The sequence below is a fragment of the Bufo gargarizans genome, chromosome 8, assembly GCF_014858855.1.
Source record: "Bufo gargarizans isolate SCDJY-AF-19 chromosome 8, ASM1485885v1, whole genome shotgun sequence".
Lineage (NCBI taxonomy): Eukaryota > Metazoa > Chordata > Amphibia > Anura > Bufonidae > Bufo > Bufo gargarizans.
The window spans coordinates 170,185,485-170,329,663 of record NC_058087.1 but is presented as its reverse complement, the minus strand read 5'-3'; the positions used below and the strand labels follow the sequence as shown (position 1 = coordinate 170,329,663).

General features: G+C 44.8%; 1 protein-coding gene across 1 annotated transcript; it reads left to right on the top strand.

Annotated features, from left to right (window-relative positions):
* Positions 1 to 24,450: 24,450 nt before the first annotated feature.
* Positions 24,451 to 136,259, top strand: LOC122944547 (squalene synthase-like). The gene is made up of 8 exons (XM_044302947.1): positions 24,451 to 24,549; positions 41,319 to 41,416; positions 94,863 to 95,046; positions 95,806 to 95,934; positions 99,574 to 99,765; positions 99,845 to 100,021; positions 102,306 to 102,458; positions 135,687 to 136,259. The coding sequence occupies exons 1-8, from the start codon at positions 24,451 to 24,453 to the stop codon at positions 135,897 to 135,899; spliced, it is 1,245 nt and encodes a 414-aa protein (XP_044158882.1). The 3' UTR covers positions 135,900 to 136,259.
* Positions 136,260 to 144,179: the final 7,920 nt, after the last annotated feature.

Genomic DNA, 144,179 nt, shown 5'->3' with positions numbered 1-144,179 from the left:
TAAAGCGGTTGTCTGGGTTCAGAGCTGAACCTGAACATACCAAGAATTTCACTGAGGCAGGCCCTGTGATATTGGCATTGGAGCATGAAATGCTCTGATGCTCTTCCAGTCCCTAGGATTGTGCAGGGCAAGTTTTTGTTTTGTTTATAGTAGCGGAGGCTTCCACCCAGCAGTGTTCCTGGTGATGTCACCGGCTCTGATGGACGGGCTTTAGCGCTGCCCTACTCATTTTACAGGTTAGGTCAGCGCTAAAGCCCCTCTATCAGTCATAATGTCACCTGGCTCACTGCTAGGCGGAAGCCTCCACCTAGCTTACTCTATGGAGAGCCGATACTTTACTGGATAACATCCATAAAATGCCTTTGCCCTGCGCGATTCAGCGCAGGGCAAAGGAGAGCATCGGAGCATGAAATGCTTAAATTCTCATAACAGGGGGGCCAAGTGGGGAAAAATGTGGGTATGTCTAAGTTCAGCTCTGAACCGGAGCATGAAATGCCCCGATGCTCATAACAGGGAGGCTGAGTGGGGGAAAATGTGGGTATATCCAGGTTCAGATATGAACCCGGACAACCTCTTTCATTGTTGTGTGCGGGAACCCTAAGGGGGATCTTCCGTCCCATTTAATAAGCTGGTCATCTACCTTTAAACCCTTACCAGCTCTCTTATAACTGTAATGACCGGCGTCACGCACAGGGAAAAGGGAAAGCCCTGCCCAAGGGAGAGGGAAAGGTGGTGACCCCTGACTCACCTTGCGGCTGGCACCTGACTGCCCTGACGTCCCTAGACGGGTTCCTCACCTGTGTGGCGATCACGTGCCTAAACCCTGGCTTTCCCTAAAATGAGCCCTAGATAGTGAACGGGCCGGTGGGATCACTAGTCCGCACCATGACACTAAGAGGAAAACACCAGGGAGAGGACAGACAATACAGACAAACACATAAACCCAGGTGGGCGACCACAGCAGACCACAAAGGTCCAACAGGGATCCGGAGGGAAACGTTCTGGACCAACAACCAGAGAACGCAGCAACACAGCTCCAGTGGGTCAGTATAGAAGTCCAGGCAGGAAGCTCTATATCTGGCAACCAGAGAAGTGTGAGAGGGGAATATAAGGAGGTTGGGAGTGCTGGACAAGGAACAGTTGAGGAGAAGGAGCTACGGATCCCTGAGTGAGCCAAAAAGGGTTGCAAAGCAAACCCAGAAAGCTACCATAAGGAAACAGCCTTATCTTACTACATAGAGCGCGCAGCCAACCGCTGCGACTTCCTGACCCCGGGTATAACGGAGTCAGGCGTGGTTCTTGACACCCTTGTAACAGTACCCCCCTCTCTACGAGGGGCCTCCGGACACTCAGGACCAGGTCTCTCAGGATGAGAGGCATGAAAAGCCTGAACTAGCCTGTCGGCGTTTACCTCAGACGCAGGAACCCACATTCTTTCCTCGGGACCGTAACCTCTCCAATGCACCAAATATTGAAGAGAGCGGCGGACCCGACGAGAATTAGCAATTTTGGATATCTGAAACTCTAGATTACCATCCACAACAACAGGAGGGGGTGGCAGCGGTGACGGTTCTAGAGGTGAAACATATTTTTTGAGTAACGACTTATGAAAGACGTTATGGATTTTAAAAGTCTGAGGTAGCTTCCAGGCGAAAAGCCACGGGGTTGATGATGGCTACAATTTTGTAAGGGCTAATGAACCTAGGACCCAGTTTCCAAGAGGGAACCTTTAATTTAATATTCCTAGTAGACAACCACACATAGTCATTCACTCCTAGGTCCGGACCTGGCGACCGTCTCTTATCAGCCATGCATTTGTATTTACCTCCCATATTTTTCAAGTTAGCTTGCACCTTCTGCCATACCGATGAAAGAGATGACGAAAACCGTTCCTCTTCGGGAACCCCAGAAGACCCCCCCTCTTTGAAAGTACAGAATTGGGGATGAAAACCATATGCACCAAGAAATGGTGACTTGCCAGTGGATTCCTGACAATGCTTATTTATGGCAAACTCAGCTAACGGTAAATATGATGACCACAACTCTTGGTTTTCAGACACAAAACATCTTAGATATGTCTCAAGGTTTTGGTTGGTACGCTCAGTCTGTCCATTCAACTGAGGATGGAAAGCTGAGGAAAACGACAAGTGTACCCCCAAACGGGAAAATTTAGAAATAAACTGGGTACCCCGATCCGAAACAACATCGAAAGGGACCCCGTGAAGCTTCACGATTTCACGGATGAATACCTGAGCAAGAGTCTTAGCATTAGGTAGTGCGGGTAACGCAATGAAGTGTACCATTTTGCTAAACCTGTCCACTACTACCAAAATAACTGTTTTACCCGCAGACAAAGGTAAGTTAGTGATAAAATCCATTGACAGATGTGTCCATGGTCTATTGGGAATGACGAGTGGTAATAGAGACCCTGCAGGACGTGTATGCGAAACTTTTGCGCGCGCACAGGTAGAACAAGAAGACACAAAATCCAATACATCCTGACGCAACCTTAGCCACCAAAAACGATGAGACAATAGCTCCAAGGTTGCTTTACTACCCGGGTGCCCAGCAAGTGCCGAATTATGATGTTCCTTTAATAATTCGAAACGCAGGTTCAATGGTACAAACAATTTCTCTGAGGGGCAAGAGACCGGGGCGTCCCCCTGGGCCTCTAACACCTTCCCCTCCAGAGCAGAGTGTACCGCAGAAACAACCACTCCTCTTTAAAGAATGGGTACCGGATCACTCACATTACCCCCTCCAGGGAAACAACGAGATAGCGCATCAGCCTTGGTATTTTTTGCCCCAGGACGATAGGTAATAACAAAGTTAAACCTGGTAAAAAATAGTGACCACCTAGCTTGTCTAGGAGTGAGACGCTTAACTGATTCGAGGTATAGAAGATTTTTGTGGTCTGTAATCACAGTGACGGGGTGGACTGCCCCCTCTAAAAAGTGACGCCATTCTTCAAACGCTAGTTTAATAGCTAATAGTTCCCTATTGCCAATATTGTAGTTCTTTTCTGCTGCAGATAGTTTTTTAGAAAAGAAAGCACAAGGACGCCATTTGCCAGGAGACGGACCCTGAGACAGCACCGCCCCCACTCCCACCTCTGACGCATCGACTTCAACAATAAAAGGGTGAGAGACATGAGGTTGGACTAGTACAGGTGCCGAGGTAAACCTCTCTTTTAGAGAGGAAAAAGCAACTTTAGCGGCGTCAGACCATTTAGAAAAATCAGTCCCCTTCCTAGTCATGTCAGTAAGGGGTTTTACAATAACTAAATAATTTTTTATGAATTTCCTATAGAAGCCCAAGAACCGTTGCAGTGCTTTGAGGTTCTCAGGAAGATCCCAATCTAAAATTGCCTGGACCTTCCTAGGATCCATACGGAAACCTGAAGCAAATAAAAAATAACCTAGGAATTGTATCTCCTGAACGGCGAAGACACATTTTTCAATTTTAGCATATAATTTATTCATCCGTAGGACCTGCAGTACTTGTCTGACATGCACCTCATGTGTTCTCAGATCAGACGAATAAATTAAAATATCATCTAGGTATATTACCACAAACCTGCCGATTAGATGACTAAAAATTTCATTAACGAAAGGTTGAAAGACGGCAGGAGCATTGGTCAGACCGAAAGGCATAACTAGATTTTCATAATGCCCCTCAGGGGTGTTAAAAGCTGTCTTCCACTCATCCCCCTCCTTGATACGAATCAGATTGTAGGCCCCCCTAAGATCAAGTTTGGAGAACCACCTAGCACCCGCAATCTGGTTAAACAGGTCAGGAATGAAAGGAAGAGGGTATGGGTCTCGGATGGTTAACAGATTTAATTCGCAAAAATCTAGGCAAGGACGCAGACCCCCATCTTTCTTTTTAACGAAGAAGAACCCTGCAGCCACGGGTGAAGAAGAGGGTCTGATGTGTCCCTTAGCCAAGCTCTTAGAGTTGCACCGGGAATAAGGTTAACCGGGCAATCATAAGGACGGTGAGGTGGTAACTTCTGACAACCCTTTTCAGAAAAAAAACGTCCTCAAAATCCGAAATAAATGTAGGTAGGGTAGTTATGGAGGCGACTAAGCAATTGCTATTTAAGCAATTTTCTCTGCAATGCTCACTCCACTCCGATATCTCCCTGGCCTGCCAATCCACCACTGGATTGTACGCTACCAACCAGGGAAGGCCCAGCACTACCGGAGTGGGAAGCCCCTCCAGAACATAACATGAAAGCATCTCGTTATGGTGGTCCCCTACCCGAAGGTATAAATTATGAACAATGTGGGTGAGGTTTCTCTGAGACAGAGGAGCAGAATCAATAGCGAATATGGGAATAGGTCTCTGTAGCGTACAGAGAGACAAACCCATAGTGCGGGCAAAATGGGCATCTATCAAATTTACCCCTGCTCCACTGTCTAGAAAGAAAGAAATAGTCTCCGTCTTAACACCAAAAACAATAAACGCTGGCAACACAAATTGCGATGTACGTATGGAGGAGACGTATACCCCCCAGCTGACATCCTCCACACAGCCTGGGGTTAGTAGTTTTCAGACGGTCTTTTGTTTCTGAGGAAAGAAGGACAGACATTAATGAAATGACCCCTCTCCCCACAAAAAAAACAAACCCCACGCCTACGGCGAACCTCAGGAGGACGGACCTGATGAGTGGTTCCTCCTAGCTGCATAGGCTCGTCTAAGTCCGTACAGACTAACTGCTGCTTGGGAGGGGTTACCAATTGCTCTGGTTTTTTCAACCTGTCCCTAAGGCGTCTATCTATTCGGATAGAAAGGGACATAACCGCATCAAGGGAAAAGGGGGTCTCATATAATGCAAGCGCACCCTTAACCCTTTCGGATAACCCAGAGCAGAACTGACTCCTGAGAGCCGGGTCGTTCCATTGGGTATCCGTAGCCCACCTACGGAAGTCAGAGCAATACTCTTCTACCGGCCGCTCTCCCTGTAGGAGTCTCCGTAATCTTGATTCAGCCAGTGCGACTCAGTCAGGGTCGTCATATATGAGACCCAAGGCCCCGAAAAACTCATCCACTGACCGAAGAGCCTGGGAATCAGTTGGTAAAGAGAACGCCCAGGACTGTGGGTCCCCCTGCAGCAGGGAAATAACAACCCACACCCGCTGTTCTTCATTACCAGAGGAGTAAGGGCGCAGTTTAAAATATAATTTACAGGCCTCACGGAATGTCAAAAACTTGTCCCTTCCCCCAGAAAATCTGTCAGGGAGAGGAACCTTGGGTTCCGCAACAACTTGGTTACCAGTAGCAACCGCTGGGCTTGCGGTTAGTTGTAATTGCTGCTGTTGCTGGAGGACCGACGCCGTCAATCCTGCCACCTCCAAAGACAGGCCATGAAATTGCTTGGACAGAGCAGCAATTGGATCCATACTGGATTCTAAGTAGGTAAAAAAATATATATATATTATTTTTATTTTTTTACCTACACAAAATAAGGGCCATATATAATGTAATGACCGGTGTCACGCACAGGGAGGGAAAAGGTAAAGCCCTGCCCAAGGGAGAGGGAAAGGTGGTGCCCCCTTGCGGCTGGCACCTGACTGCCCTGACGTCCCTAGACGGGTTCCTCACCCGTGCAGCGATCACGTGCCTAAACCCTGGCTTTCCCTAAAATGATCCCTAGATAGTGAACGGGGCGGCGGGATCACTAGCCCGCACCACTGACACTAAGAGGAAAACACCAGGGAGAGGACAGACAATACAAACAAACACATAAACCCAGGTGGGCGACCACAGCAGACCACAAAGGTTCAACAGGGATCTGGAGGGAAACGTTCTGGACCAACAACCAGAGAACGCAGCAACACAGCTCCAGTGGGTCAGTATAGATGTCCAGACAGGAAGCTCTATATCTGGCAACCAGAGAAGTGTGAGAGGGGAATATAAGGAGCTTAGGAGTGCTGGACAAGGAACAGCTGAGGAGAAGGAGCTACGGATCCCTGAGTGAGCCAAAAAGGGTTGCAAAGCAAACCCAGAAAGCTACCATAAGGAAACAGCCCGATCTTACTACATAGAGCGCACAACCAACCGCTGCGACTTCCTGACCCCGGGTATAACGGAGTCAGGCGTGGTTCTTGACACCCTTGTAACAGTACCCCCCTCTCTACGAGGGGCCTCCGGACACTCAGGACCAGGTCTCTCAGGATGAGAGGCATGAAAAGCCCGAACTAGCCTGTCGGCGTTTACCTCAGACGCAGGAACCCACATTCTTTCCTCGGGACCGTAACCTCTCCAATGCACCAAATATGCAGGCGTGGTTCTTGACACCCTCGTGACAATAACCTTCTTAGAATCTGAAGCCCAAAACTGAGATCAAGATATGGCCTCACAGGGAGTAATAGTACATTGGTCACAGATATTTATCGCTCTTTTTATACACCCTAAAACCTTATTTGATTTTGTAGCTGCTGCCTGACATTGAGTACTGCTGCTTAGCTCTTGTTCACAGTGGATTATTTTTCTGCGGTGGCATTAAAAATCCAGCTGGAAAATGTATTCTGCATGTCCAGAAACCTCATTCACATACATGGGATGTAAATTATCATTGGTGTACCAAATGCAATAAATGTGAAAATAGCTTTGAAGTACAACGGGCGGTGATACCCTGGATAGGAAACCATGCATTTTGAATAGTAATATGTCGTTTGTAAAAACGCAAACCAGCTGAAGTTGTTTTGTAGAGGACCCTTCAGCGAAAAACGTGATGTGACTCTGATGTGTAAGTAATCTGTTCCACAAAACCTGCAAATGCCGGGGATTGAACCCAGGGCCTCATACATGTAAAGCATGCGCTCTACCACTGAGTTTCATCCCTACTTTAGAGCTTGTTGTACTATTCTTTTTTGCAATTATGTCCCTGCTGAATTTAAAGAGTCACTGTACTTTCACACAATTTTATTTCATTTAATAGAGAATGGTGTAACTAGCAAATTTCTAAATCACTTCATTTAAAAAATACACGTCCATCCACCTGAAAAAAAAAAAGCTGTAAATTCATGACCACTAGGGGTCTCACCTTCACCTAACTTGCAGTTGACTGCCTGTTGTCAGACAAGATTTGGCCCTTGTAACAGAGACTCAGAAGACGGCTCATAGGAAATGGGGGCATGCCAGATCTACCTGAGATCCTGAGCCTGATAAAACACCTGCTTCTACACTGCCTCCTGTGTGTCTGTAAGTGTAAGTTATCCCTCTCGATCAGCTTTCTGAGCTCCCTAGAAGAAAACAAGAATAGGGAGAAGTAAGTACTGGCACATTCGAGTGAAGGGAGACACCCACTGCTTGTGAGTGAAATACATCTAGCTGTGCAGATGAAACGGGGAATATTATGTCTGAAGGAGACTTTGGGGGAATCCCAAACATAACTGTTCCTTTACAGTTATGATTGCACAAAGAAGCACAGCCATAATGTAAACTATTTTTTTAAACTCAGGTACGCTTTAAGGGGGTCATTTACATACAGATATATGCCACTTTTTTCACTGTAACGCAAAGTTTATTTGCCTGCCAATCTGTGACTTTTTCCCCTTTTCTGCCCCTCACGCCAGGTCTAAAAAAAAGGAAGTGTGGTGTGGGTTGGGAAAAGGGCAGGCCTGTATCATTTATCATTTTCTACGCCTGTTTTAAGCATAGAAAATGGTCTAAATCTACGACAGTTCCCTTGATTTAGACAAGGGTAAAGTCTGCCTAAGTTATGTAAAGGCCAGCACCTCTACATAACTTTGGCAGATGTACTGCCAGCGCAGGATGGATGAAGAACGGCGTCTAAATCGCCAGTTTTCATAAATGTCCCCTTAAGTCTTTCCGATGCTCAGAAAATAAATCTATTATATAGCAGCAACATATTCCACAGCACAGTTTTCCTTTTATTTGCATGATTTTCCTTTTCACTTTCCTACTTCTACCCAAAATACCATATAAATGTGAGCACACCAAGCAGGTCAGATGGACTGCTGTGGCTACAACATATAACTAGGGTTTGTGTGCTGTCCGTACCTTTAGAGGCATAGGGCTGCATAGAAGCTGCAGATTTTGAACTGGAGAATAATTTGCAACATTGCTTCATTTTTCATTGTCACTGCATGACAATTATGAGGCAACTCATTCAGTAATTTGAGGTGTGGACCAACCATTATTAGGGCTGGCCTCTGATTTTTTTTTTTAAAGGTAACCTGTGATCAACTTTATGCTGACCTCTCTGAGGGCAGCATAAATTAGTGACATCAATGCAAATTTCAGCTGTTTGTCACTCGTGAGCTAAAAGTAAGTGGTTGCTGAGAACCAGCATCATAATCATTGCAGCCCAGGCCTTGAAAATAGTCAAATCTACCAGAGAAGAGTCCTGGTTATTCCTAATCTCCTGCTCTCTCGCCCATCTGCTGATGATTGGCAGTTCTCTTCTAGCGAGAAAGAGAGAAAACTAGGTAGAAGACGGTCAGTCATCAGCAGGAGAGCAGGAATTCGTGAATAACTATGACTCTTCTCAGGTGGCCGTGACTCTTTTCCAGGCCCAGTCTGTAATGATTGTGATGTTGGTTCTCGACAACCACTTACTTTTAATTTTTAAATGACAGACCGCTGAAATCAACTCACCTGTCTCTACTTTATTCTCCCGTTAGTATGAGCAGCATAAAGTTGATGACAGGTTCCCTTTAAACTCTTTCAGTTGCTTACAAAACATGCCAAGGAGTTAATTCAGGACATCAAACATGGGGTGTATGCAGTTTACCACTGACCTACATGTCCATATATTAGAATCAAGGTTCAGGAGTCTAGTGTTTTTTTTCCCCTCATGTGATAATTGCCTTTTTTGTGTACGCTGGTGTCTAAAGCCCCATACACATTAGTGGACTGTGTACTAGGAACCTGAACAGGTGATATCAGGGGGGAAATGGATTAGGCGAACTGAATTGTTTTGCTTCTTCCTTTTGTTCATCCAGGAGACAAGCCACCATCAGAAAAGATTGTTTGGCCCACAGCTATTGAATGTGTATGGCCAGTGTAGTGTTTCCATAACCTAGGGGATAAATATTGGAGAATTTATCATGAAGGTAATATTTAAAGTCAGTTTTTCTTTAGTCTGCATTGGTGTCCTGTTCAGACTCATGACAATATGGCTATGTTTGCCTGCATTGACCAAATCTACTTAAGCCTTAATTACAGTATCTATCAGACAGCTTCAACTCAGCTGGAAGACATGTATGAAGCATCTCCAGATGAGGTTTATTTTCAGGCTGAATCCTTGTAATTATACACAAACAGTAGGTGAAAAGATTATTTTAAATTCTGAATTTGCTCTGCCTAAGACCTTCCCATTCTTCAGCTTTATACAGTTGACCCCTCATGTACCCCTACCCATTCAGCTGTCCTTTACTTCCCTTGACCTAAATTACCTTTCCTGGATGTCCTATGGCAGCACTGTCATAAATGGGTTAAAGCCCCCTAGGTACAACTAGACAGAGACAGGTTAGTAAGCAGTAGTGATCAATCAAACAATTACCATGGCCCCTATAAAGCTGAGTAGTAAGAAGTAGACAGTACATTTTATTTCTCTCTCTCTCAAAGTCTCACTATATTCTGCCACTTACAGCCATTTCTCCAGTGCTTTCAAAGCCTTCCCAGGCTCCGTGTCTCTGTCTCTATACTGACTCCCTTCTCTAAGAGGTAGGTGCGGTCTGAAATCTGCATCAGGGTTCCTCTGTGACACTCCTATGACTTCTTGGCAGAAGATCTATTGGGGTCAAACAGTGGCATGCCAATGTACAGTACTTGTACCTGTCGCTTACAGATTTTTCTTGTCACTAGATAATGGTAAGGTTAAAAAGAGCCCACAAAGAAAGCAAAAAAAAGGTCTGCACCAGGGGCGTCGTTAGGTCAAAACATTCGGGGCTTGAGCCCCGGATGTTTTGACCAGTGCCCCGAATGTATTGCTGGCACTGGCAGGGCCGGCTGGCGCTCTGACTCTCCTGCGCTACACAGGCCCCGCCGCTCGCCACACTCCAAAACTGTATGTTTAAATAATCCTAATCTCCGCCTGCCCTGCCTGCAGATTTAACTTTTAACTTTAATAATCATCCGCACCCGGCGCCGCTCATCTAACTAGATTTCTTACTGCAGCTCTGCCTCCGGTAACAGCAGGCAGTGCAGGCGACGCTCACTCACTGACGTCAGGCGCCTGCTCCTCCCACTAGGCGGCGCAGGCGCGGGACGTCAGTGAGTGAGCGCCGCCCGAACTGCCTGGAGCTGACTAGCTGAGAGAGAGACTCTTCTCTGAGTAAGACTAGTATTAAGCAAAAGTTAAAGTTGCACTTGCAGGGGAGGGGGATCTATTGTGGATGGCACTGTTATTGGGAGAGGGATCTGTGGTGGATGGCACTGTTATGGGGAGGGGGATCTGTGGTGGATGGCACAGTTATTGGGAGGGGGATCTGTGGTGGATGGCACAGTTATGGGGAGGGGGAATCTGTGGTGGATGGCACAGTTATGGGGAGGGGGAATCTGTGGTGGATGGCACAGTTATGGGGAGGGGGAATCTGTGGTGGATGGCACAGTTATGGGGAGAGGGATCTGTGGTGGATGGCACAATTATGGGGAGAGGGATCTGTGGTGGATGGCACAATTATGGGGAGAGGGATCTGTGGTGGATGGCACAATTATGGGAAGGGGGATCTGTGGTGGATGGCACAGTTATGGGGAGGGGGATCTGTGGTGGATGGCACAGTTATGGGGAGGGGGATCTGTGGTGGATGGCACAGTTATGGGGAGGGGGATCTGTGATGGATGGCACAGTTATGGGGAGGGGGATCTGTGGTGGATGGCACAGTTATGGGGAGGGGATCTGTGGATGGCACAGTTATGGGGAGGGGGATCTGTGGATGGCACAGTTATGGGGAGGGGGATCTGTGGATGGCACAGTTATGGGGAGGGGGATCTGTAAATGGCAAAGTTATGGGGAGGGGGATCCGTGGATGGCAATGTTATGGGGAGGGGGATCCGTGGATGGCACAGTTATGGGGAAGGGGATCTGTGGATGGCACAGTTATGGGGAGGGGGATCTGTGGATGGCACTGTTATGGGGAGGGGGATCTGTGGATGGCACAGTTATGGGGAGGGGGATCTGTGGATGGCACAGTTATGGGGAGGGGGATCTGTGGATGGCACAGTTATGGGGAGGGGGATCTGTGGATGGCACAGTTATGGGGAGGGGGATCTGTAAATGGCAAAGTTATGGGGAGGGGGATCCGTGGATGGCAATGTTATGGGGAGGGGGATCTGTGGATGGCACTGTTATGGGGAGGGGGATCTGTGGATGGCACAGTTATGGGGAGGGGGATCTTTGGATGGCACAGTTATGGGGAGGGGGATCTGTGGATGGCACAGTTATGGGGAGGGGGATCTGTGGATGGCACAGTTATGGGGAGGGGGGTCTGTGGATGGCACAGTTATTGGGAGGGGGATCTGTGGATGGCACTGTTATGGGGAGGGGGATCTGTGGATGGCACAGTTATGGGGAGGGGGATCTGTGGATGGCACTGTTATGGGGAGGGGGGTCTGTTGATGGCACAGTTATTGGGAGGGGGATCTGTGGATGGCACTGTTATGGGGAGGGAGATCTGTGGATGGCACTGTTATGGGGAGGGAGATCTGTGGATGGCACTGTTATGGGGAGGGGGGATCTGTGGATGGCACTGTTATGGGGAGGGAGATCTGTGGATGGCACTGTTATGGGGAGGGGGATCTGTGGATGGCACTGTTATGGGGAGGGGAGATCTGTGGATGGCACTGTTATGGATGATCTATGGGGTTGCCCAGATGGCTAGGCCTTTCACTGTAGTTATTAACCACATTCAGCAGTCCCCCATTCACTGAAGGGGGGGACTGCTGAAAGGGGTTAATAACTACTGTGAAGGCCCCCCCATGAGGGCGTGGCTTCATTGGATGGGGGCGTGGCTTCATGTGGGCTCGTGCCCCGGATGTCTTCAGACCCTAGCAACGCCCCTGGTCTGCACTACCTTATTCCTGTTCAAATCAGCTAAAACTCTTCAACAAAATTAAAAAGCAGCACTTACCAATTAAAATATCCCCTTTATTAGTGTATCAACCATCCATAAAATGCACTGGCACGATGATACAATATGTAGTAGGAAGGCAACGGCCATTTTGCACTGACTGCACTTCCACAGGGCTGGGATACATCTCATGGATCTTCCTGCAAATTCCCATATTACACCGCCACTGGAAATTGCCCATGGCTGTATTACACACAAGACTCGGACATTCTTCCTCTGTAATTCACTTGCCTGCCCTGCAGCTTTTCATCTGCTTCAAGGGTTTTACCAGTACCACATTAATTCTAACAGGGTCTCTAAGGATGCAAAGTGACCCATATCTCAACATTTGGCGGATAAAGGCATCCTTTAAGCAACGTGGGGGGTTCAGTCAGCACAACCCTGTATGCAGGTGCACATTGCTATGGCGAAATACAGATACAAATGCAAAAACACAAATGCAATAGCACTCTGCAACCAGAACTCTGCCCTGCCTCTATGCTGCATGTTGAATGAGGCATTAGTGTACATTTTGGCCAAAGCGTAATAAGTCACTCACCACGTCAAGGTCGCCTCTATGAGTGGTCCCTAACACTAGTTCCTACCTGTTATGGAGCGCAGGCATCCTTCAAACAACAGCTTCTCATGGATCTGCACACAAACATACAGCTGTTACAGAATAATGGCTCCTTGATCTACAGTATTTCAAGGAGCCACAACTAATCCCAACCTGGGAGCTGAAATACCAGGTTTCATTCAAATTTCTCATAGGCTAACAATAAAGTTGTCTTCATAGAGGAGAGATACAATCATGAAGTGGGCAAGTCACCTCTCTGCTCATCCCAAAGTGTCCTCTTGCTATGACAAGAACATTTTGGATCTCCTAACTTTATCATAGATGTAATACTATAGGCCATATTTCATATCCACTCCTTCAAGACAATATACACTCAATGGAACAAATAACCGCCAAAACGGTATAAACCACTGTGTGGTGACAATACACAAACCACCAAAAATACAATACCACTCATCAAATATGAATACATCCTTTATTGCTTCATAAAAAAACAATTAGATAAATAAAATCATACAAATATGCAGTGTGGACTCACAATATAGTCAGCCCTCCAGTCCATACTGTGAGTCCATACTGCATATTTCTATGATTTTATTCCCAAAAAATTTTATGATGTCGTTGGGACAAAGGTCACAAAACGCTAAGGTGCTGAAGTGGTAGCTAAAGCCCAGCATCTGCTACAATGTTGTGGGGGTGACTTGTGTACACATGTGGGTCCAGAAAATGTTGCACAGGAAAAAGGGATTGTCATCCAACCTGAAAGATCTCAGGGCTGTCAGACTGGCCTTAGCTCACATCCAACCTTACACTCGCAGCTATCAAATGCTTGTTTAGTAAAGCTAATTTTCCAAATGGTGTATATCAATAAACAGGCTGCAAATAACTTTATCCAGGGTAGCGGAGCCTCAACTCTACAGTCTTGTCTCAGATAGTACGGAACTGGGAAAACCAACTCTGGATGCTAGGAAAAACTAACATATCCAACTTTGCTCTATGTATTGCTGTCACCATGTTCTAGATTCAGATGGCCTATCGATCAGCTGGGAGGAGAAGATAGTGTACATATATCCTCAGATCCCCCATTAGTGCCGAGAGTGCTTAGAAAGAGTCATTCTCCCATGGTGGCCTTGCATGGTCTGGTTCTTGTTTCTGTGGCCAGTTACTGGAGTCTGACAACCATTTCGGATCTGATTCCTTAGCCTCAGAAAAATCTTTGCTGCGGAGGACTCTGTCTGTGACTTGGGTACACATGTGGGTCCAGAAAATGTTGCACAAGAAAAAGGGATTGGCCTGAAGAAGCGCTTAGTCGCAAAACAGCCGTCGCCTTTTGACCTGTGTCAGCATAGAAACATAGAATGTGTCGGCAGATAAGAACCATTTGGCCCATCTAGTCTGCCCGATATACTGAATACTATGGATAGCCCCTGGCCCTATCTTATATGAAGGATGGCCTTATGCCTATCCCATGCATGATTAAGCTCCTTCACTGTATTTGCAGCTACCACTTCTGCAGGAAGGCTTTTCCAGGCATCCACTACTCTGTCAGTAAAGTAATACTTCCTGATATTACTTTTAAACCTTTGCCCCTCTAATTTAAGTGTAATCTAAGTGTAGGGAGCCGGTGGTCGTGTCCCTTCACTATTATATTGTGTTCAGGTGTCATACAGTCGAGGCACGAGGGCATGCAATTTTCTATCATAGAGATCTTTGCATGGGCTGAGAAGACAGGGAGAGTTTCAGGGCTTAAATAGGGGTCACCCTTTTGTTCCTTAGTTTCAGATCAAGCCAGTCGGATCCTTATTTGTAACTTCTTGTTTCCTGTTACACCATCTGTGACAGTAGAGCGTCATGAGCACCTCCGTCTTTCTACTGGTAATTCCTCCTTATATTCCTGCCCCAGGATTCCTCTTAAGTGCACAGACTGAATTATACCAGAATTGGACCAGAAGGGGACCACAGGTAATTACAGACATAGTTAATGCAATGTTTCAATTTTTCCTCTTACTCTTCCCACTTCTACACAACCTCCTGAAATACCCCCACATCCATTCACCCAGCAAGGAACTATTCATCTCTTCCTCCATCTTACCTTCTCATCTGACAGCTTGCACAAACCTGTTTGGCAACATAAAACACTTCCTTCCCAAACACACACAGATACCTCCTGCCCTCTCCTATTCTCACCTATTAACACTTTCTCTGCTTCTCCTTACTGCTGGTGATATCTTTCCAAATCCAGGCCCCCCGCAGCAAATCCCCACTTTCATCTCTACGTCCCAATACAAATCTCCTTCTACAAATTTCTGCAACCCCTTAAACCTAATAACTATTCCTGTGACCCCTGCTCATTTGGTTCCTCTTGCAGGAGCATTATGGAATGCACGCTCTGTCTGTAACAAACTGCCGTACATTCATGAACTTTTCATCTCTCAAAACCTTTCCTTTCTGGGTCTCACAGAAACATGGCTGACACCCTCTGACACCTCCTCCCCTGTTGCACTCTCTTATAGTGGATTTCAATTCACTCACACCCCCCGCCATGGCTGCAAACATGGTGGAGGAGTTGGTCTTCTCCTATCAGACACCTGCTCCTACAGCCCAACTCCACTGCCACCCTCCATTACACTCACCTCATTTGAAGCACACTCTGTTCGCATCTACCCTCCAACCTTCAAGTAGCCGCCATTTACCGCCCCCCAGGCCCAGCCACCATCTTTCTTGACCACTTTAACACCTGGCTACTACACTTTCTTTCTGCCGACATCCCCACTATCATCATGGGTGACTTCAACATCCCTATTGACACCTGCCACTCAGCCGCCTCTAAACTCCTATTGCTCTCTTCCTCCTTCGGCCTATCACCTGGTCTTCAGCTCCCACCCACAGAGATGGTCACACTTTGGATCTTATCTTTACCCGCCTCTGCTCCCTATCTAACCTTTCTAATTCGCCTCTCCCCCTATCCGACCACAACCTACTCACCTTCTCTTCATTGGTCTCTTCTGCTGCTCCCCCGTTCCACACACTAGCACACCCCCGCAGGAACCTTAAACATCTCGACTTTCGCTTGCTTTCTGACTCTCTTTTCCTACTCTCTACCATCTGTTCCCTCCAAGACCCAGATGCTGCCACCACCCTATATAACACCACAATAAGTACATCTCTGGACACTGTTGCCCCCCTCACACACAACAAAACTCGAAAAATTAACAGACAACCCTGGCACACCAACCTGGCCAAAAAACTCAGACAAGCTTCCAGGGCTGCCGAGCGGCGATGGAAGAAATCCCATTCTAAAGATCATTTCACCTTATACAAGCACTCCCTCCTCATATTCAGATCCTCATTCGCTGATGCAAAACTGGCCTACTTCTCATCTCTCATATCTTTCCTGGCCCACAGCCCTAAACAACTTTTTAGCACTTTTAACTCCCTTCTCCGTCCCCCAGCGCCCCCACCTTCTCCTCTCTTCTCAGCTGAGGACTTTGCCAAATATTTCAAACAAAAGAGAGTCCTTATCAGAGAAAGCTTCACTACACAGTCCCAACAGACCCTCTACACAACTGCTTGGTCCTCTTCTCCCAAAACCCGCTTCTCCACCATTACAGAAAAAAAAACTCTCCACTCTACTCTCCAGATCACATCTCACCACCTGTGCACTTGACCCAATCCCATCTCATCCCTAACCTCACCACAGTGTTTATCCCAGCCCTAACTCATCTCTTCAACCTATCACCAACCTCTGGTGTCTTCCCCTCTGCTTTTAAACATGCTACCATTACACCCATCCTCAAAAAGCCTTCACTTGACCCATCTTCTTTGTCCAGTTATCGCCAAATATCACTTCTTCCGTATGCCTCAAAGCTACTTGAACAACATGTCTATTCTGAACTGTCCTCTCACCTCTCCTCCTGCTCCCTCTTTTAACGCCTACAATCTGGCTTCCGACCCCACCACTCGACTGAGACTGCCCTCACCAAAGTCACCAATGACCTACTGACAGCCAAAACCAATAAAGAATACTCTGTCCTCCTTCTCCTTGACCTGTCCTTTGCCTTTGACACTGTTGACAACTCCCTTCTGTTGCAAACTCTCTCATCCCTTGGCATCACTGACCTAGCCCTCTCCTGGATCACATCATACCTCACAGACCGGACGTTTAGGGTCTCCCACTCCCGCACCACCTCCTCGTCTCACTCCCTCTCAGACCACACATTGAGTACTGTGTACAGTTCTGGGCTCCTGTAAACAAGGCAGACATAGCAGAGCTGGAGAAGGTCCAGAGGAGGGCAACTAAAGTAATAACTGGAATGGGGCAACTACAGTACCCTGAAAGATTATCAAAATTAGGGTTATTCACTTTTGAAAAAAGACGACTGAGGGGAGATCTAATTAATATGTATAAATATATCAGGGGTCAGTACAGAGATCTCTCCCATCATCTATTCATTCCCAGGACGGTGACTGTGACGAGGGGACATCCTCTGCGTCTGGAGGAAAGAGGGTTTGTACACAAACATAGAAGAGGATTCTTTACGGTAAGAGCAGTGAGACTATGGAACTCTCTGCCTGAGGAGGTGGTGATGGTGAGTACAATAAAGGAATTCAAGAGGGGCCTGGATGTATTTCTGGAGCGTGATAATATCACAGGCTATAGCTACTAGAGAGGGGTCGTTGATCCAGGGAGTTATTCTGATTAGAGTCGGGAAGGAATTCTTTATTCCCCTAAAGTGGGGAAAATTGGCTTCTACCTCACAGGGTTTTTTTTGTTTTTTTTTGCCTTCCTCTGGATCAACTTGCAGGATGACAGGCCAAACTGGATGGACAAATGTCTTTTTTCGGCCTTATGTACTATGTTACTATGACTGGGGAAAAAAAACTGAAAAATAAAAATCTGCATCTCCTAGCAACCATCAGTGAAAAATGCATTGTATCCGGATGGGATAGGAATGAGTGCAGGTACAATGCCTTTACATCACCATTGCACCCATACGGAAAACTCGTTTGTGTGAAAGAGTAGAGTTGAGCAGACACCTGGATGTTCGGGTTCGGCCGAACTTCAGAAAAAAGTTCAAGTTCGGGACCCAAACTTAACCCCGAACCCCATTGAAGTCAATGGGGACACAAACTTTTGAGCACTAAAATGGCTGTAAAAATGTCATGGAAAGGGCTAGAGGGCTGCAAATGGCATCAGAATGTGGTTAAGAGCATGGCAAGTGCTCTGTTAACAAATGTGGATATGGAAATGACTTTAAATAAAAATACGTAAAAATAAAAAATAATAATCTTGATCTAGGAGGACCAGGTCCATATGGAGTAGGAGGTTGAGGAGGCGGTGGATGTGGCGGTGTAGGTGGAAGCGGTGGTGGAGGAGGAGGAGGTAGCCTACACTGCTTTTTGGTTTCATTTTATTTTTTTATTTTTTTAATTAGGGTACATCCCAAAACATTGGGAAATATAACCTGGGATAACTCCCTCCAGTCGTGCTAAACACACGTTCAGACAATACACTGGCTGCAGGGCAGGCCAGCACCTCCAAGGGGTAAAGGGCAAGCTCAGGCCATGTGCCCAATTTGGAGACCCAGAGGTTGCTGAAACTGACCCTTGTCAGTCAGTTAATGTACAGTCGTGGCCAAAAGTTTTGAGAATTACATAAATATTGGAAATTGGAAAAGTTGCTGCTTAAGTTTTTATAATAGCAATTTGCATATACTCCAGAATGTTATGAAGAGTGATCAGATGAATTGTATAGTCCTTCTTTGCCATGAAAATTAACTTAATCCCAAAAAAAACTTTCCACTGCATTTCATTGCTGTCATTAAAGGACCTGCTGAGATCATTTCAGTAATCTTCTTGTGACCTCAGGTGAGAATGTTGATGAGCACAAGGCTGGAGATCATTATGTCAGGCTGATTGGGTTAAAATGGCAGACTTGACCTGTTAAAAGGAGGGTGATGCTTGAAATCATTGTTCTTCCATTGTTAACCATGGTGACCTGCAAAGAAATGCGTGTAGCCATCATTGCGTTGCATAAAAATGGCTTCACAGGCAAGGATATTGTGGCTACTAAGATTGCACCTCAATCAACAATTTAAAGGATCATCAAGAACTTCAAGGAAAGAGGTTCAATTCTTGAATCGCCAGGATCGTCTCCTAAAGAGGATTCAGCTGTGGGATCGGAGTGCCACCAGTGCATAGCTTGCTCAGGAATGGCAGCAGGCAGGTGTGAGCGCATCTGCACACATAGTGAGGCGAAGACTTTTGGAAGATGGCCTGGTGTCAAGAAGGGCAGCAAAGAAGCCACTTCTCTCCCAAAAAAACATCAGGGACAGATTGATCTTCTGCAGAAAATATGGTGAATGGACTGCTGAGGACTGGGGCAAAGTCATATTCTCCGATGAAGCCTCTTTCCGATTGTTTGGGGCATCAGGAAAAAGGCTTGTCCGGAGAAGAAAAAGGGAGCGCTACCATCAGTCCTGTGTCATGCCAACAGTAAAGCATCCTGAGACCATTGATGTGTGGGGTTGCTTCTCATCCAAGGGAGTGGGCTCACTCACAATTTTGCCCAAAAACACAGCCATGAATAAAGAATGGTACCAAAACACCCTCCAACAGCAACTTCTTCCAACAATCCAACAACAGTTTGGTGAAGAACAATACATTTTCCAGCACGATGGAGCACCGTGCCATAAGGCAAAAGTGATAACTAAGTGGCTCGGGGACCAAAACGTTGACATTTTGGGTCCATGGCCTGGAAACTCCCCAGATCTTAATCCCATTGAGAACTTGTGGTCAATCCTCAAGAGGCGGGTGGACAAACAAAAACCCACTAATTCTGACAAACTCCAAGAAGTGATTATGAAAGAATGGGTTGCTATCAGTCAGGAATTGGCCCAGAAGTTGATTGAGAGCATGCCCAGTCGAATTGTAGAGGTCCTGAAAAAGAAGGGCCAACACTGCAAATACTGACTCTTTGCATAAATGTCATGCAATTGTCGATAAAAGCCTTTGAAACGTATGAAGTGCGTGTAATTATATTTCACTACATCATAGAAACAACTGAAACAAAGATCTAAAAGCAGTTTAGCAGCAAACTTTGTGAAAACTAATATTTGTGTCATTCTCAAATCTTTTGGCCACGACTGTATATATATATTTATACAGTGATCCCTCAAGATACAATGGCCTCAGGATACAATATATTCAATATACAATGGTCTTTTCTGACCCTGCTCATGCTCGCCTATCTGCGCTGCAGCGTAACTTCGGTCTTCCCGCTCACCGCCTCATATGCGACGTGCCCACCAGGTGGAACTCCAACTTCCACATGCTGGAGAGACTGTGCGAGCACCAGCAGGCGATAGTGGAGTTTCACGCACGCATGGGTGAGTCGCTCTGCAGAACAGCACCACTTCACCACCGAGTGGGCCTCCATGCGGGATGTGTGTGCCGTGTTGCACTGTTTCAAGTACTCCACCAACATGGCCAGTGCCGATGACGCAGTCCTCAGTAATACAATCCCACTTCTATGTCTCCTTGCCTTGAAAAAACACTTCGGGCGACGATGGAAGAGGATGTGGCACAGGAGGAAGAAGAGGGATCATTTCCACGGTTATCAGGCCAGTCATTCACAAGTGGCTCAGACAGTGGGACTCCCCTGCATAACGGAAACGGAACGGATCCGTTTTGAAGCCCATAGACTTCTATTATAATGAAATAAGTAACAGAATGCCTCTAAAGGCATTCCGTCATAGAATTATGGTCCGTGGTAACTGAATCCATAACGCAATTCATCTTTTACTCGAAAAAGAAGCGTGAACGAATTTCAAAATATGAAATTCGCTCATCTCTAGTCACTGACACAGAGCTGCAACCTGATACACTCATGCAGTGATGGCCAGTTCGCATTGTTCGCCCTGGTCTACATCAGCTGGCTTCACCTCTGTGTGGTTCTGGTATCTTCGCTCTGCTTCAGACAATCGCTGGTTTGAGGACCGTATTTTTCGCCATATAAGACGCACCTAGGTTTTAGAGGAGGATAATACGATTTTTTTTTTCCATCAGCCCCCCATGTCAGTCATCAGCCCCCAATGTCAGCCATTATGCCCCCATGTCAGCCATCAGCCCCCTGTCACATTTCTCCCCCTCAAGGCTTCCATGTCACATTTCACCCCCTCAATATCACATTTATCCCCCTCCATGTCAAATCACCTATGTCACATCAGCCCTCACATTTTTCCCCATCCATCCATGTTGTCACATTTCTCCCGCCTCCATCCATGTTGTCACATTTCTCCCACCTCCATCCACGTTGTCACATTTCTCCCCCCTCCATCCACGTTGTCACATTTCTCCCCCCTCCATCCACGTTGTCACATTTCTCCCCCCTCCATCCACGTTGTCACATTTCTCCCCCCTCCATCCATGTTGCCACATTTCTCCCCCCTCCATCCATGTTGTCACATTTCTCCCGCCTCCATCCATGTTGTCACATTTCTCCCGCCTCCATCCATGTTGTCACATTTCTCCCGCCTCCATCCATATTGTCACATTTCTCCCTCCTCCATCGATATTGTCACATCTCTCCCCCCTCCATCCATGTTGCCACATTTCTCCCCCCTCCATCCTTGCTGCCATATTTCCCCCTTCTTAATCCATGTTGTCACATTTCTCCCCCCTCCATGTCCATTTCACCCCCCCCCCCATGCCACATACATTTCTCCCTGCAGGCCGCACAGACAGACTACTAAGAGACATTTGTCCACACAGTTACTCACCACCAGCAGCTCCGCCTCCAGTCTCCAGACCTCCGCTTCCCAGTCTACACCAGTTGCTGCTGCCTGACGCCCGCCGCAGCGCCACTCGGCAGTCACACCCCCCGGACCCTGTGACAGTCTGTGTTGCCTTGCTGCTGCTGAGCCTGCGTGCCGCTAGGTGAGGGCCACACGGCACACCTGCAGGCTGGGGCGGGCAGCTGGGCCGGATGGGCAAGTCCGCAAGTTATTTATTTAAAAAAATATATAAATTCCGTCCTGGCGCCGCCTACCCCTTCTCTGCACTCTCAGGCAGCTGCTTGGTCTGCCTTATTATAGAGCCAACCCTGTCTGGGAGTATGGGTCTCGATCCCACCGCTGCCACCAGCATGTGATGAGCTGAACCTTGCAGTCCCACTTGACGTCGCAATTATGTCAGGATCACGCGGTATGATCTCTTCACTTTCACCAAGATGTGATGTTCAGCACCCCCGCCCCCGGGGTACGTAGGGTCAGCTGGGCACATTTTTACACAAACACCCCTGTCTACACATGCACAGGCTGGCATGGGGACTGAGAGAGGGGGGCCCACGTGACCTCTGGTGTGGCACAACACTTGCTCACAACCCTAACAGGTTGAGAGAGCCCTTTCACTGCCCCAGTGAAACAGAGCCCTGCCAACCCGGCAAACTGCCACCAGTTCCTTGTTAGATATTAGCCCGGTCCGTTAACAGGATTATGTCAGGCCAGATACCAGCCCAGGAACCATGTAACCGAGACACGAGTGTGGATTCGTTGATCAAGATAAAAGACCAACCCAAGATTAAATTGTATATTTAATCACCTTAAGGGCACACTAGACAACAACACTATATACACAAAGGGTATATACAATGGTCAGAGATACAAAATACAGGTGGTAGTAAAATCAGAATTAGAGGATAACACGAAAGTCAGTTAATGGATGGATGTGTGGGCCTTGGTGCTGCAGTCACATGGGAGGCAGTGATGCCAGCGGGGGTTCCTGGTGTCTTCCAACACAATACACGTTGTAACCTCCCTTCAGAAAAAGACCATGGTTACTGCCTCGGACAGGCAATTAAACCCTTGTTCAGTCACTCCCCTCCCACCCCCCACCTCCCTTTGGGAATGGTAGCTAAAACTCCCAAAACTCTCTATGGATCATAACTGCTCACCTGCAGGTCATAGGAAGGCGGTTCTGATGCCAATGGATCCGGCTGGGTCCCTGGTACATTTGGAGACCAAACACAGCGTTGCTACTTGGCTTCTACTATGAGTATTTTATATATCCACTTCCTTAGGTCCTATAAGTGAGGGAGGCCCAGGGGAACGTTTGACTCGTTGCCTGGATCCCAAAAAATGTAACCGGTATATGGCTAAGACATATGGTAATTTAATAAATCCTTATGAATAGTGTTGAGCGAACTTGTGATTTAAGTTCAGCGTCTAAAGTTCGGGTTATTGAAGAATCGCGTTATGGATTCCGCTACCACGGACCAAGTTATGATCCGTGGTAGTGGAATCCATAACGCGATTCTTCGATAACCCGAACTTTAGACGCTGAACTTAAATCACAAGTTCGCTCAACACTACTTATGAACTCACGGTGTCAGACTGTCTTGGGGGATTATTTAATGCCGTTGACCAGCTCAGGCCCCCAAGCAAGGGGTTCGTCCTGTCAGAGAAGCTTGCTTCTGGATGTGTAAAATGTTATCCCTGTGGAGCCTATTTCCTATGCACGATGCCCATGATCCCTGACAGAAAATTGGCAGGCATCAAATTATATTCCCCCATATTCCTCACAGAAAGTTTAGCAAAATATAAAAAAAAAAATATAACATTTCAATCCCTCCTTCTCCAAAATCATACCAAAAATACTTGACCGATTAAAAAAAATACACATCATGGGTATTGCTGTCTGCAAAAACGCCTGTACTATTAAAATATAGCAATATTTATCCAACACGGCGAATGGCATAAAAACGGATGATTCGCCATTTTTTGTTAACTCCCCAAAACATTTCATAAAAATTGATCAAAAAGTCACACACACTTCAAGATGGTATCTCTGAAAAGTGCAGCTTTGTACACATAACCACAAAAAAGTTATAGGGGTCAGAATATGGTGATGAAAAAACTTTTTTTTTTCCAAGGTTTTTATTTTTCTTCCTAGTATTAAAACGCAAGAAAAAGTGTGGTATCGTTGTAATCGTACTGACCTGGGGAATAAAGGTAACAGGTCAATTTTGCTGCATAGTGGTGTTTTATATATTTTGCTAAACTTTCTGTGAGGAATATGGGGGAATATAATTTAACGCCTGTCAATTTTCTGTCAGGGATGATGGGCATCTTGCATAGGAAATAGACTTGTGTTTCTTTCCATATCGACCCCATTTGAATTTTTTTTCTGCTACCTACTACATTGTATGCAACTGTACTCTATGTGGGGGGCACAGAGGGGGCTGGGCAGGTGTACATGGCCAGGGGGCAGTTACAGGCTGACTGTGAGGACCCCCATTATGTACTGGGCGCCATTTCTATAACTTGGAAGCATTAATGTCTGCTTTGTACCTGTGTCCTCACACTCTGGATATATGTGCGCTATCATCAATGGTAATACTGCAAGGAATGCTGGGTCTTGTAGTCCTACACCAGCCTCATACAGTGCCCGAGGCACCACAATTCCCAGCATGCCTCTGCCCACAGGGACACAACATCTGACTCCCCGTCATGTTCCTGGACCGGACTAGGACATTTCCACAGTTTTACATGGCATTTCCAAACAGCCAATCACCTTCTACCGCGAGCCGTCTCCCCGGCAACAGGTCTTTCATAATTGGTTGTCACTCGCTCCAATAGGAGTCGTCAGTCAACTACGGAGCCGCACCGCCATTGGTCGGGAGTGACAGGTGTAGGCGGAGCTAGAGGGATGAATCACTGGCGGCAGTGGCGGGTATATAAAAGGACGTGTGAGGCTGCTGAGGCAGAGCATCTCTCATCGTACGCCGCGGACATGGACTTCCTGAGGTCTCTAGGACATCCGGAGGAGATCTACCACCTGGTCAGGTTCCGGCTGGGCGGCTGTCGGCTCGTGCTGTCCAAGCAGGACCGGGTAAGAGCACAGACCTGGAGGAGGCTTCTTATTCGCATCATTTGTAGTTTTCCTTTCTTTATAATGAATCAGGAGGAGAACTTTACCGGATAGTGAAATAGGTGGCGCTGAGGTGACATCAGAGGAAAGCAGCATGGAAACAGAAGTGACTGCCACACAAATGGGCATCAAAGTGGGCAGAACATGTGGGAGTTAATGGGTCACAGGTCTCACACTTCCAGCATACAGGGAGGTGCCCCATTATATTCAGTGGAGGTCAGGCTGGCCCCCGACAGGTTCTGGCATCAAAGTGGGCAGGTAGGTAGTGACCTGTGCCTGCTGCTGCGGCAAGCATGGGTGATGTTCTGCTCCCCTGGCTTGGACCCGCCGTCCCCCCTTTCCCTCGTTGCCGGCAGTGACCTGCTTCTTGCTGGCAGGACCGTTGGGGTGTGTGCACCTACCCTGGCCCTTAAAGGGCTGAAGATTGTGGACCCAAATCTTCTCAGGTCTATGGTCGTTCTCCCAGGGATACTTAAGGCAACTTTCTTTGTGACAGGGTGTTTGACCAGTAGGTTCTAGTGCAGTGGCGTCTCTAGGTTTAAAACATTTTTTGGGGGGGAAGGCACACTGGGGGCCAGGACAAAAGTACTCAAGTATGCTTAGAAATGCTGTGATACTTTACCCAATACCTAAAACCGCAACAGGGAAGAAAAGTCCTGCTGTCTGTGTGTGTGTGTTTTTTTTTTTTTTTTTTTTTTTTTTTTTTTTTTTTAAACCACAATCACTCAGATTTCAACATGTCCTAGTTGCCTGTGGATGACACTGCTATAGGGGGAGGGCATTCATAAATCACTGCCCCCCTGCTGATGACTGACAGTCTTCTACCTAGTTTTCTCCCTTTCTTTCTAAGACCTCTTTCACGCGGGCATTGCGGGAACATGCGCGATTTTTCCGCGCAAGTGCAAAACATTGTAATGCGCTTTGCATGTTTGGTACCCGAACTTCTTCACAGAAGTTCGGGCTTGGGATCTGTGTTATGTAGATGGCTTCTCTTCTGTGCTGTGTACAGGAAAAGGACCTGTGGTGATGTCACTCCGGTCATCACATGGTCTGTCACATTATCCATCACCATGGTTAAAGATCATGTGATGACCGGAGTGACGTCACCACAGGTCCTTTTCCTGCACACAGCACAGAAGACACATAAGAGATGCCGGCTGCGCGAGCAAGTGGATTAAGGTGAGTTAAAAAAAATTATTTATTTTTTAACCTCTCCAGTGCTATTGTACTATGCATTCTGTATTCACAATGCTATTATTTTCCCTTATTTCCATGTTATAAGGGAAAATGATAAACATCGGGTCCCCATCCCGATCGTCTCCTTGCAACCATGCGTGAAAATCGCACTGCAGCCGCACTTGCTTGCGATTTTCACGCAGCCCCATTCACTTCTATGGGACCTGCGTTGCGTGAAAAACGCACAAAATAGAGCATGCTGCGATTTTCACGCAACGCATAAGTGATGCGTAAAAATCACCGCTCATGTGCACAGTCCCATAGAAATGAATAGGTCTGGATTCAGTGCGGGTGCAATGCGTTCAACTCGCGCGTTGCACCCGCGTGGCAAAACTCGCCCGTGTGAAAGGGGCCTAAGAGAGAACTGCCAATCACCAGCAGGTGGACGGGGAGAGCAGGAGATTATGAATAACCAGGACTCTTCTCAGGTAGATTTGACTCTTCTCAAGGCCTGGGCTGCAATGATTATGATGCTGGTTCTCGGCAACCACTGACTTTTAGCTCATGAGTGACACACCGCTGAAATCAGCATTTCTATCACTATTTTATGCTGACCTCAGCGAGGTCAGCATAAAGTTGACAGGTTCCCTTCAAACTGCCAGCTGCTCAAATGAAAGTGTTGCAAACAAAGGAAGGGCGACACCTTGCAAAATGGTGACGGCAAATTCCGTGTGAATATGCCCCAAGGGCATTGCTAAATATTCTATTTTTTGCAAATTACTGTTTCCTGAATTGTGATTTAAACTTTTTTATTTTTTATTATCGAGGTAAAACAGATTTACTTAAAGTGGTTATCTGTGACAATAAAAATCTCCCCTATATGCCGGGACCCTCACACTAAATATACTTAAATAAATTACTCGCTCCCTGTGCCGCTCTTGGTCCTTGCACCATCGTTGCTGCTTCTCCCTGTGTGCGGATGAGAAGGGGAGGGGGGGAACGAGCCTCCCTAGCATCACGGGTAACACTAGGGAGGCTCGTCTCCATCCCTGCCTGCCATTGGCTGCATCATCGCCCCCCACTCCACCGGACGTTTTTATCCACGCACGGGGAGAAGCGGCGGTGCAGGGAGCAGGGTAAGTATATTAAATGTGAGGAGCCGCCCGGCCTATGGGGGAGCTTTATATAGTCTCGAATAACCCCTTAATGTTTCATCTAGAAAAAAACTGTCTAAATTCCGCAAGCACAAAGCTGCGGCAATTTCTGGTGAAAACATGTTAAAGGGTTTCTGTCATCAGAAATAACGTTATGTAGCTGACTGACATTAGCAATGTGCTAATGTCAGCACTACATAACAGTGATTTATTACTCCCTGCCGCTGTACTTTTAAAATAGGCTAATGAGCCTCTAGGTGCTATGAGGGTGTTGCTTCAGCACTTAGCGGCTCGGTCTACTCACCCTTTGGCACGCCAATGTCCCGTTGATTGACTGTCGAGTTCTCCTCATTGTCACGTAAATCCCACGCCTGCGCCGCCCCGTTTAGTATTCGGCGCAGTAAATAAAGGACGCGCTCCTGGTGCCTGCTTCCTCACTGCGCCAAAGGAAGGAAGTCGGCACCAAGAACGCATCCTTCACTCATTAAACGGGACGGCGCGGGATTTACGTGACGATGAGGAAAACTTAACAGTCAATCAACGGGACCTGGGCGTGCTAAAGGGTGCGTAGACCGAGCCTCTAGGTGCTGAAGCAACGCCCTTATAGCACCTAGAGGCATATTTTAAAAGTCTTTATTTTAAGAGAACGGCAGCAGGCAGGGAGTTATGAATCATACTGTTATGTACTGCTGACAGTCAGCTACATAGTGTTATTTCCATTCCATCCACCATGACGGCCACAATGAGAGATAACCCTTGACCTCTATAGGGGCAGGAATACACCGTTTAAATGGCACCCACCCCTCCTCCCCCTCAGTGTTTTTTCTGCCCCTACGGGGTTAGGTCGCAGAGAGAGTCCTCCCGGTGGGGAGGTGAAGTTTAGCAAGTTTTTACCTTCATCTCCTGCTGCCTTCCCGCGGGCAGGGCAGCAGTGGGCAACGTGGACACTCGCCCCGGCTTATGCTGGGACCTGTGCTCCTTTCTGTTTCTCGGTCTCGGAAGCAGAGCGCTGATGCCAGATCCATGTGGCGTCACTCTGATCTTACGGCGGGGAGGGCCGGAGCCTGGGCGCAGAGCTGATGATGCGCCAGGATGACGTCACAAACCAGGAAGTGTTTAAAAAGTGCCACTCATGCAGCATGGAGCTGTGCATCACCGCCACTATGTCCACTCCTGAGACTCCAGCATCCTGTCAGGAGGGTTCTGACCCCTCTCCGACTGCTCCTACTGTAAGTTCCCCTATGGGGAGTATAGTTATTCTTAGTTCTACATATGTTATGTTATAAATATGCTGATATTTGGTTGCTCTCCTTACTCATTAGGGAACAAGAGATACTAAATGTCTAAATCCCTAAAGTGCGCCAGGAGACTTCCTGATAACTATAAAAAGAAATTGTGCATTTCTGACGTCTTAAAAGAGGAGCAACCATCTATCCTGTTTGAGATGAAATTGTTTATCCAGGATGAGATAAAATTGTCCCTACGCCTATCCCGCCTGCCAAAAAACCTAGATTATCCATTCAATCCTCCTCTGAGGCCGAGGATATTGATAAGGATACCTCTGCCTCTCGACGGGTACTTGAGGAAGAACTTTTCACAGAGGGTGAAATTATAGAGGATGATAAATACTTTTTTTCCTCTGAGGAAATGGAAGATTTACTGAAAGCAGTTAGGTCTACCATGGGCATAGAGGATATCCCCAAACCTTGTACGGTACAAGACGAGATGTTTGGGGGTTTATGTACAAAAAGAACAAAAGTATTTCCCATCAATGAAAATATCAGAGAAATTATATTGGATGAGTGGTTTGATCCTGAGAAAAGACTAGGGGTGTCTAAAGAATTCAGGAACAGATAACGTTTCGATCAAGCTGAATGTAAGATCTTTGATGAAATTCCTAAGATTGATATTCATGTGGCAAAGGTAGTCAAAAAGACGGCCTTACCTTTTGAAGATGTATCACAACTTAGTGATCCCATGGAGCGCAAAGCAGATTCGTTACTAAGGAAGGCTTGGGGGGGCATCTATGTTTGGAGTAAAAAAACAACATTGCTCCTACATCCGTGGCAAGGACCATGTACTTCTGGTTATCAGAATTAGAAGATCATCTAAAGAACAAAACCCCCAGAGAAGAAATTATAAATTCCTTACCATTGTTAAAATCGGCAACGGCATTTTTATCAGATGCCTCAGCTGAATTGGTACGCTTTGCCGCAAGAGGTGCAGCCCTTTCCAATGCTGCTAGAAGAGCTTTATGGATGAAGGCATGGTCAGGGGATAAAACATCCAAGTTTAAACTATGCTCTATTCCCTTCTCAGGGGAATTTGTTTTGGGGCCTGTATTGGATAAAATACTGGAAAAAGCAGCTGATAAAAAAGGGTTTCCGGAGGAAAAAGAAATAAAGAAAAGGTCCTTTCGTCAATTTTCTTTTCAATCCAGGTCGTACAGGGGTAAAGGTAAAACGGGTCGCTGGAGCTACCCAAAAGGTGCAAGGGGTAGAGGATTCTTTCTTAATCCCCAAAACAAACAGAACAATAAACAATGACGCCTAAGTGGGAGGCAGGTTGAAGAGTTTTCTAACCCAGTGGAATCGGGTTATGTCAAACCCATGGGCACTAAATATCATAGCTCAGGGATACAGAATAGAATTCTCCAACACCTCCAGAAAAATTACCACCCAAAACAGAAGCGTAAGGGAAAAAATTTTACCTACTCAGATCAGTAGTAGTCATAGAGGTGCCAGACTCAGAAAAGGGATTCTACTCGGGTCTCTTTCTAGTCAAAACGTTCCGCACAATAATAAGCCTAAAGCGCTTAAACAGATCCATAATATACAAAAGATTAAAGATGGAGTCAATCGCATCTATAATTCCAAAGGGTGCCTTTATGACGTCAGTAGATCTAAAAGACGCCTAATATCACATGCCGATTCTTTAGTCCTCCCAAAAATATCTAAGATTTGCAATGAGAGATCCTGGAGGACTCCTCCATCACTTTCAGTACTTGTCCCTCCCACTGGTATCTCATCAGCTCCCAGAACATTTACCAAACTGGTGGTGGAAATGATTGCTTTTCTGCGCAGGAAGGGAACCAATATCATCCCCTACCTAGACGATTTCCTAATAATTGGCAATTCAAAAGAAGAAATCTTCAGGACTACAGAAGAAGTTACAAGTACCCTTTCAGATTTGGGATGGGTGATAAATCGGAAAAAAATCAATACTTAAAGGAAACCTGTCACCATGATTTTGCGCATAGAGCTGGGGACATGGGCTGCTAGATGGCCGCTAGCACATCTGCAGTACCCAGGTCCCATAGCTCTCTGCGCTTTTATTGTGTTAAAAAAACATTTTGAGTGATATGCAAATTACCTGATATGAGTCCCGTAGCCGGAGATGAGTCAAGCGGAAAGGAGCCCAGCACCGCCCCGCGTCCTCCGAATCTCCTCCTTGCTGGCTGACGTCACAGAGCTGGAGCGCCGAAATCTTGCGATGCGGATGCGTAGTTCGTTCCCTGTGCTGATGCCAGCACAGGGAATGAACATGATGCTGACACTGCGCATGCGCTAGCTCGCGCATCGCGAGATTTCGGCGCTCCAGCTCTGACGCCAGCAAGGAGGAGATTCGGAGGACGCGGGGCGGTGCTGGGCTCCTTTCCGCTTGACTCATCTCCGGCTACGGGACTCATATCAGGTAATTTGCATATCACTCAAAATGTTTTTTTAACACAATAAAAGCGCAGAGGGCTATGGGACCTGGGTACTGCAGATGTGCTAGTGGCCATCTAGCAGCCCATGTCCCCAGCTCTATGCGCAAAATCATGGTGACAGGTTTCCTTTAACCCATCTATAAAAATAAGGTTCCTGGGCATAGAGTTAGATTCTGTATCCCAAACAACCTATATACCCCAGGACAAAGTAAGTAGTTTTCAAAACTCCCACATGTGTTCCATTCGGGGGGCAATGAGCCTTTTAGGAAACTTGACCACATGCATAAACTCCGTTCCATGGAGTCAGGCCCATACAAGAATCAATCAAGTCATGGATCTTGAAACAATGGGACAGGAAGCAGACGTCCATAGACAGGATGATACAGGTACTATCAACAGTCAAAATAGATCTGAACTCGTGGAAGGAAGAGAAAAAGCTGCTCCAAGGCATTAAATGGCTCAAGATCCCAGAGGCTCAGGTCATAACAGATGCCAGCTCTTCAGGCTGGGGTGCAAAGAGGCAACCATTTTTTCCAGGGTGACTGGCCAAACAGCCTAAAAGTAAGATCCTCAACTTCAGAGAACTGAATCCAGTCCTTATGGCACTCACAGAAGCAGCAGACCTATTAAAGATCCTCTCGGACAACATCACTACAGTGGCGTACCTAAAACACCAAGGCGGCACAAGGTCTAATTCACTGGGGGGAGTAGCAAAAAGAATTATTTTCCTGGGCGGAAACAAATATTCTCTCCTTAACAGCAGTCCATCTAAAATGATCAGATAACCTAGAGGCAGACTTCCTCAGTCGAAAATGGATAGATCCAGGAGAATGGACATTAAACCGCAAAATATTTTACGAGATCACTGCCAGGTGGGGACTATCAAAGATAGACCTGTTTGCCTCTAGGGAAAATGCCCAGATCCGACGCTTCTGTTCAATAAATCCAAGAGACAGACCATGGGCAATAGATGCTTTATCAATAAGATGGGAGTGGGACCTAGTCTATGCGTTTCCACCCTTTCCGCTGATTCCTCGTTTACTTCAGAAATGACAGAAAGAAACAACGATTATCTTGGTAGCTCCCCACTGGCCAAAGAGAAGCTGGTTCTCAATCCTGAGACAGTGGGCATTAGAAGATCCATGGCAAATACCCTACAGGGAAAACATGCTCTATCAGGGCCCGATAAACCACCCAAACCCCCAGATCTACAATTTGGCGGTCTGTATCCTGAGAGTGAATCACTAAGAAGACAAGGCCTTTCAGACAAAGTAATTCTTACCCTTAAAGCTAGTAGGAAGAAAATTACATTAGCCATTTATCTCAGTCTGGAAAAGATTTTGCCGTTGGCTAGTGGAGGAGCACCCGAACACTTCTTCTCCGCTGATTAATAAAATACTAGACTTTCTGCAAAATTGGCTAGAAATAGGCTTGAGGCCAAGTACCCTTAAAGTCCAAATGTCGGCCTTAAGCACCTTTTATGATACTAGTCTCGCAGAGCACAGATGGATAAGAAGATTTATTAGAGCAGCTTCTAGGTTAAGGCCAACCTTAAGATCTAGGATTTCTCAGTGGGACCTTAATACAGTATTAGAGGGGCTAACTAGCCCCCCTTTCTCTCCCTTATCTGAAATCTCTATAAAACATCTGTCGTTCAAAACTGCTTTCCTGATAGCCATCACTTCTGCAAGACATCTAAGTGAGATGCAAGCACTCTCCTGTAAAGAACCATATCTTAGAATTTTCAAGGATCGAATTGTGCTAAGACTAGATCCAGGTTTTCTCCCCAAGGTGGTTTCAAATTTTCATCAGGAACAAGAGATAGTATTACAGATCTGTCACCAGCCACCCGGGAGAGGAGATAGAAGCAGTGGCATTGCAAGGGGGGGTGCGGGCTGCATCGGGTGACACCAGCGTTCTCATTTACAAATCCCAGGCATAGTCATCTGTATTGCCATCCTCAGGAGACTATGTGAATGGGATTCGAACCCACGACCTTCTGTATCAAAGGCAAAGCACTTACCCACACAGCCATAAAAGCTGCAATGCCACTGACTGAAAAAAAAAATGAGACTTCTACTGTTATAGCTGGCTAAGTGTACATCTATACACATGACAGCTGCCCTAACACACCCAGCACTGCTATATCTCTATATGACAGCTGTCCCAGCACACTCAGCTCTACTATATCTAATACATATGACAGCTGCACCAGCACACTCAGCTCTGCTATATCTCTATCTACTGTATCGCAATACTTAGAGATATATAGCAGAGCTGAGTGTGCAGGGGCAGCTGTCATGTGTATAGATGTAGCAGTGCTGGGTGTGTTAGGGCAGCTGTCATGTGTATAGCTGGACACTTAGCCAGCTATAACAGTAGAAGTCTCATATTTTTTTTTTAATCAGTGTCAATGTAGCTCTTATGGCTGTGTGGTAAGTGCTTTGCCTCTGATACAGAAGGTCGTGGGTTCAAATCCCAGCAGAAACTTTTCTGAAATACAAGCTAAATTAGAATACACAAGCACTGACTCCATATATGGCGGGACACAGGAAGAGGCTGCATCGCTGACATGGAGGAAAGTATAATTTTTTTTTTTTTAATACCCGACTGTTATTGCTATAGGCGGAGCAGGAGGCACTTGATACTGGCTCATGGAGGGGGAGGGGGGGTTTGGCACTATGATACTGGCACATGGGGGGGGGGGGGGTGGGAGAGGCACTTGATACTGGCACTTTTGGGGGGGGGAAATGGCACTATGATACTGGCACATGGGGGGGGGGAAGAGAGGCACTCGATACTGGCACATGGGGGGGGGGGGGTTGGCACTTGATACTGGCACATGGGGGGTTTGGCACTATGATACTGGGACATGGGGGGTTTGGCACTATGATACTGGGACATGGGGGGGGGGGAGGAGAGAGGCACTTGATACTGGCACATGGGGGGGTTTGGCACTTGATTTTGGCACTATGATACTGGCACATGGGGGGGGGGAGGCACTTGATACTGGCACATGGGGGGGTTGGCACTATGATACTGGCACATAGGGGGGTTTGGCACTTGATACTGTCACTTTTTTTGGGGGGGGGGGAAATGGCACTATGATACTGGGACATGGGGGGGGGGGGGGGGGTTGGCACTATGATACTGGCACATGGGGGAGGGGGAGAGGCACTTGATACTGGCACTTTTGGGGGTGGGGAAATGGCACTATGATACTGGCACATGGGGGGGGAAGAGAGGCACTCGATACTGGCACAGGAGGCACTTGATACTGGCTCATGGAGGGGAAGGGGGGGTTTGGCACTATGATACTGGCACATGGGGGGGAAGGAGAGGGGCATTGATACTGGCACATGGGGGGGGGAGGCACATGGGGGGGGGGTGGGAGAGGCACTTGATACTGGCACTTTTGGGGGGGGGAAATGGCACTATGATACTGGCACATGGGGGGGGGGGGGGAAGAGAGGCACTCGATACTGGCACATGGGGGGGGGGTTGGCACTTGATACTGGCACATGGGGGGTTTGGCACTATGATACTGGGACATGGGGGGGGGGGGGGAAGAGAGGCACTCGATACTGGCACATGGGGGGGGGGGTTGGCACTTGATACTGGCACATGGGGGTTTGGCACTATGATACTGGGACATGGGGGGGGGGGGAGAGAGGCACTTGATACTGGCACATGGGGGGGTTTGGCACTTGATTTTGGCACTATGATACTGGCACATGGGGGGGGGGAGGCACTTGATACTGGCACATGGGGGGTTGGCACTATGATACTGGGACATGGGGGGGTTGGCACTATGATACTGGCACATAGGGGGGTTTGGCACTTGATACTGTCACTTTTTTTGGGGGGGGAATGGCACTATGATACTGGGACATGGGGGGGTTGGCACTATGATACTGGCACATGGGGGGGAGGCACTTGATACTGGCACATGGGGAGGCACTTGATACTGGCACATGGGGGGGGTTGGCACTATGATACTGGGACATGGGGGGGGTTGGCACTATGATACTGGCACATGGGGGGGTTTGGCACTTGATACTGTCACTTTTTTTTGGGGGGGGGGGAAATGGCACTATGATACTGGGACATGGGGGGGGGGGGGGTTTGGCACTATGATACTGGCACATGGGGGAGGGGGAGAGGCACTTGATACTGGCACTTTTGGGGGTGGGGGGGAGATGGCACTATGATACTGGCACATGGGGGGGGGGGTTGGCACTATGATACTGGCACATAGGGGGGAGAGAGGCACTTGATAATGGAACTTTTTTGGGGGGGGGGGGGGAGATTGCGCTATGATACTGGAACATGGGGGGGGGGGGGAGAGAGGCACATGGGGGGTGGGAAGGAGAGAGTCACTTGATACTGGGACATGGGGGGGAGGAGAGAGGCACTTGATACTGGCACATGATGGGGGGGGGGGCATTTATGGGGACACTTACTGGCACACTATTGGGGGGGCATTATGGGGGACACTAGGCAGGCAGCCTATCAGAGGCCGGACACTGAGGGCATCTACTGGGGCATTTTATACTGGTACATTGTGGGGGGCACTAGCAGGAAGGGGGGGGGGAGAGGAGCCACTATGGAGGCATTTACTGGGGGCACTATATAGGGGTATTTTATACTGGGACATTATGGGGACATTAGCTCACTTGGGGCATTACAAGGGGGTATTTTTTGCACTGTCACATTATAAGGAGAATTATTACTACTGGGGGGGCATTATGGTGGGCTTTATTACTCCCCCCTAGTAGCACCAGCCTCTCCCTGCTCTGCTATCCCTCTGCCCCTTCTCCAAATTCTTATTATGAAATCTTTCTCATTAGGATAAAACACAACATCAGCTCCGCCGAGCCCCCGGCCAAGTGTGGAAGTGGCGTCCGAGATCCCCAAGGGCCAAACCAAGTAACTAAGTTTTCACGTGGAATATGTTTGTTATACACATACAGCATAGACTGTGCCCCACAATATACAGTATACCGCTACTGTGCCACACAATATACAGTATACCGCTACACTGTGTAGTCTGTTCTATAAGCACTATTGTTTTGTGGCGGCGGACAGAAAATAATCTGGAAGTGCCCCTCCCGAGACCAGGCTCTGACTGCTAGGGGGTGTCTGCTGAGCTAACGGATGCCCCCGTGGGGACACCATTTTCTACCACACCGGGTGACACCAGCCCTAGCAACTCCACTGGATAGAAGAGAGGATGCAACTCTTGGATGTTAGAAACGCCATAATACTGTATCTAGACGCAACACATTTTTTTTTTAGAAAAGATCTCCTAATCCAGCTTGGTGGCCGAAATAATGGGGAAAAAACTTTCCAAAGCTTCGACAGCTAGGTGGATCAGTGGCACTATAGAATGTAGCTACTCTCTTCAGAGGTAACCTTGTCCAGCAGGTATAAAAGCCCATTCTACCAGGGCTACAGCCTCTTCTTGGGCAGAAAGAGCTCGTGTTTCACTAGACCAGATTTGCAAAGCTGCTACCTGGTCAAGTCTAAACACCTTTTTGTAAAACATTATCGCCTTAACCTTACCGCCTCTGCAGATTTAGTTTTTGGCCAAAAGATTCTGTAGGTGGCTTCCCACCCTATTTAAAAGTATTTGTTAGTACTCATTATGGCCATCATGGTGGATGGAATGGAAAACCGTAATTAGACTTACCGGTAATTCTGTTTCCTTGAATCCACCATGACTGCCCATATATTCCCTTCCCCCCCCAATAAAAAAAATGAATATAGATATTTTTGTATATATATATATATATATATATATATATATATTCTCCAATATAAGTCTCTATTTTGGTATGAAGTAATACTCAAAGGGGACACACATAATATTGCTCACCTACGGGGTAATTTGTGAAAGCACTGAGGGGGAGGAGGGGTGGGGGCAATTTAAAGGGCTTCTGTCACCCCACTAAACTTTTTTTTTTTTTTTTTGTTTACTTATAATCCCTATAGTGCGATTTATGCAAACATAAGCTAAATAATCATTTCGGTTCAGTAGAATTTGTTAAAAACGTAATTTTAAAATATGCAAATTACCTTGCTACCAGCAAGTAGGGCGGCTACTTGCTGGTAGCAGCCGCATCCTCCGATCCTAAAGACGCCCCTCCGCATGTTGATTGACAGGGCCAGGGAACGGGATCGTCCTCTGCTGGCCCTGTCTGCTATCAAGATCTCGCGCCTGTGCCATAACGGTATTCAGTCGGCGCAGGCGCACGCTCGGCCGCTTCATCCTCATTGCGCCTGCGCTGATGACGTCACATCTACACCTGGCGCAGGCGCATTGAGGATGGAGCGGCCGCCTCTCAGTGCGCCTGCGCCGATTGAAGACAGGTACGGCGCAGGCGCGAGATTTTGAATTCAAACAGGGCCAGCAGAGAACGATCCCGTTCCCTGGCCCTGTCAATCAACATGCGGAGGGGGCGTCTTTAGGATCGGAGGATGCGGCTGCTACCAGCAAGTAGCCGCCCTACTTGCTGGAAGCAAGGTAATTTGCATATTTTAAAATTACGTTTTTAACATTCTACTGAACCGAAATGATTTAGCTTATGTATGCAGAAATCACACTATAGGGATTATAAGTAAACAAAAAAAAACGATGGGGTGACAGAGGCCCTTTAACCGCCTAACGCAGATGTGCGGTCCGGAGGCGGCAGCCCTGCGCTCAGTGACGCATATACGCGTCATCAGGCGCGCGCGCTCACAGGAACAGAAGGTAAGCGAGTGGCAGGCTGGAGATGTGATTTTTTTTTTTTTTTTTTTTTATTTTTTTTTTTAACCCCTAACAGGTATATTAGACGCTGTTTTGATAACAGCGTCTAATATACCTGCTACCTGGTCCTCTGGTGGTCCCTTTTGTTAGGATCGACCACCAGAGGACACAGGCAGCTCAGTAAAGCCGCACCAAACACCACACTACACTACACCCCCCCCCCCCCCCCGTCACTTATTAACCCCTTATAAACTCCCTGATCACCCCCCTGTAAGGCTCCATTCAGACGTCCGCATGTGTTTTGCGGATCCAATCCATGTATCCATGGATATGTAAAAATCATTCGGACGTCTGAATGGAGCCTTACAGGGGTGTGATCACCCATATACACTCCCTGATCACCCCCCTGTCATTGATCACCCCCCGTGAAGACTCCATTCAGATGTCCGCATGTGTTTTGCGGATCCGATCCATGGATCCGTAAAAATCATACGGACGTCTGAATGGAGCCTTACCAGGGGGGTGATCAATGACAGGGGGGTGATCAGGGAGTCTATATGGGTGATCACCCCCCTGTCATTGATCACCCCCCTGTAAGGCTCCATTCCGACATTTTTTTGGGGCCCAAGTTAGCGGAAATTTTTTGTTTGTTTTTGTTTTTTCTTACTAAGTCTCATATTCCACTAACTTGTGTCAAAAAATAAAATCTCACATGAACTCACCATACCCCTCACGGAATCCAAATGTGTAACATTTTTAGACATTTATATTCCAGACTTCTTCTCACGCTTTAGGGCCCCTAAAATGCCAGGGCAGTATAAATACCCCACATGTGACCCCATTTCGGAAAGAAGACACCCCAAGGTGTTCCGTGAGGGGCATATTGAGTCCATGAAAGATTGAAATTTTTGTCCTAAGTTAGTGGAAGATGAGACTTTGTGAGAAAAAAAATCAAAAAAAAAATCAATTTCCGCTAACTTATGCAAAAAAATAAAAAATGTATGAACTCGCCAGGCCCCTCATTGAATACCTTGGGGTGTCTTCTTTCCAAAGTGGGGTCACATGTGGGGTATTTATACTGCCCTGGCTTTTTAGGGGCCCTAAAGCGTGAGAAGAAGTCTGGGATCCAAATGTCTAAAAATGCCCTCCTAAAAGGAATTTGGGCACCTTTGCGCATCTAGGCTGCAAAAAAGTATCACACATCTGGTATCGCCGTACTCAGGAGAAGTTGGGGAATGTGTTTTGGGGTGTCATTTTACATATACCCATGCTGGGTGAGAAAAATATCTTGGTCAAATGCCAACTTTGTATAAAAAAAATGGGAAAAGTTGTCTTTTGCCAAGATATTTCTCTCACCCAGCATGGGTATATGTAAAATGACACCCCAAAACACATTCCCCAACTTCTCCTGAGTACGGCGATACCAGATGTGTCACACTTTTTTGATGCCAAGGTGGGCAAAGGGGCACACATTCCAAAGTGCACCTTTCGGATTTCGCAGGCCATTTTTTACACATTTTGATTGCAAAGTACTTCTCACACATTTGGGCCCCTAAATTGCCAGGGCAGTATAACTACGCCACAAGTGACCCCATTTTGGAAAGAAGACACCCCAAGGTATTCCGTGAGGGGCACGTCGAGTTCCTAGAATTTTTTATTTTTTGTCGCAAGTTAGTGGAATATGAGACTTTGTAAGAAAAAAATAAAAAATCATCATCATTTTCCGCTAACTTGTGACAAAAAATAAAAAGTTCTATGAACTCACTATGCCCATCAGCGAATACCTTAGGGTGTCTACTTTCCGAAATGGGGTCATTTGTGGGGTTTTTCTACTGTCTGGGCATTGTAGAACCTCAGGAAACATGACAGGTGCTCAGAAAGTCAGAGCTGCTTCAAAAAGCGGAAATTTTTGCCCAAACATTTTTTTTTTTTAATCAAAGACATGTAGAACAATAAATTTAGCGAAAAATTTATATATGGATGTCGTTTTTTTGCAAAATTTTACAGCTGAAAGTGAAAAATGTCTTTTTTTTTTTTGCAAAAAAATCGTTACATTTCGATTAATAACAAAAGTAAAAATGTCAGCAGCAATGAAATACCACCAAATGAAAGCTCTATTAGTGAGAAGAAAAGGAGGTAAAATTCATTTGGGTGGTAAGTTGCATGACCGAGCGATAAACGGTGAAAGTAGTGCAGTGCAGAATTGTAAAAAGTGGCCTGTCATTAAGGGGGTTTTAGCTAGCGGGGTTGAAGTGGTTAAACTCCCTCTGTGTATTCCTGCCCCAACAGAGGTCAAGGGTTATCTCTCATTGTGGCCGTCATGGTGGATTTAAGGAAACAGAATTACCGGTAAGTCTAATTGCAGTTTTCTGATGACAGAAACCCTTTAAGTTTTTGACATGCTGGCCTAAATTACTGTACTGCATAACAGTTCTATCGCACCTTGGGCGAGAGTTGTGTGCGAGTTAAGATTTAGCATCCTTAGACACTAAAGGAAAAACAAAAGCTCATGTTATAGGGCAGGAAAAGTCGCTGACCAAAAATCCAACAGGCTTGTATTTTTTATGGCGGTCGTGTCACAGTTGTGTCATGATCGCAGTCATCACCCTGCAAACACCCTATGGCCCCTTTCACACGGGCGAGATTTCCGCGCGGGTGCGATGCGTGAGTTGAACGCATTGCACCCGCACTGAATCCTGACCCATTCATTTCTATGGGGCTGTTCACATGAGCGGTGATTTTCACCATCACTTATGCGTTGCGTGAAAATCGCAGCATGTTCTATATTCAGCGTTTTTCACGTAACGCAGGCCCCATAGAAATGAATGGGGTTGCGTGAAAATCGCAAGAATCCGCAAGCAAGTGCGGATGCGGTGCGATTTCCACGCATGGGTTCTAGGTGACAGTCTATTCACTGTATTATTTTCCCTTATAACATGGTTATAAGGGAAAATAATAGCATTCTGACTACAGAATGCTTAGTATAATAGTGCTGGGAGGGTTAAAAAAAATAAAAAAAAGTTAACTCACCTTATCCCCATGATCGCCTAGTTCCCGGTCGGTCTGTTCTTTAGCTGTGGCTAAAGGACCTTTGATGACGTCAGATCACATGCTCCATCACCATGGTGATGGACCATGTGATTGGAGCATGTGATCTGACATCACCAAAGGTCATTCAGCAGACAGCTAAAGAACAGACCGGGATCTACACGATCATGGGGATAAGGTGAGTTAACTTTTTTATTTTTTTAACCCTTCCAGCGCTATTATACTAAGCATTCTGTATTCAGAATGCTATTATTTTCCCTTATAACCATGTTATAAGGGAAAATAATACAATCTTCAGAACATCAATCCCAAGCCCGAACTTCTGTGAAGAAGTTCGGGTTTGGGTACCAAACATGCGCGTTTTTTCTCACGCGAGTGCAAAACGCATTACAATGTTTTGCACTCGCGCGGAAAAATCGCGGGTGTTTCTGCAACGCACCCGCACATTTTTCCGCAACGCCCGTGTGAAAGAGGCCTATATCTCAGCTTCCCAGACGGCGTGTATTTATCAGACCGCACAGTCACATATCGGGGGTGAGTGCTGACATTACTAGCTGGCTCCTAACCGTTCTTCATAATCACCAGCATGAGATTATAGTAATCCAGTCTGCCAGTGGATTCCAGCAGCGCCCACACCAGGTTGTGCCCTGTGTCTATTCCAATGTACTTTCCATGGGCACTCTGCATTCTCTCCAGTGCCAGCTCAGAATACGTGTCCTTGGGCACCATGGATGATTGCTTTTGGCCCTGTGCAGAATCCTGGCGGTCAGCAGTCACTTCTATCGGCAGGCTGCAGGAGTGGGGGCTGAAGGAGGGCCGCACCATGCAGAAGTGCTTCACACCCCAAAACCTGGCCATGTGCAAACTTCACTCTGTTACTCTGCCCCGACAGGAGTCCATGAGCGACAGCCTGCAGACCTGCTACAAGTACCTGAACCAGACCAGCAGGAGCTTCGCCGCCGTCATCCAAGCCCTGGACGGAGAGCTGCGGTGGGTGAGATCTCCGCTGTTCTGTACTGATTGGGGTGGGGGTGTTTATTAATGTTACTATAATCAAATTCCTTTAATCCGGCAGGCATTATCAAATAATCTGAATTGTTAGATGACAAACTGTTTCTGTTCTTGGAATTCTGTAGTAAATCCTGCTGAATTGTCCACCTTTGAAGGGATATTCCCAGAGGTTGCACTAAATATTTTCTGGACGAGTATAAATTGTCCTCGTAGCATTTTTCACAAAAGTTGCAGTAATTGAAATAAATAACACCTGCACATATAACGTGAAGAGATTGATATTTCTGCAGTGAAATCATTACTGCGCTAAACAGTTTCCATTTATCTGCCTGAAGATAAGACTGAATCCCGACATTGAAGCTTTTATATTCTGCGTCTCGGAACAGCTTAACTCAACACCGTAACGGGGAGGGGTGGTCTGGTGGTGGCAGGCAACAGTGGTGGTCTGACTACCACAGTGTGTCAAAATTGAGTAGTTTTTAAATTACTGCATTTTCATGGTGGTAACAACTGCAGCTTCTGAGGGCTGGTTCACACCTGAGTGTTTTACAGCGCGTTCCTACGCGCTGTAAAACGCTCAACAGGCGAAAACCCATGTTTCCCTATGGGCATGGTTCTCACCTGCGCGTTTTACAGCGCGTACGAACGCGCTGTAAAACTCCTTACGCCCAAAGAAGTACAGGAGCTTCTTTGGGGCATATTGTCGCGCGTAACACCTCTGTTTTCATTGGACACCTCTGTGTGGTCAATCGCAAAAAACGCACTGTGAAAATGCGCGTATCAAATACGCTCAAGTGTGAACCTAGCGTAAATGTACCTGTCCCTAAGAGATATGTGTGGACACCTGGCTTTTTTTTTTTTTTTTTTTTTTTAACAAACAAGATGAGCGAGCCAATGTTCATTATGAACTTTTGCAGACAACCCAAACTTTTTTTCTGTGACTTTCTGACTAAACCAGTAAAAAGCAGCATAGCACCATTTTACTGCATATGTCTGCAGGAAAAAAACACTAGGAAGGAATAAGGGGTCTCGCTTGACCCTGAGAGGAAGTAAGGGGAAGGCCTTGACCTAATTGTCTCATCCTGTCTGTCGGGCTGGGGTTGGATCTTGGTCCTAGACCAAGTACACTAAAAGTCCAGATCTCCGCCTTGGGGACCTTCTATGATATGAACCTAACCGATCATATATGGATAAAAAGATTCATAAGAGCCGCATCCAGATTGAGACCATCCTTAACTCCAAAAGTTCCCCAATGGGATTTAAACGTGGCTTTAGGAGGATTAATAAAGTCTCCATTTACCCCCTATATCGGACATTTCAATCAAACACCTTTCATTTAAAACAGCGTTCCTGATGGCTATAACATCAGCTAGACACCTGGGAGAAATTAAAGGCCCTCTCCTGCAGAGAACCCCATCTTTCCGTATTCCCTGACAGAATAGTGCTAAGGGTACTTTCACACTTGCGTTATAGAGTTCTGTTAAAAGGGCTCTATGCCAGAAAAGAACTGATCAGGCATATTTCATTAGCTGCAAGTTCTACCTTCAAGTACTACATTAAGTACAGTGAAGAGATCTTGCAGGAGATAGTCAGGAGGTAGGCTGGAAGGTTGAAACAATACAAAAAAAAGGTAAGATTTGTTTGATTTAAATTGACAATTTTTTTTATTTATTTTTTCCTCTCCTCTTTAAAATGGCAGACTTCGTTCAGTGCAGGAATTGTTGTGCATTTATTTCATGTTCCACTCTTTGGAGATTCGGATGCTGTCAGATCTGTAGACAGTTCTCCTTACTGCAGCAGGAAATTGCATTTTTGACATCTGAGATATTTAAATTATCTGTTAAACAAACTCCAGCTAGGGCTGCTGCAATGCCACTGCCACAGAGGACCCCCAGAAATGGCAGATGGGTTACTGTAGGCTCTGGAAGACTTAGAGTGGTGGATAGAAGACATGTCCCACAGTCGGTGGTTCTCCATAATTAATTTGCAGCACTCTCAGAATGTAAGGACAACATGGATATGGACTCAGGCACAGAGGGTGAGAAACCATCGACTCCTATGTCTAATGTATGCAAGACTGCAGCCAAGGACAAAAAAGATAAAGTGAAGTCTCAAAGGAAGCAGCTGTTGCTGGGTGATTCAATCATAAGAAGTGTGGAGCTTAAAGAAAATGGTTTTGTGAGATGTCTCCCTGGGGCTACTGCTAGAAGAGATAGAAGACGTATTATTAATATTGTTAAGCAAGCAAAGCAGGAAGGGGACGTGGATGTTCTTGTCCATCTAGGGACAAATGACCTGGCTTGCAATGAAGTGTCAGAGGTGAAAAAATCTTTTATCACACTTGGTAATGACGTACAGGATTTTGCATCCACCATTTCATTTTGTGAAGTTCTGCCTGTGCATAATGTTCAGAATGATAGGCAGAGGCGCATAAAGGAGTTCAACATATGGCTTGGTAAATGGTGTCAAGAGCAAGGATTTGGCTTTGTTTCTCATGATAGCTCTACTTGGAATAGAAAGGAACTGTACAAAAAAGATGGTTTGCATCTTTCTCTCAAAGGAACAAATGTACTTAGTGAACAACTCCAAGAATTTGCGAAAGAGTATTTAAACTAGGAAGGGGGGGCAAAAGAGTGAAAATAAGAGTCCAATTGCCCCCCGAAACAATGCCAGAACAGGTCAGAAGCACAGAGGTTAAGAAATGATAAGCTCAGAGTCCTGTCTACAAATGCTCGCAGTTTAGGTAAAAAAATCAATGAACTTGGGTCAATAATGGCATCTGAGAATGTAGATTTAGTGGCTGTTACGGAGACATGGTTTAATGAAAGAAATGACTGGGACATAACCATACCAGGGTACTCTTTATACAGAAGAGACAGAGAAGGCAAGAAAGGAGGAGGAGTGGCCCTGTATGTGAAAGATAGCATTAAATCTAACCTAATACAAGTTGGTGAGGCCAACATAGAGTCAGTTTGGGTTACGTTGCAGTTTGCTAATCATGCAGTAACTCGTGTAGGTGTGATATATAGACCACCTGATCAAGTTAAAGAACTAGATGATCTACTAGTTGAAGAAATAGCTAAAATGACAATGAAAGGAGAAGTTATCATTATGGGAGATTTCAATCTTCCAGATATAAACTGGAAAACCAAAATAGCAAGTTCTACCAGGAGTACAGATATTCTAAATTCCCTACTGGGGTTATCCCTACAACAAATGGTTGAGGAGCCAACCCGGAGGGAGGCCATTTTGGATTTGATATTCACAAATGGGGATTCGGTATATGATGTCATTGTAGGCTGAAACCTTGGGATCTAGTGATCACCAGTCAGTGTGGTTTAATATAAGAACTGTGAAAGAGTCCCACCACACAAAAACAAAAGTTTTAGATTTTAGAAAAACTGACTTTTCAAAAATGAAATTAGTCATAAATGAGTCCTTATCAGACTGGAACAGGATTACATGGAGTCCAGGAGAAATGGGACTACTTAAAAGGTGCATTATTGAAGGCAACAGAAAATTGCATTAGACTTGTCAGTAAAAGCAAAAAAAGGAAGAGACCACTGTGGTACTCAGCAGAAGTGGCCCAAATCATTAAAAATAAAAAGCTAGCATTTTGTAATTATAAAAAAAACAGAGCAATGAAGATAAGGAAATCTACAAGATTAGGCAGAAAGAGGCCAAGCAAGTTATAAGAACTTCTAAAGCTCAGGCAGAAGAAAAACTAGCTCAGTCTATGAAAAAAGGGGATAAGACATTCTTCAGATATATAAATGAAAAAAGGAAATTAAAACAAGGAATAACTCAATTAAAAACAAAGGACGGAAGGTATGTAGAAGAGAATAAAGGGCTAGCCGACTGCCTTAATGAATACTTCTGTTCAGTTTTTACAAAAGAAAAGAAGAGAAGGACCTCCACTAGAAAGGATGACTATTAAATCGTTTGATGCATGTGTCTTTACAGAGGAAGATGTTCTAAGTTTGCTGTCTAAAGTGAAGACAAATAAGTCACAGGGGCCTGATGAGATACACCCAAAATTATTAAAAGAGCTTAGTGGTGAGCTGGCAAAACCGTTAACAGATTTATTTAACCAATCATTAGTAACAGGAGTCGTCCCGGAAGATTGGAAATTGGCAAATGTCGTGCCCATTCACAAGAAAGGTAGTAGGGAGGAATCGAGCAACTATAGACCAGTGAGTCTGACATCAATAGTAGGCAAATTAATGGAAACCCTATTAAAGGATAGGATTGTGGAACATCTAAAATCCCATGGATTGCAAGATGAAAAACAACATGGGTTTACTTCAGGGAGATCATGTCAAACAAATCTTATAGATTTTTTTGACTGGGTGACTAAAATAATAGACGGTGGAGGTGCAGTAGACATCGCATATCTAGATTTTAGTAAGGCTTTTGACACTGTCCCACATAGAAGACTTATCAATAAACTGCAGTCATTGAGCATGGACTCCCATATTGTTGAGTGGATTAGGCAGTGGCTGAGTGACAGACAACAGAGGGTTGTAGTCAATGGAGAACATTCAAAACAAGGTCATGTTACCAGTGGGATTCCACAGGGATCTGTACTGGGACCAATTTTGTTTAATATCTTCATAAGTGATATTGCAAAAGGCCTCGATGGTAAGGTTTGTCTTTTTGCTGATGACACAAAGATATGTAACAGGGTTGATGTTCCTGGAGGGAAATGCCAAATGGAAAAGGATTTAGGAAAACTAGAAGAACGGTCAGAACTCTGGCAACTGAAATTTAATGTGGATAAGTGCAAGATAATGCACCTGGGGCGTAAAAACCCAAAGGCAGAATATAGAATATTTGACAAAGTCCTGACCTCAGTATCTGAGGAAAGGGATTTAGGAGTAATTATTTCAGAAGACTTAAAGGTAGGCAGACAATGTCATAGAGCAGCACGAAATGCCAGCAGAATGCTTGGGTGTATAGGGAGAGGTATAAGCAGTAGAAAGAGTGAAGTGCTTATGCCGCTGTACAGAACACTGGTGAGACCTCACTTGGAGTATTGTGCGCAGTACTGGAGGCCATATCTCCAGAAGGATATAGATACTCTAGAGAGAGTTCAGAGAAGAGCTACTAAACTAGTACATGGATTGCAGGATAAAACTTACCAGGAAAGGTTAAAAGACCTTAATATGTATAGCTTGGAAGAAAGAAGAGACAGAGGGGATATGATAGAAACTTTTAAATACATAAAGGGAATCAACTCGGTAAAGGAGGAGAGCATATTTAAAAGAAGAAAAACTACCACAAGAGGACAGTTTTAAATTAGAGGGGCAAAGGTTTAAAAGTAATATAAGGAAGTATTACTTTACTGAGAGAGTAGTGGATGCATGGAATAGCCTTCCTGCAGAAGTGGTAGCTGCAAATACAGTGAAGGAGTTTAAGCATGCATGGGATAGGCATAAGGCCATCCTTCATATAAGATAGGGCCAGGGACTATTCATAGGATTCAGATATATTGGGCAGACTAGATGGGCCAAATGGTTCTTATCTGCCGACACATTCTATGTTTCTATCCCAATGCATTCTGAATTGATAGAAATCCGTTCAGTTTGCAACAGTATGCCTTCCGCTCAGTCACTGTCAGCATGCTGCGGTTTTATGTCCTTCCAAAATGCCTGATCAGTCGCCGAATCCGGCATTAAGTCCCATTGACTTGCATTGCAAAACAACTGAAGGACGGATCCGTCCTTCCGGTCTGCGCATGCGCAGACCGGGAAAACTGTGAAAGACTGCAAGACGGATCCGTCCATCCGCATGACAAGTGGAGAGACGGATCCGTTCTTGCAATGCATTGACTGATTCGCACCCGAAAGTAAATTACACTTGCCATCATATGTAAAGATTATATTTTTAAAGTGTTTATGCTGCTAGTCTTTTGAAGACATATCTGTACATTTTATCAATTTCTTATCTACGTATTTCCTAGTATTATCCAATTTAGAATAAATAGTTTTATTTGCTGTCCATTATTAGTCGGATATAGAGTGCCCCCCACTGTATCTAAATCTCACTCCTTCTATTTCGGTACTGGGGGTACCACGGGGTGTGCACCTGGTCATTTTCTGTGATTTTGGTTGAGCCAATTACCAGTATACATTTTCACAAAACCCCTCTACGCCCTATAGCAGATAGTCGAGAGTCTCCCTGTTGACGACTTTGACAGCAGTCGGTATTTGTTCTGCAATTTGTAGGTAGAGAAGGAATCCAGCGTGTTGTGAACAAAAATTAGTCCTTTATTGTAATCGCATACAAAAAACGCACATACCCTGCTTATACACTCACCTAAAGAATTATTAGGAACACCATACTAATATGGTGTTGGACCCCCTTTTGCCTTCAGAACTGCCTTAATTCTATGTGGCATTGATTCAACAAGGTGCTGATAGCATTCTTTAGAAATGTTGGCCCATATTGATAGGATAGCATCTTGCAGTTGATGGAGATTTGAGGGATGCACATTTGGGGCACAAAGCTCCCGTTCCACCACATCCCAAAGATGCTCTATTGGGTTGAGATCTGGTGACTGTGGGGGCCATTTTAGTACAGTGAACTTATTGTCATGTTCAAGAAACCAATTTGAAATGATTCGAGCTTTGTGACATGGTGCATTATCCTGCTGGAAGTAGCCATCAGAGGATGGGTACATGGTGGTCATGAAGGGATGGACATGGTCAGAAACAATGCTCAGGTAGCCCGTGGCAGTTAAATGATGGTCAATTGGCACTAATGGGCCTAAAGTGTGCCCAGAAAACATCCCCCACATCATTACTCCACCACCAGCCTGCACAGTGGTAACAAGGCATGATAGATACATGTTCTCATTCTGTTTACGCCAAATTCGGACTCTACAATTTGAATGTCTCAACAGAAATCGAGACTCATCAGACCAGGCAAGATTTTTCCAGTCTTCCACAGTCCAATCTTGGTGAGCTCGTGCAAATTGTAGCCTCTTTTTCCTATATGTAGTGGAGATGAGTGGTACCCGGTGGGGTTTTCTGCTGTTGTAGCCCACCTTTCTTTCCCATTCTGACATTCAGTTTGGAGTTCAGGAGATTGTCTTGACCAGGACCACAACCCTACATGCATTGAAGCAACTGCCATGTGATTGGTTGACTAGATAATCGCATTAATGAGAAATAGAACAGGTGTTCCTAATAAATCTTTAGGTGAGTGTATATGGGGTAAGCCAGCCCATCATATTGTGCCCACAATTGGCACAGATATCGACTAATGAGGAGGGAAGGCCAACCCCATACATGACAATACAAACATGTACTGTGTTCTTAGTATGAATGAAATACAAAATATCAACTAAAAAATTTCTTCATGTCTCATTCAAACCTGTGTTTAGGGTTAACATCCAATAGGAATCGCTTTAGATCACCTCCTCTGGTAGATAATTTAACCTTTTCAATGCCATTTATCCAGAATGCTGCTAGTCTGCCCACATGGCATTTCCTCCAGACATGTTGCTATTAGTGCACTGTAACGGATCTCCTGGCACCCCGACTGGGTACCTCCGTTGATGGATGCTCCTAGTGCTTCCCGAGGGCTCCAAGCACTCCACTTGACACCGTAAGCACTGCCGACCCCACCGAGCCGCTGCAGTTTGGTTGGGATCTTGCCGTCTTCTACCCACCCTGGACCTACAACAAGGCTTCCAGGTTCCAGTGGGTGAACCTCTTTCTCCAGAGAGTGATGCTCTTAAGAGCTCAGGGATTATAGCCAGGGGAGTATACAGCGTATAGCATTCCCCAGTGTAGATGCAGCCTTTTCCTCACACTCATGAGACTAGGCTCTATTTTGAGGGTAAAATGGGAACTCTTCAATGGGGCTTCTTGTCAGCCTTTTATGCAGGTCTTCCAGCAAGTGGCACTCTACTGGGGACCTTGTGGAAGACTGAGACAGTTTTTACATTAGCCAATCACATGCATTTAAAGTATGGAAACATTCCTAGCAATTGTACACAACTCCCCCCCCCTGCCTGTGATACAATTACCAAACACAATGGGCTAACTTAAAGGGACTCTGTCACCAGTTTCTAACCCCCACTTTTAAAAATATTGTTCTGTCCATGGAGCCCTTGTGATTACTAAGGTGTTGTTATAAGCTAAATCTGCTGGCTCGTTTTGATAAAAAAACCGTTTTATCTAACCTGTCAGTCATGTAGTTAAGGTGCCCAGGGCGTTTCTCATGGTCTGAAGATGCCGCCCGCCGCCGCCGCCGTTGGTGCCCAGCTCCTCCTCCGCTCTCGTCAGCGCCGCCTGAAAATCAAGAAATACGCCTCCGGCTCTCCCTCACTCCCCCTCCTTCTTTTCTAAGATCCCGCGCGTGCGCACAGGCCTGTGCCTGATGCGCCTGTGCGGACTTTTCGGTTCAGCCTCATTGAGCTAAGTGCGCATGCGCGAGCACTTCGCTCAACCTCCCGATAACGCGAAAACTGCCGCACGCGCGGGATCTTAGAAAAGAAGGAGGGGGGAGTGACGGAGAGCCGGAGGCGTATTTCTTGCTTTTCAGGCGGTGCTGACGAGAGCGGAGGAGGAGCTGGGCACCAACGGCGGCGGCGGGCGGCATCTTCAGACCATGAGAAACGCCCCTGGGCACCTTAACTACATGACTGACCGGTTAGATAAAACGTTTTTTTTATCAAAACGAGCCAGCAGATTTAGCTTATAACAACACCTTAGTAATCACAAGGGCTCCATGGACAGAACAATATTTTTAAAAGTGGGGGTTAGAAACTGGTGACAGAGTCCCTTTAATCACTCACAGGCCGAAAACAAAAAATTTTCCCCAAAAAACTGAAAACACCCCAAAGCCCCACATATCCCCATAACTTATACATCCCTGGATAGCTCTGATCTGAGCGAACTACATATCCAGAAATCGCCCAGATCCAAGCAGGGGTTCCTGAACTCCATAGAAGTCACATTTGACCGACCGCAAGAATAGCTTTCCTGCCCAAAACCGTTCCTCAGATTTAGGCTGTGTGGCCGGTCTAGCTTCTCCTTCAAAGTTTTAATATATGGGCCATAATCCTGAGGCACAAGGCTGGCAAACAGGATCTCCAAAACCCAGCTTTGTTGCTTTAGAAGTGCTATTACTTGTACACATAAAGTGCATGTGTAAAATATATATATATATAATGGGGACAAAACAGAAGCTTTTTTTTTTTCGGTATTGAGACCCTATGATGGATCCCAATACCGGAAAATATTAACTCTAGTGTGAAAGTAGCCTTAGCAAAAAAAACAACACACATTCTACATGGATGTTTGTCACATAAACCAGTGCAGCGTAACCAGGCCTTATGAGCGAATCAAAGCTGACGAAGTGGAATTCATTCTGACTATCAGGAAAAATTTGATTCGCACCGTTGCTTACATACCCTAGAGACACGCCCCACATGCAGACCAATGTCGGACTAAACAAAAAGGAATAAAAGATGGAGCGCTGTAGCTAGTAGAGGAGGAGCAACCGTAAATACTTAAATACCATGCACCATTACATTTCGGCTTGAATTTTCTCGCTCTTCGTGGTAACAAATCAAGTTTTCACTTACGCCCATGACAGCACCCTTGAGAGACCGCCTCCATCCAGGACAGGAAACAGGAACTTTCGTGGAGAGCTCATAAGGAGGAGCATGGCCCCAAGACCACCAGTTCCTGTTTCCTGTCCTAGACAGAGACGGTTCGTGGAGAAAAGAAGAAGGTTAGGCTGCAGGGCCCCTGAGAATTATTTCGAAGTGGGGTTACCTGTTCCGGCGTAAGTCCCCTAGTCTCCTCTAGGAGCCGCCGGCCGGAGTCTGGTGCTTGCTGCTGGGGTCTGGCTTACGCCGCGCTGCCGCTACTCTGCAGTCCTGGCCGCACTGGGAGGTGCGTCCGGCACGCCGGTCCTTCCTGACAGTGTTCAGGCGGGCCGGGGCCTCCTCCTCACCACGCTTCTCAGGGGGGGACAAAATCTCGCGATCCAAGCGAGATACGGTTCTCGGCGTCGAGACTTCCGGTATTTGGAACGCATGTAGCGTGCGTTCCGGAAGTAGGAAGTGCTTTTTCCTACTTATGGCCGCAGATAGTTTTCAGCAGGACCCGACCGAGGGAATTGGACCCACAGGAGGCGCACGGTCAGCAGCAGCCCAGCCAGCCGGATTTTTGGATCCTGGGAGTCACACTATCCCACAGCAGCATGGAGGAGGAGTGCCCAACGCGCCAATCAGCAGGAGGGTCATGAGAGCAGACCGCTACTCCTGGTGGGGTAAGGGGGATCATTCCCCATCACTTGTTTTTCTTTAGTCAGGCTAAATCTCCTTTCCCTCTTTTCTTTCTTGCCTTTTAGACTATAAAAGAGGGCCCTAGAAAGGCAATTTCAAAAACCAGAGGGAAGGAATGTGCCGTCTGTAAAAAGAAACTGGCCCCCTCTTGGTCTAAAAAACTATGTCAACATTGCATTGAGAAACTAGTGGAGGAGGAGTCCCCATCCCTTCTGCAGAGTATTAGGGAGATGGTGAAGACAGAGGTCTCTGATTCCTTGAAAGATTTCAAAAAGAGCTTCCCCTCTGTAGCCTCAAGCTCCCTTGGAACCAGATCAGGCACGGCTAATAAATCTGACTCGGATCCTTTAGAAGATAGTGATACAGGAGAAATCCTAGATAGCCCAGACTCGTCCCAGGATGAAGAATCCACGGGCAGGCCACTTTTTCCCCCGGATGATACGGAAGCTTTACTAAAAGCAGTTTGTGCGACCATGAAGCTAGACGAATCCAAAGACCCAAAATCCGTTCAGGATATCATGTTTGGTGACCTCGGGCAGAAAAAATCTAGAGTTTTTCCCGTAAACGAGAATATCAAAATTTTTGATACAGAAGGAATGGAAAAGACCCGATAAAAAAAATTTTGGCCCAAAAAATGTGAAAAGGAAGTATCCTTTTTGATGAGGCAGACTCAGTAAATTGGGACAGGCCTCCTAAGTTGGATGCACCTGTTGCAAAAATCTCAAAAAAATCGGCCCAACCGTTTGAGGACTTGGGTACTCTTAAAGACCCTATGGATAAGCGAGCAGAGGTTTACCTAAAAAAAAGTTTGGGAGACCTCAGCGCAAGCGTTCAAACCAAATATTGCCGCCACATCCACTGCTAGGTCTCTGAAATTATGGCTAGAAGAATTAGAATCTCACATTCAGAATAAAACCCAGAGAGATCAATTGTTAGCCGTTTTTCCCACTCTACTTAAAGCAGTAGACTTTATTTCTGACGCCTCGGCAGATGCTTTAAAATTAAATGCTAGGTCAGCTGCTCTTTCTAATTCAGCCAGACGAGCTATTTGGCTAAAAGGATGGTCGGGAGACACTGGATCAAAAAATAAGCTTTGTGCAATTCCTTGTCAGGGCTATTATCTTTTTGGGTCCGTCTTGGACGACCTTTTGGATAAAGCTTCAGACAATAAAAAAGGATTCCCTGTCTCCAGACCCCCGAAAAAACAACGTTTTTTTCGCAAAAACAAGAAGGATTTTTTTAGGGGCCAGAGGAAAGACTTCAGAGCAGACAACAAGAATAGGAAAAGCAAGGGTTTCCTCTTCAGTTCCCAATCCTCCTCAACCTCTAAACCATCACAGCAATGACTGTTTCTCTCCCGTGGGTGGCAGACTTTCTCTCTTCCTTTTACGCTTGGGAAAAAATCTCCTCAAGTCCCTGGATTTTAAGCGTTATAAAGGAAGGGTTTTGTCTAGAGTTTGTCTCTCACCCACCGGACAGATTCAAAATTACAAATTTTCTAGGAAACTCGGGAAAAAATCTAGCTTTACAACAGGAGATTGCATCCTTACTTTGAAAAAATGTTCTAATTCCGGTGCCGGAGGTGGAGAGAGGCAGGGGTTTCTACTCTTCCCTTTTTCTGGTTCCCAAACCGGATGGAACATTCAGAACTATCATAAATCTAAAAGATTTAAATCTCTTACAAAAAATTCAGAATGGAGTCGATCCAATCAGTTTTAAAACATCTTTTCAGGGGCTGTTTCATGGCTACGATATATATATAAGAGATGCGTACTATCACATCCCTATTCGGCTAGACTGTCAAAAATTCCTCACAGTCGCTGTTTCAATAGGAGGTCACATTCAGCACCTACAATATACAGGTACTTCTAAAAAAATTAGCATATTGTGATAAAGTTCATTATTTTCTGTAATGTACTGATAAACATTAGACTTTCATATATTTTAGATTCATTACACACCAACTGAAGTAGTTCAAGCCTTTTATTGTTTTAATATTGATTAATTTGGGCATACCGCTCATGAAAACCCAAATTTTCTATCTCAAATAATTAGCATATTTCATCCGACCAATAAAAGAAAAGTGTTTTTAATACAAAAAAAGTCAACCTTCAAATAATTATGTTCAGTTATGCACTCAATACTTGGTCGGGAATCCTTCTGCAGAAATGACTGCTTCAATGCGGCGTGGCATGGAGGAAATCAGCCTGTGGCACTGCTGAGGTGTTATGGAGGCCCAGGATGCTTCGATAGCGGCCTTAAGCTCATCCAGAGTGTTGGGTTTTGCGTCTCTCAACTTTCTCTTCCCAATATCCCACAGATTCTCTATGGGGTTCAGGTCAGGAGAGTTGGCAGGCCAATTGAGCACAGTAATACCATGGTCAGTAAACCATTTACCAGTGGTTTTGGCACTGTGAGCAGGTGCCAGGTCGTGCTGAAAAAAGTAAATCTTCATCTCCATAAAGCTTTTCAGCAGATGGAAGCATGAAGTGCTCCAAAATCTCCTGATAGCTAGCTGCATTGACCCTGCCCTTGATAAAACACAGTGGACCAACACCAGCAGCTGACATGGCACCCCAGACCATCACTGACTGTGGGTACTTGACACTGGACTTCAGGCATTTTGGCATTTCCCTCTCCCCAGTCTTCCTCCAGACTCTGGCACCTTGATTTCCGAATGACATGCAAAATTTGCTTTCATCCGAAATAAAGTACTTTGGACCACTGAGCAACAGGCCAGTGCTGCTTCTCTGTAGCCCAGGTCAGGCGCTTCTGCCGCTGTTTCTGGGGAATGCTGCACCTGTAGCCCATTTCCTGCACACGCCTGTACACGGTGGCTCTGGATGTTTCTACTCCAGACTCAGTCCACTGCTTCCGCAGGTCCCCCAAGGTCTGGAATCGGTCCTTCTCCACAATCTTCCTCAAGGTCCGGTCACCTCTTCTCGTTGTGCAGTGTTTTCTGCCACACTTTTTCCTTCCCACAGACTTCCCATTGAGGTGCCTTGATACAGCACTCTGGAAACAGCCTATTCGTTCAGAAATTTCTTTCTGTGTCTTACCCGCTTGCTTGAGGGTGTCAATGATGGCCTTCTGGACAGCAGTCAGGTCGGCAGTCTTACCCAGGATTGCGGTTTTGAGTAATGAACCAGGCTGGGAGTTTTTAAAAGCCTCAGGGATCTTTTGCAGGTGTTTAGAGTTAATTAGTTGATTCAGATGATTAGGTTAATAGCTCGTTTAGAGAACCTTTTCATGATATGCTAATTTTTTTAGATAGGAATTTGGGGTTTTCATGAGCTGTATGCCAAAATCATCAATATTAAAACAATAAAAGGCTTGAACTACTTCAGTTGGTGTGTAATGAATCTAAAATATATGAAAGTCTAATGTTTATCAGTACATTACAGAAAATAATGAACTTTATCACAATATGCTAATTTTTTGAGAAGGACCTGTACAGCCCTTCCCTTTGGGATTTCTCAAGCTCCCAGACTTTTCACGAAAGTCATGGCTCATATAAGGGAAAGAGACATTCTAGTGATTCCTTACCTAGACGATCTCCTGGTGGTAGCAGAGTCAGAATCCCTTCTCGAAGTACACCTCAAAAAAGTAGTGCAGATCCTAGAAGACCTCGGCTGGCAAATAAATGGGGAAAAATCACATCTAATACCTTCCCAAGTTCGTGTCTTTCTGGGAATGATGCTGGACTCAACGAAACTACTCTGTATCCTACCCCAAGACAAGATTCAGAGATTAATACAACAGGTTCAGTCCCTGATATCTACAAAAAACCCTACTATCAGACAAGCAATGGCGGTCTTGGGCAGAATGACTTCCACTATACCAGCGGTCAGTTGGAGCCATCTTCACTCCAGACCCCTACAGTGGCAAATTCTGAAGGAATGGCAGGGTACCCTCCGCCCATTAGATACACCCCCTCACACTCACCCCCCAAGTGATCCAGTCTCTTCACTGGTGGCTGAATCCTGTAAACCTGTCCCAGGGGCTCCCTTGGATCCAACAAAATTTTGTTACCCTTACCACCGACGCAAGTCCTTCCGGTTGGGGGGGCCTGTTGCCAAGGGTACTTAAGACAAGGTGTTTGGGAAAGAGAGCAGAGTCTAGACTCCCAAAACATGAGGGAACTGAGAGCGTTTTTTCTCGCCTTAAAAGAGTTTCTTCCTTTACTTCAGGGAAAGGCTATAAAAGTTTTTTCGGACAACGCCACAGTTGTCTCCTATTTGAACAAGCAAGGAGGAACCAGATCAGAAAATCTTATGCAGTTAACAACGGATATCTTTTCCCTTATAATTCCTTCTGTTCTGTCCCTTATGGCAGTACATCTAAAAGGTACAGAAAACAAGGTGGCAGATTTCTTAAGCAGAAATACACTAGACCAGGGGGAATGGTGTCTGAATCAAATGGTCTTCGATCAAATAATTCAACTTTGGGGTCGCCCTCATCTGGACTTATTTGCTACCAGAGAAAACAGAAAGTGTCATCTTTTATTTTCCCTCAGCGCGAGAGATTCACCAACAGGGATAGATGCCTTCTCCCTTCACTGGCCGAACCAGCTCCTCTACGCCCTTCCTCCGTTAAGACTTCTTCCAAGATTCTTACAGAAGTTGAGACAAGAAAGAACGACAGTGATCTTAATTGCTCCATTCTGGCCCAGAAGAACCTGGTTCATCTGGTTGAGGAAGCTATCCTTGACAGACCCTTGGATTCTCCCGGAGAGGCAAGACCTTCTGTCCCAAGGACCAGTCAACCATCCGAGTGTGAGGCAGTTACACTTAACAGCATGGCTCTTGAGGGGGAAATCCTAGAAAGTGGGTCTGAAGATTTTTTTTAAAGCCATCAGCAGGCTTAGACCTATATCTGGACCTTCAGTTCCCCCCTGGGACCTCAACTTGGTCCTCACTAGCCTCACGGAGCCTCCCTTTGAGCCACTTAAACAGTTACCCATAAAAATATTGTCCTTCAAAACAGCGTTTCTTGTGGCAATTACCTCAGCAAGGAGGGTTGGTGAGATTTCGGCCTTTTCTACTTCGCCACCTTACACTAACATCCTAGATGATGGGGTACTCATTAAACCAGACCCTTCCTTCTTACCGAAAGTGGTTTCTATGTTTCATAGAACACAGGACATTATCCTTCCTTCCCTGTGTCAAAATCCGAGAAATGAAAAAGAGGAAAAACTGCATTGTTTAGATGTAAAAAGATGCCTATCCCATTATCTAGAGGTCACTAGTCAGTGGAGGAAAACCTCAAAACTTTTCATTCAATTTAGTGGGAAAAATAAGGGTCTCCCAGCCTCTACTAAAACCCTTTCCAGATGGATCGTGAGAGCCATTAATTTAGCCTATTCTTCAGCTGGAAAGGCTCCCCCGGGGGGTTTTGGTGCTCATTCCACAAGATCAGTTTCCACCACTTGGGCAGAAAGGGCCGACGCTACCTTAGAACAGATTTGTAGAGCAGCCACATGGCAGTCGCCCGGCACCTTCTTTCGTCACTACAGATTAGACCTAGGCACTAGAGAACAACTAGCCTTCGGTAGGAAAGTCCTCCCGGCAGTAGTCCCACCCTAAAAAATAAAGGGATTTCTATTCTAGTCGTCTCTCAAGGGTGCTGTCATGGGCGTAAGGGAAATTTAAGATTACACTTACCGGTAATCACTTTTCCATAAGCCCATGACAGCACCCGGGTTTATTCCCACCCTATATAGAATGAATACTAATTAAAAAAAAAAAAAAAAACATATATACAGAGGAAAAAAATAAAAATAAAAATGTGTGTAAGAGTGTGGTCTAGGACAAGTTCTTGCGATTAACTGGTGGTCTTGGGGCCATGCTCCTCCTTATGAGCTCTCCACGAAAGTTCCTGTTTCCTGTCCTGGATGGAGGCGGTCTCTCAAGGGTGCTGTCATGGGCTTATGGAAAAGTGATTACCGGTAAGTGTAATCTTAAATTTTTTCCTAAAATGGCTGCTGCACGTGTGAGGACATAGAGAAAGGAACTCTGGGAAGGCGGGATCACACATAATGCCATGCATGCAGCCAATCAGCAGCCAGCCAGCCCTGTGATGTCACAGCCCTATTAATAGCATCAGCCATCTTAAATTCTGCCATTTACCAGTGTACTTGGTGCAGGGAGAGATGTCAGTAGGCGCTAGGGACAGTGCTAGGAAAGACTTCATTGTGGAGGGAACCCCTAAGTTCTAAAATTCTCAGCTCTGGAGCTTGTCCCCCTCTCCCCCAGGAAGGGAGATTGGGACAATAAAATTCTCCAGAGAGGCCGGGTGGATATATACACTCACCTAAAGAATTATTAGGAACACCTGTTCTATTTCTCATTAATGCGATTATCTAGTGAACCAATCACATGGCAGTTGCTTCAATGCATGTAGGGTTGTGGTCCTGGTCAAGACAATCTCCTGAACTCCAAACTGAATGTCAGAATGGGAAAGAAAGGTGGGCTACAACAGCAGAAGACCCCAATGGGTACCACTCATCTCCACTACAAATAGGAAAAAGAGGCTACAATTTGCACAAGCTCACCAAAATTGGACTGTTGAAGACTGGAAAAATGTTGCCTGGTCTGATGAGTCTCGATTTCTGTTGAGACCTTCAAATAGTAGAGTCCGAATTTGGCGCAAACAGAATGAGAACATGTATCCATCATGCCTTGTTACCATTGTGCAGGCTGGTGGTGGTGGTGTAATGGTGTGGGGGATGTTTTCTGGGCACACTTTAGGCCCATTCGTGCCAATTGGCCATCGTTTAAATGCCACGGGCTACCTGAGCATTGTTTCTGACCATGTCCATGCCTTCATGACCACCATGTACCCATCCTCTGATGGCTACTTCCAGCAGGATAATGCACCATGTCATAAAGCTCAAATCATTTCAAATTGGTTTCTTGAACATGACAATTAGTTCACTGTACTAAAATGGCCCCACAGTCACCAGATCTCAACCCAATAGAGCATCTTTGGGATGTGGTGGAACGGGAGCTTTGTGCCCTGGATGTGCATCCCTCAAATCTCCATCAACTGCAAGATGCTATCCTCTCAATATGGACCAACATTTCTAAAGAATGCTATCAGCACCTTGTTGAATCAATGCCACGTAGAATTAAGGCAGTTCTGAAGGCAAAAGGGGGTCCAACACCGTATTAGTATGGTGTTCCTAATAATTCTTTAGGTGAGTGTAGATGTAGATCAGTCACCCTCTGGCCTTAATGAGAGGCCGACTTTCACCTGTTTCATTTAGTACATTATTGAATCTGGGGCCTTTGGAGTTTGCTTCTTACTAGGTCTCCAATTATGGGATAAGAAAAACCTCCTTATGTATGTAGCTGATGGGCCTAACTGGTCATGAATGTAAAAAGCATTCATTTCATTTGAATTTATATTCGGGTGATAACAATCTGAGGCATCTTTTTTTTGTGTTCTTTTCAACCTGACTGTATCATGTTCAGGTGATCTACAACAGTAGTATGTGCTTTCCAGATGCGGTTCTATTATGATTTTTTTTTATTTTTTATTTTTTTTTATGTAAGGAGACTATGCACTTTCATTTAACTGATCTATCCTCAGCTTCTGATCGGCAGGGGTCTGACACCCGGGACCCCCGCCGATCAGCTGTTTCAGAAGGCAGCAGCGCTCCAGCAGTGCCACTGCCTTCTCACTGTTTACCGCCGGCCCACTGACGTCACGACTATTATCAACTAGCGTGGGCGCGGCTAAGCTCTATTCAAGTAAACAGAGCTTAGCCCCGCCCACGCTAGTTGATACTAGTCGTGACGTCAGTGGGCCGGCGGTAAACAGTGAGAAGGCCGCGGCGCTGCTGGAGGGCCGCTGCCTTCTGAAACGCTGATCAGAAGCTGATGATCAGTTAAATGAAAGTGCAGGACCCCTTTAAGTAATTAAGGTTGCTCCTCCTCTACTAGCTCCAGCGCTCCAGCTTTTATTCCTTTTTGTTTAGTCCGACATTGGTCTGCATGCGGGGCGTGTCTCTAGGGTATTTAAGCAAATTGAGCCTCCTAGAACGCTCCTCCCTGTTTGTATCTCGGCGGAGTTAAGCGCATGCGGTACACGAAACCAAAAGTGACGTGTGCGTTCCACGAGATTGGAAGTGGAGATACGGCGTGCGCTCCACAGACCGGAAGGGCCGTCATCTCCGCTGTGTGACATGCACGTTTGTCGCTTTTTAAACTTCCACAGCACTAACATGCCTCACTGCCGCATCGGATTACTTGGCAGGAGGCAGTCTGCACTTGAAGGGGGCACATCACTTGTTTATAACTTTTGCTATTTTATATCTCCATCTTGCATAATTATTTATATAGTAGACGTATATATTTCTATCTGTCTTATATTTGTAGGTGGCATTTCTTCTCTATTACAGCGGGGAATCTGTGATTTAATCGGCTCCTTTTGGTGCACTCAGCTTCTATCATAAGGTCTGCCTATTTTGTATTCTCTTTCATGGAATGTTATCAGCTATTATCCCTGGATGAAGTATGTTACTGATATGATTTATATGCTCAGCTACGATCAACCCCATGAGAAACCCAGTAAGGGGGAAACGCGTCGGTGTGATTATCAACTAATTATTAAGTGATATACTGTCACTATCTTTTCTATCTACCCTCCTTTGAGGGGAATTCTTTGTTTAGGGTCAGGGCAGGTACGGGGACAGGGAAATCCCACCATCAGGGATTGTCCCTGGGCAGAGGCACAGTCAGTGCTTATACAGGGAGTTTTTCCTCTTTCTCCCCTGCACTAATATTACTGCCCCAGGACTCTCATTTCTGCCACTACTATCTCCTTAGGTATTGCCTTTATCTAAGCTACTTGCACAGTGGATGTCACATGCTCAGTGGTAGACCTTATCTCTACCTGTTTATTTGATTTCATCCGCCTTGGTAATTAGGGTGTTTTTTATCTTGAGGGTTCTAAAATAATTAAGTTTTTGGACTGGAGACGTGGCACCTACATGTCAGGGCCACATGAGCCCTACGGGGGCTGATCTGGAGGAGGAGGACATTGGGGCACAAGCAATGTGTAACGAAATGGGTGGTTTTTCTACACAGGTGACAGGAGAGGAGGAGCTACAGGATGAGGAAGACAAGGCAGAGTACCCAGACACACTGTGGCAGTATGTAGTGGAGATGGAGGCAGGGAGTCCCTCCGAGTCACTTGCGCAAATGGCCCGATGCATGCTCATTTGCTTGCGTAGTAACAGTCGAATTGTCACTATTCGGCAGAGGGATGACTTCTGGCTCTCCACCTTGTTGGACCCTTGCTAACGGTCCAAAATGGGGGGCCTTTTTTACACCTGCTGAGAGGGTGGACAAACTGAACTACTATAGAGAAATCCTATGTAGTCATTTGGCCGTTGCCTATCTGCGTCATCGTCCATCCTCTCGCAGGTCTAACTGGGGGGGCTCTTTGCGCTCACGTTCCACTGACATTGCTGCTGGGGAGGGGTGGGGTGGGAGGAGCAGTACCAGCTCCATCGGCAGCAGCCTGAGTCTAGAGTGGCTGACTAGCAGCTTTCTTCACCCGCCTAGTGAAAAAACTACTCACCAGCAGCTAGAGATGGAGCAGAACCTGAACCAGCAGGTGGTGGCATGCTTGGATTGCACCCTGCCAGCCGTCATTGAAGATCTACTGGACAGCTGAACTGGATTTGTGGCCGCAACTGGTCGAGTTTGCCCTGGAAAAGCTGTCCTGTCAGTAGTGTGGCATCAGAGCAGGTGTTTAGTGCGGCGGGGGCCATAGTTACCCTAAGGAGAACTCGCCTGTCCACCCTAAATGTGGAGAGACTGACCTTTTGTCAAAATGAATCGGGTGTGGATCAGCCAGGATTTCCACCCATCAATGGCTCATGCATCAGACTAGATCATCCATGGTGCCACACCAACATTTTGACAAAAGAGACCGGTTTCTGGCTACCTGCCTCAGCTACTATTATGATGCTGCCACCCGCCTTATGCCACACATCTGATGCCAAGGGCTCCTTCTTTCACCCACCATCTTCAGCGGGTACTAGTATTGCCACCCACGCAGGGCTCCAGATGGCGACCAAAATGGTCGCCAATGCGACTAAGAATTTACAAATGGCGACAAGACTTTTTAGTCCTGTCGCCATTTGCGACTAGACCCTCCGCGGCAGCTCTGCAGTAGAACAGCGACGGGCACAGGAGCTGATAGTTCCCTGCCGCCGCCGATGTTCTTCTCAGTCTCAGTCAGTGAGTCACAGCACACAGAGCCGCTGGCAGCAGGGAGGGGAGGGGCTGGGAGGAGTGTAATCTGATCCTAGAGTGGAGGCTGCTTCTGCCAGCCCCTCCCCTCCCCGCCCACCAACCAATCAGAGCTGAGGCAAGGCGAGCACTAGCAGCTCTGAGTCACTGACAAGTACAGGGAGAAAGAATCGAATGAGTCTCAGGTGAAAAGAACTAAAGATCCGACTTGTGACTCATTTGATTCTTTCTTAGACTCCCTGTACAGTGTGCCCCCCCCAACACCCCAGTAAAAAGAAACATTGGTGGCATAGTGTGCCCCTCCAACACCCCAGTATAAGAAACATTGGTGGCACAGTGTGCCCCCCAACACCCCAGTATAAGAAACATTGGTGGCACAGTGTGCCCCCCCAACACCCCAGTATAAGAAACATTGGTGGCACAGTGTGCCCCCCCCCAACACCCCAGTATAAGAAACATTGGTGGCACAGTGTGCCCCCCCCCAACACCCCAGTATAAGAAACATTGGTGGCAGTGTGCCCCCCCAACACCCCAGTATAAGAAACATTGGTGGCACAGTGTGCCCCCTCCCAACACCCCAGTATAAGAAACATTGGTGGCACAGTGTGCCCCCTCCCAACACCCCAGTATAAGAAACATTGGTGGCTCAGTGGGAAGTGCCAATGAGGGTTAAAAAATAACTTAAAAAAAATTAACTCGCCTCCTCCAGTTGATCGCGTAGCTGTCGGTCTCCTGTTCTGTCTTCAGGACCTGTGGTGATGTCACTGAGCTCATCACATGGTCCATTACCATGGTGATGAATCATGTGATGTATCATGTGATGAGCACAGTGATTTCACCACAGGTCCTTTGACAGGTCCTGAAGAAAGAACAGGAGATGATCAATTGGAGGAGGTGAGTTAATTTTTATTTTTTAACCCTCATTGGCACTCCCCACTGCGCCACCAATGTTCATTATATTGAGGGGGGGGGGGGGGCACACTGCGCCACCAATGTTTATTATATTGAGGGGGGCACACTGCGCCCCCCAATGTTTATTATACTGGGGTGTTGGGGGGGTAATGTTTATTATATTGAGGGGGGCACACTGCGCCCCCCAATGTTTATTATACTGGGGTGTTGGGGGGGGTAATGTTTATTATATTGAGGGGGGCACACTGCGCCACCAATGTTTACTATACTAGGGTGTTGGGGGCGCACTGCGCCACCAATGTTTATTATATTGACCTTCTACTAAGCATTCTGTATTAAAGAATGCTTTTATTTTCCCTTATAACCATGTTATATGGAAAAATAATACAGTGAATAGACTTTCATCCTAGCAACCAAGAGTGAAAATCGCACCGCATCCGCACTTGCTTGCGATTTTCACGTAGCCCCATTCACTTCTATGGGGCCTGCGTTGCGTGAAAAACGCACAACATAGAGCATGCTGCGATTTTCACGCAACGCACAAGTGATGTGTGAAAATCACCGCTCATGTGCACAGCCCTATAGAAGTGAATGGGTCCGGATTTTAGTGCGGGTGCATTCCGGTATTTTGAATGCCAGATCCGGCACTAATACATTCCTATGGGAAAAAATGCTGGATCCGGCATTCAGGCAAATCTTCAGTTTTTTTCGTCTGAGATAAAACCGTAGCATGCTGCAGTTTTATCTTTTGCCTGATCAGTCAAAATGACTGAACTGAAGACCTCCTGATGCATCCTGAACGGATTACTCTCTATTCAGAATGCATGGGGATATGCCTGATCAGTTCTTTTCCGATATTGAGCCCCTAAGACTGAACTCTATGCCAGAAAGGAAAAACACTAGTGTGAAAGTACCCTAAAATATTAAGTTTAAATCCCCCCTTTCCCAATTTTACATATAAAATATATAAACAATAAATAAATAAACATATCACATAGCGCTGTCCAAACTATTAAATTATTAAAAAATGTCTCCTATGCAGTGAGCATTCGCCATTTTTTAGTCACCTTGTCACCCCAAAAATTAGGATAGGACTGTTCTATTATGGGCCGAATGTTTCATAAAATGCGAAATGCACGCGGCTTTTTTTGGTGTTTTTTTTTTTTTTGCGCGGTATTGAGTATCGCAATACTTTTTTATGGTGACGAAAGCGAATCAAAATTTTGGTATCAAAACAACCCTATGCCGATCTGATACCAAAATTTTGATTCGGTTTCGATTTGGCGACTAAAAATTTGATTTGGCTCCTGAATTTTTCAGTTCAGGAGCCAATGGCTACTAGGTATTTTTTTTTTTTAGTCTGGAGCACTGCCACCTCACCACTATGTCATAGGGCCACTCTGTGGACTTCTCATGCTGTTCCCACCCTCACCACTTCATGACTGGGCCAATATTTAGCCATTTTGGCTTGGCTGACATCATTTATTTGACCCTTCTGATTTGTCAGAAGGAAGGAAAAATGAGACGCACAACGGATCCTCTGTGTAGCAGCTGTAAGGCCTGTATGGTTCCATCAGAATCGGCTTATGATTTGGTAGCCAAAAGCAGGAGTGGGTACAAAACACAGAAAACATGCAACTATTCCGTTCACGTGTCATCTCTGTTTTGGATCCACTCCTGTGTGTGGTGTTTGTTTTTTTTTGTTTTTTTTGCATTAGCAAGACTGATAGATTGCTGACCGAGTAAAGGCGGATGCGCCACAGACAGGATCTGTTTTTTGTGGGTTATTGTTCTGCCGGTCAGAGAGAGGGCAAAATAATCAGTGACGTCAACACAAACTTACTGCTGTCACCCTCTCCACTCTGTCGGGGGCTCTACTTGTATAAGCATTTAATAGAACAGGTTCTGTAGACCTCTATGTGGAATCAGCTGACTAGGGTGTAAAAGGAGTGCGCTTCTTCTTGCCGATAACATCAACCTGTAGGGCTGAGTTCATACTTGAGTTATTTGGTCATTTTTGGCCCCGTGACTGTAATAAGTGAAATGTGCAGTGATTCTAAGAGCAATGCCTGTCATCTGCATGTTCAACGGACTCAGTTTTTCACTACCAAAACAGACTCCCTATGCATCTTACTGCAAGGAACAGTGTTCTACATCACTATAAAGGCTCTCTGCAGCCAGGAAATAGCTGTTTTTTAACAACTCTCCGTGAATATATTCGCATCGAACCAAAAAATGTTTCAAAAAAATTTGGCGAACCGACTAATCGAATTTTTTTAAAATTCACTCATCTCTAATTGCTACACACTGTTGTTGATACAGTAGGTGCAACTGCTTTAAAATAAAGGAAATGGTGTTATTCTCTCGTGCTAGATCTTCAGCTGCAGTACCAAAAAGGAAGGTAGGTCCTGACTTCCTATAAAACACGTAAAAAGTGTGTGTGTGTGTGTGTGTGTGTGTGTGTGTGTGTGTGTAATATATATATATATATATATATAACGATGAAAAGAAGGGCAGCACTCCGATAATAAAAAATTCAAAAAACTTTATTTACCCATAAGGCTGTAGCGACGTTTCGGCTCTTACACAGGAGCCTTCCTCAAGCAGTGTGTACAAACCAAGCTCTAAGCATATATAGTGTTGTAGATAACCATAATCAGTTACATGTCAAGTGAACATAATTAGTAAAAAACCAAAAATATACAGTACATCATAAATGTGAAGACGTATCGAACAATGAGACATAGTACATTCGTGATACACCTAATCAAACAGAAATTATTTCCATAGGTATGAGACATATTAAAATATCCATATAAATACATAATTGTTAATATCATCAGTGCCAACTGTAGACAATTAAATAAAGTGATAAGTGCTTACTCTTACAGGTGATGTGTGTGCAGGATGTGGGATGAAGGACGGCTGTACTCCATGCTGACATGTGCGGTCCGGCGTTCCTGGATCACCACTGCGCATGTCCTTGTGACGTGTACTGCATGTTCCCGGCCAGTACTGATCGCATCACATAACGTCACAACACTGCAGCGGCCATTTTGGATAAGGGCCAACGGCCCATTGTGTTATGTTAACACACATATTTTGACAATTGCGTCCATTACACCATAAGATCAAAGTAATAGTAGCGTGAGAGAGTGCCAGAGTGTCAAAGTGGCTGAGTGGGTTCGAATGAGGGCCACACCTACCGCCGGAGGTGAAGCCGCCACCCGTGACCAAAGCGCGGCTGCGCATCTGTATGTGAATACAGGGTCGCACCGCCGCAATGGTCAAAGACCCACCTATCACCACCTCACTCAGAGGGTTCTCCTCATCACACTCCGCCGCACATATAACGGAAAAAAAACAATTCATAAAGCAGAGGGACACAGAAGTACATGAGCAGTGTTCTGCATAAGTAATGGTGTCCAGATGCCGCGATCACACAGTCCACATGGGTACCACACCGTTTGTCCTCACCCCAAGCTCAGCAGCACATCATCTGCAAGAATAGTGAAATATAACCATGAGTACAAAAGATGAATCAAAGACAAACATTTTTCTAAAAGAGAAACTTTCGGAATAAACGAAAATTAATGTTTTATACACACAAGTCACATAATTTACACTGGAGCAATCGACATAAAATTGCATGAAGCGAGGGCAAGCCACGCACCTAACCAACCCCAACCTTATAGTCCACGTTTAGACCATGCGGTTGTAGGGAATTTAACGTGTAAATCCATTTTAGTTCCCTCTTTTTTAATAGGCCAATCCTATTACCACCTCTCCTGGGCATCGGTACATAGTCGATGATGCAACACTTCAAATCTTTCTCAGTGTGCTTCTGGTTGGCAAAGTGTTTAGAGACTGGTAAATCCAGTCGTTTTTTCCTTACACTAAGTCGATGATTGTTGAATCGTGTTTTAAAATCGGTTGTTGTTTCCCCAACATATAGCAATTTGCATGGACAAACAATCGCATACACAACAAAACTAGAGTCACAAGTCGGGTAATGTTTTAACTGATATGTGATCCCAGTTTGCGGGTGTGTGAAAGACCTGCCCTTAAGGATATATTTACAATTTACGCAGGATAGACAGGGAAAACAGCCAACTCTGGCACCTGTCAGCGTCAGCTGTCTTGCCGTCTTCAGAGTTCCCACGTCAGCCCTTACCAATTGGTCCTTAAGGCTCTTGGACCTACGGTAGGACATGATTGGTGGAGAATGGAATTCTTTAACTGTATTAAAGCAACCGCCCAATATACTCCAATGGCGTCGGATGATGTTACTAATATTAACGCTTTGTTCACAATGAGTAGAGATAAAGGGGATCCTGGTCATCTGTGTTTGTTTTACTTTTCTTTTTAGAGTGTCATCCCTATTGAGTTGACTAACCAATTTTTTTTGTTCTTGTAACACTTTGGTTGGATACCCCCGTGCCTCAAACTTGTGTAGCAATGTATCCAATGTAGTGTCGGATATCACAGGATCTGAAACAATACGTTTCACCCTCAGAAACTGGGAGTATGGAAGGGATTTTATCATGGATCTAGGGTGGTTACTACTGTATGTAAGTAGCGTGTTCCTGTCGGTTGGCTTAGTAAACAGTTCTGTCTGTAGTTTACCAGCCGACAGGATCACGCGAGTGTCCAAGAATTGCATTTCGACACAGGAGTGCACCAAAGTGAACTGCAGTGCCTTATCAATGCCATTGAAAAAAATCATGAAAATCAGAAAGTTGGTGGGCATCACCCGTCCAGATGAGGAAGACGTCGTCTATGTACCGCCACCACGCCCTCACATGTTGGAAGTGGTGGCTTCCATAGACTACGTCCTCCTCAAACTGGCGCATATAGATATTGGCATAAGTTGGGGCCACGTTGGACCCCATCGCCACACCCTGTTGTTGTACATAGTATGAATCTTGAAATAAAAAATTATTATGCCTGAGTACAATTTCCAACAAAGATAGTATAAAGTGTTGGGAGCCATCAGTGAGTGTGGATTTCTCCAACATGGAACCAACCGCAGCCAGTCCCTTTTGATGATCTATTGATGTATAGAGTGAGGTCACATCAAACGATGCTAATATCACATCAGATACATCAATAAGATCAATCCCTTGTAATTTGAGTAAAAAATCACTAGTGTCACGAATGTATGAGCTGCCTCCACAAGCAAAACTGCACAGAACTTTATCGAGGAAGATGGCAATGTGACTGAAAATTGAATCGGAGCCCGAAACAATGGGGCGGCCCGGCGGGTCGACGAGGGACTTGTGGATCTTAGGCAACACATAAAGTACCGGAGTGACAGGATGTGTTACAGTAAGAAATTCCACAAGCCCCTCGTCGCTTATTCCTGCATGTAGAGCCTCCGTCAATACATTATCAATCAACTTAGCAATTGTAAACCTTGGATCAAAATCAATGTGACTATAGACGGTTTTGTCACCCAATTGCCGCTTGATCTCGGCAATATATTTATGGGTGTCAAGCACGACCACCTTTGTCTGCGGCCTTAATGGTGAGTTCGTGATCAAGTTTTAATTCTTTGAGGGCAACCATCTCCTCAGTAGTCACATTGGGATGAACAAAGGGCTATGTACTATGTCTCATTGTTTGTTCGATACGTCTTCACATTTATGATGTACTGTATATTTTTGGTTTTTTACTAATTATGTTCACTTGACATGTACGGTAACTGATTATGGTTATCTACAACACTATATATGCTTAGAGCTTGGTTTGTACACACTGCTTGAGGAAGGCTCCTGTGTAAGAGCCGAAACGTCGCTACAGCCTTATGGGTAAATAAAGTTTTTTGAATTTTTTTATTATCGGAGTGCTGCCCTTCTTTTCATCGTCTGCATTTTGTTGGATTGGCTTATATCCACATTGGGCTTTTTTTTGCACCCTTCATCAACTGTTCATCCTTGACGGTGCTGCCATTTCTTTTTCTTTATTTATATATATATATATATATATATATATATATATATATATATATATATATAATTTTTTATTTATTTTGGTCCTCGCTGAAACAACTTTGATAGAAGCTTGCACACAAACTAAAGATTTTTCAGGTGGCTGTTCCACTTGATCATCTTTCTCCACCTCCTCAGACTCTGAACCGACCAGCAAGGAGCATATTCATCAGTTATCGAATAATCGTCCGATTCGTTGCTATGCGGGAGAGCGGTTTACTTTGTCACTGCATCTTTATTTTACCTTACAATGACGGTCCAGTAACAGGCAGAGTGGCCGGCGGCGTAACGTATACTTTTATACTCAGTTTTCCTCTTTCAACAACACATATACAATTTAAAAAAAGCTGCCCGACCCGGGTTTTGCTCCTGCTTCATCTGGGGCGTCTCGGTTTCAGTTATTTAGGGCAGGTCATAAAGACACATGACTTACACACATTTTAGCGTCTCAATTTCGTTAATTTAGGGCGGGTTTTATAGCTGCATCATAAAATCACATAATTTATTCACATTATGTGATTTTATGATGTGGCTATAAAACCTGCCCTAAAAAACTGAAACCGAGATGCCCCAGATGAAGCAGGAGCAAAACCCGGGTCGGGCAGCTTTTTTTAAATTGTATATGTGTTGTTGAAAGAGGAAAACTGAGTATAAAAGTATACTGAATGCTTGCCCAATAATGGGTGCTTTTTTGTATACAGTTCTGCAACCTTGCGACAGTATGTTCCCCAATTTTTCACCTTCATAATGTAAGGGTAGATATTTGTCAAAATGTTGTACTTGGGGATCTTACTGTAACATCATCACCAGAGCAATGCTCCTATTTTTTTGTTTTTATTTTTGTTGGTACCAAACTGAAATTGGTGTTGGTATAATTAGTTTACTTTGCCCAAGGCACGTTCTGACATCCAGGAGGAGTATCCCCTATATTTGAATTGCTGGTTAGTATTCTATAATATTCTAGCTGCAAACCTTAATTTGTACTGCAATTAAACTTGGCACCTATTGTTTCCCTATAAGAATGGCCTTGAGGGTATGCATAGGATGATTCGTTTTAGCGTGTAATATAATGTTTCCCGAAATTTCTTTCCTATGTGTGGCTGTAGCCAGTGATCTGCTTGACTCCAAAAATCTGGTGCTGGATTTTCTATATACAGTTTGTTCTGCCCTGAGGAGAAGGCTGCAGACCCCAGGCATAGCTCTGTTGGTGGAGGTAGTAGTGGCACCCATAGCCACAGTATTGGCATTGGGGGCAGCGACAGTGGCAGTAGGGGCAAATGCAGAGCAGGAGGACCAAATAACCCACCATGATATCCCACAGTCTGATAGAAGCGTCAGGGAGGGTAAGGATTTCGATGACTATTGTGTGCTGGACAGGACCTGGGAGCTGGATCAGGGTGCTGAGGAGGAAGCTGGTGGCGTCAACAATAGAGAGGACATTGGTGACGGTCACCGACAATGGGCGCAACATCCTGGCTGCCCTGTATTTGGGCAAAATAGCACATGGTCCCTGCATGGCGCACATCATCAACTTAGTGGTGCAGTGCTTTCAAAATAAGAACACTGGTAGCGCAAGGTGCTGGTAATGTCCAGGAGACTGTCCAAGCACTTTAGCCACTCGTCTGTGGCGAGGAACTCTCTCCTGGACTTCCGCCGACAAAATGGCTATACCACTTAATCGGTATACTAGCGGAGGAAAGCCATGAATGATTGTCATGCACCAGACAGCCTCAGCAGCAGGGAGTATGTGTTGCTTTGAGGTCAGGCAGTGACAACTCATCCGAGACACCTGTCAGGTGCTAAAGCCCTTCGAAGAGGCCACAACTAAAAACTAATCCGGTATTTATCTTTTTTAAAGGCCTGCGCAGACCGCAAAACCTGATCCGTTTTAACGGAACACTTGGGGCCGGATCTGGCATTAATGCATTTCAATGGAAAATAATGCTGGATCCGGCATTCCGGCAACTGTTCCGGAATTTTGGACTGAGAAAATACCATAGCATGCTGCGGTATTTTCTCCGTCCAAAAACCATACAGTGACTGAACTGAAGACACCCCGATGCATACTGAACGGATTGCTCTCTATTCAGAATGCATTAGGATAAAACTGATCTTTTTTTTTTTTTTTCCAGTATTGAGCCCCTAGGACGGAACTCAATACCGGAAAAGTTTAACGTAAGTGTGAAAGTACCCTAACACATCTTGCTGTCTGCCCTGTAGCTGTTGGGGGGACCCACAAATGGAATCTGCCATGGAGGAGGATGAGGAGCTGCCCAGGATACCCAATTGTCTCAGTAGGGGGTGGAGCTGGAAATAACTGTCAGTGACAGGTGTATCATTGACATCAAGCCCTCTGATTACTGCAGCTTTATGTGAGCAGATGCCTGCTGCCAGCGTGTGTGAAAGGGAGGCCCCTCTCTTCACAACCTGCCCACTATAACCAGCAGCAATTTCAGGCACCTCAACATGACGGAGCAGTTTTTCCACGTGCTGTGCCAGCCAGAAGCCAGTCAGCAAGCAGGCAGCTCCCCACTCAATGCCCAGGTTCATTACACCCTGGCCAGTCTCTTTCGCATACCCTGTTCTCCGCACCCAATGGATTTGTGGGCAGGCTGACTAGAACAGCGGTCCAAACTGGCACAGCATGGTCTCTATTTTCTTTCTTGCCCAGCCTCCAGTGTCATCTTGGAAAGGGTTTTCAGCACAGCAGGGGGTGTGCTGACTCCCAAACGCACCAATTTGTCCTCAAACATTACTTTTGTCAAAATGAACCAGGCCTGGATTCATGAGGATTTTCACCCTCTTCTGGCTGAGGCCAATGTATACATCTGACAGTGCCTCATCTTGCCACTATTGCTATCTGCCTGTCTGCCTCCATGTTGCTGCAGCCTGCCGACCATCATATTCTGTTCGGCTGCTGCCTACATCATGTTGCTGCATTTCTGCCAACATGTACCATATGGCTGCTGCTGCTACTATTTTCCCTTACTACTAATCCCCTACTGCCACCACTATAACGCAAAGCATCTGCCACTGCTACCATTACTACCATCACTACTACGAATATTACTTCCTATAGACAGCCGACCTACTGCCTTATATGTTCCATGCCATACTGCTGCTGCTACTGTTGCGGCTACGTGTCATATATCAGTACCCTTTCCACATCCACACTGTACTGCTGCTGCTCCCAATTAAAAGGGATAATTTTATTTTTATTTTTTAGGCTTGTTCACAACTAGCCACTTTTTCTTCTGACAATCAATACTTGTGCGTGTTGTATGGGCAAGCATTCTGATCCTGTCAAGGCCTAATTTTTAACACTTGGTCCCCAATGCCACTTTCAAAAATTTTTTTTTAATGTTTTCAATCCCATTATACTATGTGTGTTTAAACATAATCTGCCACCGATTAAAGGACAATTTTTGGAAGCTTTGTAATATGAAAAAGCAAAATGCGTGGTGTATTTTTAAACAAGCGGCCAGGTGGCTCCGGCTAGGGCTAAACGCCCGGCTTTTTTATTTTTATTTTTTAGCAGTTTTTCATTTATATGTCCACATATAGAAATAAATGCTTGAGCTGTGAGCTTCTTCGTTGGGTTCCAAGTGTGAACTCCTGTTGCTGGACACTGCTGTTAAGCCGGTATCGGTTAATGCTTGTGAACACTTCCTCTTCCTGCTCACTCGTATTAGCGCTGAGGAGGGTAGTTAGTCTAGTGAGCATTGCTGTTAGTCAGATAGCGGCTAAAACAGAATATTCCAAAAACTTATGTTTTTCTACTAACCTACCTGTAATGCAAGGCACCAACAAACAGACCAGTGATGAAAGCAAAAAGGTGTTTATTCACCAGAAACTTAAACGTCCAGGACACTTGCTGGTAACAAGGAATAATAACAAAAAACCAGGCAAGGAGATTCCAGGAATAGTCCCAACCAGTGCTGAATGATGCTGTGCACTTGGCAGTCGAGTCACTCCAGATCTTGGGTCCGCTGTAAAGGACAAAGTTCCTGGCAGTCTTCAGTCACTAGGAGTTGTGACCTATACCTGGTTGAGGGAAAATAACAGTGGGCACTGATCACCCTGAGAGACCTCCTTTTAAATGCCTGCTGACCAATCCCAGGGTGCCAAGTGTCCACTACCATAGGTGAACAAATTGCCCTGCACCTGAGTACAAGGCCTAAGGCAATCACAAGTTGATTAACCCATGACTGGCTCCCTAATCCACTTTGCTCTTGTGAGTCAGTATAATATGCGCCACTGGTCGACGAAGTGCATAAGAAGCGTGCACTCGCGACCGTGTATCCCTTTGCGAACCTGCCCTCGTGCGTACGCACGGACGCATGATTGACTCAGCGCGAGTATGCGAGCGCGTGGACCCAGATGCGGAAACGGAAGTCGCAGGAGACACCGGAGACAACCCTGGCCGCGGCGTCTTGTCACTCGCCTGGCCACTCTGTCCCCGGGACTCCGACGGTCCTCCCCTCCGATGTCCACGCGAACGCATCTCCGCACTGGCTCGCAAAGGGGTCAGCGCTGGTGCATCAGAGACACGCATAACCTGTCCCGCAACTCCACGAGGACCCCTCTTGGTTCCCCTGGAGTGCAAAGCAGGTGAGGATCTTACACTACCTAAACTTGATATGTGTGTGGCACTTGCGCCTCTGTCTCTGTGTTATGTTTGTTTGACACTGATATTTCCTGAACTCACCTGCTCATGTCACCTACACCTTAGAAACATCTGTATAATCCGCCACTTTCTTTTATATTTTTTTTTATTATAAGCAATACAACAAGGACCATTTTACAAACAATTGCATTGGACAGTTCTCGTATAACTTTCAGGTGTAAATAATACAAGCAGACAACCTCAGCATCAAAGTTATGGAGAACATATCAGTACCAGCAAATTAATAAAGATGATACATGTCACTATGAAGAGGTTATCAAAACTTTAGCTTGTTCATTCTCCTAATCTGGCATGAGTACTTGAGGTTTAGGTAATGTCCAACAAAAGCAACAAAAAAAATAATAATAAATAAGACAAACATAACCAAGAAAAATCAAGAACCTGAGGTGAGTCTCAAGTGTGATAATTTGCTGAGATGAATGATGGTTGGTGATGGCGTATCGTCTGAGGAGTGCTGCCATACTACAGGTCCTTCAAAAAAAATTAGCATATTGTGATAAAGTTCATTACTTTCTGTAATGTACTGATAAACATTAGACTTTCATATATTTTAGATTCATTACACACCAACTGAAGTAGTTGAAGCCTTTTATTGTTTTAATATTGATGATTTTGGCATACAGCTCATGAAAACCCAAATTTCCTATCTAAAAAAATTAGCATATTTCATCTGACCAATAAAAGAAAAGTGTTTTTAATACCAAAAAAGTCAACCTTCAAATAATTATGTTCAGTTATGCACTCAATACTTGGTCGGGAATCCTTTTGCAGAAATGACTGCTTCAATGCGGCGTGGCATGGAGGCAATCAGCCTGTGGCACTGCTGAGGTGTTATGGAGGCCAAGGATGCTTCGATAGCGGCCTTAAGCTCATCCAGAGTGTTGGGTCTTGCGTCTCTCAACTTTCTCTTCCCAATATCCCGCAGATTCTCTATGGGGTTCAGGTCAGGAGAGTTGGCAGGCCAATTGAGCACAGTAATACCATGGTCAGTAAACCATTTACCAGTGGTTTTGGCACTGTGAGCAGTTGCCAGGTCGTGCTGAAAAATGAAATCTTCATCTCCATAAAGCTTTTCAGCAGATGGAAGCATGAAGTGCTCCAAAATCTCCTGATAGCTAGCTGCATTGACCCTGCCCTTGATAAAACACAGTGGACCAACACCAGCAGCTGACATGGCACCCCAGACCATCACTGACTGTGGGTACTTGACACTGGACTTCAGGCATTTTGGCATTTCCCTCTCCCCAGTCTTCCTCTAGACTCTGGCTTTCATCCGAAAAAAGTACTTTGGACCACTGAGCAACAGTCCAGTGCTGCTTCTCTGTAGCCCAGGTCAGGCGCTTCTGCCGCTGTTTCTGGTTCAAAAGTGGCTTGACCTGGGGAATGCGGCACCTGTAGCCCATTTCCTGCACACGCCTGTACATGGTGGCTCTGGATGTTTCTACTCCAGACTCAGTCCACTGCTTCCGCAGGTCCCCCAAGGTCTGGAATCGGTCCTTCTCCACAATCTTCCTCAGGGTCCGGTCACCTCTTCTCGTTGTGCAGCGTTTTCTGCCACACTTTTTCCTTCCCACAGACTTCCCACTGAGGTGCCTTGATACAGCACTCTGGGAACAGCCTATTCGTTCAGAAATTTCTTTCTGTGTCTTACCCTCTTGCTTGAGGGTGTCAATGATGGCCTATTGGACAGCAGTCAGGTCGGCAGTCTTACCCATGATTGCGGTTTTGTGTAATGAACCAGGCTGGGAGTTTTTAAAAGCCTCAGGAATCTTTTGCAGGTGTTTAGAGTTAATTAGTTGATTCAGATGATTAGGTTAATAGCTCGTTTAGAGAACCTTTTCATGATATGCTAATTTTTTTAGATAGGAATTTTGGGTTTTCATGAGCTGTATGCCAAAATCATCAATATTAAAACAATAAAAGGCTTGAACTACTTCAGTTGGTGTGTAATGAATCTAAAATATATGAAAGTCTAATGTTTATCAGTACATTACAGAAAATAATGAACTTTATCACAATATGCTAATTTTTTGAGAAGGACCTGTATATTACTAATCTGTGAGCTATTGGTCTGTGGATATGACAATGGAGCATATCTGTATGCCTATCCCTGAGAATTATTTGTGTGGGGAGGTCGTGACTGGAGGGTTTAAAGGTTGGGACAGGCAGCCACAAGAGGACTAGTTCTGGGGTTAATGGTAGAGCAAATAGTATTTATGGACCCTTCCTTGTCCTTCCAATATTTTGTAATCAATGGGCATGTCCACCAAATATGAAGCTTAGTTTCCTTCTCTCTATTGCATCTCTAGCATCTATCACTGGGTGACAGGTCTATGGAGAAAAGGAATGGAGAATCTGCCTCTTTCTTTACTATGGAAACAACAAAACTGTTATTGTTGCCCACATTTAAAAGCCTCCTCCCCTTTACCTGCTTCAGTTGGTTGTTTTCTGTCCTCACGGGATGCGTGGAAGTCCTCATCTTATCAGGTCCGCAAAAGCCTGGATATTAACCCCAATCAGGAAGGCTGTTGAAGGGAGCAGGGTCGCATTTGCCTCCCTAGTTCCTTGGAGCAAGCCCTACTGTGTAGGCAGCCCCGGGCTTTTCCATGCTGGTCTGGCAGGGTCCGCGTGGGATTCATCTCATCGCGAGACTTCAGATGAGATTCTCCTTGGGCAAGAGATTCTCGGCATCTCTACTTTCGGTTTCATCAAAGGCAAAGCAGGGACTGGACATTAGGGGCGGAGGAACTCATGGTGCCACTCGCATGCGGTTTCCAGCGTTCCTGCATCATGTCTGCATCTACTCCTCACAGGTCTGAGGATCCTGGTTCAGCCTTAGCGCATTAAGCCTCCTTTTTATATATACCGTATTTTCCGGCGTATAAGACGACCCCCAACTTTTCCAGTTGAAATATAGGGTTTGGGCTATACTCGCCGTATAAGACTACTCCTCCAACAACATTTACTTTGGCATCAAGATCTGCAGGTAATTGTTGTGCAATTTTCGTCTTTTGCCTCAGTACCATACTATGCCTTTCCAAAAATCTAGTACACCAGGATGCAGTGGCCTTAAATCTGTTGCTGTGATCTGGGTTAGATTTGGCTCACTGAAGTGCAAACAAACGTATTTTATTTTGTGTCACTACATAACCGTTTTGGCGATGCTCATTCACCATGTCTGCTACATGTTTTTCGAGTTCTGGCCAATGTGGGGTGCCTCTCCTTTAAAGGGGTTGTCCGGGTTCAGAGCTGAACCCGGACATCCCTCCATTTTCACCCCGGAAGCCCCCCTGACATGAGCATCGGAGCAGTTCATGCTCCGATGCTCTCCTTTGCCCTGCGCTAAATTGCACAGGGCAAAGGCATTTTTTGGAGATCCGGTGACGTACCGGGCTCTCCATGAGTCTGACAGGAACCCCGGTGACGTCACCGGCACTGAAGGGCGGGATTTAGCTCTGCCCTAGCCAGTAAAATGGCTAGGGCAAAGCTAAAGCCTGCCCCTCAGAGCCGGTGACGTCACCGAACACACTGCCGGGCGGAAGTTACTGCCTGGCTGTGTGTTATTGAAAACAATAGAGCCCGTGCCCTGCGCGATTTAGCGCAGGGCACGGGAGCGCATCGGAGCATGAGATGCTCCGATGCTAGGCTCAGGGATGCTGCCGGGGTGAAAATAAGGGTATGTCCGGGTTCAGCTCTGAACCTGGACAACCCCTTTAATGCACACTTACCGCTTGGCATACTCTTTAATGCTTTTAATTTGCTTTCCAGTCGCAAACCATCTTTTCTGTTACTCCATATTGTCTTGCAGCAGCGCAGTTATTATGTTCCATGGCAAAGTTTACAACTTTAAGTTTGAAACTGGCTTCATATTTCTTTCTTCTTGCTGGTAGAGCCATGATGGGGTCTTGACTGTTAGCCATTTGTGTACTGTATGTACAGGCGCTATACTGTATGAACCGATGCAGATACTGGTGCTGTACTGTATGTACAGGTACAGATACTGGTGTTGTACTGTATTCACCACCACATGTATCTGCTTCACCACAGATAAGATGCACACCAAACTTCATTAGAGATCCGCCAACATTAGAATTGGCTGAAGTGCAGATGCTCCTGCTCCCCCCCTGCCTTCCCTCAGAATCGCCAATCCAACCCAGTATACAACAACCAGCCAATCACAGCAAGCGATGTACCGGTATTTTCTGTGCACACTGCATACAAAGCCTGCTTGGATTGGGTGGGTCAGCTCTCCCTGCCTGCCCAGCCCTCCCTGTCTTCAAGACAATCTGAGTGGTAGTACGCAATGTGATACTGCCGGCATGAGAAAACCACTGAGAGCAGGAAGAGGCGGCTGCTTCAGGAGCGGCTGGCCGGGATGCAGCACACGGTGGCTCAGCTAGAGGGCGCCTGTCCCTGAAGCTGGAGAAGGACAGCTTCTCCAGTCTTGCTAGGAAGTAAGTTTCAGCACGCTGTATACCAGCATATGAGACGACACCCGGCGTATAAGACGACCCCCGACTTTTGAGAAGATTTTCATGTGTTAAAAAGTAGTCTTATACACAGGAATATACAGTAATTGTATATCTCACCCAGGATGTTGTGTGCAGTTTGAATCACCTAGTGGGTTCATAGCCATAAATCCTGCATAGTATCTTACCCTATATCAAAATCTGTTCTAGGGTAAAGAATCCGCCTCTAAATCAGCAGCAATAGTCTCAAAGAAAAAATGTGGTATCTGAAAAGAAAGCTCTACCTTCTCACTATTAGAAACCATTATGCACCAAATGTACCGAAAAAGTTATATCGCATGAGACACTGTCCCTACTGGATTCCAAGAGGTCCTGATTAAAGAAGTTAACTTAAAATACGGTTCAGGTCGATCCTTTTGTCTACCTGAAGAAACGGACTTAAAAACGGTTAGAGCGACGATGCAACTTGAAGACATCAAGGAGCCTCATTCTATCCAGGATAATGTGTTTCAGGGGCTAGGTGAAAGGAAGAGTTTTTTTCCAATCCATAACAATATTAAAACCCTAATATCTAAAGAATGGAGAGACACCGAGAAAAGAACAGCCATTTTGGGAAAATAAGAAAATACCCTTTTACGGTTCAAGATTCTGCTTTCTGGGATAAAACACCAAAAATCGATGCACCTGTAGCTCGTATCTCCCAAAAATCCATAACAATATTAAAACCCTAATATCTAAAGAATGGAGAGACACCGAGAAAAGAACAGCCATTTCGGGAAAATAAGAAAATACCCTTTTACGGTTCAAGATTCTGCTTTCTGGGATAAAACACCAAAAATCGATGCACCTGTAGCTCGTATCTCCCAAAAATCCTCATTACCCTTTATTTCACAAATTTTATTAGAAAATTATAGCATAAAACATCTTCCATAGTGTCATATTACCGTACAGTACAGTATAATTTGCTCATCACATTACAAGTATTCAGGATAGAAGACATCGGATGAAAAGTTTTCATGTATATCAAAAAAAGAAACAAGGCCGTGAAAGGACGACAAACAAACAAACAATGATAAACACTGCGCCACATTTAAAATCAAGCAGTAGAATTGAGGTATGAATCCCCTACACTTGTAGATCTGGCAAAGATGGATAGTGTTTGGATATATAAGACGCCCATTTTCGCCACCTGGCGCTGACACTTGATATACGGCACAACTGTTTTGCAATCAGTAGTTCCATGCCATAATTATAGTGGACTTTAGCAATGATTTCTGGTATGGTTGGGATGTCCCTACTCTTCCACCTTTTAGCTATTGCAACTCTCGTTACTGTTAGTATATGAAAAGCAATAGTGAGGTCCGCTAACTCTAAACATTCCAGTTCAAAGGAGAGCAATGCTATTTCCGGGGACATGGGGAGCGCCTTCCCTATTACAGCACCTATAAGTGATAATATGTTGGACCAGAAACGGTTGACAGCAGGGCAGGTCCACCAGATATGCATTAAGTTGCCAACTGCTGATAGGCATCGCCAGCAAACATTTGAGGTGGTTGGGTATATAATGGATAGGCGATAAGGGGTATAATACCACCTATAAAGAAGTTTTCTTGTGGCCTCCAGGTGGTCGACACACTTCAAAGTTCTAGAGCTCAGGGAAAAAAACAAAGGCCTAGTGTGCTGGCGCAAAAGTTTTATTTAAATCTTTCTCCCATTTAGTCTGGAACAGGAATTTTGATATAGTAACTGAGAGCTGCAACCCCCTATAGGCCTCAGAAACGCCTCCCTTCCGTATTCTGGGGTTCTGGAAATATGCAGCATACATAGAGGAATGTGTGGAGTGTGCAATGTTCTTAGGAGCTAGGAGGTGGCGTAATTGAAGGTACTTATAAAAATCAGACCACTGGACTTGATACCGCTCTCTTAAGTCTGTGAATGATACAAGAGCCCCATTGGTTAAAATTCGGGACACTGAAAGTATTCCTTTAGATTCCCATTGTGAGAAATCAGTATCCGGCAAGCAGGCACTGAAAGCTGACAACGGAGCATCCATAATCCTGAGTGGCAGAATTCTCGGGATAAGGCTACATTCACACGTCAGTATTTTTCTATAATCCGAATTTCGGTCAGTTTTTTTGCGGATCCGTTGTTCCTGAAAATGTTTCCGTATGTCATCCGTTTTTTGCGGATCCGCAAAAAACTGAAACATGTATACATTTCAATAATCAAATAAAGTTGTTTGGATTTCTTTGAAAAAAAATTGAAAGGAAAAAAAATTATAATAATTTGCTATGTGTTTCCAGGAACGGATTCCGCAAAAAACCGAAGTCATACGGAATGACATCCGAATGTCTTCCGTTTTTTGCGGATCCATTGACTTTGTATTGTACCAGGATCCGAATTTTGCGGAAAAGAATAGGACATGTTTTATATTTAAACGGACATGCGGAACGGAACAACGGAAACTGACAGCACACATTGTGCTGTCCGATTTTTTTTATTATTTTTTTCCAGGACCCATTGAAAATGAATGGGTCCAGATCTGGTCCTGATCTGTTCCGCAAAAAACGGAACAGATCAGGAAAGAAAAAACGGACGCGTGAATGGAGGACCCATTGAAAATGAATGGGTCCAGATCTGGTCCTGATCTGTTCCGCAAAAAACGGAACAGATCAGGAAAGAAAAAACGGACGCGTGAATGGACCCTTAGGGGACACTTGGTCCACAACGACATTCCAGCTTGACTAGTGATAGATGGAGATCGAGGGGGCGTTTTGGAAAGTAATCCCTGCCAAAGTAAGTGCTGCAACGAGGGTGCACGAGTTAAGCTAGTTTCCATTTGTACCCATTTTTTCGCGGTGTCATTAATCCACCAGCTTTTGAGTTGGTCGAGCACAGTAGCTTGGTAACAGGTAAGAGTGCATGGACATCCCAGTCCCCCCAGTTTAACAGGCTTGTATAGAATATCAGCCGCTACTCTCGCCCTTTGTTTTTTCCATATAAATTGTGATATAAGGGCTTGGGGCGAGGCAATATATCTGCGAGGCACAATGACGGGCAAGTTCCTAAATAAGTACAAAATCTTTGGCAAAAGAAACATTTTGGACGCAGCAATTCGGCCCAACCAGGAGAGACGGTATTGCGAATAGGCCACTGTCATTTTTTATTTGTGCAATGATAGCGTTGTAGTTAACAGACTGGAGGTTACTTAGGGGGAATGTGAGGGATATACCTAAGTAAGGAATACTTCCTTCGGCCCATTTGAAGGGGAATTTGGCTGAGATGGCACTTTTGGTATCTAGCGAGAGCCACATTCCTAGTATAAGCGATTTATGAGAATTAATTTTATAGTAACTCACCCGACTAAACTGATCAATGATATCTGAGACAGCTGTTAAAGAGGTTAAGGGATCTTTAACTGAAATAATGACATCGTCCGCGAAAAGGCCTATTTTGTGTTCTGTTTCACCAATAGTAATAATACCTTTTTAATGTTCGGGGATAACCTGATTTGGTGAGCTAGAGGTTCCATCATTAGTGCAAATAGGAGGGGAGAAAGGGGGCACCCCTGTCTTGTTCCATTAGTAATCCCAAAGGGCGAGGAGAGGGCTCCCGAGGAATATACTCTGGCCGAGGGTTTAGAATATAACACTAAGATGGAGGAGAGAAGCCTTGGTGGAAAACCAAATTTACCCAGTACCGCTTCAAGGTAGCCCCAGTGGATCCGGTCGAACGCCTTCTCGGCATCCAATGATAGGAGCAGAGAAGGCGCTCGACGTTCAGCCACCACCAACATAATGTTCAAAAACCTGCGGGTGCCATCCACTGTCTGTCGGTCCTTGACAATTAATGTTGGGAGAATATTTGTCAAGCAGGTCGCGATCACCTTGGCGTAGATTTTTAGGTCCACGTTAAGAAGTGATATTGGCCTAAAGTTAGAGGGAACATCTGGGGATTTCCCAGGCTTCGGCAGGGTGACTATCAATGTGTTTAGCATTTCTTCAGGTAGAGAGCCTGAGGATGCAGCATCATTAAATAGCCTTGTTAAGTAAGGAACTAGTAGGTCTCTATGAGCCTTATAAAATTCATTGGTAAGACCATCCGGCCCAGGTGACTTGCCAGTTTTCAGGGTTTTAATTGCTACAGAGATTTCCTCCGGAGAAAAAACAGAGGATGTGTCTAGCTTTTGACTGTCTGTCAATGAGGGTAAATTTAGATGGTCTAGAAATGTTTGTATAGAGGGCAAAGAAGGTTAAGGCGTGGACGTGTCAGTGGGAAGGTTGTACAATGATGCATAGTACTTAGCAAACTCATCAGCAATGCCTTGCGGATCAAACACCCTGGACCCCTCAGAGCAGGATAAGTAAGAGATTCTATTTTTGGCACTGCGCGACTTCAATTGTTTAGCAAGTAACGCCCCTCCTTTGTTACCCTGCCAGTAATGTTGAAGCTTAAGCTTCCTTAGCATCAAGTCGTACTGATAAGAATTTAGTTCATGCAGACAGGATTGAAGTAACGTAATTTCTGCTGCTCTATGAGGCAGGTAGGAAGACTTATTTAAGCGGTGCAGTTCAGCTAGCCTAGATTGCAATTGAAGTGACAACTGAGTTCTGCATTTTTTATCATAGGAAGATTGCTTAATAAAATGACCTCTGAGAGTCGCTTTCATAGCACACCACAGAATACCTTCAGAGATTTCTCCAGTATCGTTTTCCCTAAAATAATTGTGCAAACACTCAATGGTTTGTGGTGAGTAACGTGGACTCTGCAGGATAAAATTATTAAGCCTCCATATGGAGTGATGTGCAGAGGAGTATTGTTCTGCTATTTCAATTGCAATGGGCGCATGATCTGACCAAGTAATGGTATAGACATTTGAGGAGACTACGCAGGGCAGTAATTGTCTGTTGACCAAAAAGTAATCGATCCTAGTGTACACCTTATGGGCAGCAGAAAAAAAGGTGAAATCACGCTCAGTGGGGTGTTGGATCCGCCAGGCATCATACCAGATCATGGGATTGCGTAAGTTTAGCCATTTATGATGGTTCCCTAGCTCCAGTTGAGGAGGTAGAATCCATAGAAGGCCACATCACCGTATTAAAGTCCCCCAACACAATGAGACGTCCCTTCTAAATTTTGGACACTTTACGCAGAAGAGAGGTACAAAAGGCAGAATGGCGTTTATTAGGCGCATATAAGGAGACAATTGTATATTGAACATTGTTAATAAGGCCTATCAAAATGACAAATCTCCCACTTTTATCCGTCTCAACCTTTTCTACTTGAAGTGCAATCGAATCTTTGAACGCAATGGATACCTCCCCTTTTTTTCCTCCCAACTGCTGGAGCTGAGAATATATGGGGAAAATTTTTGTGCCTTAATCTAGGAACATCAACAGGTAATAAGTGTGTCTCCTGTACACAGAGTATGTCAGCTTGAAGGTGCTTAGTTTCTTTCCATAGTAAAGACCGTTTGAAGGGAGAATTTAACCCTTTAGCATTAAGTGAGACAATCTTAAATACCATGGTGAGAAACTGTCGAGGATGTGTTTAGCCATAGTATCTTATATGAGAAAATCCCATATTGTATATGCACAAGAGTCATCATAGGAGAGGCGGAATATACCTGAGAAGACATAAATGTGGCGCTATAAACAGATAAATAAGATAAAACAATAACATAACTAAGAGAGTATATGGTGGTGGTGACCGCTCGGATACAAAGAAATAGGTATAATATACCACATTTTTGTAAGAAGGGTATTTGCAACATAGGGGCAGTATACAAGAATACTGGTCATATTCACGAGCTAGGATTGGCCTTAGTCAGCCGAATTAGCACCCTGCAAGGAAAATTAGTGGGAGGTAAAGGGAGAGAAAAAACAGGCACAAAGTGAATGATAGATGAGGGCGAGGTTTCTCACCCAACCAATATTCAGTTTTTCGCTTGCGGCGTTCCACGGTGATCCATTCCTCCTCGACGCGTGAGATCGGCGAATGTGGGTGACTGTCGCCATGGGATTCAGGGTCAGATAGGCCCCATTCTTGACACAGAGTAAGTGCAGACGCAGGAGTGGAGGCCACTTGCATTGAGCCGCTGTAGGTAATAAGCAGCTTAACGGGGAACCCCCATCTGTAAGGGATTCCATGCTTGCGCAGTAAAGCAGTGCTGGAGGCAAATTCTCGGCGCCTCGCCAAGGTGGCCGCTGATAAATCGGCAAAAATAGAGATGTCCCGAAATTTCTCCGGCAGAAGGAGATTCTTGCTGCTTTCAGGATCTGTTCTTTAGCATGGAAGAAGTTAATGCGCCCAATAGTGTCGCGCGGTGCAGAGGAAGGTAAGGTTTTGGGCTTAGGTAGCCTGTGTGCTCTATCTATGAGCAAATCTGCGACTGGAGCCTGAGGTAACAGGCATACGAAGAATTCTTTCAGGAAGGCTGCAAGATCGTCACCTTTCACAGTCTCCGGAACTCCACGGAAACGTAAATTGTTCCTGCGGGAGCGGTCCTCCATGTCCGCGATTTTAAGTTTCAACGCTGCTATTTCTTCTTCGTGCGAATTAGTAGTGTCCACAATTTCATTGTACACAGAGGTCAATTCCGCCATTTTAGATTCCACATGTGCGGTTCTAGCCCCCAAAGCTGAAATATCATGCTGAATTTGGGTAATAGCTTCCCTGAGGTCCTGTTTCAAGGACTTTTGTAAATCAGCCATGAGTACTTTCATCCCCTTTAACACTGCTTCAGTGATTGGAGCGGGATCTGTTTCTCCTTCTGCAATTCCAAGCAAAGCAGCAGAGGTGAGCTGTAACTGTTTTATGTGAGGCACTGTGTGCCTGATGTGCTGGAGGGTCCTGCTGCACAGAGAGGTCATGCTGGGGAGAGTATGTGACCTGTGCAGGGGATATTGAGGCAGAGGAGGAGGACGGAGATCTCCCTGAAGTCTGAGGAGACACAGGCTGCGCTGAGGAGGAAGAAGGTGCCGATCTGACTGCCGCTGCTGAAGCGCGAGAATCGCCATCTTGGAGCGCATTTACAGCAGGGAAGAAGCTGGTGAGTTTTGCCGGACTGTGGCGTCTCTTACCCCTCGGCATGGCTGAAACTTCCACCACTCGTTGCAGGGTGCTGGGGCAATCCTCCGGTGATAGCAGCAGGCAGATGTATACACTTGCAGGGCTGTTTTATGCTGGATTAGTGCCGATGGCTCAGGAGCTCAGGACTTAGCCGTCTGTCTCCATGCGCCGCTAGCCACGCCCCCCCCTCATTACCCTTTAAATACATAGGTCTCCTCAAAGATCCCATGATCAATGAACTTGAGTCTATAATGGCATCTGAGAATATAGATTTAGTGTCTGTTACTGAGACATTGTTTAATGGGAGTAATGACTGGGATATAACAATACCAGGGTTCTCTCTATATAGGAAAGACAGAAGGCAAGAAAGGGGGAGGGGTGGCTCTGTATGTAAAAGATAGCATAACATCTAATTTAATACAAGTTAGCGAGACCAATTTAGAGTCAGTTTGGGTTACCTTGCAGCTTGATAATCATAAGGTAACTCGTGTAGGTGTGAGATATAGACCACCTAGCCAAGTCAAAGAATTAGATATACTAGTTGAGGAAATGACTTCCCCTTTCAATGTTATTTTAGCTATCATTATGGGAGACTTTAATCTTCCTGATGTAAACTGGAAAACCAAAATAGCTAGTTCTGCCAGGAATACAGATATTCTAAATTCCCTACTGGGATTATCTCTACAGCAAGTAGTTGAGAAGCCAACCCGGAAGGAGGCAATTTTAGATTTAGTATTCACAAATGGGAATTTGGTATCAGATATTACTGTAGGGGAAAGCTTGGGATCTAGTGATCACCAGTCAGCGTGGATTACTATAAGTACAGTGACACCACACAAAAACAAAAGTTTTAGATTTTAGAAAAACAGACTTTTCTAAAATTAGATTAGTGGTATACGAGTCCCTCTCAGATTGGAACAGTTTCAATGGAGTCCAGGAGAAATGGGACTACCTAAAAGTGGCACTATTGAAGGCAACAGATATTTGCATTAGGCTTGTCAGTAAAAGCAAAAAAAGGAAGAGACCACTGTGGTACTCAGCAGAAGTGGCCAAAATAATTAAAAACAAAGATAGCATTTAGTAATTATATATAAAAAAAAAAAAAAGAGGATGACAGGCAAATTTATAAGATTAGGCAGAGAGAGGCCAAACAAGTTATAAGAGCTTCTAAAGCACAGGCAGAAATGAAATTAGCTCAGTCAATAAAAAAAAGGCGATAAGACATTCTTCAGATACATAAATGAAAAAAAGGAAACTAAAATAAGGAATTGCCAAATTAAAAACAAAAGGAAGGTATATGGAAGAAGATAAAGAACTAGCTGACTGCCTCAATGAATACTTCTGTTCAGTTTTTACAAAGGAAAATGAAGGAAAAGTACCTCAGTTAGGAAGGAAGACTAATGAATCTTTTGATGCATGTGTCTTTACAGAGGAAGAGGTTCTAAGTCAGCTGTCTAAAACTAATACAAATAAGTCACAGGGGCCTGATGGGATACACCCAAAGCTATTAAAAGAGCTTAGCGGTGAACTAGCAAAACCATTAACAGATTTATTTAACCAATCACTGGTAACAGGAGTCGTCCCAGAAGATTGGAAATTAGCAAATGTGCCCATTCACAAGAAAGGTAGTAGGGAGGAATCGGTCAACTGTAGGCCAGTAAGCCTGACCTCAATAGTGGGGAAATTAATGGAAACCATACTTAAGGAGAGGATTGTGAAACATCTAAAATCCCATGGATTGAAAGATGAAAAACAGCATGGGTTTACTTCAGGGAGATCATGTCAAACTAATCTTATTGATTTTTTTTTGAGTGACTAAAATAATAGATGGCGGAGGTACAGTAGACCGCTTATCTAGACTTTACTAAGGCTTTTGATACTGTCCCACGTAGAAGGCTTATCAATAAATTGCAGTCTTTGGGCTTGGACTCCCCATATTGTTGAATGGATTAGGCAGTGGCTGAGGGACAGGCAACAGAGGGTTGTATTCAATGGAGTATATTCAGACCATGGTCTTGTTACCAGTGGGGTACCTCAGGGATATGTTCTGGGACCCATATTGTTTAATATCTTTATCAGCGAAATTGCAGAAGGCCTCGATGGTAAGGTGTCTTTTTGCTGATGACACAAAAATTTGTAACCGGGTTGATGTTCCTGGAGGGATACACCAAATGGAAAAGGATTTAGGAAAACTAAATTTTAGTTGCCAGATTTTTGACCATTCCTCTAATGTTAATAAGTTCAAGATAATGCACCTGGGGCGTAAAAACCCAAGAGCAGAATATAAAATCAGTGATACAGTCCTAACCTCAGTATCTGAGGAAAGGGATTTAGGTGTCATTATTTCAGAAGACTTAAAGGTAGGCAGACAATGTCATAGAGCAGCAGGAAATGCTAGCAGAATGCTGGGGTGTATAGGGAGAGGCATTACCAGTAGAGAGGAAGGTGCTCATGCCGCTCTACAGAGCACTAGTGAGACCTAATTTGGAGTATGCTCAGTACTGGAGACCATATCTCCAGAAGCATATTGATACTTTGGAGAGAGTTCAGAGAAGAACTACTAAACTTGTACATGGATTGCAGGATAAAACTTACCAGGAAAGATTAAAGGACCTTAACATGTATAGCTTGGAAGAAAGACGAGACAGAGGGGATATGATAAAAACTTTTAAATACATAAAGGGAATCAACAAGGTAAAAGAGGAGAGAATATTTAAAAGAAGAAAAACTGCTACAAGAGGACATAGTTTTAAATTAGAGGGGCAAAGGTTTAAAAATATCAGGAAGTATTACTTTACTGACGGTAGTGGATGTATGGAATAGCCTTCCTGCAGAAGTGGTAACTGCAAATACAGAGAAGACGTTTAAGCATGCATGGGATAGGCATAAGGCCATGCTTCATATAAGATAGGGCCAAGGGCTATTCATAGTATTCAGTATATTGGGAAGACTAGATGGGCCAAATGGTTCTTATCTGCCGACACATTCTATGTTTCTATGGATAAAAAATGTGACTCTCCTAAAACGTTCCTGGGAAATCAACACAGCCATGCTGAGGCCCAGCATTGCTGCCACCTGTACAGCAAGATCTCTTCGGTTTGGCTTGGGGAATTAGAAAATCACCTGGCCTCAGGTACTCCTAGGGAAGAAATCCTGGCTTCCATTCCCACCCTCAAACAAGCATCAAATTTATCTGATGCCTCTGCAGATTTAGTTAGGTTATCCACTAAATCTGCGCCTCTCTCCAAATGACACCTGCCGTGCTGTTTGGCTCCGTTCCTGGTCAGGAGATGCTGACTCAAAAAAACGTCTTTGCTACATTCCCTGTGAAGGTGACCATCTGTTCGGCTCCATTCTTGATGACATCCTTGACAAAGCCTCAGATAAAAAAGGATTTCCCCAAGACACAAGGTTTTACAATTCCTGGATAAATTTTCGAAACCAATAAAGATTAAGACAGGACCTCAAGAAGAAGGAAAATTCTTCAAGATGGCAACAGTCTAAAGGCAGAGGAAAAGGGTTTCTTTTTAATTCCGAAAACAATACATGACCCTCACAATGATGCCAGTTTTCAGGTATGATAAACCAAAAAGAAGGAAAAACTGGAACTGCAAATAGTATTTGCTTTTGGGCGCTGTTTGGCTGAATATATAACGCAGGAGGTGAATTAAAAGAAAAAAGTTATTTATTTGTCTACGCGTTTCGAGGGAATTGGACCCTCTTCCTCAGGACAATCAATGATACAGTAAAGGACAGTATGCATTTATTTATACACTTGTTTTTGGCGCCCAAACTCAATTTAGGGGGCGGGGCTATGGGCGGAGTTAATATACACATATAAGCATATAGACAAACATAAGTAAAAAAAATCAGTCTAATATAGATAAAAACAAACTTAAAACCACTTCATATGGGCATACGGTAGTCACTGGAGTGAAAAATATGCACCAGTGGTGAATATAAATAGAGAGAAGCAGGGGGAGGTAATGCTTAAGGACGGGACGCTAAGCCACGCCCACTTTTGTGATGTCACACTCGAGGGGAGGTTTTTTGTCATACAGAAGTATGACACCAATCCAATAGACCAGGAGTACAGACATATCGATGTCCGCCAAAAATCCAATTTTTATCCGTCATATATTCAAGGGCACTGCATACCCACTTTTTTTGACCTGATTTCAGCTGACCTCAAGACTCTAACCAAAAAATCAGCTATTCATAATCATAATGGTAATTTGACCAAATCCGAACAAGTAGCATTGAACACGCTCAAAAATAACCGTGATATAGTTATCCGTCCTGCCGATAGGGGGGGGGGGCAATAGTCATTCAGAATTACACGGAGTATGAAAATGAGGCCCAAAGAATTCTAGGCGACACCGAATATTATACTAAAATATGCCATAACCCCTTTACAAATGTAAATACCAATCTAACCAACCTAGTGAAAGAGGCCCATGGTAAGGGTTACATAAACAAAAAAGAGAAAAATTTCCTTCTACCAAAAACTCAGTGCAACCCCTATTTCTATCACCTCCCAAAAATTCATAAGAATAAAGATAACCCCCCAGGCACATCCCATCGTTTCCAATACCAAATGTGCAACCAGCAATCTATCCCAATATATGGACCTTCACTTACAGCCATATGTAAAAAACCTACCCACGTATTTACATGACTCCAGTCAGCTCATCCGGGAATTAAAAATTATAAACTGGGAGGAATCATATGCTTTTCTCACTTTAGATGTCACATCACTATATACCAACATTAAACACGAACTAGGCCTCCGGTGCATCCAATCAGTGCTTGAAAGGGACATCAACTTAAAATCATCCCAGGTTTCTTTTCTACTACAAAGCTTACAGTTTATCTTAGAGAATAACTATTTCATATATAATGGAAACATCTACCACCAGTGTAAGGGGACCGCTATGGGGACACGAGTAGCGCCGTCCTTTGCTAATTTATTTATGGGGGAGTTCGAAGAACTACACATAACCAAGCATTCAATCTACAAAAACAAAATCATCTTTTTCAGGAGGTATATTGATGATATATTCATTATATGGGATGGGGACGAACTCTCTGCCAAAACCTTCTGCCAATCGCTTAACGAAACAGATTGGGGCCTTACTTTCACTCTCAACTTTAACAAAACGGAAATCGAATTCTTAGACATTATCATTCAGAGTCACAATAGCACCATATCCACCAAAACATACTTCAAACCGGTAGATAGCAACAGTTATATCCATTATTCCAGTTTTCACCATAAAAAATGGTTACAAAACATACCATACAGCCAATTCAAACGAATAAGACGCAACTGTACATACAAAGAAGACTACATACAACAAACAGACACCATACGTAAACGATTTTCGGCAAAAAAATACCCAGCCAAACTGATAAAAAACGCCTTGAAAAAAAGTTCCATTGTGTCCCAGGAGGAATGTCTTATAAAAACCTCCAAAAAACAAGAAAAACAAGACCGTCTTAATTTTATCACCCAGTACAGCACGTCAAATGGACATATTAAGAATGTTTTAGCCAAACATTGGCATATACTACTCCAAGATCCATACCTCTCAAAACACCTAGCGCATAAACCAATCATTACGTATAGACGAGCCCCTACGATAAAAAGCATTTTGGCCCCCAGCAAACCTAGACAACACAATGAACCACAAAATAAATCTAGTAAAATTACGGCACAGAATGAGGGTAGCTACAAATGCCGGTCTAGGCGATGCTTATGCTGTAAAATAATCACTCACAACCAAACCACATTTATGTCAAACCGTAATAAAACATCCTTCCCCATAAAACAATACATGACGTGCCAGTCTTCCTATGTCATATATCTAATCGAGTGCAGTTGCGGTTTGCAGTATGTGGGGCGCACGACACAGGAGTTACACTGTCGACTTAATCAACATAGATACAATATACGACGCCTATACCAGAAACACGGTCTGTCAAGACACTGTGCGACAACCACAGAAAAACAAAAACACCCAATAAAAATAACTCCTATAGAATATATACCTGATAACCCATTTAATCGGTTTGATATCCTACAAAAACGTGAAGTCTTCTGGATATATCAACTTGACACGCTAACGCCCCATGGTCTTAATGAACTGAGTGAAACAGTAATCTAATCAAATAACATATGTCACTACCTATGTCTTTTAGAATTTTATACATTATATATTTTTTGTATGATAGTACCTCTATCTATATTTGCCTGCTATGCTAATTTCCTCTTACTATGTGCATTTTTGAATTTTCTTACCATTCATCCATTCCCCTTCCCAATAACGTCTTGTATAGCGTTCTATCCACTAGCATACTAGACCGAACGGCATCTTCAAGGACCCGCCCCTTCAGCCCACGTGCCAAAATAGTGGGGGCATGTCCCACCATTTCGCATAGTATAGTATAGTATAGCGCTTCCCAGCGCTTCTGTTACCTAGCAACACTCAACTTTCCCCCTTAGCGTTACGTCATAAGTAGGGGCGTGGCATAATGACCCGTCCTGTAGCATCACCTCCCCCTGCTGCTCTTTATTTACATCTACTACTTGTGCATATCCCTCACTCCAGTGACCACTGGACGTTTGTACCGATTGTCTCTAAGTTTCTTTATTCGTATAGTACTGATTACCGCACCTCCTGTTTATTTATATGCATATCAACCCCGCCCGTAGCCCCGCCCCCTTAGCACTTCTATCATCTCTATTACTTAGCAAAAACCTCCCCTCGAGTGTGACATCACAAAAGTGGGCGTGGCTTAGTGTCCCGTCCTTAAGCATTACCTCCCCCTGCTTCTCTCTATTTATATTCACCACTGGTGCATATTTTTCACTCCAGTGACTACCGTATGCCCATATGAAGTGGTTTTAAGTTTGTTTTTATCTATATTAGACTGATTTTTTTGCTTATGTTTGTCTATATGCTTATATGTGTATATTAACTCCGCCCATAGCCCCGCCCCCTAAATTGAGTTTGGGCGCCAAAAACAAGTGTATAAATAAATGCATACTGTCCTTTACTGTATCATTGATTGTCCTGAGGAAGAGGGTCCAATTCCCTCGAAACGCGTAGACAAATAAATAACTTTTTTCTTTTAATTCACCTCCTGCGTTATATATTCAGCCAAACAGCGCCCAAAAGCAAATACTATTTGCAGTTCCAGTTTTTCCTTCTTTTTGGTTTATCCTACTTCGTTTTCGCATTTAATTCTTAAATGCGCCCTGGAACTTAGGCTGCAGCAAGGCACCCTTGGCCGCTGGTCCATTTACCAGCCAGGCTCGTCAAAGGCGTTGTGACTCTTCACAACAGAATCTGGTAAGCGCATTACTTTTTCATTACTGTTATCATTATATACTGTACTACACAATTGGCGCTGCCTTTCTCTTCTCTCCTTCACTTTAAGTTTTCAGGTATGAGGCAGAATAAGCTTTTTTTTTTTTTTTCTTCTTCAGCCAGGGAATCTATCACTACTTCCCCTGGGGCCTAAATACACTTAAAATAGTTTTTTGAGTTTGCCTCCCATCCAACTAATCGGGTCATGTCTAACAAATTTTTGTCCCCTCCTCAGCATCAGTTAGCTTTGAAAATGGAGGTGAGCCTGTTTCTAGAAAAACAGTTCCTGATCTATATTCCTCTGAACAGGGATCAGGATTTTATTCATATATAATTTTTTTTCTTTTTTTTTTTTTCTTTTCTTCTAGTAACAAAACCTAATGGATTCTTTAGATTTAATGATTAATTTAAAGCCCTTAAATAAATATGTAAAATGGAAAAAAATTAAAATGGAGTCTCTAAAATCCACCACTAACATACTGGGGATAGACAGGTTTATGGTTACCATGGACTTATCTGATGCTTACTATCATGTTCCCATCTCTCTAGAACACCAGAAATATTTAAGGATAATGTTTAAATATTGTGCCATTTCCAGTTCCAGACACTTCACCAAAAGTGCAGTGGCCTCTATAACTCTTACTGTATTTTTTGCCCCCGTAAGACGCATCTAGGTTTTAGAGAAGGACAATAAAAAATATTTTTCATTAGACCTCAGATCAGCAATCAGACCCCCCAATCATATCCCCAATGTTAATAAGATCTCAGATCAGACCCCAATATAAAGACGCCCAATCAGACCTCAGATGAGACCCCCATGCCTCATACCAGTCCCCAGCCATATGTGATCAGTCCCCAATCATACAATCAGCCCCCAGTATTAATCAGCCGCCAGCCATGTGTACTCAGCCGCCAGCCATATGTGAGGAGCCCCCAGCCATAATTCAGCCTCAGATCGCAAAATAAAAAAAACCCACTTACAGCTCCTGCTCCTGGACGCCGCCGCTCCTCACATCGCGATCCTCTTCCTCCTGCGGTTGGCTTTGCTGTGAACTGGCGCGCACAGTGTGAGGTCACAGAGCACCCTCACGCTGTGCGCAGCCATCACAATCGAGGACCAGGAAGCGGTGAGTACAGAGCCTTCACCGCTTCCTGGTCCTCCGGTACTAATAAGCGCTTCCATAATGGAAGCGCTCATTAGTATTCACCCCATAAGACGCAGGAGCACTTTTTCCGCCACTTTGGGGGGGGGGGGTGCGTCTTATGGGGTGAAAAATACTGTAAATAGAAGTTTGGAATAACCAGGACTTTTCACAGTACTGGCTGACCCTCTAAACTAATTAGAGGGGGGAAAAGGCTGTTGTAAGAGTGGTGACCAATAACCCAGTGGTCACTCTGGCTGAGCTCCTAAAGGACTCTCCAACTGTGAGAAACAAGAGTCTCTGGTCTGAAGGAACCAAGATTAAACTTTTTGGCTTCAATTTTAAGCTTCATGTCTGGAGGAAACAGGGCACAACTTATCACTTGCCCAATACCACAGCATGGTGGTGGCAGCATCATGCAGTAAGGGTGTTTTTCAGCAGCTGGGACAAAGAGACTGGTCAGGGTTGAAGGAAAGCTAATGGAACAAAGTACAGAGATATTTAATGAAAACTTTGATCCAGAGTGTCCTGAACCTCAGACTGGGCTTAAAGTTCACCTTCCAACAAGACAATGACCTAAGCACACAGCCAGAATAACATAGGAGTGGCTTAGGGACAACTCTGTGAATGTCTGAATCGCCCAGCCAGAGCCCTGATATGAACCCAATCGAACATCTCTGGAGAGACCTAAAATATCTTGTCCACCGATGGTCAACATCCAACCTGACAGAGTAGGAAAGAATAGCAGAAAATGCCCAAATCCAGGTGTGAAAACCTTGTGGCATCATACCCAAGAAGACTGGAGACTGTAATCGCTGCCAAAGGAGATTCAACTAAATGGTCTGAATACTTAGGTCAATACAATTATTTTAGTTTTTCAGTTTCAATAAATTAGCAAAGATTTCTAACATTCTCTTTTCACATTGTCATTATGGAGTTTTGAGTGCAGAATGATGGGGGAAAAACTGGAACATAAAATATGAAAGGGTGTGAAGACTTTCTGAATGCACTGTAGATTGCAAGCTCTTGTGAGCAGAGCCCTCATTCCTCTCGTTTGGTGCTATGTAATGTGTGATTTTGTTTGCACATGAACCTTCTGATTTGTAAAGCACTGAACAATATGTTGGTGCGATATAAAGATTATTATTATTATTATACAATAGTCCCATAAAGGTACCCACAGAGTACTGACTACAGTTCCTTGTTGTAGAAATGCTGTGTGTATCTTCTATCTGGTGATTCGAGCTCTGGACACCATGGAGGACGACATGACCATCAGTCTGGAGACCAAAATCCCCATTTTGCATAAGTTCCACACGTACCTGTACCAGGCAGACTGGAGGTTTACAGAGAGCAAGGATAAGCATCGTGTAGTTCTGGAGGACTTCCCCACGGTAAGATGGGCTGATGTGGGGTAGAAGGGTCAGAGGCAGATCTTGTGTGGTATCTGGGGCTCCTGGAAAGGTTTGCATGTTAAAACTCAGAAGGAGTGGTCGCGTGACCATAAAGAGGATCCTGGGAGCGCTGCTGCTGTGGGTAAGTGTCACTGTCCTAATTTTCTCTCCACAGGTTAGATTTGGACGCAATTTTTAAGGTAGGGCTGGAGAACCCCTTTAAGGTTTAAGAAACTTTATCTTAGTGACCTGCATCTGGAAGCTGTAAATCACTTTTTATGTTAAGGAAAGGAGCTTCTTCAGGATCCTATATAGCACACCGTATACCAGAAAGAAAAAAAACTGGCCTCCTCTAATATCCAAAGGAGCAGTTCATTTTGGTACAGAGGACAGTGCAGAACATGAAGTACCATCCTGTTCTGTAGAGAGTAGCAACTAAACAACAAGTACAGGTGTTTTACCTGATAAATGGCCATAGTGGTTGGTTGGATCTGAGTCTAATGAATTGTATGTGTCTAGTTTGAACTTACAGTTGTCTTTCCTGAGCCATTATATGTTGAAAATCTTATATCCTGAGGCCATTGGATCTTGTGGGATCAGTGTACAGGCATGTAATGGCATACAATGTTCATCTGCTCCCATATAAAAAAAAAAAAGTAAATTTTTTTTTTTTTTTATATATATATAAAGGTATTCCTCTTGACAGGGAAGCAAAGTGTCGATAAGTTCCCCTATTTTATTCTAAGCTGTCTGTCCTAGATTTCCCTAGAGTTCAGAAACCTAGCGGCAGTTTACCAGAAGGTGATTGTAGACATCTGTCAAAAGATGGGAGTGGTCGCGGCGGAGTTCTTGGAGAAGCAGGTGGAATCTCTCCTGGATTGGGATAAGGTAAAGAAACTTTCTTTTATCTCCTATACACAATTGTGTTTTTACTGTGCCAGTGCGTCTAAGAATGAAGAATTCAGTACCTTTGCTACTTATCTTCATTAAAAAAGTGTTGTTTTGTTTATGCAGCTCCTATACAAACCTTTGTTTCCATGATGGTAGACGACAAACAAGTTGTGTAGTCTGATCCTGCAGTTATACTTTTTTCCAACAGTCCCCTGCTGTTTGGTGAACAGATGGAAGAAAGTTGATGTCCATTGTGAGATCTATGTACACAATCCAGTTATATTTAGGACCCTGAGTGACCCCTATCCTATTTTGAGTTTATCCGCACTTGGGCTGAAACGATTACTCGATTAAATCGAGTAATTCGACCCCCCCAAAAAATCCTTGATGCTAATTTTTTGCATTGAGGATTAGTTTGTGTCATGTGACCACGTAGCGGGAGTGAAGCGCTTGCTAACTCACCGCTCTGTGGTTCACTCGCCGGCCTTTACCTTGCTGCACTCCGCTGAGGGAAACTTTGTGCACGTGTCCAGCTGCCATGCCGATCGGCGGTCTGCTGCTTTTCAGTGTGGAGTGTTCTTCCAGCAGCCTCCTCTGCAGTGCACCCCCTTTGGTCCTGGTCTGCAGGATGAAGAGGACGGGGGTCGTCTCGTTCCCCCGCCCAGATCCAAGAGGAACATGAGAGGGCTCTGCAGGAAGCCAACCACACGCTGTACCGGCCACCTGAGCAGATCAAGGGGGAGATCCAGGAGAATGAATGCTGCAGGCGCAGGGCAAGGGCACGGCCGTTAGCAGGTTAAATAACCCGGCCCTTCAAAGAGCCTATTGGAGTGGTGGGCAAGTAGCCGGCGGATCCTGATGTCAAGCAGTAGCAGGACAAGATCAAGGAGGTGAGGAGTCTGGGGAGTGGGGCTGGTATAACAGATGATGCCAGCCATTGCTTGTACCATGTGCTGGCACTGGAGGATGACATGACAGGTCACACTGGTGCAGAGGAGGGGGCGAGACTTGCAGCCTAGGTGGCACTTTATGTCCTGGCTTTCTGTTATACATGTGGGATCAGGGCTCAGTGCCAATTTACAGTAGTATGCAGGTTATGCAGCTTATTGTGGTAGCTGGCATCTACCAGGCATGATGCTGCGACTGGTTCACCTTGTCGGGTATATAAAGCAAATGCTTTATATAAATATATATATATTTTTTTTAATTAACGGATCAAAAGAAAAATTATGCAAACGATATTGACCCGCGAGATGGACATAAACATCTCAAAAGGAGTTCAATTGAGAACCTGATTATTTTGTGCAATCAGTAAAACAGGATACAAGCGTCTATGCACAAATATAAATGGTTTATTATACAATAGTTTAAAATACGACCAAAATGTATCAACATAAATTTCTATAATATACTAATGATATGCAGTACCCAGAATTCACCACTATATGGTGCCAACAAAACACTACTCAACCAACACAAAAATATTATGCAATACGGCTTTAAAATTGTGAGCGATATACAATCAATGGATTATGCGAAAAACTCAAGAAGATGACAGATACAAGCCCTTGCTCTGCCCAAAATAATGAAGACTAATCTCAGATAATGGTAGTGTTGTAACAAAACTTATAAATAATTGGCTTTATATAAAACTAGGGAATATAAAGATTCCCAACAGAGAGTTTCTCCAATATTATCCCCTTTATTCAGTTATATGCATGTAACTGAAATCAGAGAAAACATTGATGTAGCAACTAACGTTACACGTACGCAAATGAGCGGGTATGTGGCTAAGTATCAAGCCAATTAATTTAGATCAATACTACATGAAACAAAAATATACATTACCCAAGGGTCAAGTGATGTGCAGAGTCTTGAGGCACTCAGCTCTCAAGAGTTTTTCCGATAATGCAAATGTTTCTCCAGAGATCTACCTTTCTTTCCTTTTTTTTTTTCTTTCTTTTTGTCTAAGTTTTTTTTCTCTTTTTGGTATCTGGTTTCTTAACCCGAAATTTATTAGATGAACACACCCTCCTGGTCTGGAACTTTCCAATCATTGTTGGATGGGCGTGTGCATTGATAAGGAGCATGACGTCGTAATACTACCCAGAATGCACTTTTGCTACTGGTGTAGTATTAACTGCTCATATCTAGGTGGCACTGTTGTATAAGCTATAAGCATCATACCATTAAGGGTTAACTCATACATGCCTGATATTTTTAATACTACACACCTCTGACATCTGGAGGCCTTGTCTTAGAGCCGAGGGACAAACTCTGATTCGTGAATGTATACTTTGAGGAACATCTAGACAATTCTCACACTGTGGAATTAATGTTTAGATAAGAAATACAATGAAGCCTCTAAATCTGCAGGTGCAGTGTATCTTCTAAATGTATACTATATTGTTACAATAACACTAGCTTTTTGAACGGCACAGTAATCTTCCCATGGACTTACTTCGGCCTACATGAAAATTCATACAAAACAGTGAATATAAATCAACATTGGTCTTAAAGGCAATGAATACCCATTATAATTAGAATAAGTAGATATAACTGTTTACACTTATGAAAAGGCACAACAACCTGATGGCACTGGGGGATAGTGGAGCAGATGGCACTGTGGGGGAACTGATGCACTAGGGCTGATCGCACAGGGGGGAACGAAGGGTGTTGGGGACTGATGGCAGGGGGTCTGATGAGTTTTTATAAAGGAAAACAGTCTGTTAATTTAATTAACTTCTTATTAGATTACTCAATTAATCGGTAGAATACTCAATTACTGAAATAATCATTTACTGCAGCCCTAATCCACACCCCTTTTTTCCTATTATCACACCCATTTAACTGGAACCAGCAGAAGTTACTTACCTTATTGTACATGTAAATGAGGGGTATAGTCTTGGCCATTGGTCTTGGTGATTATCCCTTTTCTGCATGGAGCCATCTGAATTGACTTCCAGCAAGGACCCCTCAGCATGAATATACAGTATATGGTGCCCCCAAAGGGCTGTGAGCCTTTAATAACCTGTTTATATACATGCCTATCTATACTCCGGCCACGAGTCCAGCCTCTCTAATGCGGAGCTGCTGGCGTCACTCCATTACTGTGGCAACCAGCCCTGGTGATAGAAGCCTCACTAGCTTTGTTTTGCTTATTGGCTTTTATCCTGGTTCCTGATCTTCTTTTATTTATATATTTTTATTTTTATTTATTTTTTTAACCTAGCTTCCGTCTGCTGATTTTTGCCTCTGAGTTCTCCTGGTTTCACCCGGCTGTGTATTTGACTCTGCTTTGTCTCTACCCTTTGGTTGTGGTGTGAATCTCTGGTTCTGACTCAGTTTGACTTCACTTACCTCTTCTGGATTAGATCACATGCACTTACCCAAGTTAGGGACCACTGTCCAGTTGAGGGCTGTCATTTAGCACTTATCAGCCAATAGGTGAGGGCTGTGGTGCTGGAGGAATTTAGGGCTACACTGTTCCTTAACAAATATGACCCTTGTCTGATTGTGCCTATACTTCTTGTGAAGTATGGTCCCCTGAGATCTCTGTTGGAGATGAATATCTTAAGTAATAGAATTGACGTATAGTATTAACCCTGATACTTGGATTCTCTCTTCTTTGCTCAGTACTGTCTCTCTGCGTCCGGATTACCGGTGATCGGTATGTCCCGCCTGTTTTCTGCCTCAGGACTAGAAGACGCTATCATCGGCGAGAATACAAGACTCTCTGACTCTGTGGGGCTCTTCCTGCAGAAAACAAACATCATCCGAGATTACCTGGAAGACCAGCTGGAAGGAAGAGAGTTCTGGCCCAGAGAGGTGATTATAGGCTGATGGGGTGACATACCTCGCTGCTTGACTGTGAGCAAAACTGAATCTTTCTTTCTGTCCTCTTCAGGTGTGGAGCAAATACAGCAAAAAACTGTCAGACTTTGCCAAGCCGGAGAACGTAGTGCCGGCTGTGCAGTGCTTGAATGAACTGGTGACCAATACTCTGCAGTATGTGCCCGATGTCCTTCTCTACCTGTCCCGGCTGAGGAACCAGAGTGTGTTTCACTTTAGTGCCATCCCACAGGTGAGTGAAGAAGGAGCGGTGAAACCGCTTTAACACCACTTTAACTGCATGATTCTTCATGTCCTAACTCCAGTTACATAGAGTTGCATCCTGCTACAGAGACATAATGTACACATACAGCCAGAGGTTGACACAGAACAGGTGCAGATCTTTCCACTATACCTGATCTCTGTGAAGCCTACACTCCTGGTTTTGGCTCACAATCACTGATGGGAAGCCCAGACCAAAACACTGCCATGTGAATGAGGCTTAGGCCCCTTTCACACGAGCGAGTTTTCCGCGCGGGTGCAATGCGTGACGTGAACACTTAGCACCCGCACTGAGGGTCTGTGTACATGAGCGTTATTGTTCACGTATCAGTTCTGTGTTGCGTGAAAATCGCAGCATGTTCTATATTCTGTGTTTTTCACGCAGCCCTGGCCCCATAGAAGTGAATGGGGCTGCGTGAAAAACGCATTGCATCCGCAAGCAAGTGCGGGTGTGATGCGTTTTTCACTGATGGTTGCTAAGAGATGCGCGTGAAAACGCATCAAAACGCATTGCACCCGCGCGGAAAAAAAACTGAACGCAATCGCAGATAAAACTGACTGAACTTGCTTGCAAAATAGTGCGAGTTTCACTGAACGCATCCGGACCTAATCCATCACGCTCGTGTGAAAGGGGCCTTAAGGTGTACCAATACGTCTTAGGCCCCTTTCACGCGGGTGAGTTTTCCGCTCGGGTGCAATGCGTGAGGTGAACGCATTGCACCCGCACTGAATCCAGACCCATTCATTTCTATGTAGCTGTGCACATGAGCGGTGATTTTCACGCATCACTTGTGCGTTCCGTGAAAATCGCAGCATGCTCCTCTTTGTGCGTTTTTCACATAACGCAGGCCCCATCGAAATGAATGGGGTTGCGTGAAAATCGCAAGCATCCGCAAGCAAGTTTTTCACGCACTGTTGCTAGGAGACTATCAGGATGGAGACCCGATCATTATTATTTCCCCTTATAACATGTTTATAAGGGAAAATATCAGCATTCTGAATACAGAATGCATAGTAAAATAGGGCTGGAGGGGTTAAAAAATAAATAAAAAAAATGTAACTCGCCTTAATCCACAGAAGAGATGCCGGCTTCACGAACAAGTGGATTAAGGTTGTTAACTTTTTTTTTATTTTTTATTTTTTATTTTTATTTTTTACCCCTCCAGCCCTATTTTACTATGCATTCTGTATTCAGAATGCAATTTTACCTTATAACCATGTTATAAGGGGAAATAATACAATCTACACTACAACTAACCCAAACCTGAACTTCTGTGAAGTTTGGGTCTGGGTACCACAGTCAGTTTTTTATCACGCGCGTGAAAAACACATTGCACCCGCTCGATAAAAACTGAACAACGGAACGCAATCGCAGTCATAACTGACTGCAATTGCGTTTCTACTTGCGCGGGTTTGCCGCAATGCATCGGGACGCATCCGGACCTAATCCGGACACGCTCGTCTGCAAGGGGCCTAAGGCCTCTTTCACATGAGCAAGTTTTCCGCGCGCGTGCAATGCGTGATGTGAACGCATAGCACCCGCACTGAATCCTGACCCATTCATTTCAATGGGCCTGTGTACATGAGCATTTTTTTTTTCCCCCCCCGCATCAGTTCTGCATTGCGTGAAAAACGCAACATGTTCTATATTCTGCGTTTTTCACAAAGCCCTGGCCTCATAGAAGTGAATAGGGCTTCAGTGAAAAACGCATTGCATCCAGAAGCAAGTCCATTTGTATTGCTGCAAGTTTTCCTACTCCTCCTTGGCTAAAAATATTCCTCAAAAATGGCAAGAGAACTTTTTTTACTCTTCTGGAAAAAATGTAGTGCGTCCTCTGCATACAGCCGTGATTCTGGTCTATTGGGGGGTGTGAAGGGAAACACTCTTGATGCTTCTATAACAGTGATGGTGAACCTTTTTACGGACTGAGTGCCCAATCTGTAACCCAAAACCCACATATATTGCAAAGTGCCAACAGGGCAATTTAACCTAAATACTACAGTCCAATATAATATATCTTCCATGTACTTTATCATTTAGCTATAATAGCCTGCCTACATTCAATCTGCTGCCTGTGCCATTCATAGTGCACCCTGTGCTGATGAATGGCAGGAAAAGTCTAGGCATATTGGTACACCATAGACTTTTTCCAGGGTGTGGGTGCCCACAGAGGGCTCCGAGTGCTGCCTCTGGCATCCGTGCCATAGGTTCACCACCACTGTCCTATAATAATGCATCCTCCTTGTGTTCTCAGGTCATGTCTTTGGCCACCCTGGCCACCTTTTATAACAACCCGCAGGTGTTTAAGGGAGTGGTGAAGATCCGCAAGGGGCAGACACTGACGTTAATGATGAATGCCACCAATATGAAGGCGGTCAGATTCTTTATGTACCAGTATACTAATGAGGTAACTGAAATCTTCACTGTATGTACCACCACGTATGAAGAACCACACAAAGTGGACATTCTAATGGGTTGGGGAGGGTTGGGGGTCAATCAACTGAATGAAGCAGCCATAGCAAACAGTGGTTTTGTTTAATCGGTTACCAGGCAAAGCACCGTGCATATAGTTGTGGCTGTGCCTGGTACTGCAGCTGAGTTCCGCTTAGGGGGTCCTACACCCCACCAATCAGCTGTTGCAGGCAGGTTCCAGAAAGAACTCATTGTGAAAGCCTCCATCCACTGTGTAGTTTGTGGCATTGGCATATTCATTCAATGCCATTCATTCAATTGTCAGTGGATAGAACCCTTTTTTATTCTGGCTCCAACCACTGTATACTGTAGTTTCTCGCCGATTCCATTGGGGGACACAGACCATGGGTATAGCCTAGGCCACTACCAGGAGGAGACACTATGCAAATAAAGAAGAAAGCTCCTCCTCCACGGGCTATACCCCCAGGCTCCAACAGGAGGACCTCGGTTTTTGCTTAGTGTCGGATAAGGCGGTGACAGTTCTGCTTTCCTGTAGTTCTTCTACTCCTTTTTGTTTTTTTTTCTCATCAGAGGACGCAGGGCAGCATGGGGCTGCCGTGGTCTCTCAGTGGAGCGAGTGTCGGGGTCGAAATGGCGTCCCCGTCTACCTCCAAAACCCCCCCAGAACATAAGTGGAACTGGGCTCAACCTGCAGCTCTGGCGGCCTACCAGATCCAGGGTCACCTACTCCTGCCCTCTATCCAGATCACTGCCACTCCTTGTGCCAGCTAACTGAAGAGGTAAACCCCGCTGGTGTGGAGCAGAGGGTGAAGACTGCAGGACGCAGATGAGTATATGCGGCTCTCCTGCAGACCCAACCCCCCCGCCCTCCCTCTGTCTCCCTGTGTGACACTTAGGGCCTGCCTGGGTAAGCGTTGGTGAGACGGGGGAAGAGATTCCTGTCTTGAGGCAGTGGCAGCTTCATCATCTTCCGCCACAGCGGTATGCTGCCTGCGCCGCTCAGTTCTCCTCGGCCCGGGCAGGCCGTTAACCCCTGCATGGTGGGCGCCATTTTCGGCGATAGTTTTTTCATGTTTCCCGTGGCACGACTGGTGTACGGAGCCTATTTCTTCAGCTCCGGCGCTTCCGCTTTGCCTCAGTGCTTCTCTGCTCGTGGCTGCTCCTCACAGGTCGCTGTAGGGCGGTTTTTTGCTTACCATCTGAGCAACAGTAGGAGACCCTGACCTTTCTGGGATTGTCGCCATCATGCAAAAACCCGGGGCCCCCCAAAAGTCCTCCAAGGCGGCTACTCAGGACCCACTGGAGTCCTGCAAGGTCTGCTGCTTGCCACTATCGGTCACAGGTTCCTGTAGTTCTTGCCTTGCCTCGGGACAGAATCATCAACCTCCGCCTCCTCTCCCTCAGCCCAGTCCTTCTTCCGCCCCTTTGGAGCCCGCGGAACCCTCCTGGGCCTCTGTCATATCTAGGGCGGCCGCAGAATTAGCCCAAGGCTCGCGTGCCGCCATGGCCTTTATGGAACGCATGGCAGCCACGGATCCTGTGGCTAGCACCGCTCCACCTCACAGTGCTTCCCACAGAGGACGCTCAACTGTTAAGAGGCAGCGTGCGCAGCACCATCCGTCCTCGGATGACTCTGCTTCCCCCCCCCCCCCTCGCCTGGGGGCGCACTCAGACTTTCCCCCTCCTCGCAGGGAACATAGGTCTGAAGGGGAACGATCCAGCTCGGACGAAGACACAGAACTGGAACCATCGCCTAAGCTGTCCACCATGGAGGCGGACTTGGTCACGGCGGTCCGTGACCCCTTTGATATACAAGGGGACCCTCCTTCCACTAGTAGCCAGGAATTCCCCCTTTTTCATTCCAGGAAACCAGAGGCGGTCGCATTCCCCATCCTTGGCGAATTTGCAAAGGTCCTTTCTAAGGCCTGGGACAGCCGTAATCACAGTTTTTCTGCCACAAGACGCATGGGTACTCTTTATCTATTTCCGTTGGAAAACATGCAGCAGTGGTCTTCCCCGACTCTGTGGATGCAGCAGTGGATGCCTGCCTTCCGATCAACATTCTGGAGGTCAGAGCAATTCTCCTCTCCCTTTCTCATTGGACTCCTCTCCTGGCGGGTCACCCGGTAAGGGTCCAGTCGGACAATGCCACAGCCGTGGCTTACATCAATCATCAGGGCGGGACCCGAAGCCGGATGGTGATGCAGGAGGTAAAAAGGATCCTCCAGTGGGCGGAGGGTCACGTTCCAGTAATGTCGGCAGTGTACATCCCAGGGGTCGACAACTGGACGGCAGACTTTCTCAGTCGCAACAAGGTGGATCCGGGAGAGTGGTCTCTGCATCCGGATGTATTTGAGGACGTCTTTCGCCGTTGGGGCCGCCCGGACATGGACTTGATGGTGTCCAGGCTCAACAACAAGGTTCCCACATTCCTAGCCCAAGCTCGGGATCCGGAGGCGTACGGGGTGGACGCTCTTGTGGCTCTGTGGCAAGATTTCGCCCTCCTCTATGTCTTTCCACCACTGCCTCTACTCCCAAAGGTTCTTTGCAGGATCGCGGCAGAAGGGATTCCGACCATCCTCATCGCCCCCGATTGGCCTCGCTGCGCCTGGTTCTCGGATGTCGCTCGGATGCTGGCAGACGTCCCGTGGCCTCTTCCTCTCGGGGAGGACCTGCTGTCTCAAGGACCGCTCTTCGACCAGAATTTACGGTCGCTTCGTTTAACGGCGTGGCTGAGTCCTCCATCCTGAAGAAGAGGGGCTTCTCGGACTCCGTCGTGAAGACCATGATCAAAGCCAGGAAACTAGCTTCCTCCCGGATATACTATCGTACCTGGAAGGCCTTTCTTGCCTTTTGCGAGAAGCTAGGTGTTTTTCCCCTTTGTTTCTCCGTTCTGGTGGTCCTCTCTTTTCTCCAGTCGGACCTTGAGATGGGAATGTCCCTGAGCTCCCTGAAAGGTCAGGTTTCGGCTCTAGCAATTTTCTTTCAGCGGTCCCTGGCTCTGCTCGGTCCTATGAGGACCTTCCTGCAGGGGGTGGCGCATTCGGTTCCTCTGTACATTCCTCCCCTGCCCCCCTAGGATCTCAATCTGATTCTGTCTTCTCTCCAGGCGGCTCCCTTTGAGCCTCTGAGGGAGGTTTCCCTGACTCTTCTCACCTGGAAGGTGGTCTTTCTGGTGGCCATCACCTCTATCAGGAGGGTGTCGGAGCTGGCCGCTCTTGCCTCTAGGAAGCCCTTTTTGGTCTTCCACAGGGATAAGGTGGTGCTGCGCCCGGTCCCTTCTTTTTTGCCCAAGGTTGTCTCCGCCTTCCCCCTTAATGAGGACATAGTCCTGCCCTCTTTTTGTCCCTCCCCGGCGAACCCCATGGAGCGCGCTCTACATTCCCTGGACGTTGTCCGTGCTTTGCGGGTGTACCTTTCGGTTACTGCCCCCTTCCTCCGTTCGGACTCCCTTTTTCTTGTCTTTTCCATTGGGGAACACAGCTCCCACCCATTTTTGTCACTTGCAGGAGGGGTTGGTTCAATTATGTTGGGACCTTATGGTTACGGTCCGATGGCGGTATTCCTTTGTTATGGTTTTTTCTTTTACAAATTTTTTTTTGGTCTCCTCCTACTGCTTTTGCATGCACTGAGGTCCTCCTGTTGGAGCCTGGGGGTATAGCCCATGGAGGAGGAGCTTTCTTAATTTGCATAGTGTCTCCTCCTGGTAGTGGCCTAGGCTATACCCATGGTCTGTGTCCCCCAATGGAAAAGACAAGAGATTTTACAGGTGAGTTTCACAAAAAATCTCCTTTTCCAGGGCTGGAGGCTGCCCAAATCAGATTGAGGTGCAGTAGCAGGCACAGCCACCGTTGTGTATATATAGCTCTCTGTCTGGTACTCAATAAAGAGGATGCAGTCCCTTTATTCAGCTGATTAAACCCCCCGCCCCCCACTCCAATCAAATATTGATGGCTTATCTTAAAAATGTGACATATTACTGTCCAGGAAATCCTCTAGAACAGGAATGCTCTACCTGCGGCCCTCCAGCTGTTGCATAACTACAACTCCCAGACAGTTTACAGCCATCAGCCTGCAACAGGGCATGGTAGGAGTTGTAGTTTTACAACAGCTAGAGGGCCACAGGTTGAGCATCCCTGCACTAGAATAACACACTCCCTGGCAGTGAAACTAAGAAGGACAAACCATGAGGTTCCCCCGGGGTTAACCAACTCCTGGAATGCAGCCTCAGTACTCTTGGCAAAGATCATTTTTTCCCGGGATAGAGACATGATCTTAAAGAGGGCCAGGGAGTGTCCTCCCATTATATACAATGGCAGTAAACTGTCCTTTCTGGACTTCTTGAAAGAGATTCAAGAAAAGAGACGCAGTTTTTTGGCTGTTAAAAAAACGTCTACAGGCCAAAGACATAAAGTATTTATTTTTGTATCCAGCTAAATTCCAGATAATATTTAATGGAATAACAATTTTTTTTAATACTCCGGCCCTTGTCTCGGATTGGCTAGACCAGAGCAATGTTTGAGCAGTGATGTAATCTTCTTGCTGTTTTTACTTCTTTCTGATTGTTTTTTCTTTTTGGCGGAGGCGGGACTGATGGGGAGGAGGAGGGATGGTCTGAGTAGAGAGGTCTGCTTTATGATGGTGGCGGATCATGGGGTTTGGGGGGGGGGCAGGATGAGGTTCTGTGGGTGGCTAGCAACGAGTCTTAGGATAGATAGTGGGAGGGATTGGGTTTTTAGGGGGTTTATTTTTTAATATCCTTTTTTGAATCGAGAGGGATAACAAGGTGTAGTGAGCTTCATTTATATTAATATAAGCAGATATATAACACGAGTTTGACCGCGACGTGTGGTTGTCTAAGTGTGTGACTTAAGATTAAGTGACTTTAGATACAGGGACTTCAATTAGCCAGTTTCTTATTACTATATTATATTGTATTTTTCGCTTTTGTGGTGTAATCCCCATTTAGTATGTGTTGCTCAATTGACAACGCAGTCCAGTGCACTTCTTGCATGATGTATGCAGTCCTGCAACAGCCGTTTGAGGGTGTATATCTTTGTTAAGGATGTGAGCAAATTACCCGTTTGGAATCGCAAATCGAGTCTCTAAACGAGCAAGTTGCAACACCGAGAGGCATTGACAATTTGTAAAAGAGTTTGCTTCTCACCGGGCAAGCACTCTTTGGGGTAGATGAGGGGGAGGGTGACAGAGAGGAGGCTGAGGAAAGTGAGGTAGCTAGCTGGGTAACAGTTAGAAAGCGGGGTAGAGGGAAGAGTGCAAGGGAGGCTAGCCCTGATCTGACACACCCCAACAAGTTTGCACGTTTGGCAGATGAGGGGGATGTCAGTCCAGAGACAGCACTGCTGCAGCCGGACACTTCCTCTGCCAGTCAGGGGAATGTCAGCTCCAGTAAGCAGGAGAGCAGGGCAGGCCGGAAAGTTGCTGGTAGTGGGAGACTCCATTATTAGGGGAACAGATAGGGCAATCTGTCACAAAGACCGTGATTGCCGAACAGTGTGCTGTCTTCCTGGCGCTAGAGTTCGACACATCGCGGATCGGGTTGACAGATTACTGGGAGGGGCTGGAGAAGATCCAACGGTCATGGTCCATATCGGAACCAATGACAAAGTTAGAGGTAGGTGGAGAGTCCTTAAAAATGATTTCGGGGATATAGGTCAAAGCTTAGGGCAAGGACCTCAAAGGTAGTATTTTCCGAAATACTGCCTGTACCACGAGCCACACAAGAAAGGCAGTGGGAGATTAGGGAGATTAACAAGTGGCTCAAGAACTGGTGTAGGAAGGAGGGGTTTGGGTTCCTGGAGAACTGGGCCGACTTCTCTATCGGCTACAGGCTCTATCGTAGGGACGGGCTGCACTTCAATGGGGAAGGGGCAGCTGTGTTGGGGAGAAAGATGGCTAGAAGGTTGGAGGGGTGTCTAGGGACTGGGGGGAGGGTAATTACATTATAGGAGGGGAAGATAGTGTAAATAGAGACCGGGGGCAAGGTAATAGAAGGAGGGACTAGTTTATTTACAAATGCCTATCCAGGCAAAAGAACCTATCTTGACCCAGGTATAAATTAATACTTCACTTTTATTTGAATACAAGTAAAACATAAAAGGTAAGTGTGTGCGAGGTGCACTCTTTAATTGAACTTAAACAGAACCAAAAAATTAAGGGGTGTTAAAAACACAACTGGCATTTAAAGAAATATATAAGACCTACAAACAGTATGTCAGAGCCCAGTGGGAGGTTGCTAGTTTAGACCCCTATCTGCAACAGAGTTTGGTGTTTAGGGGTATGCGTATCAACATTGTCACTCATTTACACCAAGATGATGCCACCTTCATTAAGGGTTGGCAACAATTATTGACAGAGAATTCTCTGCGGATGCGGCAATACTTGTTGGACTATGAGAGACTCTCATTGACAAATACAGCTAAGCAACTGGAGCAAAAAATCTCCCAGATCCAGAACCTCAGGTCTAATCCAGATTTTGCCACACAGGAGTTGCGGTTACAAAAACATGTAGGGTCTTTTTAAACTGAAATAAAAGGGAGAAAACACAACAAATATATCAGAGACAAAAGGGACTTTGACACAGGTCAGATTTATTTTTATAAATCTAATACTGGTAACACTCAGTTCAAGAGATATAATACCAACAGGCCAAGTGTCTCCCAATCTGATTTTTACGAATCAGATTGGTATGGGTCAGAGAATCGCCCTGCAAGAAATCCAGTGGGGACTAAACGCAAATATCGAGCTCGAGCACAGTCCAGTCAAAGGAAGGCACCTGCCCCTCAGACAGGTGCTGTGACACAAACGGGGCAGACATGGCAAGGTACTCAGGGGTCCATCCCTGTATCAAGTGCAATTGCGACAGTGTCTACTCCAGTCTCAACAGCCAATTTACAACAGCAAGGACAATTGTTTCCTCCTGGATCATCTGGTTCCTTTTGTGTTCCATCTATGACAATGCCCTCTTCAATAGCACCCACGAGTCTCCCCTCTTTCTTAGGCCAAGGCCCAGCCCTGAGAGACATGGAGAAGTGGGCATACAATGTCAGGACATAGATGACCCGCTCAGGGTGATCAATCTCTCCAGTTTTTTTAGTTGGGACCTGGGCACCTCCAAATACTTAGAAAAGGTTTATCCTTTACACCAACACCAGCTTTCCAGTGTTTTAACTGGGTCAAGGATATCAACCTTTTTGCAAGGAAGCTTGCTCTCCACAAATCCTTCAACCAGCAATCCAGGGATTTCCAGCGGATGCAGACCAAAGAAAGAGGCTCTGGCCATTCTGGAATTACTGGACACTCTCGATGAGAGTGCCCAGGATTTAGTAGAGGCACCGCTGTCGACATTGAAACCACAATACAAATATACACCTTCATTTGCCCAGTATGGAAATATTGACACCTTTGTTCAACTAGTGACAGGAGACTTAAAAACCCTGAGCACTAAAATACCCACCACACAATTTAATCTTGAGGTGGATGAACAGCAGGCATTGGATGAACTCAGCCTTAATGACGACTTGGTAATAAAACCCTCGGATAAGGGTGGAAATGTTGTCCTAATGGACAAACTGGATTATAAAAAGATGGTTGTTGACCTGGTTAAACTGACACCTATCAGAAACTGGATCACAATCCGATAGAAAAGTTTTTGGGAGAACTTAAAGTAGTACTCTCCACAGCAAAAGAAGATAATCTTATTTCAAAAGAGGAATTCAAGTACCTCTTTAAGATGCATCCCACTATTGCCACCATCTACGCCATCCCCAAGGTGCATAAACAGACGACCAGTACCAGGAAGACCTATAGTATCTGGCAATAATAGCCTGACAGAAAACATCAGTCAGTATGTCGACAAGTTCATAGCACCATTTGTACCTAGCTTACCATCGTATATTAAGGACACCAAGGATGTGGTCATCAGGCTCCAGGATATTCAGGTTACTTCAGAAACCAAATTAGCTAGCCTCGATGTTGAGGCACTGTACACCAATATTAGACACGAGTTGGGGATTAAGGCAGTCTCTTCTTTTCTTTCCACTAAGAGCATTCAGTTTTGTGCACATAATGAGTTCCTTCTGACTCTCCTCCGTTTTTTACTCGCACACAATTACTTTCTTTGCGACGGCCAATTTTATTTACAATCTGTTGGGACCGCGATGGGAAGTAAGTGTGCACCAAATTATGCAAATTTATTTTTAGGGTGGTGGGAGGATACTATAGTTTTTACACCAGATTTTTTTGAATTCGCGCAGCATATACTCTTTTGGGGCAGGTACACTGATGCTGTACTAATACTGTGGGAAGGCCCCACTGATAAGTTTCACCAATTTGTTTCAGCACTTAAACATAACACTATAGGTATGGCATTCACTTCTGAGATACACGATAGCACAATCACTTTTCTGGATCTCAAACTCACCCTGGACCCTGATGGCCACATCCAGTCTGAAATCCATCGCAAGCCCACAGCAACGAATAACCTGCTGCAGTGTGGCAGTTATCATCCAAGACCCCTCAAGAAGGGAATTCCTATGGGTCAATACATCAGGGCCCGCAGGAACTGCTCCGATGAAGTAGGTTTCGTAAAAGAGTGTAAGACCCTATATTATCGGTTTCGTGCTAGGGGATACCCTAAAAAGGTCTTGCATCAGGCCTATATTAGGGCAAAGAATACCGATAGGATGGAATTATTAAGATCTGAATCCAAGGACCCCAAAACACATGTCAGATGTATTGGCACCTACGATGCCCAAAACAACCAGGTGTTTTGTATTCTGAAGAAACACTGGCATGTATTGTGGGCGGATAATGACCTAAGGCATGTATTGTGGGCGGATAATGACCTAAGGACAGTTATCACGCAGAATCCCAGTGTCACTTACCGTCGAGGTAGAAACCTGAAGGACGTATTAGTCCACAGTTTCTTTCGCCCCGCACCGCCTAGAACTACCTGACTTAAATCTAATGTAGTGGGTACTTACCCGTGTGGAGACTGTGTCTTCTGTCCTCATGTCAAGATATGCCGATCCTTCATTAATCCTGTGGATAAAAGAGAATATCAGATAAGGCAATACATTGACTGTAAGACCAAAGGCATTGTATATGCCATCCAATGTCCCTGTCTTAAAATCTATGTTGGAAAGACGTCCCAAGAGTTCAGGAGAAGGATCTGCCAGCATATTAGCAGTTTTAACACTAAGGCAGATACCTCGGTCTCCAGGCATGTCAGAGCCTATCATGGAGGTGACCATAAGGTACTCAAATTTTGGTGGATCTGTAAGAAAACTCTGGGTGCGAGAAAGGGAGATCTGGATGCTATTTTATTGCAAGAAGAAACTAGGTGGATCTATCGGCTAAATAGTCTCAGTCCCAAAGGGCTCAATGAAGGTTTTTCCTTCACTGCTTTTCTTTGATAACTAAGGAGGGTCTGTAGTTTGTTGTTTTCTGTTGTGTGTTTTCTATTTCTGCAAATTTTTTAAGTGTCTAATGGCACCTATATTAGTATCCAGAAATTGAGCCAAGAAGTTTTGAGTACCCCATCCACTGGTTTGACTAATAATGAAGGGCCTTGCTGGAACATCTAGTGTCAGTTTATTAGTAATAATATTAATGAAAATACTGACACTTGCTTTGGACAAAATGCATATTCACTTCCACCAATACCAATGTCATTCCTTCAATCACTTTGTCCTGATGGTGCAGATGACGTGTCACCATGTAGTAGTGTCACCCCTAATCTCAATGTCCTCTTCACTTGGCTAAGTCCCAGTTATTGATGTGAATGCTTGTGCAATAGCACAATTTATTTTTATTTTTTCTGTTTTCTGTCTGTCAGCAGGCATATGCCTAGTAGCCCACTGCACAGTACTTATACCAGGTAGTGCTTATGCGCAGCGCTGTATTGTGAGGCATGCGTCCACTTTTGCAAATGTCAGTTTTTGTCTTTGGATGTTGGCGTATTGTCTCACTGCACAGGTCCCTCTTTACAGGGCCTAAGTTCGTGCGCAGCCATAGATAGCGCAGCGCATGCTCAATCTCACAGTACCAGTGGATATATTCCAAGTGTTTGCTCAGGCACTTCGGGTGCAGCGCGTCATTGATGACGCGTATAGTGGGCGACTGTGTTTGGCACAGTCTAAGTCTGTGCGCAGTGAGAGAGTGCGCCAATGTTTAAGGATGAAGACTGATAATTTTTTTTTTTCTTTTTCTGATTATGCGTATAGTGGGCGACTGTGTCCGTCACTCTAATCAGATTGTAGGGGTGTGTCTAAGGACACTATTGGTTGGCAGTGCTTTGTCCTTTGTAACTGATAGGATGGCTAACCTGTCAATTATTTTACACACTATTTAAACCTCCAGGTGGCCAGGGTCTCTCATGGCTGCCCATTTAACCCCCTGAAGAAGCCAGAATACTGGCGAAACATGTCGGGGGGGCAGTGTTAGTTTTTAATCGCTGTGCACCACTCCACTGTTACCCAGCAACTAGCAGTCAGGCTGGCCGACGTAGCTTGGTTTGGTTTAGCAATCAAGTTAGTTGTGGTTTTGGCTACTGTGCACCGAGTCCGTGTTGCGGTGTTAGTTGCCACTAATCCCAGTCTGAGATCAACTGAGACGCTTTATGCGCCATTTACATAGTGGATTGATATTGGTGGTACGGTAGTGTTCTGCCCTTACAGTGGTAGGGGTGAGAGAGAGTGCACATCTCTTCTCCCCGCCTAATTGTCAAAGCAATACACCTATCAGCACCTCGCACACACTTGGCATTTAGGTTTTACTTGTATTCAAATAAAAGTGAAGTATTAATTTATACCTGGGTCAAGATAGGTTCTATTGCCTGGATAGGCATTTGTAAATAAACTAGTAAAATTACCTTACCCAGGTCAGGTCCTAATTATATTCATTTCTTGTTGGAAGGAAGGACTAGAACATTTCAGAAGGAAAGGTGTAGGGTAAAAAATATACATAAACCTCTCAAATGTATGTATACTAATGCCAGAAGCCTGACTAATAAAACTGGTGAACTGATAATAGTGATGTGTGAGGAGGACTATGACATAGTGGGAATAACTGAGACATGGCTGGATGATAGCTATGACTGGGCAGTTAATGTACAGGGTTACAGTCTGTTTAGAAAGGATTGTCAAAACCGGAGAGGGGGAGGGGTCTGCCTCTATGTAAAGTCTTGTCTAAAGCCCACACTGGGAATATATAAGTAAAGGACATGAGCATGTGGAGTCACTGTGGGTAGAGATACATGGAGCTAAAAAAAACCTGTTTACTATAAACCACCTAATATACCAGAGTCCACAGAAAATCTACTACTAAACGAGATGGACAAGGCGGCAAATCATAATGAGGTGGTTATTATGGGGGACTTCAACTACCCAGATATAGACTGGGAAACTGAAACCTGTACATCTCATAAAGGAAACAGGTTCTTGGCAATAACCAAAGACAATTACCTCTCCCAACTGGTTCAGAACCCGACAAGAGGGACAGCCATACTGGACTTAGTATTAACCAATAGGCCTGACAGAACAACAGACATGCAGGTTGGGGGACACCTGGGAAATAGTGACCATAAAGTAATAACCTTCCAATTATCATTCAAAAGAGCGTTTCTACGGGGAGGAACAAAAATACCAAACTTCAAAAAATCAAAATTTAGCCAACTAAGAGAGGCCATAGGCCGAACTAACTGGGACAAAGTCCTCAAAAAATAAAATACAGCCATAAAATGGGATATCTTTAAAAGCATCCTAAAATCTCATTGTGAGAGGTACATACCGTATGGGAATAAAAGGTTAAGGAACAAAAAGAAACCAATGTGCATAAATAGAACTGTAAAGAAAGCAATAAATGACAAAAAGAAAGCATATAAATCACTAAAACAGGAGGGTAGCCTGGAAGCATTGAAAAACTATAAGGAAAAAAAATAGAACATGTAAAAAACAAATAAAAGCGGCCAAACTAGAGACCGGGAGATTTAATTGCCAAGAGTAAAACTAACCCTAAAATGTTTTTCAATTATATAAATGTTAAAAAGTATAAATCTGAAGGTGTTGGTCCTTTAAAGAGTAATGAGGGGGGAGTCGCAGAGAGCGAGGAGGAGAAAGCAAAGCTGTTAAATATTTTTTTTTCTCCAATGTATTCACTGAGAAAAATAAACTGTCAGATGAAATGCAGAATGTCAAAATAAATTCCCCATTAAAAGTGTCCTGTCTGACCCAGGAGGAAGTACAACAGCGACTTCAAAAAATTAAAATGGACAAATCGCCAGGACCAGATAACATACACCCCCGTATCCTAAGAGAATTAAGTAATGTCATAGCCAGACCCTTATTTCTGATATTTGTGGACTTTATACTGACAAGGAATGTCCCACAGGATTGGCGCATGGCAAATGTGCCAATATTCAAAAGGGTCCAAAAACAGATCCTGGAAACTATAGGTCGGTAAGTTTAACATCTGTTGTGGGTAAATAGTTTGAAGGTTTTCTAAGAGATGCTATCTTAGAGCATCTCAACGGAAATAAGCAAATAACGCCATATCAGCATGGCTTCATGAGGGATCGGTCATACCAAACTAATTTAATCAGTTTCTATGAGGAGGTAAGTTCCAGACTTGACAGCGGCGCATCAATGGATGTCGTATATCTGGACTTCTCCAAAGCATTTGACCCTGTACCACACAAAAGGTTAGTATATAAAATGAGAATGCTTGGACTGGGAGAAAACGTCTGTATGTGGGTAAGTAACTGGCTCAGTGATAGAAAACAGGTTGGTTATTAACGGTACACACTCAGATTGTGTCACTGTCACTAGTGGGGTACCTCAGGGGGTCAGTATTGGGCCCTATTCTCTTCAATATATGTATTAATGATCTTGTAGAAGGCTTGCACTGTAAAGTATAAATTTTCTTAGATGACACTAAACTGTGTAAAGTAATTAACATTGAAGAGGAAAGTATACTACTACAGAGGGATCTGGATAGATTGGAGGCTTGAGCAGATAAGATGAGGGTTAACACTGACAAATGTAAGGTTATGCACATGGGAAGGAATAATGCAAGTCACACCCGTACATACTAAATGGTAAAACACTTGGTAACACTGACATGGAAAAGGATCTAGGAATTTTAATAAACCGCAAACTAAGCTGCAAAAACCAGTGTCAGGCAGCTGCTGCCAAGGCCAATAAGATAATGGGTTGCATCAAAAGGGGCATAGATGCCCGTGATAAGAACCTAGTCCTACCACTTTGCAAATCGCTAGTCAGACCACACATGGAGCACTGTGTACAGTTCTAGGCTCCTGTGAACACGGCAGACATAGCAGAGCTGGAGAGGGTCCAGAGGAGGGCAACTAAAGCAATAACTGGAATGGGGCAACTACAGTACCCTGAGAGATTATCAAAATTAGGGTTATTCACTTTAGAAAAAAGACGACTGAGGGGAGATCTAATTACTATGTATAAATAGATCAGGGGTCAGTACAGAGATCTATCCCATCATCTATTTATCCCCAGGACTGTGACTGTGACGAGGGGACATCCTCTGCGTCTGGAGGAAAGAAGGTTTGTACACAAACATAGAAGAGTATTCTTTAGGGTAAGAGCAGTGAGACTATGGAACTCTCTGCCTGAGGAGGTGGTGATGGTGAGTACAATAAAGGAATTCAAGAGGGGCCTGGATGTATTTCTGGAGTGTAATAATATTGCAGGCTATAGCTACTAGAGAGGGGTCGTTGATCCAGAGAGATATTCTGATTGGAGTCGGGAAGGAATTTTTCATTCCCCTAAAGTGGGGAAAATTGGCTTCTACCATACAGGTTTTTTTTGTTTTTTTTTGCCTTCCTCTGGATCAACTTACAGGATTACAGGCCGAACTGGATGGACAAATGTCTTTTTTCAGCCTTTTGTACTATGTTACTATGTAATACGCCTAAATGATTATATGACTAAGAATTTTGACCTCGAATGTACGGGGACTTGGGGACAGAGACACCTACCAGCGGTTTGTCTGTCTATTAGAAACCCATTTTACTGAAGAGACAACGGTTCAGATCAGTAGGGGATGGGTATCGCAGGCATATCATTTCACTTTCACAAGCTACTCCAGAGGAGTCACTGTGTTTATACACAAAAAGATTGATTTTTTTTTTTCTGCGAGGCGTCCTCTATTGATAAATATGGGAGATATGTTTTACTTTATGGGAAACTTACTGAAAGACTATGTGTTCTAGCTTTTATTTATATTCCTTCTCCTTTTTCCTTTTATGTACTCAATTGATTATTAACATTTATGGAGCAACGCTCGGATTGTCTTACTTTAGTGAATGGGAATTTTTATTCTGTTATTATTCCCAAGATAGACCGGACTTCTATTTCTGGAGATAGTCATATTGCTGTATCTAATCGGGGATCTTGTGGATGTCTGGGGTTTTTATGGACGGGGGAGAAGAGTTTATGCCTGTGTTTCAAAATTTGGGAATTGCATGTCCAGGATTGACCTGGCCTTATTTAATGAAAAATATTTGAAACGTATGAAATATGAAGCCAGGTCACTCTCGGATCATGTGCCAGTATCCATTGACCTCTGTATGTCTGACAGAAGGGGTAGTACCCCCTTTTAGACTAAATCCTTATTGGTTGTCCTTAATAGACAACCATGACTGAATGAAACAGGAGATTATATACTTCTGGGGGGTTAATTATAAATCTGTTAAAATCCAACTGGTGTGGGATGTTTTAAGGCTTTTGTGAGGGGCTTACTTGTTGGCAATATCACCAATTTAAGAAGGGAGTATGGGAAGAAAGAAAGGGCCTTGAAGGCAGCTGCGTTGAGTAGGATGAATCAGTTCTCCAGGAATAAAACAGGAGAATAGAAGGATAATGCAGAACGCAAGCCAGGAGTATTCCGAATTCCTCCTGGAAAAGGCCCAGCAGAGGCTTTTTTTTAAGGGAACAAAAACAATTTTGTGAATCCGGTCGTCCTGGAAAATTTCTGGCTAAAGTAATATGTAATCAGGACCAGAAAAAAGAAATACTCAGTATTCGTGTACCCGAGGGCATAATTACTGAAGAGCCGAATAAAATAAAGGGGGCATTCCCAAAACATTTCAGAATTATATAGCTCCACTAATAATATTTCGGAGGAACTGATGGATTCCTATTTGGACTCCATAACTTTCCGGTTCTCACTGAAGCATAGAGGAAATCCCTTGAAGTAGAATTCTCCCTTCAGGAGTTATAGGCAGCATCAAAGGCATGTTCAGGAAATTCTGCCCCTGGATTGGATAGTTTTCCATATGAGTTTTATCGCAAGTATGGTGAGGTGATTTTTCCACGCCTTTTGCGGGTAATGGTTGAGTCCTTAGAGGATGGTACCCTATCTGAGTCAATGGCAGAAGTGGTAATAAAAAAAAAAAAAGGAGAGAACCCCTTAGATATGGGATCATATAGACCAGGGATCATCAACCTGCGGCTCTCCAGCTGTTTAGAAACTACAACTCGCAGCATGCCCAGGCAGCCTACAGCTATCAGCTTATAGCAGGGCATGGTGGGAATTAACCTTAACCTTCATCGACTGCAAATCTACAGATTTCCGGGGGGGATTCCCGCTCCATGTCTTTAGATGCCTCTAAGGCGTTTGACAGGGTGGAGTGGGGTTTCCTTTTGAAAGTGTTGGAAAGGATGGGATTTGGTATGAAATTCATAAGTATGGTTAGGCTTTTGTACAACTCTCCTACTGCAAGACTTAATCTCAACGGTAGTTTGACTTCCAGCTTTATTACTCGCCAAGGTTGTCCGCTTTCTCCATTATTGTTCGACATCTACAGTACAGACCAAAAGTTTGGACACACCTTCTCATTCAAAGAGTTTTTTCTTTATTTTTATGACTATGAAAATTGTACATTCACACTGAAGGCATCAAAACTATGAATTAACACATGTGGAATTATATACATAACAAAAAAGTGTGAAACAACAGAAAATATGTCATATTCTAGGTTCTTCAAAGTAGCCCTCTTTTGCTTTGATTGCTGCTTTGCACACTCTTGGCATTCTCTTGATGAGCTTCAAGAGGTAGTCACCTGAAATGGTTTTCACTTCACAGGTGTGCCCTGTCAGGTTTAATAAGTGGGATTTCTTGCCTTATAAATGGGGTTGGGACCATCAGTGGCTGTTACGGAAGGTGTACAGGAAACAAGACAACACAAAATGAATATACGACTCACGGGATCCAAAACTAAGGAACACAAAGGGAGACCCCTGCATCAGACCTGGCACTCTCCCTGACTGCTCAGCCTATGCGAAAATCCCAATGGTAGATGATCGCATATCCTCGTACCTCGACTGTATAACACCTGAACACCCTATAATAGTGAGGGGACACGACCACCGGCTCCCTACACTAGATACGGAGGGAGACAGGGTCACCTGGGATCCAGCAAACAGAAAAACACAAATGAATGCACAACACTTATCTTGTAGAAGACTGGGAAGTAGGATCAGCATGCACACACACTCCAGGAAGTAATATAAACCGCACACTGATGCACTATGGGGAGGAATTTAAAGGGATGCAATCAGTACAACTACATGACAGCTGAGAGAGGCTAACGAGATGAGGAACTGAAAGCAAAACAAAGGAAGCTCAAGGAGGAGGTTCTGAAAGGCATCTGTCAGAGCTTCTCAGATGTCTGGTAGTGACAGTGGCGTTGTGGAGAAGTCAGGTTGATACACAGCTGATAATCCTACTGAATAGACTGTTAGAATTTGTATTATGGCAAGAAAAAAGCAGATAAGTAAAGAAAAACGAGTGGCCATCATTACTTTAAGAAATGAAGGTCAGTTAGTCTGAAAAATTGGGAAAACGTTGAAAGTGTCCCCAAGTGCAGTCACAAAAACCATCAAGCGCTACAAAAACTGGCTCACATGCGGACCGCCCCAGGAAAGGAAGTCCAAGAGTCACCTCTGCTGTGGAGGATAAGTTCATCCGAGTCACCAGCCTCAGAAATCGCAGGTTAACAGCAGCTCAGATTAGAGACCAGGTCAATGCCACACAGAGTTCTAGCAGCAGACACATCTCTAGAACAACTGTTAAGAGGAGACTGTGTGAATTGGGCCTTCATGGTAGAATATCTGCTAGGAAACCACTGCTAAGGACAGGCAACAAGCAGAGGAGACTTGTTTGGGCTAAAGAACACAAGGAATGGACATTAGACCAGTGGAAAGCTGTGCTTTGATCTGATGAGCCCAAATTTGAGATCTTTGGTTCCAACCACCGTGTCTTTGTGCGACTCAGAAAAGGTGAACGGATGGACTTTACATGTCTGGTTCCCACCGTGAAGAATTGAGGAGGAGGTGTGATGGTGTGGGGGTGCTTTGCTGGTGACACTGTTGGGGATTTATTCAAAATTGAAGGCATACTGAGCCAGCATGGCTACCACAGCATCTTGCAGCGGCATGCTATTCCATCCGGTTTGTGTTTAATTGGACCATCATTTATTTTTCAACAGGACAATGACCCCAAACACACCTACAGGCTATGTAAGGGCTATTTGACCATGAAGGAGAGTGATGGGGTGCTCTGCCAGATGACCTGGCCTCCACAGTCACCGGACCTGAACCCAATCGAGATGGTTTGCGGTGAGCTGGACCGCAGAGTGAAGGCAAAAGGGCCAACAAGTGCTAAGCATCTGGGAACTCCTTCAAGACTGTTGGAAGACCATTTCAGGTGACTACCTCTTGAAGCTCATCAAGACAATGCCAAGAGTGTGCAAAGCAGTATTCAAAGCAAAAGGTGGCTACTTTTGAAGAACCTAGAATATGACATATTTTCAGTTGTTTCACACTTTTTTGTTATATATATATTTCCACATGTGTTAATTAATAGTTTTGATGCCTTCAGTGTGAATCTACAATTTTCCTAGTCATGAAAATAAAGAGAATTATTTGAATGAGAAGGTGTCCAAACTTTTGGTCTGTACTGTATATGGAACCCCTGGCTCTTATGGTTAGGAAAGATAAAACGATTGAGGGGTTTGGAGTACTGGGTCTAGAGGATAGGATTTCTTTATATGCGGATGATGTGTTTATTTTTTTTTTTTATAAACCACACCAATATAACTCTCCCTAGAATTATTCGTAAAGTTAACTCCTTTGGGGAAGTCTCTGGACTAGACAGCCAGATGAGGAGGGCTTGCGGGGGTGGACCAAGCCGGATACCTTTCTTATTTACACTGGAGATGGCGCGCAATTCAGCGCTCTCCCAAATACCCACAACTTGCGGTGAGACGGAGGTAGATTAGGGACACTTCCCCACACCTCAGTATGGACGTTTATCATTGAATGTCCCTATATTCTACACTATAAGGAATTTTCCTGTAGTCAAAACCAGTAAGTAGAAACCTACATTTACAACCAATCTGTTCTTTTTATGTGGAGTTTGTCATATAGGATTGTAAATGACCATTGTTTTATGTACTTCTTGTTTCCCTTTTATTTTTTCTAGTATTCCCTTCAGTTCATTGAGTCCCCTGATGAGTTCTGTTTTTTTGGAATGAAACATGGCATGTAGGTTTTTTTAATAAGGGTTCATATAGGGATTAGGCCCCAATACAGGGACAGGTTCCGTACGGGGTCGCCCCTATCGGGGCGGGTGCTCTGTGTCTGCTAGGTAGGTGACTTCTAGAGCCCCTGACTCTCCTGTTAGGTAGGGCTTTACCATTAGGGCATAATAGGAGATTTATTCACCGCCATGGGTCACAAGAGTGCCGGTCACAAGTTTTCTTTTGCCACCAAACATTAGGACATGCACGCCATCTGGTGCAGATTTTCCTTCTACTGAAAGTGGTAAGATCCACCCTTTTTCCTTCTGTTACACTGTGGAATTAGTAGGTGGAGTTTACTTATTGTTGTCTATCTACTCACTGCAATTTGGTATATTATTTACGTTTTTTTAAAATACCATAGTAAACGTTGTTTTAATTATACCCAGTCCACTTGGTTTTTGATATATAACTTGGGGTGAGACATAACTCTGCATCTTCATCCCTAGTGCGGAAGGTATTATTGTAATTTCTGTTTATTAGATAGATAGATTTTAATATATTGGCCAAGGGATTTTTGGGATGTTAAAGGTTGTTGACTCATTTGAATATCTGGGCATGACGATATCGCCCAGGATTGATGACTTTATTCACCTTAACCTGACTCCGCTGTTAAGTAAATTGAGATAAAAAATTACGATCTGGTCACGCTTACCCTTATCTAGAGCTGATAGAATATCTTTGGTTAAGATGGTGATCTTACCTCCAGCTATTTTATATCCTCAAACTCCCCAATTTGAATCAATGATACGTTTTTCAAACTCATTGAGAGGATGATTGACAAATTACTTTGGGGAAGAAAGAAAGTGAGGCTAAAGCTGACCTATTTCTATAAGCCATTGGAGCGGTGGAGTTTAACCTCCCCTACTTCAAGGGCTACTTTATACAAACCGGATTCCCAAAAAGTTGGGACACTAAACAAATTGTGAATAAAAACTGAATGCAATTATGTGGAGATGGCAAATGTCAATATTTTATTTGTAATAGAACGTAGATGACGGATCAAACGTTTAATCCGAGTAAATGTATCATTTTAAAGGAAAAATACGTTGATTCAAATTTTCACAGTGTCAACAAATCCCCAAAAAGTTGGGACAAGTAGCAATAAGAGGCTGGAAAAAGTAAATTTGAGCATAACGAAGAGCTGGAAGACCAATTAACACTAATTGGGTCAATTGGCAACATGATTAGGTATAAAAAGAGCTTCTCAGAGTGGCAGTGTCTCTCAGAAGCCAAGATGGGTAGAGGATCACCAATTCCCACAATGTTGCGCAGAAAGATAGTGGAGCAATATCAGAAAGGTGTTACCCAGCGAAAAATTTCAAAGACTTTGCATCTATCATCATCAACTGTGCATAACATCATCCGAAGATTCTGAGAATCTGGAACAATCTCTGTGCGTAAGGGTCAAGGCCGTAAAACCATACTGGATACCCGTGATCTCCGGGCCCTTAAACGACACTGCACCACAAACAGGAATGCTACTGTAAAGGAAATCACAGAATGGGCTCAGGAATACTTCCAGAAACCATTGTCAGTGAACACAATCCACCGTGCCATCCGCTGTTGCCAGCTGAAACTCTACAGTGCAAAGAAGAAGCCATTTCTAAGCAAGATCCACAAGCTCAGGCGTTTTCACTGGGCCAGGGATCATTTAAAATGGAGTGTGGCAAAATGGAAGACTGTTCTGTGGTCAGATGAGTCACGATTCGAAGTTCTTTTTGGAAATCTGGGACGCCATGTCATCCGGACCAAAGAGGACAAGGACAACCCAAGTTGTTATCAACGCTCAGTTCAGATACCTGCATCTCTGATGGTATGGGGTTGCATGAGTGCGTGTGGCATGGGCAGCTTGCATGTCTGGAAAGGCACCATCAATGCAGAAAAATATATTCAGGTTCTAGAACAACATATGCTCCCATCCAGACGTCATCTCTTTCAGGGAAGACCCTGCATTTTTCAACAAGATAATGCCAGACCACATTCTGCATCAATCACAACATCATGGCTGCGTAGGAGAAGGATCCGAGTCCTGAAATGGCCAGTCTGCAGTCCAGATCTTTCACCTATAGAGAACATTTGGCGCATCATAAAGAGGAAGGTGCAACAAAGAAGGCCCAAGACAATTGAACAGTTAGAGGCCTGTATTAGACAAGAATGGGAGAGCATTCCTATTTCTAAACTTGAGAAACTGGTCTCCTCGGTCCCCAGACGCCTGTTGAGTGTTGTAAGAAGAAGGGGAGATGCCACACAGTAGTGAAAATGGCCTTGTCCCAACTTTTTGGAGATTTGTTGACACCATGAAATTCTGATTCAACATATTTTTCCCTTTTTAAAATGGTACATTTTCTCAGTTTAAACTTTTGTTCCGTTATTTATGTTCTATTCTGAATAAAATATTAGAAGTCGGCACCTCCACATCATAGCATTCAGTTTTTATTCACGATTTGTATAGTGTCCCAACTTTTTGGGAATCCGGTTTGTAGCTGGACAGCTATGGTTATTCTCTCAATGGAAGTAAAGTGCTTTGTGTAAGATGTTGGTGAAACAATCTCCATATGATGATATATTTACTCTGTTGGAATCTGGGCGATTAATATTAAACACGAATATAGAGGGACTGGAAAGTTATTGTCTACATCTTGGACCACCATTAGAAGATGGTTGGGGATTAAAGGTTCTCTCTTGTGTACTCCTCTTTGGTATAATTTTTATTTACAGGGTCTTAATAAATTAGCGGGAGATAAGTTATATTGTGTACGTTTCACAGGTGGTGAGAAATGGAGGGATACTCCCTTTTCTTCTTTAGCACAAATTTGGAATAATCTAAGTTGGTTTAGGTATTTTCAGTTACGTTCAGCAATTATTAATCTAAAAGAATCACCACTGTTGGAGATAGACACTTCACTTTTGAATGAGTTGACAGGGAATTTAGGTTTTAACTGGAAGATTTCACAACTATATAAATTATTAGTAAAAGCACTATTTGGGGTACTTTCACACTTGTGTTGTTTGATTCCTGCAGGCAGTTCCGTTGCCTGAACTGCCTGCCTGATCAGGCAAACTATATACAAACGCATGTCATTTTTATGACTGATCAGGCATTTTTCAGACTGATCAGGATCCTGATCAGTCTGAAAAATGCCAGGTCAGTCAGAAAAATGCATTGCAATACCGGATCCGTTTTTCTGGTGTCATCAGGCAAAACGGATCCGGTATTTATATATTTTTTTCTCATTTTTAAAGGTCTGAGCATGCGCAGACCGGAAGGACGGATCTGGCATTCCAGTATTTTGAATGCCGGATCTAGTACTAATACATTCCTATGGAAAAAAATGCCCGATCCGGCATTCAGGCAAGTCTTCCGTTTTTTTTCGTCGGAGATAAAACCGTAGCATGCTGCGGTTTTCTCTTTTGCCTGATCAGTCAAAATGACTGAACTGAAGACATCCTGATGCATCCTGAACAGATTACTCTCCATTCAGAATGCATGGGGATATGCCTGATCAGTTCTTTTCCGGTATAGAGCCCCTAGGATGGAACTCTAGGCCGGAAAAGAAAAACGCTAATGTGAAAGTACCCTTAATGAGGTTGTTTCTCCGGGTCAAAGGGATTGGGAAACTGATTGCCCAATGGTCTCGGTAGAGGATTGTGGAAAGATATTGGTTGATTTAAGATTAGTGTCATATAATTTGAATCGTATATTAGTACAGTTTAATATTTTACACAGAGTGTATATCATGACGATATTCTTTTTAATAAATGTGGTTTACGAGAGTCTGCAAATTGTCCACGGTGTGATTCGCAGATGACTGACTTTTTGCACATGTTTTGGTTGTGTCCAGATTTGAAAACCTATTTGGGTATAATTCATGAGTTTGTATAAAAAAATAAAAATAATTAAGGATAGCACTTCTGTTTACAGCTGAGTGCTGGATACTGGGTGAGCTAGGGAGGGAGGGTAGGGTTGGTCTGGATGGGCTTGGGAGGAGAAAAAAAAAAAGACAATGGAGGATGTCATTGTTTAATTATGTATTGTTATAGATTAGTGATTTTCTAAATAAAAATAATTTAAAAAAGAGTGACATTACAGTCCAGGAAATCCTCTAGAATACCACACTCCCTGACAGTGAAATTGCAAGACCAAGAAGGACAAACCATGAGGTTATGCAAAATGAGGAAGTAACAGGTGTTACTAAAATCTGCAGATAACATTTTCTTGCTCCAATCTGTGACATAAGCCAGACTGCATGCTGGATATAAGGTAATGCATATAGTTAAATGTGGAATCTTTTGACAAGGGAAACATAGAATGTGTCGGCAGATAAGAACCATTTGGCCCATCTAGTCTGCCCAATATACTAAGTACTATGGATAGCCCCTGGCCCTATCTTATATGAAGGATAGCCTTATGCCTATCCCATGCATGCTTAAACTCCTTCACTGTATTTGCAGCTACCACTTCTGCAGGAAGGCTATTCCATGCATCCACTACTCTCTCAGTAAAGTAATACTTCCTGATAGTAGAAACTTGTAGATTTTAGGTACTTGAGGATAATCTGTTAAATTACTGAATTAGACTCGGGAGCAAACACAGTACTTTTACATCAACTTCAGCTTTCTTGTTCCCAAATTTCAGGCATTGGCACAATGCCCAACCCACCTACCCATTGGGTCTAGGCCTGGATTGGCAGAAACAAGGTACTGGTACCATAAAAGGGCTAAATGGCAGTTGTCTTGCCCTCTTTCAGGAGGTTGCTGAGACATTGTCCAGGATTAGAAAAAGGGTCTACTTTTCCCCCCCCAGAAATAACAGCAGTCAGGTGAATGGGGATGAGCTGCATAACCAGACATGGTCACAGACAGGAGTGGCGCTGTAAAAAAAAATATATATATCATTTTACAAAAAAAAACTATGTGCCCTTTAAAAAAAAAACATGGTGTGAAAATTTAACCAGAGCAACAGTATCAGGGCAAAAATACTTTTAGAGAAAATCCAGCTCACCTCACAATCCACAGCCCTATGCAAATCACTCTTGTAGGAAATAGAAGAAACTAGTTCCAGCACTTGTAATAAAACTCAGTTGCACTTTATTTCTTCTTGTAGCATATGACTCGCATGGATACAAACCTTCGCCCCAGCATGGTTGATGTGTTTTGAACACAGGTGTGTTCTTAGTCGCAACTTAGGCCTCTTTCACACTTGCGTTGTCCGGATCCGGCGTGTACTCCACTTGCCGGAATTACACGCCGGATCCGGAAAAACGCAAGTGTACTGAAAGCATTTGAAGACGGATCCGTCTTCAAAATGCTTTCAGTGTTACTATGGCACCCAGGACGCTATTAAAGTTCTGGTTGCCATAGTAGGAGCGGGGAGCAGCATACTTACAGTCCGTGCGGCTCCCGGGGCGCTCCAGAATGACATCAGAGCGCCCCATGCGCATGGATGACGTGCCATGCGATCACGTCATCCATTCACGTGGGGCGCCCTGACGTCACTCTGGAGCGCCCCGGGAGCCGCACGGACAGTAAGTATGCTGCTCCCCCGCTCCCCACTACACTTTACCATGGCTGCCAGGACTTTAGCGTCCCGGCAGCCATGATAACCATTCAGCTAAACGTCGGATCCGGCAATGCGCCGAAACGACGTTTAGCTTAAGGCCGGATCCGGATCAATGCCTTTCAATGGGCATTAATTCTGGATCCGGCCTTGCGGCAAGTCTTCAGGTTTTTTGGCCGGAGCAAAAAGCGCAGCATGCTGCAGTATTTTCTCCGGCCAAAAAACGTTCGGGTCCTGAACTGAAGACATCCTGATGCATCCTGAACGGATTTCACTCCATTCAGAATGCATTAGGATAAAACTGATCAGGATTCTTCCGGCATAGAGCCCCGGCGACGGAACTCTATGCCGGAAGAAAAGAACGCAAGTGTGAAAGAGTCCTTAATGAGACTATCCCTGCAGGGCTTTAAATACACTTCACAACCCCAATCAAGTCAGGGGTGGGAGTATACAAACCCCTTTGTAAGGAATGCTCATTAACTTGCCACATATAACAAATAGAATCTGCATATAAAATTACATCAAATGTGACATTTCATGCTGTTAGGTAACAACCAATATATAATCCCAACCAAAAATTAGGTCCACAACATGAAAAAAACGCACAATGTGCGCAAAAGTAAAAAGGAGAAATGATACAATTAGTTTAATTAGTTTACATTGTCAAAATTATAAAAAGTATTAATACTATTTTGACAACATGTCATGGAATTTGCTTTTGTGTTTGCACAAGGGAAATATGAGAAAAGTACAAAAAAGAGAATTAGATTTTTTTTTCATTCTGCTACATATATTACAATTAATATCATTAGTATATCACTAATAATAATACATAAGCTCTTTTCTCATGTTTAATCCCATTGGAGATGTAGTGTTCAACCTAAAAATCCAGAAGGCCTCTCTGTAGAATCATTCTTTTAATATCTCCACCTCTAGGGCGGCCACCACTTTTTCTATTGCAAATGTTTGGAAGCTTTTCAAACTGCGGTCATGTGAGGATATAACGTGTTTGGCTGCATTGGATGTACCCAGGCAGGAAGGATTAGTTATGTAATATGTTCTGATATTCTAGTTTTACATTTTCTAGAAGAACTGCCTACGTACATCAAATTGCATTCAAAACACCATTTAATATAAATTGAATCATGAAAGTTTTTGACAGTCACGGTATATTTACATGTTTGCATGGATGACTTCCACATCTTGAAAAACCTGTGTATTACAACCAAATGTTGGTTGTGGTTTTGGTCACGTCAGAAAACAATGAAGGGGAAAGAGTGTTAGCTAATGTTCGTGAACGTCTTGATACTACCCTACAGCCCCTTCTGGTTTTTTTTTTTCTTATTTTGAAATTTTATTAGAGATTCAAAAAATACAATTCAATAAAAATTGCAATATTATTATATTCTTATTCCCCTATTAAACCTTACTCCCTCTATTCCTACCCAAACAACCCACCCCATTGCAATGGATCTCTTCCCCCCCCAATCTAGCCACTCCACTAACCTTTCAGTTAATGACCCTATACCTGAAACTATAGGTCGTAGGAGAGGCGGATTAGTGCATATCGGTACTTTCGAAAAAGCGTGGATGATGGGTGTAACCGGAGATTCCGGATTCAAAAAAGCAAACTGTTTGTTATGAATCCTAACTCTCTGCCTTTGCAGAGAATTTGAATATATTCATGTTGGTATTGATTCAAAGGATTACTATCCAATTTTTGATATGTGGAAATATCCGATAATATACCCATCATCTACTGATGATAAAGTTGTTTTATCAAGTACTATTACCGAACCCCCCTTGTCTGCCATTTGAACTACCACGTCATTAAGGCTACTTTCACACTCATGTTTGTTGCGGCTCCGTCATGCATCTGCACAGACGGATCCGTTCAGATAATACAACGGTCTGCATCTTGTATTATCTTTAACTTAGCCAAGACGGATCCAGCTTGAACACCATTGAAAGTCGATGGAGGACGGATCCGTTTTCCATTGTGCCAGATTGTGTCATAGAAAATGGATCCGTTCCCATTGACTTACATTGTGTGTCAGAACAGATCTGTTTGGCTCAGTTTCATCAGACGGACACCAAAGCGGAATGGAGACGGAACGAAGGCAAACTGATAAACGGATGCATTCTGAGCTGATCTTTTTCCATTCAGAATGCATCAGGGCAAAACTGATCTGTTTTGGACCGCTTGTGAGAGCCCTGAACGGATCTCGCAAACGGAAAGCCAAAACGCCAGTGTGAAAGTAGCCTAAGACCAGCTAGTTCTTTTAAAGCTAATTTTTGTTTGTGTGTTAAATTGTCATAAGTATCTGTGACATTGTGTATCATATATGGCAGCAAGTTCCTTTTCTATAGTTTCTTGGAAAACATCCATACTGTGGATACGAGATTTTAGAGGATAAAACTGAGGGTTCAACACCTTAAAATGATCACTTGTCCTATTACCCTCAACTGAATCCTCATTTTCATGTTGTAGACTCGTGAGACACACTAGCAAGACTTGTTCTTTAAGGGAAAATTCCCTAAAATAATTTTTAGTCTCACTGTGTGTCCGCGAGTGTCTAACTGCCCGTTCTCTGATACCCAGTAAGCATACATTGTTCCATCTGCTGTGATTTTCTGCATCTTCTGCAGCTCTTGGCTGCAGAGTTTTCTATTGCTGCTGGAGAGTGTGGGTGATATTATCTCCCTCAAGGACAATGTCCTCAGTATACCTTAATTGGTGCTCCACCTATGGTTCTGTTCAGTATTTTATCAGTGCCATGCCGGTGACAATTGAGATCTGAGTGCAAGTCTTACTCACTTCCACATGTGGAAGGCTACCACCCCCATTCTCCTCATCTTGCATCATACTGTCTACAAGTTTTGGTGCTGGAGGATATAGAAGCTGTACAGGTTTTGCAGCTTATGCAGGTTCAGTGAGTTTGCTGAAAAGTACACCAGAAAGACTTAATATATAGGTGGTTGTGGAATACCTAGTGTGACACAGTGAAAGGTTTGGTCTGGGAAAACAGGTATTTTCCTCCCAGCATGTGCTGCTGGGCTGATTTACAGCCAGGTGAGGTCAAATAAAGCTGTCATGAAAGCCCTCGTGGAGGCTAACTTGCAACAGTGGGAGGCTAATAAGCAGCAGCAGGAAACCAACCAGCTGCTATTGCAACATGTGATGGCTTTACAAGTGGCAGGAGCATCCCGGAGCGTCCACGATGCCCAAAAAGCGGTCCGTGCGGCGACCCCTAAGATGAACCCCTCAGATGACGTCGAGACCTATCTGGCAGGGTTCGAGAAGGTGGCCGTGAGGGAGAGACTACCCCGAGATCAGTGGGCTGAGGTTGTCACTCCATTCCTGGCATCAGGACCCCAGCAGGTGTTTTTCGACTTAACAGATGGTCAAGCGGCCGATTACACGACAGTAAAGGGTGAGATTCTGGCAAGACTAGGGGTGAATGTGTTGGTCTGGGCCCAGCTTGTGCATCAGTGGGAGTTTAACCTGGCTGAACTCGCGAGACCTCAGTATTATGATCTGTTAAACCGGTTGCAAAAAATGGCTGCAGCCTGACGTACTAAGTTCCACTGCTATGCTGGACCGTCTGTTGGTATTCTGAAGAACTTTGCCATACCCTCTCCAGCACTGGATCGGCCAGGTGTCTCCTGGTAATGCCCTTGAGATGGTCGACCTGGTGGAACGCTATGAGGCTACCAGGACTCTACAGGGGGGTTCTTTTGGGAGAGGGGCAATCAAACCCCGGAAATCTCCACCCCAGACTCGGCGACTGGTGCCAGCAAAACCCACCCGGGATATACCCCCTACAGACCTAGCTCTGTTAGTCTGCTGGCGGTGTCAGGAGCCTGGCCACATACGGGGCAAACCCATGGATACTTACTATGGCTACCACCACTCTTTGTATGCCAGGAAGCTGTGTGCAACATGTACCCCAGAGACTATAGACAATAGCCACCTGTGCCAGGTGGAAGTGGGAGACACTCTGGCGGTAGCTCTGCTAGACCCAAGGAGTCTGGTGTCCCTGGTAAGAGCTTCCCTGGTGCAGCCTGCCGAGTATACTGGTCGAAAAGTCAGGGTCGTGTGCATCCAAGGAGACTTAAAGGACTATCCCACCGCCCTGGTGTCCACAGTGGCCGGCAGGTAGACCCATGAGGTGGCTGTCGCCGCCAATTTACATTATGAACTCATAATAGGGAGAGGCTTCCCGGCACTGTGGCCTGCTATAAGAGTGACTGATACCCATGAGACAGGGGTAACCCTAGCAGAGTGGCCTGACTCAGGGGGGAGACCCCTGGGAACCTGAGATCGAAGGGCCAGCGATAGGGGTGACCGCCACTTCGGTGAAAGATAGGGAGACAGCCCCGCTGATTGTGATGGTGGGAGATGTGGAGGACTTGCCGCCGGGTCCTGAATTGGCAGACCTCAATGTCTCCGGGGATAATTTTGGTACCGCCCAACGTCGAGACCCAACCCTATCTCGCGCCTGGGAAAATATGTTAATAGTAGATGGTGAACCATAACAACCTAGGACAGAGTCAGTGTTTCCCTGTTTTGTGGTTCATCAAGATATGTTGTATCGGGTAAACCACTATGGGGTGAACCTATTGAACAGTTGGTGATCCCCAAGGTTTATCGCAAGCTTGTGTTAGATCTAGCCCACCAACACGTTCTCGGGGGTCACCTGAGGCTGCAGAAAACTCAGGATCGTATTCTACAGCGGTTTTACTGGCCCAGCATATTCAAAGAAGTGGAAGAGTTTTGTAAGTCTTGCCCGACCTGCCAGATAAGTAGCCCCCACCCACATTTCCATAGTCCCCTAGTACCTCTCCCGATTATCGAAGTACCGTTTGACCGAATAGCTATGGACCTCATAGGCCGAGTACCAAAGTCCGCCAGAGGGCATCAACACATCTTAGTCATTCTAGACTATGCCACTCGGTAGCCAGAGGCGGTGTCACTGCGACATACCTCGGCCATACTCATAGCTAAGGAGTTAATGGAGATGTTTTCCCGAGTAGGACTACCTAAAGAGGTTCTGACCGACCAAGGGACCCCTTTTATGTCCAAGGTGATGAGGAAACTCTAAGTTGCTGCACATAAAACTACGGACGTCCGTTTACCATCCGCAAACGGACGGTCTGGTAGAAGGGTTTAACCAAACATAAAAAAAAAAAAAAATTGTGAAAAAGGTAGTGTCTAAAAATGGGAAGGACTGGGACCTCCTTTTGCCTTCTCATGTGGACCGTGGACAGTAAGTTCCTGGCTAGGTGGTAGGGGTCCTACGAGGTACTCTAGAAAATTGGAGCTGTAAACTACAAGGTACATCAGCCAGGGCGGAAAGCCGGAGCAGGTTTACCATGTAAATTTACTCAAACCGTGGAAAGATAGGGAAACCTGTACAGAAGACAACCCGCAGCCGGGTATTCTAAGAGAAGAGGTATCGGCCCCTCTGTCTGATGCAAGAGAGGCGGCTGCCGCAGTAAATATTGCTGACAGACTCAGGAGGCCAGGGAGTTCATTAGTCGGAACACGGATGTGTTCTTGGACCTCCCTGGACGCACTTCCATAATCCAGCATGACATTGTCACTGAGCCTCAGGCAAAAGTCAGATTAAAACCATACCGGGTGCCCGAGGCTCAGCGACAAGCCATATCTGTGGAGGTGCAGCTAGACGTCATTGAGGAGTCAAAAAGCGAGTGGGTCAGTCCTATAGTATTGATACCCAAGCCGGACGGGACGTTGCGGTCTGGTCATGACTTTCGAAAATGTAACGAGGTTTACAAATTCAATGCATATCCCATGCCCCAGGTGGAAGAGCTCATCGAGAGGTTAGGACAAGCCCGGTATTTTTCAGTTTTGGACCTCCCGAAAGGGTACTGGCAGGTGCCCTTAACGGAGGCTGCCAAAGAGAAAACTGCCTTCATCACGCCTGAGGGGCTGTATCAATATAAGGTCTTACCCTTTGGTCTGCATGGTGCCCCCGCCACTTTTCAGTGACTAATGGACATTGTGCTTCGTCCACATCGTCTGTACGCTTCAGCTTACCTGGACGATCTTGTCATCCACAGTACCGACTGTGAAAGTCACCTGCCCAAAGTGCAGGCTGTAGTGGACTCCTTTCGGAAAGCTGGTCTAACCGCTAACACAAAGAAATGTGCGATAGGGTTAGAAAAGACTTTAAGTACCTGGGGTATGTCATTGGGCACGGAGTCATCAAACCCCAAGTGAACAAAATAGAGGCGATACGGAATTGGCCCCGACCTCTCACCACTAAGGAATGGTGGACTATTACATGAGGTTTGTTCCCCACTTTGCTAATCTAGCCGCGCCCTTGACAGGACTCTTGAAGGAACACAAGTCAGTGATTGTTCGCTGGGATGAGCGGGCAGAAGAGGTTTTTCCACTTTGAAGTCGGCCCTGTGCGGGTCACCAGTTTTGGTGATGCCGACTTCAATAGGGAGTTCGTAGTACAGACCGATGCCTCCGAAGTAGGCCTCGGTGCTGTACTGTCTCCGGAGGTCAACGGGGAGGAGCATCTCGTTGTCTTCCTCAGCCGTAAGCTCACCCCAGCCGAGACCCGGTATAGTATAGTGGAGAGAGAGTGCCTGGCTATCAAGTGGGCACTAGAATCTCTCCGCTATTATTTATAGGGGAAAAAAATTCCTCCTGGTGACTGACCACTCCCCTCTCAAGTGGATGAGCCAGGCCAAGGACAGAAATGCCCGGGTCACCCGATGGTTTCGCTCTCTACAAAACTTTACGTTTTCGGTGGAATACGGGGCAGGCCGGTTACAGGGAAACGCGGATGCCCTGTCCCGGGTACACTGTCTGGCATGTGTTAACCTCCTCAGGGTTGAACAAAGGGGGGGGGGGGGTGTATGGGGTGTATGTGAAACAGTGAGAAGTTTGGTCTGGGAAAACAGGTATTTTCCTCCCAGCATATGCTGCTGGGCTGATTTTACAGCCAGGTGAGGTCAAACACTGGACTAGATTTTAAATGCCGGTCTGGGTTTTGGCAGCACCTGGCTGTCCTTAAATAGCCAGGTCTCTGTGTTTGGATATGGGAGCCTTGTGTCTGAATGAAGGCTTGCTACCTGTTTGGCGTAAAAACAGGTTGGTGCTGCTATCGGCAAGGACTCTTTGAGGCAGAATTGTCGCATGGTGTGAATTACCACCAACACTGCAAGTTGACTTTTTGTTTGAATATGACTGTTTAGTCATTGTCTAAAGTGTGAATAAAATACTGAACTGTTTGATACAAAGAACTTGTTGTTGCCTCTATACTGCGTCCGCTAATCCTGTCTACCAGAGCGAGTCCCCACACCAGCTAGGTATATAATTAGAGGGTGATGACAAGAACAAGTAACCATTGCAGCAGGCAATGTAGAGTAATAAGCACCGAGTAGTGCAAGCAGCTACACAATGTCCAGAGTTGTATAAGCACACAGGCGTCCAGTCACTGGGGTTAACCCACCCCACACTCAGAAAATTATCACCACTCCAGGCAGAGTGGCCAGGAGACAGCCCCAGAGTGCAACCACAGACCGAAGAGAGCAGCAAGCAGGTAAGATGACGCAGACCACATGGAGGAGGTCTGCAGCTTGGAATATAAACCTAGTTTGCCTTGCCGGCTCCAGAGGCTACTCCTCACTAAAGAGGTCCCAACTCACAATTCCCCAAAGAGCCACGCCAGAGGTCAAGCGGAGCTGGTGAGGTGGATACAATTAGCGCCACTCCTGACTACCAGTCCCAGACTTTCAGAGCCGCAACTGCCACAGGCACAACAACCAGGGTAGTTAGTCAGAGAACACTGCTAAACGCAACAGGTTCCAGAACCCCTAAAAACACAGTCCATGAATGCAGAAGGTCTACAAGTAGGATAATGTTGGCGCTCAGAAGATGTGCATCCTCACACCATTAAAGCCAGGCCACAACCCTAAAATGATCATACTTACCTGCTCCACGCTGATTTGGTCTTCAATTCTGGCTCTTGTGTTTCCATCTTTTAGTCTGGGGTTTGTTTTCTTCCTCCCTAGCATGGGCATGGTCACGGTCACCTGATCCTTTTTTGCCAACTGCAAACGGTTGGCTGGAGAGGATCAGGTGACCATGCTGGGGAAGAAGAAAGTAAACCCTGGACCAAAAGGTGGAGACACAGGAGCCAGTGCGGAGGACCGGAGTGGCATAGAGCAGATAAGTATGATCCTTTAATAAGGAAGGCTACTAGCACCTGTTAGAAACGGTGTATTCCTGGACAACCCCTTTAAAGGGGTATATCAAACTATCTCTTATCCACCGGATAGTGGATAACTGTTAGATCAGTGGATGTCCGACCCGCTGATCATGAGGACTTATTTATTTTATGCACTTATATAGCGCTACTATATTTTGCAGCACTTTACAGACATCAGCTTCAAGCGGTCCCCAATCAGGCTTAGAATCTAAGTTCCCTATCAATATGTCTTTGGAGTGTGGTAGGAAACTGGAGTACCCGGAGGAAACCCACACAAACACGGGCAGAACATAAAACTCCATGCAGTTGTTGTCCTTGGTCAGATTCGAACCTAGGATGCCTGCAAGGCACCAGTGCTAACCACTGAGCCACCGTGCTTCCCGCCATTGTACTAGTCTGTCAATAGGAGTCCTATAGAGATGAATGGAACAGCATTGAGCATGCTCAACCTCCAGCTCTATTCCTTTCGAGAGGCCCCCTCAGGGTAAGGGACCTTTTGTTCTTGTGATCAATAGGGGCTCCCAGTGGTCGGAACCCTACCTATCTAACAGTTATCCCCTATCCTCAGGACTTGATATAACCAGGGGCTAAGCAGTATGCAGTAAACTCCTTTTAGTGGTGGCTGCAGGTAGTCAGAATGTTATACTCTCTCTATCTATGCAGTGGATTTGGAGCTACGCCCCAGCTCTTCAACATTACTTTGAATTTTAAACTTTCATTCATTTTTTTTTTTTTTTTTTTTCCCCCCCTCAGATCTACCAGAAGATCCCCTCGACAGACCCCTCTTCCGAATGCACACAGAACATTGTCTCCACCATCAAGAAATTGAGTCTATCCAATGGCCCTCTGGCATCCCACCACAACTTCTCTCCTATTTACCTGTCATGTGTGATACTTTTAGCCATCCTCAGCTGGCAGTACCTGAGGACGGTCCAGGCCTCGGAGGAGGTGCACACAGGCCAGTGATCATCATACCTACATCAATACTGCCCAACATATAGTAGTAACTCCTGCGCACACACCCCAAAATTGTAGCTGGTGGTTGGGAATAAAAAAAGAGTCTGTGATTTGGAGTGAAAGACGGACCCTTTCACTTTTTTCACATTTAGTTATGTTGCGGACATGTGCTAAAATTTAAAAAAAATCTAGTTTTCCTCTCAGTCTGCAATAAATCCCCCTTAATGGGAAAGTGAAAACAGAATTTTAGAAAGGTTTTTAAATGTATTAAAAAATAAATAGTAATATTTTGCATGGACATAAGTATTGTACTATGACAACTGAAATTTTGCTGTGGGGAACCCCCTAATTTCTCTTGATCATCTTTGAGCCTTGATTGGAGTCACATATGGTAAATTCAGAAGATTAAACATGATTTGAAAAGACACACCCCTGTCTCTATAAGTTATCACAGTTGACAATGCTTATCGGACCAAAAACCAAACCATAAGGAAGAATGAACCTCCTGTAGAGCTCAGAGACAGGATTGTGTGGAGGCACAGATCTCGAGATAGGGACAAAAAAATGTCTGCTTCACTGAAGGTTCCCAAGCTCATAGAAGCCTCCATAATTCTTAAATGGAAGATGTTTGGAACAACCAGGAGAGACCCCACCAAACTAAGTAACCGAGTGAGGCGGGGGCTTCCTAAGAGAGATGACAAAAAAACACAATGGTCTCTCTGGCTAAGCTTCAAAGATCCTGTGTGCAGATGGTAGAAACTTCCAGAAGGTCAACAATTACTGGAGCATTTCTCCAATTTGGGCTTTATGGCAGAATGGGCAGAAATAATTATCTCCTCCAGTAAAAAATAAAAAAAACACATGAAAGTTTGCAAAAAAGCATCTAAGGCCCCTTTCACACGGGCGCAATGCGTGAGGTGAACGCATTGCACCCGCACTGAATCCGGACCCGTTCAATTCTATGGGGCTGTGCACATGAGCGTTGGTTTTCAAGCATCACTTGTGCGTTGCATGAAAATCGCAGCGTGTTCTATATTCTGCGTTTTTCACGCAACGCAGGCCACATAGAAGTAAATGGGGCTGTGTGAAAATCGCAAGCAAGTGCGGAAGCGGTGCGATTTTCACGCACGGTTGCTAGGAGACAATCGGGATGGGTTGACATGGTTATAAGGGAAAATAATAGTATTCTTAATACAGAATGCTTAGTACAATAGGGTTGGAGGGGTTAAAAAAAATTATAATTTAACTCACCTTAATGCACTTGCTCGCGCAGCCCGGCTTCTCTTCTGTCTTCATCTTTGCTGTGCACAGGAAAAGGACCTTTGATGACGTCACTGCGCTCATTACATGGTCCATCCCATGGTCCGTCACCATGGTGATGGATCGTGTGATGGACCATGTGATGAGCGCAGTGACGTCATCAAAGGTCCTATTCCTCAAAGAAGAAGACAGAAGAGAAGCCGGGCTGCGCGAGCAAGTGGATTAAGGTGAGTTAAATAATTTTTTCTTTTATTTTTAACCCCTCCAGCGCTATTGTACTATGTATTCTGTAATAAGAATGCTATTAGTTTCCCTTATAACCATGTTATAAGGGAAAATAATACAGTTTACACAACACCGAACCCAAACCCGAACTTTTATGAAGAAGTTCGGGTTTGGGTACCAAACATGCAGATTTTTCTCACGCACGTGCAAAACGCATTACAATGTTTTGCACTCGCGCAGAAAAATTGTGCATGTTCCCGCAACGTACCCGCATCTTTTTCCGCAACGCCCGTGTGAAACCAGCCTAAAGGATTCTCAGACTGTGAGAAACCAAGACTGAACTATTTGGCCTCAATTGTAAGTGTCATGTTTGGAGGAAACCAGGCATTGCTTACCACCTGCCTAATACCATCCCTCCAGTAAAGCATGGTGGTAGCACCTTTATGATACAGGGGTGTTTTACAATGGCTGGGACAGGGAAACTGGTCAGAGTTAAAGGAAAGTTTAACAGATGAAAGTACAGAGATATTCTTAATGAAAAACCTGATACAGCCCTCAGACTGGACTGAAGGTTCATCTTCCAACAAGTCAATGACCCTTAGCACACAGCCAAGACAACACAGAAGTGGCTTAGGGACAACTCTGTGAATGTCCTTGAGTGTTCCAGAGTCCTGACTTGAACCCAATTTAACATCTCTGGAGAGAACTAAAAATGGCTGTCCACCTGGTCCCATCCTACCTGACAGAGCTAGGGAGGATCTGCAGAGAATAATGACAAATGACCAAATCCAGGTGTGCAATTTTTGTGACATCATACCCAAGAAGACTGGAGGCTGTAATCACTGCCAAGGGTACTTTAACTATGTCCTCAATAAAGGGTCTGAATACTTATGTCAATGCAAGATTTTAGTTTTTCCTTTTCAATAAATTAGCAAAGAGGATGAGAAGTTTCTATGATGGCTCCAGGGTTCAATATACCGTACGAGTGAACATATGTGGTGTGTTTTGTTCCCAATGAGCTAGTTGTTTTACTCTAAAGATATGGTCGTATCTGGTTAACCATTGTCCTATGGACGGAGGAGTGGTGGTCATCCAGCTGGCTGTTATAAGGATTCTACCTGCGTCTAGCAGATGGTGATATAGCTGCATCTTGTATCGTTTGTTGTACGAGGGGGCAGGAATACCTAGTGTAGACAGAATTGGGGTGTGGAGGTTACTTTTTTTATTGTGCAGAAGTGGCATTGTGGAGCATACATCTTTTCGATATCAAACATTTCGTTTTCACTTTGTCATTAGTGAAAGGGTCTGAACACTTTCCGAATGCACTGTATCTGCTGGAGTGACTATAATTACTGTGTCATCTTGTGTACTGTAATTAAGGATGAGCGAAGTCGCTTCTTAGTTTTATGCTGTACGGGGACGGGGGGGGGGGGGGGGGATGGTGCACAAACATATTTCTTATTTACCACTCAGCAAGTGGGCCTGTCTGTTTTAAAATGCCAGGGCTGAATTTCAGTCCCAGTCCAGTTGCCTTGTGGTGCTCTGCCAAGCTCTAAAGTAGGGACCCACTCAAAATAGGACACCTTGATGTGGTGAGTGGACCTATACATAGTGCCTCCTATAAGATTTCCTAATTATTTGTTGTTCTCTATATTGGCATATTTGGTTTACCATCAGTGTTCATGCCTATTCATGATTGCGGTGGTGTAACTAGAAATGACTGGGTCCGACAGCAATTTTTTTTAACCCTCCCCGCCCCCAGCAACTTCTTTGCAGCCCCCTCCTCTTGTGCAACCCGATTGCGCTCTCTGAGGCCCAGCAGCCGCTCGGTCAGTTTCCTACAGTGTCTCTGTATATAATGTCATTGTATAATACTGTTGAGGGGGCCTTGACAATAAAATCTTTTAGTCCTCCTCCTGGGTGGTCACCTTCTGAGTTCGGGCCCCAAAGCAGCCGCTTCCCCTATAGCTACGCCTCTGCATGACTGGCGCTGTCACAGGAGGACATGGAGCCAATGTATTGTGAGGTTGTTATACGATGCGTTTCAATTTTTATTACATAAAATTCTTAAATGAAGTTGATTTTTGCTATTTTATGCTCATTTCTTTAGCAGTGCAAAGACCTTTTAAGTAACAGACTCCCTTTAAAAATGAGAGGGTTACCGCCAACTAACCAGTAATGCAGGCCACTGCAAAATTTAAAGGGGTGTTCCAGCTAAACAAAAATAGTCTATATTTGTGTCAGAGGGCCTTAAAAACATAAAGAAAGAGATACCTACAATTGTCCTCAACAGGACATAATTCGCAATGCTCTCTCAGCCAATCTGTGACCAGTGGTATCCTGCCGCAGCCAGTGATTGACAGTGAGAAAGCATTTTGAGGCACTTCCTGCAAACTGCTGATACAGGTACCGAAAGTAGAGAGCATCGAGGACCCTTGGCAGCATCGGAATGACAGTAATCGAGAATCGTTGGAAGTATCTTTTTTTTTTTTTTTTTTAATATATTTTTAAGACACCAGTGCAAACTATTTTTGGTTACCTGAAATACTCTTTTAACCCTTTCAGAACCAGGCCATTTTCCTTTTTTGTTTTTCATTCTCAACCTTTTTACTTTTGCATTCACATAGCCATATGAGGGCTTGTTTGTTACAGGACAAGTTGTAATTTCTAACATCGCCAGTTAATGTTGCATACGGTGTAGTTGGAAGCTGCAAAAAAAAATCTGAATGGGGTGGAATTAGAAAAAATACCCGCAAATCTGCCACAGTTTTTTGGGTTTCCTTTTTACGGCGTTCCCTATGTAGTAAAACTGACCTGTCTCCTTCACTTTCTGGGTCTGTAAGATTACAGAGATACCACATTTGTATATATTTTTTTTCTTGTGTTTTCAATACTTAAGAAAAAAAATAAAAAATAATCATTTTTGCTTTGCATCACCATATTCTGACCTCCAACTTATTTTTATATTTACAGGAGCTGTGGGAGGGCTTCTTTTTTTTGCAGGGCAATCTATACTGTTTAGTGATTCTATTTTGGAGTGTGTATGACTATTTGATCACTTATTAATTTTTTGGAGAGGTAAAGCAGCGAAAAAAATGTCTACTCAATCATTTATTTATTTTTTCCTGTTGTGGCGGAATTGTTGTAATTGAATATAGAATTTTTATATTTTTTAAAACATATTATTTATTTTTTTTACTACTTTTAAGTCCCTCCCCTACCAGAGGGCTTGAATATGCAATCTTCAGGTCAGTTCTCCCTTACATTGCAATGAATTAGCATTACAATGTATGGACGATTAACCTGCAGGCCGCCATAAAATCTACAGCTATAATAGCATGGGACTCTTTAGAGAGAACCAGTCTATTAACACAAACAAACGGCTTTCTCAGCATGGTAAAGGTTTACACGCCCAGGAGCAATTGACTGTGGCAGCTGAGGTTTGAAATGTCTGTGATCGGCAATTTAAAACCGCAGACACCCCGCCCTTCTGCCGTATATATGGTAAAATGGTTAAAATAAGCCAGCACAAACTTAGTCCCAATGTTCCCTTAGCAAGGGTTGCCAGCTACAGATGGCTCACACATAGTTGGTAGCTACAGGTGGTGTCCAGGTTTTTAATCTCCATGTTTGTCAGTGATTGAAGTGGTGGGGTTCAGGCAGTGCTTTTATGTGGAGCTGAGGAGAAGACTGTCTCTATTTTAAGCATCTGCACTATTTGCACCATGGATAAAGCGGCCTAGGTCAAATAATCCGATGCCTCATCACAGCTGCTTTCAGGTCTAAATCGTTGCTGTATTTTCGGGCGTGCAGTGCAGTCTACAATATTCTGTCTCAAGTTGATAGCTCTTTGGTTTTATAAATGTAGTTGGATGGCAAATAGATTTTACATGCGACTAACCTCTTATTTGTAGTCCAGGGAAACTGGCGATTGTCAACACAGGTATTCGTGAAGACGAGGATTGATGTCTGGAATTTATCTGAACCTTTTACACAACATTTTATATTATTTTCTTCCTGCGCAGTTTCCTGAGGGGTGCCACTAATTCTGGAGATGACTGTAACTATCTGTAATCTAGTGCTGTATTTCCCAACAAGGCATATGTTAATGAAAAGCCATAATATCCACTACAATCACTTTTGAGCTTTCTGGATCTTTATTAGCGATCGCAGCTTTACTTCGCAAGCACTCCTTTTTTACTAGGCAGGTTTGCTCTTTTTCCTGGGTAGTCTCAGAAGAATACCCCCTAAATTTAGTTAGCCCAAAATGTCAAACAAGGGGTATTCCGCTGAAGAGGCCTATAGGATTCTGTCTGTGATGGATGAAAGCGATGGGGACGCCTCACCCGCTGAATCCAGTGGTTCTGAATATATGAACCTGTAGACAGCAGTGGCACTCTAACCGCTAGTAAAGATGACGAGGTTGAGGTCCCTGCTACGATCAGGCGTACCCGATCCCATGTCAGTGTTCTGCATACCCCGCGTGATGAGCCTCATTTGCAGCAGAGTGGTGCTAGCGCTGATCTTTTTTATGGTGTGGCATACACCAGCAGCGCAGCACATCCTGGACCTTCTACCAGCACTGCCGTATTCCCTGGTGAAGTGGCGAGCACCAGAAGGGCAGTTCAAGCTGGTACGGTGGCACGTGCAGTAACTCCCCCATCGCAGCCACCACGTTCACAGGCCCGTAGAGCCCTTAGTCTCCCAGAGGTGCTGGTAAACCCAAATTGGCAATCCCCTGCTTCCGCCGCACCCGTATTGCCCCCTTTCACCGCCCAGTCTGGAGTTCGCATGGAGACAGCTCATTTGCGGATCTCTATGACTTAGTTGTGGCAGAAACCAACCGCTACGCCACACAGTTTATAATCGCCAATCCGGAAAGCTTCTATGCCCAGCCTTTCCGGTGGAAACTAGTCACAGTTTCCGAATTAAAATTATTTTTGGGCTTTATCCTCAGCATGGGTCTATCTAAAAAAAAAATGTATTGCAGTCCTAATAGTCTAAAGACCCAATACATTACATGCCCATGTTCTCTGCTGCAATGTCCAGGGCACGTTTTGAGGCCATTATGTACTTTATGCATTTTACTGACAATAAAACCTGTCATCCAAGAGGCCACCCTGCTTATAACCGGCTCCACAAAATTCGGCCCCTCATAGACCGTTTGTCATCCAGATTTGCAGATGCGTATACCCCCAATCAGAACATCTGCATAGACGAGTCCCTAGTACATTTTACCTGGCGCCTTGGCATCAAACAGTACATTCCCAACAAGCGCGCCCGGTATGGGGTCAAACTGTATAAGCTCTGTGAAAGGGCCACAGGATATACATATCGTTTTAGGGTCTATGAGGGAAAAGACTCAAAACTGAAGCCGGTCGGATGTCCTCACTACCTGGGGAGCAGTGGCAAGATTGTTTGGGACTTGGTGTCACCCTTACTCCACAAGGGGTACCACTTATACGTGGACAATTTTTACACAAGCGTGGCCCTCTTTCAGCACTTACATCTAGTTGAAATTCAATGCTGTGGCACCGCGCGACCTAGTCGCCGGGGCTTCCCCCAATACACTTTTTTGAGAAAATTGCTATTTTGATTAATATCAGAAAAACGAAAAATCCCAGCAGCAATCAAATACCAACAAAAGAAAGTTGTATTTGTGAGAAGAAAAGGAGGTAAAATTCATTTGGGTGCCAAGTTGTATGACCGAGCAATAAACCGTTAAAGTTGTGAAGTGCCGATTTGTAAAAAAAAGGGCCTGGTCACTAGGGGGGTATAAACCTGTGGTTCTTAAGTGGTTAAGTGAAATTCATATTGTTGATATCATTGGTGAATGCATTTTAGGGACAGTGATATGTTCCCAGCTGTGATTGGCTGTGTAAGTTTTAATGTCGTTAGTGGGAGGAGACTGCAGTATTATAAATGGGGAGAAAAGATCCAGTAGCTCATTGACACAGTCAGCTTCCTACTAGAAAGTTTACTACGAGAAGTGGATTACTTTCTACTGGCAAAACACAAACATGAGTTTCTGTGGCAGGACAATCAATTCTTTCCTGGTGTGGATTACCTGATTCAACCATGATGTGTTGGCGGCTGGTGAAAAAAGCCATGAGATAAAATAATCGGCTAAAGCAGTAGACTGTTAGATTACCAACTCAGAATGTCTGATCATGTCATTGCCTGAAGGAGATGATATCACACAGATGTCAAAAATTCTCTTATTGTGTTAGGGCTCTTTCACACTTGCGTTGTCCGGATCCGTCGTGTACTCCATTTGCCGGAATTACACGCCGGATCCGGAAAAACGCAAGTGAACTGAACTGAAAGCATTTGAAGACGGATCAGTCTTCAAAATGCGTTCAGTGTTACTATGGCAGCCAGGACGCTATTAAAGTCCTGGTTGCCATAGTAGTAGTGGGGAGCGGGGGAGCAGTATACTTACCGTCCGTGCGGCTCCCGGGGGCGCTCCAGAATGACGTCAGAGCGCCCCATGCGCATGGATGACGTGTCCATGCGATCACGTCATCCATGCGCGTGGGGCGCCCTGACGTCACTCTGGAGCGCCCCGGGAGCCGCACGGACGGTAAGTATACTGCTCCCCCGCTCCCCACTACACTTTACCATGGCAAACAGGACTTTAGCGTCCTGGCAGCCATGGTAACCATTCAGAAAAAGCTAAACGTCGGATCCGGTAATGCGCCGAAACGACGTTTAGCTTAATCGGGTAACCCTCCTTAAGCCAAAAGAAACCAAGATAAAGGCCTCATGCACACAACCGTTTTTTTTTTAAGGTCCGCAAAACGG

Coding starts and splice junctions, on each gene's coding strand:
- LOC122944547 (XM_044302947.1), top strand. CDS start 24,451: ATGGACTTCCTGAGGTCTCTAGGACATCCGGAGGAGATCTACCACCTG. Junction 41,417..94,862: donor GCCCTGGACGGAGAGCTGCG/GTGGGTGAGATC, acceptor TCCTTGTTGTAG/AAATGCTGTGTGTATCTTCT. Junction 95,047..95,805: donor TTCTGGAGGACTTCCCCACG/GTAAGATGGGCT, acceptor TGTCTGTCCTAG/ATTTCCCTAGAGTTCAGAAA.